This window comes from Oxyura jamaicensis, chromosome 15 (assembly GCF_011077185.1).
Source record: "Oxyura jamaicensis isolate SHBP4307 breed ruddy duck chromosome 15, BPBGC_Ojam_1.0, whole genome shotgun sequence".
NCBI lineage: Eukaryota > Metazoa > Chordata > Aves > Anseriformes > Anatidae > Oxyura > Oxyura jamaicensis.
Genome location: NC_048907.1, coordinates 4,576,690 through 4,720,868, shown reverse-complemented (window position 1 = coordinate 4,720,868; position 144,179 = coordinate 4,576,690). Strand labels below are relative to the sequence as shown.

The 144,179-nt window shown below is 47.6% G+C and overlaps 1 protein-coding gene and 1 long non-coding RNA gene across 2 annotated transcripts; both read right to left on the bottom strand.

The window, feature by feature from the left end:
- Window positions 1-40,224: 40,224 nt before the first annotated feature.
- RTN4R (reticulon 4 receptor) lies at window positions 40,225-114,085 on the bottom strand. The gene is made up of 2 exons (XM_035340700.1): window positions 113,371-114,085; window positions 40,225-42,277 (listed from the first exon to the last, which is right to left on the bottom strand). The coding sequence occupies exons 1-2, from the start codon at window positions 113,390-113,392 to the stop codon at window positions 40,848-40,850; spliced, it is 1,452 nt and encodes a 483-aa protein (XP_035196591.1). The 5' UTR covers window positions 113,393-114,085; the 3' UTR covers window positions 40,225-40,847.
- Window positions 54,063-60,535, bottom strand: LOC118174921. The gene is made up of 3 exons (XR_004754807.1): window positions 60,525-60,535; window positions 59,483-59,493; window positions 54,063-54,555 (listed from the first exon to the last, which is right to left on the bottom strand). It is a non-coding gene; the product is annotated as an uncharacterized LOC118174921 (long non-coding RNA).
- Window positions 114,086-144,179: the final 30,094 nt, after the last annotated feature.

The window sequence follows — 144,179 nt, the reverse complement described above, 5'->3', positions numbered from 1 at the left end:
ATGCTGCAGTCCTACTTCTCGTACATGCATCTGGATGTTGGTCTAATTCCGGCGCTGTTGGTGGTGGAGGCAGGGGCAACTGTGGTACTGATGCAGAATTCATGGCCATCGGAGGGGGAGTCACCGCCGGGGGTGGATTGTTAGGATATGGAGGTTGTGGGGGTGGTAGGTTATCCAATGGCTACCATTTATCATCATTTTCTTTTTTCCTGTTCTTCTTCTTCAGACTTCTCATCTGCTCTTAGTGTAAATATTGAGGCTGGAAAAGGATGTGAAGTCCTGATCCATAATTCTGCATAATCACTTTCATCCTGACTAAAGGTTCCTTTGAATTAACATGTATATTTAAGGCCTGACAAATAGAGTCTTCAAAGGATCCAAAAACAGGCCACAAGACATGTGGACTTAGAGGCTCCTTTGGCCATTCTACCATACAATACTGGATCATTTTTAGTTTACTTTTTCCTTTTCTGGGGCCCCTATTGTTCCAATTTTTAATCATTATCCCTAATAGACTTTCTGGTGATATGTCTGGTAATTTTCTCCCTTTTCTCTGGTCTCGGGTCTTTGATTTTGTCTGACCCATCTAGGAATTTTACTGGAATCCGAACTCTCACCCAGACGCATGTGTATCAGTCTCTGGTGGTCCCTATGGGGGTTGCTCATGCTGAAGGCTCGTAGTCTTCCTCCCAGGCTCTGTCCTTTGGTCATCCTTCAACTCCCCATTTCTCCTTATTTGGTGATCTCTTTGCCCGATATCAGAGGCTTGTGCAGCATCCCATGCAAAAGTCAGCAGTTACCTAAAAACTCCTTGGTTCCTTGGTTCTCTTATCTCCTAGACCCAAGTCTCAATGTTCGCCCTTCAAACCCTCTATTTACGCAAATTGCTGGACCCTTCCTTTGCATGATACAAGAACTATGTACACTAATCATTCTGTTTTCCTTAGATAGAAGGTTATATTTCATCATGCGGCCCTAGCATTGTTCCATACTGACACGAATCAAATTAACACATTTCACAAGGACAAGAGCACTGAGTTCCCTCCACATGGCAAACTCTCTGTACAAGATACTTGTTTTTTAGACTGGCTCACCAGCACATTGCTTTCGACCTGAAATCCCATCCTAGACATTGGCATTCTTCCCAGTTCAGGTCTGATGGAGACTTTCCAGCAAGACATTTCACTTTTGACAAAAATAAACAAACAAGGCTGGCAAAAATATTTTATTTAGTGAATTCCCTGATCAGCCTCTTGGCTTTCTCCATTCCATCCAAAATCTGCTTCTGTTCCTACAAATAAAGCCTGCAGGCACCCTCCTTTGGCTAACTACAGAGCTGCTTGTGCCCGTGCTTCCAAATGGATAGAGCCACAGCAATTAGGCATCTGGTTCTTCAGAGCTGCTGGTACCCCTGGGCTCCTGGCTGTAGGGATGCCCAGATAAACCTCTCTGCAGAGAAATTATGTAAGTGTAATCCTGAACTGAAGAGTATACTTGAACAGGGAACAACAGCTTGGAGATGATGGAGAAGATCCCCTCAGGGGCAATCCTTTGCCTGGGGGACATCCCACGGAGCAGCAAAGAGAATGCCTGTGCTTACCTCTCTGTGAATACTCACTGACTTGCAGCTGCTCTGATGGTTTGAAGGGCTCTGGCAACAGAAGAAGGAGGCACTGATGACACACACAGCACTGCTACAGTGGGATGGGTAGCCACAGGTGCCAGGCTAGTCCCCAGCACCACAAACACTTCTGTGGGGCTATTCCAGGTCACTTCATCTCAAACCAGTGTCTTCTCTCCCTGTGACAAAGAGGAAGGTTCGCAGAGAAAATGTTTGTCCCAGCTGTCCTTGTATCACCTGGAACAATCCCAGTGTCCCAGTTAGAGAGCTCCAAGGCCACTTGACTGCTGGAACATGACACTGGTGCGGCACCATGGGGATGTGGAGCTTCTTTCTTTGCCTGTTACGAACACCACACTGCAGAAACACTGTCAGTCCTTTGATTCCTTCTTTCCAGATATTTATCATCTCTGTTTGCATTTTCCTCATGTCCGACAATGAAAATCAATGCAGTCGGGTTTGCTCTTGCTGGGAGCTGCTGCTTCTTTCAGTCCCTTCTAGCTCCAAAGCATGGTTTCATATACAGGTGGAAAGATTACTTCTCTATGGCCAGCTGTCCACACTGGGATTTCACCTGAACATTGCAGAGACCTTTCTTGACATCCAAGGAGGAAAAATAAATATATTGAGAGCAATTTGGTGACACCTAAATTAACTGAGTTACAAAGGGTGAACATGCCAAAACACTGCAATTTAAAATTGCAAAATGCATCAGGGACAATCACGAAATGAAGAAGATAGATGTGGAAATATCTACTTGGCAACACAGCGAACACAGAATAGAAGAGAAAGTAGTAAATACTGTGAGAAGAATACCTCAAGAATTGTTAGCAAGGACTGGAATATGAGCAGGACTGCAGACATGTTTGGCTTTACAACACTCAGTGATGGGCATAAGTCCTCTGTGCTTCCAGCTGCATTCAACACCTAGCGGAAGAGCTTCATCACTTCTTTCTTCCACCTTCTGCTGCTCCTGGGTCACCCATGTATGACAGTACAGGTGATGACAATATTTGGAGGGTCACTGTTTTGAGGAACTGGAACAGACTTCCCTAAAATGGTCTCAGGTTATTATCTGTCTCCCCACCTGCACCAAAAAAGGAGACTATTAGCAGAGCTTAGACTATGTTTGGTTAAGGAGAGGGAGCAGTAGCGTTCTGCCTTTCTGTGCCCTCTCAAGGTTAGTCCTGCTCCTCATCCACAGCATGCACTGCTCAGAAATGTCGTCCACTCCATCTGAGTCTGCTCTCCCACAAGCAAAGCAGCCAGATCAATGCCAAGCACACTCAGGTGAGGGCTCTCCCTGCACAACATGGCTTCCCCCAATTTTTGGAATGGCTGAAGCATCCATGGCTGCAGATTTGCTGTGCTTTCGCCATTTCAAAGGGCAGCCAGCGTGAAGAAACATCAAAGGGGACTTTCCAGTCTGCACTTCCTAAAACACAGCACTAGGCAACAGCAGATGGGAGCTGGCATTATTAAATATGCATAACCTCATGGATCACAAGGTAGCACTTAGCTATCCTCTAATTAAAAGGCAGCTGCTTCCTAATACAGTAGAAAAAGTCTGCTAGAAGACACTAGATTTTTCCCTGAATGATGGCTGATGGATCAGGAGCCATGTGGCCCTTTCCTGCCCAGCTCAGAGAGGCCATCAGGGCCTTTAAACCTCCTGCAGTCTCTTCCCAGAAATGCTGAGGTTCTCATATCAATACACACCAACCAGGCAGACAGTTGTGATCTCACTTGATTTGCTCACCCAGCAATGAAAAGGTTAATGCTGAGAATAGATGCACACTTCTGGCCATCCATGCTAGCTACAGAGCAGCTTTCTGCACAGAAGAGCTTGGAATGAATAAAAGAAATATTGTTGCACTGAGTCAGTCCCTCTAGCAGTGAGTTCTGTCTTCCCACTGGTTATTTTCATTAATTTATTACATTTGTATTCACAGAACATGCAAGCATCCCAGTCATGGTCCAAGATCTCACTATGCTGGGGTCTGAACAAACGAAAGAGAAGACAGCTTCTTCCCCAAAGATCTTCACGTACAGAAATAAGAGATGAGGTGGCTGCAGCCAGCAAGACACAGGGTGCAGGGAGATTGTCCTGGCCAGGACAGGGCTGCAGGTTGCATACATTTTGGTGAACTACTGTCAGATTGCATGCCAGTGTGATGTCAAATGTGTCTTTTGCATCATGACCTTGTGCATTGGATATGCAAACCCCAAGTGGGTCTTTAAAGTGATCTTCCTCTCGAGGACAAGTTCTGATCTGTGTGCTCAGCTGGGGGAGATGAGCCTTCCCCCAGCCCCAGCACCCCTTTTTCCTCAGTGCAGGATGCAGACGATGAAGGAGGTATTGCAGCAATTTCCAGGACATCAGCACCTGATTGCTGACCAGAGCCTGGGGGTGCTGCCTAGAGCATCTCCCCTTGCCTCCCACCAGGGAGTGTCTTGCAAAGGACAAGAGCAGGTATGAGAGCCCACAGGAAGGAATTGCACGCAGGTTCTCATGCTCAGTGCTATCCTCTATGGCACTGTGGGATCAAAGAGACACTGACTCACAGTCAGCAAGATGCAGATTGCATGTTAAGTGGCTGCATACAGCTCCCAAATGAAGCTCCCTTTTAACAAGAACGGAGTCATTAGGGATAAGCCAGTTATTTATGCTACAGAAGAACAGAGATGATGCTGAGATAATATTCAAAGGTGCTTCCCATTCTAGCCATAATGAATCACTGCATTGTCTTGAGAGGGAGTGAGGAGCACTGTTTTGCCCCAGCTCTCAGCCCCCAGCTGAGAGCCTTTCCTGGTGGCTTGAGAAACTAACATGCCCCCCCCCCCGCCCTCTTCCACCAGCTGTGAAATTGCCTAAAGACCAGTTGTGGGAAGGGTAGGGAGAGGGAAAGGGAGGGAAAAAGAAAAAAAAAAAAAAAAACACTTGGATCTTATATATTTTTAATGCAAAAAATTAAAAAGCAAACAAACCCTGGATCTATTTCAAAGCCAATGGGATGAAAAGAATTTGCAGTATAAATATAGTAGGCCTTTTCCCTTGCCTTTCTATTTATACCATTTCAGCTAAATCAAGGGATAAATTCTGCCCGGTATCTCCCAGCGTTCTAGAGGCTTCACGGGTAATCACAGGCACCCAGGAGCATGTGCGGTACTTAAGGTAAAGCAAAGCTAAAAGCTTTGCACAAGCAAGGCCTGAGCTTGTTAGCAGATCTCGGATACGAACACTGCAGAGAGGGCTACAGTGATTTCTGCATAATCCCTCCCAAGGATGTGAGCTACTAAATCTTCAAATATTTGTCAAAAGTAAACAAGGAAAAAAGGGTTACTTAAAATGAAATAATGCACAGAAATGAGCCATCCTGGAATGAACTTAAGGAAGAGGAAACATAAGCAGAAGCATGGAGTACAGTCTGCTGAAGAGATCAACTCCAGGGAGCAAGGCTGGGATCTCAGCACAGAGCAGTCAGTCCTGATGGGGATCCCACATGGAATACGTTATGTTTCTCTGGTAGCTCCTGTGAGGACCACTGGAGTCCCCTCCCTGTGCACATGGGGGTGATGTAAGATGAGAAGCCTCCCTGTTCACAGCTCCACAGTTCAGAGGGGTTGGCCAGATAAGCCAAAAAAAGGATTAAGCTGTGTAGGCATAGAGCAAGGCACAGGGAGATGAAGCCCTTGGGACATCATGTCATCACCTTCAGGCTAGAGGGAACAGTGCCAAATTCCCAGATCAAAGAATCTTTCTGACTGACAACATCCTGATGCACACCCCCTTGCTGTGCACGTGTAGGTGAGCTTGCACATCTCCCTCTCCACCAGGTTCCCTGACCCCCAACCAGAAGGCTAGATTTCAAGCACTTCTCTCCCAGCAGTAATCCAGGATGCATTCTTTGTGTCCCGATCGGCTTCCCCGCACCCAGAGAGAGGAGAAAAGATGTGGAATTTATGAGTAACCTTTTTGTTTTTCTCCTGTGAACTGTTTTCAACATTTAGAAATCATTTGAATATTATGCAAATTGAAGTGACTTGGCTTCCAAATATCATGAAAAATGCCCACTCCGGCAGTCTGTGCCATATGGAAATTACCTCTGCTGAGATGTTGTGAAATAAATCACCATTAAGGGAAGGATGGATTGGCCAAAAGTGAACAGCTGACATGCAGGAAACTAAGTTTGTGTTAACTCGTTTGGTCTGCAGGTTGCCAGGTCCACCAGAGAGATCCTGTTCTGGGGGGAGGATGGGTGCGGACACCAGGCAGGGGCAGCAGGTTGCCTCTGGGCTTCCTAAACTGCCAGTTTTAAGGCAGGTCAGGGGAAGCTGCTGGTTCACTTCCATTTTAGCAAACCATATACTTCTGCATATGATACTTAGGAAATGGTTTGTTTGGAACTGCTACATGAGTTGATGCAGCTGGGCACCAAGTCTCCTCTGATAGCAGAGATGGTGATGGTTTAACTGGAGTCCAATGCCACAGGCACAGATGATGATTGTTGTCAGCTGTGCACCATCCATCCATCCACAGTGGCAAACAGGCAGGGAGGTGTTGTCCACACACATTGCATGGGCAGGATAAATGAGACCTAGGAGGAAGGATACAGATATAAATGATAATAGCTATGGGGAGACTGGGAGAGGGATGCATGGTGCCCCTGTGAGCGTGAATCAAGGCAGGAGCAGGAGAAATGTGCCTGTTCTTGGTGCAGCTGCTTCCTAATACAATGGGAAAAAGAAAAAGGTAGAAGACACCAGGTTTGCCCTACATGAGGCCTGACAGAAGAAGAGTCCAGAGGTTCTTTCCCATGGAAAGGGACCGGGGATTGTCCCACAGTGCTCACTGGACACTGGGCAGGGCCTGGAGTGGGATGTGGTGAAGTACAGAGCACCTGAGACCCCTCATCTGCTTATTTTTATCAGAGGAAATAAATTTATCCCTTTAGCCTCTCTGCATGCAAAGTAAATATTCTAGGTATAATTTACCACAGAACTAATTAACTCCCTCTCCTCCATAGATTCATTAAGGAGATCTTTCCCTGAATCATAAATATTTGAGTTTTTTAGGTACAGATATAAACTTTGTCATTTATACACATGGGACAGAATCACCAGCCTGGTCTGCACTTGGCCAATGAACTGTTTGGGAAAATGTGCCCAAAGGGGTGAAGTTTTCTCAGCAGGTATGGTAGAGACCCTGAACCCAGGTAAGAGGAAGGAGGTCTGGGACTAGCGCTGCTTTCAAAAAGAAGAGAGATTTGGATGGACAGATCCTCTTCAGGGGTTACCTATCCCTTGGAAGAACCTCTAGTAAAAACATCTAGTGGTAGCAGAAAACTAGGAACTCATCAGACAAGTGATGGATGGGAACGTTTGTTGGCATCCCGTCCCAAACCTAGAAGCCATGCAACGCTGTCACCAATGCCAGTGCCCCAAAAGGAACTGGATGGATGGAAATAGAGGTGGAGCAGTGAGCAGGGCTCAAAGACTCGGGAGGCTGATTAGCAGCAGTGGGTGAGCCAGGGAGCCCCACAGCTGCTGTCCTTGGCCTCAGTGCCCCCACTGAGGCCCAAGTGCACTGGGAATTCCTCATGGCTCTAGGCAGCACGGTGAGATTTTTCTCTTGGGCAGCAAAGCTGTTTGAAGTCAGTAAGTGCTCAGTGAGTGCTGAGGATTATCAGGCAGGTATTTCTCTGCTCATTTGGTAATAAAAAGCTTTGCATTCCCCTGTAACTGGAAGCCCCTTTGATGCAGAGGACAACACCAACTCTCTGCTTCATTAAATCCCATTATTAACATCCCCCTGCTCTGTTTAGCAGCTGATTTGGATTGAAATTCAGCCTGCCCAAACCATCAGAGGAACCAAACTCTCCCTCCCCACCCCGCCCCCGCCCCCCCCCCCCCCCCAACATTATGAGCTGGGTTTTCTGCAGTCTGCAGTCCGAGGCAGGGCAGAAGCCTCCCTGGAGAGCACACCTAGACAGATGCCTTTTTTTTTTTTTTTTTTTTTTTTTTTTTTTTTTTTTTTCCCTCTAACAAGCAGCAGGACGCTAAGTTGACTGCAGGCAGTGAATCAGAAATTGTAATTCTGTTGCTCTTCATCCTGTGGGAATTCTCTTCCCTCCTGACACTGGCTGGGTGAAGACAGCCCTTCCCAACTCCACCATGATCCAGGAGCCATGGCAAAATAAAGGGTTAGGGAAATGCAAGAGGAGAGGGGCTCTGGAGTCTATTTTCTCTCCCTTTTATGTTCCCACAATACCCAGCAAGCAATACTGCCTTTAAGGCAGAGTTTCTGATGCACTGGGAAGAGGAAAGGTTTATTTTGAGGTTTCCAGCCATTGTGTAAAATTCAAATCTCATTCAATAGCAGCTGGCTGGCTCAAGTATTAATGGATTTTGCTGTGAGGCTCTCTCGTCCCCCTCACTGCCTTTTCCTCTGCACAATGTGTGGGACCACAGTATTTTGCCATCATTTATGAGCAGACCCCAGAATTTCTCGTGCTCTCCTATGCCCTGTTCCTCTCACCAGCCAGTTCCTCTCTTGTCCTCTGTTTCTCACTTTTGCAATGAATACCAGCCTACAGTGCTGTACCTTCTCTATCCCTTTCTGTTTCCCATCTGATGTGGCATCTCCATATATCATTTCCCATTTTATCTGGAAAGAAAAGTCTTGATTTTTCCTCTGTATGTCAACTTCCCACATTGCTCCCAGCCTGTCAGACAGGGCCTTCAAACCTATTTCACTACAATGCTCACCAGTACAGAGCCTGACCTGACTGTCAAGTCAAAGACCAAATAATCCAGAAAAGGCAATAAAACAAGTCATTTTCCAATAACTCATGATGGAGCTTACACCGCAGCTGTACCATCTTCACCTGCCTCACTCACTTCCTCTCCTTGCTCACTGAGTTGTGCATTACAGCTCCTTGGGGATGGAGCTCGAGAGCTGCTGGAGCACTGGGTGAGGCTCTATGGCTGTCCACGAACGGCTGAGCATGTGCCGAACAGGTAGCTGTATGCTGGGTTCTCAGGCAGTATCATCTTTAAAGAAAAATACAGCCTGAAGAGGGAAATAAAACTGGGGAAATCTTGCTTTTAGGGCTGGCTGAGTGATGAGTTTCCTTTGAATGAAAATGTCAGTGGAAAGTGATTTTAATGTTTCCCTTAGCATTTTCTTTCCTTAATTAAAAAATAAATAAAAAGGGGGGTTTATCTGAAATGCCTTTGTTAAAAGTTCAACACAGTCTGTACAAGGAGAAACTTTTCAAAAATAAAAAGTAGTTTAGTAAAAATATTCAATTCTCCATCAAAATATGGCTTAAATGGAGAAATATTAACCAGCTGTAACAATATTGGATCAGTAGGGAAATAGCTGCAGATAGAATCTTATTTCTCAGGGCTGACTTTTCATCAAAACTCTCAAGTTTTCCTGCCTAAAAATTTCAATTGAAAATGTGATTTTTTGTCCCCACAGGAATTGGGTACTTTCTGAAATCAATTTGGTTTAGTCAAGAATCAAACTTTCCATCCAGAAACAGGCAGGGCATAAAATGCTTGCCTTTCTCTCCCCATTGCAAGTGATACCCTCCTCCCCTCCCCCCATATTCCTCTTCTGCACATCACAGAAATTGCTGTTGAATTTGTTCTGAAATACTCATAGTCCCTGAAGAGGTCATTAAGTACTTCTTGGTCTTTATCCCCTCCTAGCTGGTTTGTTTTTTTTATTTTATTTTTTCCATCTCTCTCTCTCTCTTTTCTGAGCGTGATAAAAGTCTTACCTGGGCAGACTGCAGTTGGTGCATAGACTTTCCACATTTACTGAGACTTGGAGCTACAATCAGTATAATGGTCTCCCTCAAATATTAATTGTTATCAAATTTGTTGCATATTAATGGAACAGGCCTGAAGGAACAGTTTTTGCTATAAATCTTTGGCCAGTGTTCTGCGTACGGAATAATTGATGGCATGTTATAAATGTTTGATTTGCATGATGTTGTAGTGGTGCATTACAACAAATGAGCTGTTCTGGTTATTCCAAGGGAATGCCTATTAAGCACCAGACCTCTTTACACCATCCCGTTTCCTATGGACACCACCATGAGAGCTGTATAAATAGGTTTAAGGCTTTTCAGAGGTTTCCTTTCTCCTTGCAACTGTGTCTATCCCAGTTCTCATAATACCCGGGATGAGTTCCCAGGACACCAAAGCAATGGACAAAGATGTCCTTACTGGGCCCTAGGAAGAATTCACATGGATGCTCCACATGCAACCTTTCAGGTTTCCTTATCACCAAAGGACTGCTTGCTCATTTCTTAATGTGACTCTTTTTTTTTTTTTTTTTTTTTTTTTTTTTCTGAGAGTAAAATCATCCCCATTCTCACTTTGTGGTGAAAGGGAGGTAGAGGAGGCTGAGGAAAATGCTGACACTGTCATGCTGTCACCAAAGATTTTATACAAAGCCTTGTCAAAGACAAACATCTGGCCAGCTGGGAGCCCCTTACCCTTTGTAGACTGCTCTGACCTCAGGCTTTGCATATGGGCACTCCAATACAAACTTGTAATCAGAGAATTAAGTGTCGCATGAGCAAAAAGCAAATAGCAAATGCTCATTTCATGAGATCTTAGAAGCACTGGAGAGGTGGATTCATATAAAAGATAATGAACCGTGGTATATTTGTTACAAAGCTAAGCAGCTAATCTGACATCCCCACGAAGCGACTGCTGTGTTTGCTACTGCAGCTGCCTGGGTAATGTGCTGTGTTTGCTAATGAGGTTCTGTATCAGAGTATTTACCAGGAGTCCATTCAGCACAAGCTCAATTTGCAATGAGTGTCAGACCCTGCAAGACCCTGACTACTCTTACAAGTAAGTAGCTGTAGGGTCACTGTGCGGTGCCTTGTGCCCCAGCCGTGCACCTGTTCTGCAGTGCTGCGCACCACACAGAGACGACAGCAGTTGAACATCTTGGCACCTCAGTGCTGGGCTTTGCCCATACCCGCTGGGTCTGATTGCACTGATTTCTCTGAGCTGGGACACTGTCCTTTGGGAATTCACCATTTCCATGTGACCATCTCCTCCCACCCCAGCTGCGATACAGTGGGGCTATAAGACAGATATGTCTGTATCTCTGGTCTGTGGTGGTGGAGCTGAAGAGGGAACGTGCCTAGTACCACAAGAGTTGGATTTTGCTTGCTTTGCCTTTAAACAACACAGCCAAATTCATGCAGTCAAATCACAGACAGGGTATTTCCAGTCTGCATGGGCTATTATTGGCAATTTGTGCCAATCCTGCCCCAAGAACTCCTCTACTCCGCAAACTGCCATTAAACCCCTTTGTTGTGAAGCTGCAGAAATCTCTTCCCTCAGTGAGAGTTGATCTGTGTCTCTGTTCATTCTGGCTGTGCTTTCCTAAACATTTTTTTAGTTTTGTTTTACTATAGTCTTCTTGAAATGAGACAACCAGAAAAGCACACAGCATTCAGCATCCAGAGTACGAATGCCCCTGGGTGTTTATGCTGTTCTGGTGCTTATTCCTTGTGCTCACCATGTGCTCTTCTCCTTGTGCTGATCAGTGTGCTAATGCCTTCGGAGTGATGTCAAGCTCTTTTCCTTGACCAGCAAGAGTTTATTTTGAGCCCACCATTGTACTAATGCAGAAAGGATTGATTTTTCCATGTTCTCTCTTTTGCCTTTTTCAACACTGGTATATGCTATGTAGCTCACAGCCCTTCCGTATGGCCAAATACTGTTTCATTTCTTCACAGCCAGTTTCAGACTTGACTATTCTGAGTAATAATACATTTTATGCAAATGCTGTCTCCTCTTGATTTGCTTCCTTTTCAGGTAGTTTAGGAACATCATACAACCCAAATCTCAGCGCAGACCTTTGGGGAACTCCACCGGCAAACCAGTTTAATTTATTCCTGCTCTTTATTCCTCCCCTTTAACCTATCATATGCTCCCACTTATGCCAAGGCAACCAGTACTTGAGGAACTTCTAATGAGAGAGCATGTAAGATGCATTTGGGAAATACATGTGCAGTACATCAAGCTGGATCACCCTTCTCTACATGCTTGTCGGTTCCTTCAAAGAGCTCTGATGAATGTCTGAAGCATTTCTTCCCACTGTACATCCATGACAACTAATTTATTCTTCACTACAGCTTTTGCCAGTTTTCCCAGTGCAGAAGTCAAACTTACTACTCTGTGCTTCCCCACATTCCCCTGGAGTTTGTTTTAAAATTTGGCATCTCATTTGCCATCTCCTATTCCTTTGGCACTGAGGCTAATTTAAGTGATAGGTTACAAGCCACGGTGAGCAGCTGAGCAATTTCATATCTGAGCTCCTTCACAGTGCTTGTGTGAATACACTGGTGGTTTGTCATTATTCACTTAATCAATTAATTCTAAAATCCCCTTCACTGACACTTCAGTCTGAGGTTGTTCTGACTTGTCTCTCCCACTGCCCAGATGCCCCAGTGGATGGATGTCTCCATATTCTAGTGCAAAGAACTAGGAGAGATTTTTACCATCTCTTTAGCTTCCAGAGTACTTCTTCATACTTTGGTCACCCTTTGGTTCCTCCACATCTTCATCAGGTTTCCTCATGGCATCTCCTCATCAGGAATATTAACTACTGAAGGACTGAGCAGAACTGAGGAGGATCTGAGAAGGCTTTGCCTTTTTCTATTTATTTTTTTTTTCCCACGTGAGGCCAAACAATAGGATGTCCCAATGAGAAGCCATATGATAATAATTCCTTCAAGCTGGCCTTTGCAGTCAGATGGGACAGCCTCAATCAGCCATGCATGAAAGAAGCAGGCTATATCATCTGCCTAGACTTCCCACCAGTCCCTGGTGAGCAGGCTTGGAAATGAAGCATATGGCAGACAGGAGCTTTCAAAAAAGTTAAAGGAGCCCTGTGTAGCTGTTTTTCAGTTTTGTTGTTGGTTTGGTTTGGTTTAGTTTGTTTCATTGTTTTTTTGATTGTTTGTTTCATAAATTCATAAAAACCTTGGAAGGAAAATGTAATTCTTCCTCTTGTGTGACCTGTTCCCTATGGCATCCCTCCTGTGACTAGTCCCTTCCAGCAGAGGGAAGGAAAATGTCTATCCAAAACAGACATTTTACTGGCCTCAAAATAATATGTATGTCACATTCAGATCCAGCTCAGCTGAGGGACAATGAGGGAGGGAGTGAAAAGAGAGTGCAATTTCTAAGCACTGTTTATGCAACCTCATCTCCCTGATGCCACAACACACTTGGCCCTTTTCTCCTTCATCATTATTTCCAAAAAGGACCAAAATCTTTCTTCAAAGGCTTGGAAAACTTCTCCCTCTATCAGACTACATTTAAAACACAACTCTGAGCTCCTTTTCTGTTTAGGGCCATGCCCTTCTGGTACATGAAAGCCTGTAACCCATCAATAAATAGCATTAGAGGAGCTTTCTGCACCTCTTTATGAGCACTAAGGGGAAATGAGCACTGATCATTGCTTGCTGATGGTGATGTCATGCTCTATTCCACATGAGCCCCTAAGACCTGGGTGCTGAGCACAATGCACAAACTCATGGCTTGCACTGGCAGGGGCAGGGAACTGCAAGAGCCACACTGCACTGGCACCACGCAGATAGCTGTTACTCAGGCTCCTCATTAACATTTGATGAAAAGAAATGCCTACTGAATAGTAACTGAAAATAAACCACCTGGACTGTTAAAGCTGCTGTCCTGAGCCTTCAGCCTTCTGGATTTCCAAGGATGCCAGGCTGGGAAGGCTGCAGCAGCAGAGATACGGGAGGGGAGAATGTCCCCCTTGCAATCACTGGGAAGTGCAAGCGCACACACGTACATGCACACTAACACACTTCTGGCTATGCCTGTTCTGAAAAGCTAGGAGCTTGTGGAAATCCCTGCAGGATGATGGCAGCACCATGCAGAAACCTGTCTTCTCACCGATGCACAGCTACCGAGATGCCGTTGGTGGAAATTGCAGTCTGAAGCCTGGCCATAAAAGCTGTATCTAAACCTTTCCCCGGCAGAGCTGCAAAACAAGGACATGTTTTACAGTGCTCACTAAAGGATGCTGCGTTCACCCAAAATATCAATTGTTCATGCACACGGTCACAGAGCTGACACATGAAGTCCTAACACTGGGGGGTCAGGGTGTGATACAGCCCCAGCTGGAGGTATTAGAGCATTTGCTACTCTGTGGGTAAGCGCAGCTTTTTGGCTTTGCTGGTTTTGGCTCAGAAGGGTAAGAAGTGCCCTTTGGCAGGGGACAAAGGACACCTTTGCAAAACAGTGCATAGGAACACGTGCAGTGGTGGTCGGTGTTCTCCACTCCTGGGGTTTCAGAGTGGTGACTTCTGCTGTCATGTCAAGTTATTTACAGGGATAAGCTCCCCTTTCTGAGTTAAACCTCCACCCAAACTTTGTCCAAATTTGACATCCTCAGCTTAATAAAAGAAATAGTCAGAGCTTTAAATGATGCCCCAGCAGTGTGAGAACCTCCACACAAATTCCAAAATGTCACTTCAGAAGTTAGCACTTCATCTTTTTTAGCTGTGAGGGGTAAAGATCCTCCTCAATGCAAATTAGCACTGCAGCAAAGATGCCAAACCTTCCTTTCCTCCCCCAGTCATGGTAAGATTCAAGATTGCTGCATGATTAAGCCCTGGCAGGTTTCCCTTCCCTCCTTTTTCTAAAACAAACATTAAATTATGAAAATAAATGTAAAAAAAATCCCTTATGCTACTGAAATCTGGATGTTATGGATCAAATGGACTGAAATCAGAATACAGAAAATCAAAAGGTTACAGAGAAATATCAGCTCTTCATCCTTCATTTCACAGACTATAAATCAGTATTAAATGGTTGCATTAAGAAGGCAGAATATTAGAGAGGAAATTGGCCGAAATTTTATAGAAATACTTTTATTCAGTGAAAATGTAAATGCATCAACAACAAAATGCTTTTCAAATCCAGATTTGTTATACAGCTTGTGCATTTATTAAAGACACTTGGGCAATGTTATATTCTTTGGTTTCCAATAAATGTGTTTTTTATAGTTTTGGGTTAATTAAAAAAATTGATGTTTCATTTTAAGATCAAAATGTTTGGATGTTTTGGGGTTGTCAAACAAATTTTGACTTTACCCAAAACAAATTTATATCTGAGTTTCTGTTTTTCCAAAATTTCCAGTTTCAGTTCTCTGTAGCCTTGAAGAAAATTCTCTGATTCTGTGGAAAAAATGGGTATAAACATAAGCTAGGACAGAGTTAAAGTTTCTAATAGAACCACTCCAATTGCATTTTCTAGCTCTTAAATTTACATCCTAAATCTGGGGAGCTTTTAACTTTTATTGCTACATTCTATTTTGGTAAATATTTAGTCAGCAAATTAATCAGAATTCCTTCTTCTTCCTTCCCTTCTTCCTTTCAAGTGTAAAGTCCTTTTGTGATGAAGTCTGGAGAAGTTGCTGCTGGTAACTGAAGGACACAAGTAAGGACATTCTCCATACCTATCTACTTAGTCCTGCTAAAAGCTTTTGCCACACTGGAGAATTGTCCATCATTTAATATTTTATTGTATGCTACCATTGGGCCATGTGTTGGTTGTATCTCTACATTGCTCTAGCTACATTCCCAATATGTTAGTTTTGTTTTGTTTTGTTTTTCCCAAATATACTAAATATCTTCATGTGCTTGGGATGATTGCGATGGACCAGCCCTCCGCTGGGATGTCTTTGAGGAAGCCTTTCTCCTGAGATCCTCAAGTGTGAAGGGAATTTCCAGTAGAAAATGGGAGAAATCATGTGTCTGTAAGGACGAAGCCAAATTCCTTTAGTGCTGAAGGACATGGAAGGGGATGGACACACTGCTAGCCAAAAGTACATACAACTACCGTGATGTGCATGGTGATAAAGAACTCTGCAGCCATTGAATCCTGCAGGGAGATGTGAGTCCATTGTGAGGAGCAATGGACATCATCACTGGCACTGCTCACAGCAGCTCCTGCCTCTATCCTGTGTCCCTTTCTCTTCTTCTGTAAGCAGAAGAGGCCCCTGCCTAGGGGGGCATTCCCAGTAGGTCTCTTTGAAGTACAATATGAATCCCATCTCTTGCGAGTCTTCCCTCAAATATTCACATCAAGGATTCAGTTCATCAGCCACCCAGTGGCAGAGAATGAAAAGGAGCTTCCAGACCATGCGTACAAGTGGGCTCTATTTTAGGGCTATGGCTGTCCAGTGACATTGCAAACCAGGGCACACAGATCTAAGTCCCTGTGCCACAGGTGACACGTGCTGGTGTGACCTGGAGCATCCTGCTGCTTCCCCTGTGCACAACAGGGACTGAATTACAGCCCATGGAAAGGTGAGTTTGTGACCTGTGTAGCTGGCACTATGAACATTTGCCTTCCTGAATCAGGGAAGGAAAGAAAGGATCTATCGGCCCAAACTTATACTTCTGCAGTCTAGACTCATGCAGTCAAGCTAGAGAAAAAATACAAGTTTCAGCATGCAAGTCACTGCTTTTTCCTACTTAGATATCTCCCTGAAAGCAAGACTGATGGCTTTCTGGCAGACATGATTTCTCACTGGTGACCATAATGGGGCTCTAGGTGATTACTCAGATAGAGCCATCTCTGCTCTGCGTCACTGCTCAGGCAGATGCTAGGGTCCCCATCACATTGACACCTGCTGTACACCAGAAGGGAGCTCTGCCTCACATGACTGATGGCTCAGAATACTAGTCGAGTTCAGCAGTATGAGGTCCTGTCCCTTCTGCCCCACAGCACAGTATAGGTTGTGTCTGTCCAGCCCATAGCTCTCTCTTGAGCCACAGGTTTACATCCCAGCTTCAATACAAGGAAGGTGAGCAGCTAAGGAGTAAAATTCTCCCCACATCCCTCTCTCAAGTTAGATTAAAAACTACTCCCCTGAGATAAAACAATTCACCTCTTGTCAGAGGAAGTGTTTCATTTGGTACTTTAACCCAATATGTTCTGTTTCACTTTACCAAAAGTTCTGTAATGTTGTGGTTTTGGGTCAACCTCAAACAATTATTTTTTTTTTTTTTCTTGATCACTGGCAAAATCAAGAAAACAATTACTTGCATCTCTCTGCTCATGACAATCAGACAAGGCAATCTTGCCCTCCATTTACAAAAACAGCAGAAGGAGGCAAAAGATCTGAGCCATCACCAACACATATGCAACATTGCCAGCTCCTGCCTTCCAGGGCCCAGAAAAACAAGTGATTTTACAGGAAGTGGTAAAGTTAATTATTTCTTGAGCTCCTTTCCCTGGAGCAGTGCGGGAGGGATGGAGCTGTGATTCAGAGAATGTACGTGGCTTGGAGATTCACAGAAGCATGCGCTCTGCTGCAGAAGTTAACAAAGAAAAACAAAATGCATCCCTAGCACAAGGCACTGTCGTCACTGATGTTTCCAGGAAAATGACTGCAAGTGTAACCCTTGGAGTAGGCATCAGCTGAATGAGTGTCCTGCACCTCTCTCAAGGGCTGTTCCCAATTAGCTTTGTTACAGTGGTGATCTAATCAGGTCTGATTCTGGCCAGAAGCTGTTGATGATTGAATAGTTATCTCTTCTTAGAGATGTCCTGCTGCTTTTTTTCTTAGTGCATGCACTGGAGGACAGCTGAACTCTTGTTGCTGTCATTTCTTTTAGTAAAAGAGTGCATGTAAATCAGAGAAATTCAGAAAACAGGAAGGAAATACATTGCAGGTTCAGCATGGTAAATAATAAAATATTTCCAAAGCAGTTAGCTACAGGTTCAAATCTTCTTTCCTTCCAGCCCTTCATTTAAAGGGAAACACAACTGCAGACTGCACAGATGATGCACTGCATCTGTTTGACCCACCTATCACCTTCAAAGCAATGACCAAGGACATATAGGCCAGGCAAGATGCTAGGAAACTATTTTCTTGTTGGCTGGTTGTTCTTGGGGGGATTTCTGTTGTGGTTTCCATTCTGTACCTTTGGTGCAATTTCATTCTCCAGGGACAGAGACAACCTGTGGAAGCAAGTTACCCCTCAGAGGAGGGGAATTGAACAGCTGTCTGCAGTGGAGCTGCATGGCTGAGACAGCATTTCTGAGCTCCTTTTGTCCTTGACTTTTATATCTGGGATCTGGAGCTAATTCCTCATGACCTGTGGAGTGATGGTACTTCACAGCAGGCTGCACCCTGGGAGAAGGGAATATTGGGATTTGGAGCAAGAGAAGCATAGCTATACAGGCCAGCCTGACCTCCCACACCACAGGGTCTCCCAGTCTTGCTATTTCTGCCTGAAATGTGAATTTTGGTCTTAGCATTTCCTCCTTTGTAGAACCAACCAAAGAATTAGGGTCTCCTGAGGTAACAACCATGGAAACATGGGGGTTCGACATGCCTCTGGATGTAATGCAGGTGCACACATCCTAAATTTCAGTCCTAGAATGCCATCCCAGGATGCTAACAACTCTGCTGTTTTGGATACTGCAGAACCACCCAAGACCTGGTCCACAGGGCTCTGGATTTCTATGCAATATCCAACACTTCTGATGTTTACACCACAAGGCACAGCTGGAATGTACTCAGTTCTTTCATGGTTCTAACCACAAGTCCAGCACTTCTAAAATCTCTAACATAATAATAAGTTGCAGTTTGTACAGCATTTTCGGGGTCAGTCTTCCATGCTTCAAGGCAATGGGCAGAGGGTGGTGGGGAGCTCACTCTGATGGGTGGACAGCCTTGGTGGAGCTTTGCTACCTGTCATGGACAAAACCTCATCATCCATGAGCCATCTGGGATGTCACCACACCATGGGGGAAGCAAGCGACTGCTTTATCAGCTTCCTCATCAAGATGAGAGGAAGACTTTAAGTGATTCCTGTGTGCTTTGAGAAAGAAGCTTCTGGTTACTATATAATAGTGTTTTCCTCTGCTGCCCTTATGTTTTCTGTTCTCAGTGAAGTGTGGGTTTTGTCTGAGCTCTTGATTCTTCCCTTGTCAAGTCACAAAGAACCTGGCCAGTTTACTTGCTGCTTCCCAGGCTTCTGGAAGATGACAGCACCACACTATTATTGACAACTAAGAATTTACACCCAGCCCTCGGTGCTGCAATCTGGTGCCTGAGGTGCTCATAGGGCACTCCTTTCTTTCTGTAATAAAGCCATCAGAGCCTCCATGTAGGCTTCCTCTGTTCTGCACCCAAACCAGGGTGGACAGGTCTGTTGTGTTTACCACCCTGCTGTGCAGGTGTGAGATTTGGATACCGTACAGAAAACATCCACCAGCTGGAGAAAAATGCACCAAAGGAATTTCTAGTTTTGCTCTGAATGCAATAGCAAGACTGGCTGCCCAGCAACAACATTTTGTAGTTTGCTGAGTGCATCGCCATTGAGGAATGATTAATGAAGGCCCAGCCACAATGGGACAGACACATGGCTTAGGTGGACAGAAAAAAAAAAAAAAAAAAACAGCAATTCCAAGAACTCTCTAAAACAGTGCATGTCAGCCAGGTCTTTTGAACTACCACCTGCAAAAAGGGAACAATACAGGAACTACCTGGCTTGTGCAGAAACACCAGTCCTGGGAAAGATACAAGCACCTACCTCAAAAGGTGCAGCAGCAGGGCAGCACTGCTGTTTTCAGCTGCACGGGATCCACTTCAGCAACATCACTGCTAAATCAATCTCTTGGGGTTAGTACTGCGCTTGAATAGTATTTTAAACAAAACTCAATCCCATCAAGAAAGTAATAGGCTTTTTAGAAGAATACTTCCTGCAGAGGGAAGCAGAGGCTAATTGGTTTGCAGAAGGCCCCATAGCCAAGGCCAAGCATGACTTGCCCCTGATAGGTGAACCATGGGTCAAGCAGCAGCTATATGAACAATCACAGAGGTTTATTACCCACCTTACGGGCTCCTCCTGCCTGGGGTTTGCCAGTGGAGACCACTGAATGAAGCAGGTGCACTTCCCAGTTACAAACTCATAACCAGAGGGGACTTTTACGTTGATCTGTTCCCATTCCCTGCTGATCGCAGAGCATTAGCCTTCCGGCCCCTGTTTTATGGCTGCAGAAGTACAGATACTCCAGCAAGGTGTTAAATCTTCACCTAAATGCTGTATCTGCACAGCATCCTCCAAGTTCAAAGGCTGTGAGATGAACTTTGTACTTTGTTAGGGGAGAGGGGAAACATCCTCTTTACCTTGGGAAGCAGGCCTTACTGCCCAGAAAAGAGATGGCACGCTCTGCACACAAAACTTTTACACTCTGACCAGACCTCAGTTTCTAAATCTTTTCATTAAATGTGAACATAAAAGAAAGGCAGAAGGAAGGAAGAAAAATTAGAAAGTTTAGGGCATGAAACAAGACATTTTTTTATTGGAGAAAAAAAAAAAAAAAAAAGAAAGAAAGAAAAAGAGCAACTAACTATTAATTCCCACAGAAGTTAAGAGAGGACTAAGGAAAGATTCTGCTGCTCATCAAGGTGAGAAGCTCTCACAGTGCTGAGGATTTTGGTAGGTGTGAGTTTTCACTGGAAAGGACTGCCACTGTGGGGAGGTTGGTTCCCCTAGGAAATGCTTGGATTCCTGGTTGGATCATGGAAATAATAGGTTGGCAAACAGTCAGATAAGCTGGCTAATGTTCAGTTCCATTGATAGCGATGCATTTTAGCCTTCAAGATCCAGGTGAAACAATCAGCAATAGTCTTCTGAGATTCTGAGGTGTGTAGGTGGAATACTGACAGAGGGGAATATGGAAGACAGTGTTGTTTTAAATATGAAATAAATATTAGTTCCAGGCTACCAGAACCGTCCATCTTAATTTCAATCCCTGGGGGAAAACAAAACAAAGCAAACAAAAACAAAAACAAAAACAAAAAAGGGTGGGGTGGGAGGGGAATAAGCCAAGAAAATTCCTGTTATCACATAGAATATAATAAGATGAAGAGTAGTTAATAATTCTTTTGAGAATGAATCAGGTGAAACCAAGGTATATTCCACCCATTGTAAGTTAAAAGCAGTTCTGGCTGGGGAAGTGGCATGCGTTGTATTTTTGACATGGACAAGACATTTGCCATTGCCAAACATGACAATACCATGACTCAGTCAAGTAAACTACTCTGAGAGAGTGAAAAAAATACTGGAAAGCCATTCTTCCCTGCATGGTTGTGGCTGTGACACTCTGAGGGCCCTTGCTGTGCCACCACAGAGAACCATGGAGGTCCATCAGGCCCAAGCACAGGGAGGCTCTACACCCTCGTTATTTGTATGGCCAGGAGCATTTTGTGGTGTGCAGGGTGCATAGGGTGATGATATTTGTGCTGGGATTTTCTCATGCCTCACGATTTCCAATCACTTTCTCAGAAAAAAAAGAAGAAGAAAAAAAAAAAAAAAAGGTATTTTGGTGGCTTCCTTCTACCATTTCTCCAAATACAAATAATGTGAGTATCACAAGCATGTTTAATTCACATGAATAATTTATGTAAAATAATAAGTTCCTGATACCAATAAACAGAATAAATACAACTCCCAGAGACCACATTACAAACATGAATTCATTTTTACACAGATATAAAACTGTTATGATCAAGTAAAGGGAAAAATAATCTCTATCAATAATATTTCCTTATTTCTTCATTGTTTTATTTGCACACTGCTAGATCTCTGTGTCGTGTACAATCCATCCAGCTGTCCTGGGGATGCCTACAAAGCTATTCCAGCAGGTATTATATTAATCATTTCTCATCACCAGACAGACATTGTTGGAGGCTTTTCTTGTTTCACTTACAACATTAGATCACTTTTAGCAACAAGCAGAACCATCTAAACATATTTTTCCCTAAAGATGCTGAGACGCAGTCATATTTGTAAAAGAAGTATTTTCACCCTTAATTTCATACTGGCATTCACTGCATAAAGCATAAAATGCCATTATGGGACACCAGTAGCATTTCTGAATTCAGGAGTTAAAAATTGGGGAAAATACATTGTGTCATTGTGACTTTGTTTTGATTTTTGCAGATATTTTTTTCCATCCAAGTCCAGATAATCTTTTCCCATTATTTCCCAGCTTCTACCATTTCATCATTCACTAAAAGATTTGAGAGATCAACATAAGCATTTTAATGTACTATCTACGTAGTACTGTTACATCTATGGCTGTATTCTGTGGACAACCCTGATATCCTTACCTTTAAGCTAACAATCCTCACCTTAAAAAATCCTTTACTAGGTAACTACTGTTCTTCCTCTTTGTTTACCTCATTTTCTGAACCACTTAAGAGCTCTGAAAAGTAGAGACAATGCTCCAGTCACCTAAAATTCACATCCCTTCACATCCAACAGGAATTTGGGATGTCAGTAAATAGGTAAACATACTGACTTTTTAATGTTGTGCAACTTTTTCGACTTCTACCCAAATATAGCTAGCTAGATTACAACAAGGACAATATTCAGCTGCATTGATTTAGCAGCACAAATTAGCTCCCTCAGTGGAAATCTCTCTCATGTTCAGCATGGAAAACATCAGGTCCCTTTGGAGGGGAAACACCTACCTCTGCAACTCTTAATTGCAGCCGTTAATTGTCAGGCTGGAAGTGCTGGCTGGCTACAAATGAGAACTGTAAATGATGAAGAGAAGATAAAAGGAGAACAAAGCCAGTAGCCAAATGCAAAGCCAAGCGCTTTGAGGGACAAGACCTTGGGGATGGGCAGCCTGGGGACATAGCAGGTCCTGGCAGAAAGGCCAGTTGGAAGAGAATTGAGAAATGCATTGGATTGCATGTGGAAGAGCTGAGTATGGAGACAAGAGAGAGTGTCAGCCGGGGGTGAATGCAGAGCATCCCTGAAGCTGTGCTCCTTGGTCTTCCTGCACTTCCTTCTCTTCTCACACCTTCAAACCACAATATGCAACCAGTATTGGATTTGGTACACATAGGGCCTTCTGGGAAGATGAGGACAGAGAAGCTGGTGGTTCAGCCCAGCTGGCTCCAATGCTGGAGGACCAAAGTGGTGAATGTATGGAACTGCACATGGCTGGCTCTGCTGCACAGGGGGAGTGAAATGTATTTTCATGATGAAAGCTACTGTGCTACAGCAGGCTTGTACTAAAAAAAAAAAAAAAAAAAAAAAAAAAAAAAAAAAAAAAAAAGTGCCATAGCAATTAGGGAATATACAGATCTTTGCCATGTTGTACAGGTACTAGGAATAAATTTAACTTGGTTCGTCTCCATTACCTGTCTGAGAAAATCTTCCAAAATGGCTCAGCAAAATAATTAAGCTAAAACTGCTGAGAAAACTAAGTGTCTGATTGTTTTCTCAACTACTGTATTTTCAGGAAAAAAGAAAAAGAAATCTCTTTAGAATTATTATCATGGGAAGATTCTGGTTCTCCACACAGTTTGTGATTTTTCTTCTCATTACGTCTTTGTCCAGCTCAGAAAGAGCAAGAAAACCTTGGGCAGGTGGAAGAGATATTTTTTGTTTTAAATAGGCAAAGACTCTGGTTTTGATTTTGTATTTGTTTCTTGTTCTTCTTGTTCTTCTAGTTCTTCTTGTTCTTGTTCTCCTTCTCCTTCTTCTTTTATTCTTCTACTTCTTCATGTTTTTGGAGAGAAAGCCACTCTTGGAAAAAATTCAAATTTTTCAACTACCATAAACTGGAAGCCAATATCCACTGGGGAGAAGCTGAGTTTGCTCCCTTTTCACTGGCTTTTCAGTGACTGAAGAGAGGAAAAATCAACACACTCAACACAGTGCACGTCCAAAACCTTGTAAAGAATTTCTGCTTCTCAAATATTTTGCTTTATAAAAGTGGAAAATGAATAAATAATCAAAAATTAGTGCCAGTCCTTGAAGAGCAATTTCCTTCATAGCAAAACTCTTTCCTGAAATATATTTATATATATATATCAAAAGAAAAATAACAACAAAAATTACATATTTTTGGAGTTTTTCATGCTATTCCAATTATTACCATCTGAACAAACACTCTTGCTTCTTAATATATTCCAAACCTAGTCAAATCCCCACATATTGTTCTTACCACATTGCTACGGGTCTGGATATAGATCTTTCCTGTCCTCTAATAAGTTGAATGTCATTATTTAAATATTTCAATGGTAATTTTATTGGGAGAAGCATATTTAATGACCTACTTCAATACAGAAAATACTTTCTTCTCAGACATTTGCTGATCTCACTACTTTTCTTGACATGGTCTGTAGATACCGGTTTAGCAGCTCATGACATGGATCTGTCCCATGCCAAAATGAGGAGTTTATCTGGACAATCCCGAGAAGCAAAATTGGAGGAAGCCTTGGTCCTTACAACACCGGATGGTATTTACAGTTTGACCTTGAGTTCCTCTATACTGACTTTGACACACTGCCTGAAAGCAGTACTTTCTATCTTAAAATAGGTACTAAGAAGGTGCATACACCTTGTCCTCTGGAAGTTCCTGATTCTCTGGGTTCCTCTGCAGAGGACAGTTCAGGTTTTGGTAGCTGTCTTTAACTCCTCAGATTGTCAGCAGGATAACTGTGAGGTCAGCAGTGCTCCATTGCTCATGCACAAATATTTCAGCTGTGGAATGTGAGAGGCTGTAGTTAATGTCCCTGGACAGGTAAATAATCTCCATTTTCTGAACAGGGGCCTCTACACCAGTATGAACATGGCGTACACGGTCCCTCCTGGGATTTGGTTTCTGCCAGAATTCAAAGCTGCTTTTCTTGCTCCACAAAAGCAGGATCAAAGCCTCCTTACCTCCCTCCTTGAGCTGACTCCAGCAATATTCCTCATCAAAAAGCAAGAAAAAAAAAAAAAAAAAAAAAAAAAAACATATTTGCCTGTGGTCGTCTTCTAAATAAATCCCTCTATCTCAGGAGGCTTGGGTCTGCTGTCTCACCTCCAATCAGCTTCAATTCTCTTGTTAAGATTTGTTTCTCTTCATCACCTTCAGAAAAAAAAAAAAAAAAAAAAAATCCTGCTATTGTAGGCATTTGAGATGTTTACATCTGTTTATCTTTCTTCAGATCTCAGGAGCAATAAAACGTTTCATCTCCCTCTTTAGCTGTATCATTAGTTCTGCACAGATCACTGAGAAAAGCCTTCTTGCAAAGCTTTGCCTCTGAAACCATTCCAGTGCCAATACCCCAGTGAGACCATTTCCACCTTCTTCTCTTCTGGCCTCAGATTTATTTTTTATTATTATTATTTTTAATCTCAGTAGCTTGCAGAAGATGTCACACACTCATTTTACTAAGCTACCTCCATTGCAGTGGTTGCAGCCAAGACCCCTTTCCTCCTGCACCTCCATATACAAGCGAGGTTATGTCCTCTGAGCCCTGCATGCACAGATCCTGTAAAACAAGATTTCTACTGAAGGTTCTCTTTCAGAGGAACCTGCACTATCTCCTTTCCATGTAGCCATCTGCCCCTGCCTGTGCTGAAGACCCAGGTCTGCAGTACTAAATACAGTTTCTTTCCATTCATGTGCTAATCAGAGAGTGTGAAAATCCAGTTCTAGTTTAAAAGCTAAGCAAGTTGTTCCTGGTGCACATGAAGTCCCTCATGGGACATTTATAACTCCCATGGAGTAGAAGCAGGTTTAAAACACCCCCACAATATTGCAGGGAGGCCAGGTGCCCTGTTGTGGTGAGGCTCTTACCTAACATGGAGCAGCTTCTGGATTCTCCTCATAGAAACCAACCCTATGCCCCCCCCGCTACCAAAACCTTGCCACATAAAGCCACTACAAGCTTACCCAAATTTGCCGCCCTGGGAATGACAGCCAGCCCTCTTGCTTTCAACATGTCCCTGTCAGGGGCTGGTGCCTTTGACAGCTCATGTCTGCCCTGCACCAAACCAGCGAACACCCATCTGCCTGTGTGAAAACACATTTTAATTGAGTGGTCCTGCTCACCCAGGAATTTAGCTAAGTCTGTAAAGCTGCTTGCTCTTATCTCTATATGCAACTCTGCCAGTTGATGCCATCTGCAAAGTTTAGTTTTATTTTTAGATAATTGATACAAATGTTGAAAAGCACCAAGGCTTCACTTCTTCCTTGAGATCCCAACAGAATGTTCCCATTCAGTGACGGCTTTGTGTTGATTTGTGTTTGGTAGCTTGTGGTCATTTCCCAACCCATTTAACATGGATTAGGTAATGCCCAATACTAACATTTAAAAACAGAATATGATGTCAGATCATTTGCAAAACCTTTTGATGGGCTATATCTGTCAGCCGCATGCTGAGGGGGACTTCACTACCATAAAGCCTGGGTATTTCGTCAGTGTGTCCTGTTTTAATCAGGCTATATACAATGATCCTTGAACCTGGTGTCATTTCAGCACAGAATGAAAATTCAGATTTCAAGGTTCCAGGAACATCAGTCCAAAGAGGAATTAGCTCTGCCCTGAGGACTGGCCCTGCTGAAGCAGAGTTCCCATATTCCCTGTCGCTGCTCCTCTCAGCAAACTCCAGCAATAACCCAACCTGTCTGCAAGATGCAGACCTAACACGGCTGCTTTTCTCAGCACACCCCAGCAATGCTATGGGCACCCACCACGAGATGGGAAAGGAGCTTTTCAGATCAGCAGGCTTATTGTTGTCCTGTATCCGTCATCCTGGCTCTGACCTGAGAGCAATGCAGCATCAATTGAGGCCTGAGGTGATGCCTCCAGCCCTACAGTGCCCTGCCTGGTCCCCTCCCTCTGCACAGCTCCACTTGAGAGTGGGTCCACCAGCTCTTGCCAACTTTGCCCACCCACCAGGGTGTGGGGGAGCAGCAGCTCTGCAGGTTGGTCTCATAATTAATTCTGCCTCCTGTCCACTGACTCTTTAAAGGTGTAAACACTGGGCTGTGCGAGTGCTTGGCAGCAGCCCAGGAGCAGCTCTGTTTGTCAGAATGCAATAGGCACTTGCAGTGGGGATTTTTGTTTACTTTTTTATTTTATCATCAAGCTCAGCTACAAACAAACCTTTAATTAATTCCTCTACAAAGTTTTGCTGAGCTTGTGGCCTCCAATTCTTTTGGGAGGCTAATTAACCTGATCCTCTCCCTCCATGCTCCTTTCTCAAGAATGTCAGTTTTCACTTGTTGAATCTTAATGTCTTCTACTGGTGTAACAATCTGCTCTTCTTTACCAGATGCCTCTCGCCCCCGGTGCACAGGCTACATTTCTATTTTGCCTATATGAGCTCATGCTACAGCTGCTTGCAAAATAGCACAGCTCACACTTCTTTGCTGCAAAAAATCAACTCTTCACAAAATTTCCCCTTAGCACTGGAAAAGGAAACCACCCAGTAATTTCACTTTTCCACTAAAATTTACAGTTTTTAAAAACTGTTGGCTTGTGTGTGTCTGTGTGTCTGTCTGTGTGTGCGAAAGCTAGCATGCTACGGAACATGTTCCTGTTTCAATGTTTTCAGTGAAAACTTCAGGAAAAGGAAAGCAAACTGATATCTGCACAGATACAGACATACACAGGCATTTTGGGCAAAAAGCCATTTTTCGGGGGAGACTATTTGACTCAGCTCCATCTTGATCAAAAAGCCATTGATTTCAGGCATGAGGCACCCAGGCTGTTTTTGATACACATCTCCAGCCTTGAAAAATCCATACTCTTAAGCTGAAAAAATAGAAGCTTGTAAAAGTCATTGAGATGTTTTGGTAATCATTGAGTTTAGCCTTCTTGTGACTCAACTCCTCAAGACTGATGTTGGAGTGCCAAGCTTTCCAATCCGCCCCGAGGAGTGACATTGCGGGGAAAAAAGTTTGCTCAGCTTCAAGGAACAGGCATGCATCAGAAAATGGTGGCTCTGAAAATGCTGAAGGTAGAGGTGCGGTGTTCAAGTGCAGAAGAATAAAACAGCACCTCAGAACCACGGAGTCAATGTGGGATATGGCATCACTATGGGATATGGGTGCCAGATCCATGCTTGCACCCTGCGGAAGGACTGCAGCCACCTACTCATGCTAGCACCCTGCGGAAGGACTGCAGCCACCTACTCAGTTAAAAAAGGAATAATGGGGGAAGGTCTGAGTCTGAGTGACCTCCCAGAGACCATTGTCTGCAGCAAAGTGTATCAGCACGTTTTCATGGGGAAAAATGTTTTGGAGCTGTAGCCTAGGGACAGGAAGATCCATCTGGGAGGGCTTTCAGCACAATAAACACAACAAAACAGCACAGCAGGAGAAGGAAAATTGGGCACTCAATGGTACCTTTCTTCCTCTTCCCTGGCTGGCCACGGGTGAGATTGCTCTACCGAGGGGCAATTGCACAAACCTCCATCAAGGAGGGATTCAGACCTGCGTTCCTCATCCTTGGCAGAGCTCCCAGGGATGGGCTGATGGGAGGAGACAGCCACTGCCTGACTTGCTCAGGGACCAGTGCCCAAGTTCAGGTTGCTATTTTCCAAGCTTTTGCTTCCACTGTAGAAACCTGAAATAGAAAAATAGAATCAGTTTATCAGACTTTTTGTTGAACACACCACACAGTTTTCTTTTCAGTCTGACTGAAGTTTGTTTTTTTGTTTGCTTAAGGAAAAACAATGACATTTGTCTTGGGTCCAAACTTTTCCTTCTTTTGACCTCTTAATCCCTCAAGGATTTATATTTATACCTCTCTCACTAAAGGTGCATGTGCAATGCTGGGCAAGGAAAGCTAAACTGAAAGGAAAAGTAACATTTAAAAAATATATATTTTTAACCTGTGTGGCATCTTCAAAGCAGCCAAAACAAATAAATTCTGTTTGTTAAAGGGGAGCAACTTTCTGGCACTTTTCTGTTTTGATAAGCCAAATCTCATGTGTGTTTTGACCTGATGAGAAGGAAGCAGCACCATGTTCTGCTCTCCAAATGCCCTGCCCTGCAAGCACTTGGAGAGCACTGCCTACAACAGTGTTAAAACAATTTCCCTATTTTACAAAGGTCCTGGAAATGTTTAGAACCAGCTGGGAAGCACCCAGGTACCATAGCAATAAGCACCAGGCCATTTATAGTGCTATATTCAGCGCAAGGTAAAACAGGCCACACGTTAAACAATGCCTGTAGAAAGAAGACTGCAGTCATTGCACCCCAGGCTGAGCAAGGTGAAACGTTGTGAAAAAACCATGAGATCATTTAGTTCATCATCCAAAGGACTGCAGGGATCATGCTCCCAAGGATTTCATGGCACTGCATGGGGCTGCAGCCCAACTCTATAGCATCGCTAGAGTTCCCAACTCTATAGCATCGCTTTACTGCAAGGTCACTCTGCAAAGCCGGGCTGGTGAGCTACAGCTGCCCACACTGTGTATGGAGACAGCAGCAATGCCAAAATTGACTCAGACTTGCCAAAGTCCACTGTTGCTGAAACATGAGACTAAATGCAAAAGAGCAAACAATATATAAGTGAAAAACAGTTTTCAGCCTTATTTAGGGATGATGCTGATTGTTGCTCAGGTACGAATTTAAATTGTCTCCATATTTCTTCATTGAGCCCTGACAGTCCAAAACCCACTCCTACCATCACCCGTTAAGGCTACCTGGGACTTTTTCCCCACTTCCTCCCACTGCCTCCATTTCTCCTATCAGTAATAACAAGCTGAGCCCTTCCTAGAGAAACTGAGGCCTGTGGAAGAGAAGTACTTCAGAGGAGCTCTACCATTCTCCATAATTCTTGTGATACCAGGGACTAACGACTCTGCTGACCTCTATGCTTTGCTTATCTTTCCCATTGCAGGCCAGGGCAAGGGATGGGAAAGGTCCCTGAAGTCCTAAAGAGCCTGCCTGCACAACAGCATGGTACTGGGGCTCGGGATGCAACCACTCTTCCTGGGACTGGCCCCTTCCCTGCTGAACCTTCTATAGCCAATAAAGCAGGAGGACCCTGCTTCTGCAGGTACTTGGTCCCAGGGCAGGAGCAGCCCGGTCTGCGTGTCCCTGCAACCCCCCCAGGCAGGAGCCATCACCTCCAAGTGCAGATCCCAAGTGGGCTAACACAAGGCAAAACAGACCTGGAGGAGGGAAGAGGGGGAGGACAGACTTAAAATAAGATTGTTGGGGAAAGCAAAAAAAGAAAGACACACACGCCCTCTCAAACTCACATGCTTTTGAAATGTGTGAGTTTCCCTGAGGCTGCAGAGATGACAAACAAGGAGTTCCAGGGAAAAAGGAGCTCTAGGAAGAGTGCTCAATTGAAAGGAGAAAGCCCCATAGAGCAACACGGCTTTGCAAAGGCCCTGCAGGGTAGGGAGGAATGCCAGTTATCCCATCACAGCATATTAGTGCATTTTGTTTCTATATTACATTATTATCCTCCTGTTGCTACAACCATTAAAAACTGTCTCTAAATAGCTCAGCATGGTGATTTACTGATTTGAGTTAACTTGGCTGCAGTGGCTCTGGTGCTGAAGGATGTGGTCTGTGATTAGATAAGACCATTGCCCCTTTCAAAATGAACAACACATTAAGAGGTTTTTCTAGGTCATCTAGACTGCTCAGCACAGCACTCTGCCAAGCAGTGCAAAGCCCAGAGCCTGTGGCCCTGACTCAAAACAGACAGTCATTACAGCTGACGAAGGGCTATGTTCTCCTTCTTCTGGAGGAGGCACAGAGCTTGAGAAAACCCCAGGAGAATCTTCAGACTGGAACCAGTCTCTTCTGCCTTAAAGTCCAGGGAAGACTTTAAAGACCACCTCAAGACACTTAGAATTTCCAGTTCTTGGTGCACAGGGGGTGAGTGGAGGGTCCCCATGCTCCCAAGTGACACTTGTGCTCAGATCTTCCCATGAGCTGAGACCATACTTGTAGACCAGAGCACACAACACTGTGTTATGATGGTCTTTCAAGGAAAAAATATACATGGTTCCTCCCGTGCCTTCATGCTATGTCTCCCCTCAATCTGCCAGCATCATGCTGACCCTTGCCAAACACCTTGCTCCAGAAGCAGCAAGTGCTGGGTCACACTCTGCCCATTCCTCACCAGGACACATCTCAGATGGAGCTCCCAGGATGCTGAGAGCTGGCACACACCAACTCCAAGGCGGACCCAGGAGCTCCAGTCTGCATCACTTGTGTAGAAGTACACACACAGCTCCCTGGCTGCCCAAAGAAGACTTGGGCAGTCTTATTCCCTCCATAGTACAGAGGCTCACACGTGTGCTTGTGACACTGCCCCAGAGGAGTGACCAGGAGACAGGAATGGAGGAAAGCTAAAGCTGGGAAAGGGCTGTGGACAGACCACAAGACCAGGCTACTGCAGGAGGGGTCCTGGAGCTACCCTGCCTGTTCTGCACCTCTTCTTGCCACTAAAGTGCCCTCAGAAGAACAGATGCAGTCAAGAAAACCTCCCACTGGTGAGCAGCTCCTGTGTCACACCTGCCTACACCGGCATTGCCTCACGGTGGTGGCAGAGCTGCGGAAGCTGCCCAGCTCAAAGAACAAGGGGAACTGCACGGCATCCGAAGAGACAAAGCTGGCCTCCTCACAGCTCAGGCACTGGCCAGGCAGGGGGACTGGAACATGAAATAAAGTGCCATTTAACAAGAAGCCAGAAACTTTTTAAAAAGTGAAATCGTCTCACATTGAGCCTAGCTCCCCTCTGTCAGCTGAGAGCTTCAATTGGCAGCCAGACGAGCACCTGTCAGGGCTGGGCTGAAGTCATTAGCAAGATCAGAGTCCTGGCAGAACAGCAGGAGGGTGGACTAGATGACCTAATTTGCGTCCCTTCTGGCTCAAAAAAGTCTGTGATGTATTTTTAATGAAGCACACACAATAAACTGCTAACATAATATTAGAGGCTCACTTCAAAGCTCAAATAGGCAGGGAAATCAAGGTGAAAGTTTCTGAATTCATCATTATTATGTGTCACTCAGCTTTGCTATGACAACCCCTGCGTACAGCAGATGCTTTCTTTTCAGTTTTTGATACATGGTTCGGGACCCACCCTTCTTCTCTTTTTTTTTCAAGCAAACCAGAAAGGGCCTGGAAAGTATAAAGCTTGAATGGACACCCCTTATACATATATGCATTGTTCCAGCCCCACAAAGATTTTGCAAGCAGCAAAATGGAGTGACTCTGGAGGAGGCTGGGGTCATACCTTAAAAAAGCTTCAGGCCACCTGGGTTCCCTTTTGTCCTGCTGGTCCTTGCCATACAGCTGGTGTCTGCAAATTTTACAATTTGTTGAGATGTGTCAGAGAGCAGCAAGAGCAGGGCTGCTCCCTCAGTGAAGGCAAGACGGGCTGAGGGAGATCCACTGGTTTTCAGGGAACCCACCAGCCACAGCCTGTACTAAGCAAGGAAGAAAAGACTATGTGATGGTGTCAGGTGTCCAGCCAAGAGTCCACATCATAAGGCAATACCATAGCAATGAAACAACGCCAAGCTCAAGCCAGGAATTCAATCCACTGGTCAGGAGGAGTGATCACCAGGCAGCTCCACAATGATGAGGTAGATCCAAGGTCAAACCAGGAAATCTGCCTGCTGTTGAGCTCCAGAGGAGCAGGGCTACATAGCCAGGCTGAGATGTGATTATGGCTGAGCTGGAAGCCAGCCCTCCTCCAGCATATCTCAGGTAGGAACTGAAAGCACCAGGCTGAGCTGAGACAGAGATTCTGGGCCCATGGTTTGGGTGAAGACCCTGAGTAAGGCTGGTCAGGGCCATTCAGCCTATTAGCTGACTCAGGGCTCTAGCAAAACGTATGAGCTGCACCGGTAATATAAAAGCACACAAAGAAAAATGGAATTTCCATGTGTTACAGTATTCTCCTTTCCTGGAAACTATTAGACCATTCTGGTAGGGGAAAGCAATTGCTTTTTCCCACAAACCTCCATTCCTTAAGGGACACCCTCTGGTTCATGTTGTGCTTTGGAAATGATCTATTCAGGTTGTTTAAAACCCACAGATGTCATAGGAATAAGCAATAGACTCCAAGGGCAGAAGCAAATCAGAAGTCAAATGCTCCTCTGACTGCACATAAATATTCCTGACCTCTCCAGTTTACAAAAGTTGTTTACCAAAGAGCTTCCCAGGTCCAACCAAATTAATCCTGCCACAAGAACTTACCCACTGAGTCCAGAGGACCTTAGTACTTCAACCCCTACAGTGAGCTGCAGCTATTGGAAACACTCCTAAAACCAACCTCAAAACATGCAAAGTAAAATTAAACACCCCAGTCTACTTTCCATCCCTACCTCCTAGAAATTATGTGATCATTCTCAGAACTCCTTGATGGGGTGATTTCAAGCAAACCAAAAAGGACCTGGAAAGTATAAAACTTGAATGGATACCCCTTATACATCTATGCATTGTTCCAGCCTCTGGGGTGATTTCCCTTTGCTTTCCCTTCAGCAACCCTCATCCCCAGCAGACCTATCCCAGTGAAGCCAACTGGACAGCAAGGGAGAGACACTGAAGAGGAAAACAGCATTTAGCAAAATGCAGTATTTAATAGTCTCACTTGGAAGCCTTGTTAAAGTTCCAACTTTTTCTGCCCAGGGTGAATTGAAACATTTACTCTCAGCATCCTGAAGTCAACTAGAATGTCTGACACAGCCAGGTGATGAGCACGCCTGTTATCCATTGCAGTTGCATCTTATTTGAGCTTGGTCTCTAATTGTCATGCAGAAAGGGATTAAGCCTTACAGGTAACCTGGTGTTAATTGCACTGCGGGGTGGAGGGGAGGATAGTGCCAACTAATGAACTAGCAAAAGTGATTGATGCCTGTCTCAGTGTCAGGACACTGCACGGCTGTTTGTCAAGAAACAAGAAAATGTCACTGGGATTTGTAAGCACTTGTAACTATTACATAAAGCACTTTGACTAAGAATCACATAAGATAACTTTCCAAGACTGCTGCTCTGAGAGTGTGTTAATACAACCACTGGCTCTTCTTGACATTTCTGCAAACAACTTATAAATATTCCATGGGAGCGGCTGCTCCTGCCGCCGCTGTTGTTGTGGTCTGAATGGAAATACAAGGGGAAGAAAAGAGCAGCTCTGCCCTTATTTAGGAAGCGTGCAGCTAAATAAGAGTCCTCAGTCAGCCCACTCTAGGGTTTGCTCCAAGCAAAAACAAAGCACGGTTGAGCATCCTGTCCTTCTCTTGCTGATGGAGAAGCTTGGATGCAAGGGAACACCCAGCACAGTCCCCTACCACCAGCCCCTCTGCACCCAGATGGGCACTGGGCAGGGCGTTAAGTGGCTCGCCCGAAGCCACATACTCACCAAATGACACTCACCCACATGGCACATGTGCCAGTGACACTTCTGAAGGAGCTGTCTCCACTGCTTTACCCCAAGGCTCAGATGCTAACCACAGGGCTCCTCAAGCTGGGTAAGACAGTGGTGGGGATGCTGATGTCTGAGGAGCTGGGGGGCAGCTCTGTTGTATCTGGGGACTGTCCATGGTGGGTGCTTTAAAAGAAAGATGTCCTGTCACTCATCCCAGACATGGACACACCGGTGACTAGGGTGGGCACCTTGTGGCAGGCAGCAGGGAGGATCCCTGGCCTGTTGGGGTGTTGGGAAGGATCACACAGAAGACCTGGTGACAGATGTCACAGTGCGGCTGGCAGCTGACCCTGGGGACAGGCAGGTCCACATGAGTTGTGCACGCTGTGGAGCTCGTTATCTTTCTCTAGAGGTATTACACCAGACAAGTTTGTGCAGAAAGCAGAGCAGAACTTACTGCTCGTGTTGCAGGAGACACGCAGTGAGCTGCAGGAATGCCAGATTAAATCCCACTGGCCGTAACCAACCAATAGGTGCAGCTTCACTGCTTTAAAATGTTATCTGCCCTCTCACATGGCACACCCTTCCTGTAATAGATTTTGCAGTCTTTCCTTTTCTGTTTTAAGCCCATGCTATAATGCTCAAAACCAGCCACTGACCAACAAATGCGAGTGGGAGTCAGCCACAACCACACCACCACGAAGGAGCTGAGCCATGAACAAACCACCGCCAACAGACCTGGCCCACAAATAAACCACTGCAGATGGACCCTGACACAAGTAAACCACTGCAGATGGAGCCACCCACAACTGAAATACTGCAAAGAAACCCAGCCCTGTGACTCATCTGAGCTAGCACGCCGGTGTCGGTGCCATGTGGAGAGCAGCAGCCTATCAAATCTATGATTTCATCCCCAAAGATGCACTGTTTTTATCCTTGATGACAGCTGGGCCTTTTTGGTACCTGCTGACCTAGAACAAGTCTCCCAGGCTGTACTGAAGGTGGGTCATTGGCAGTGCCTCATTGTTTAGTGAGTGGGCAGTGCATACTTTATATTCTGTCATGCCTCTCATTTGCCAAGTCCCAGTTTTCCCTATTTATAGATGCCCTGGGAAGCAAATCTGTTAAGTCTCACCTGCATCAGCATCTCGCCGTGAGGTGCTCCAGTTATGGATCAAATCAGAGATTCGCTAATTACTTTTTCTGTCCCTACCCAGACTCAGATTTTGGGCCTGGCTTTATAAGGAATGTCTCTGCATAATTTCATATTCCTTGTCCTTCTCACGGCTATACACAGAGCCTGTGCTGTCTCCCATCTGCAATCATGACACTGTGATCTGCTATCAGCCCTAAGAAACTTCCTCTTCTCTTGCCTGTCCTCCCTCTTCTCATGCCCACCCCTATCTTGCAATGACTCTGCTATTTTTTTATTCTCTCCTGATTTTGAGAGGAAGGCAGAAGGTAATAGCCCTTCTCCCTTACAGCCTAACAACAGGGAACTAATCCAGAAACAGAGAATGGACTTAGAAAACCTTCCAGACTTTATTATTTCTATGCACTAACTTTGCATCTAGAAAAATTAATCAATTCAGAGCAGAGAGATGAGGAAACCCCAGCTGCTAGAGAGGTTTAGCAGATCCTGTGTAACATCAGCCCTTCAGTCACAGGCAATGGGGCATTTGGCCCCAAGATCTTCTGTGATCTACTGGAGAAGAACGGGGAAGAAATGCTCAGCATTTGCTGTATCTGCCTGCAGCCCAGGGCCAGGGTTATGAGCAGGTGCTTGCAGACCCTCAGTCCTTGCAGCCTGGTAGTAACCAGGGACTACTGCCAGAGGCAGGTTCCAGTCCCTGGCCCAACATTGCCAGCCCTCACAGCACTGTGGTGAGTATTGTGAGATTTGGTGTGTCCCTGATGAGCGCCAGAGACAGAGGAGTTGCATGGGGACTTCAGTATCAGCTGAGAAAAGCTTTGAAACATCATCTTTAAAACCAGTATGTGGTAAAGCAGAACCCAGAGGAACTTCATTAAGAAGCCCTAGGAATTTATGCTGACTTCAGTCTGGGGACCTATGCAATGTGCTGCTGTCTGGAGGTCCAGCTTGAAAATGGGTGTCCTCTGGTTCAGTGGAAGGGCAGGAAAGGTAATTTTTATGTCCTTGCACATCCAGTGATGTCCTGGGCAAGAGAAGAGGAAAGCGGCTGCCATGAACCCACCAGCTGTAGACTCATAAAGTCTGAAGCCAGGAGCGACCATGAGCCTGCCTGCCTCAGGGCGTTGCTCGTACAGATCCCTGCATGCAGCAGAATGACCATTCCTGAAACACTGCTGGGAAAAGCAATCTGCTGTGTGCAGCAGGCAGAGAACAAACTATCCAAGATCCAGTGCCTGGCCACGGCCCCAGCCTCTCTGGTTATCTGATGATGTGTTTCCAGCAAGATCACTGCAGCAACTATAGCAATGAGGATCAGACCCAGCCCTAGGAGGTTCTTTCAATGCACAGACCCAGCAAGATCATCTTTTGAGGTCTAGGAGGCACACTGGACAGGGAAAGTGAGGAATCCTCAAGATACCCCAGCTTACAATAGAACCACTTGATTTCCATGGATCAGAGCACCTAAGCCCTTTCAAATCAACATCTAGGATTTCTTATGAACCAGACCATTGGTGGGTTTATTTGACACCACATTACATCTCTCTTCTCTATAGCTTTGATCAAAAAAAGTCTTGCTGATGGAAATGATGTCAAAGCCACAGAAGCCCTGTATAAAGTTTTGATCTTGGTGAATCACAGTTATCCAGAAATAAAAAGAAAAATGAAAGCTTTCCAAAACAGTTTGATGAAATCACTTTTACATGAAATGTGTCCATGTCAGATGTTGCAGCTTGGCAACATGGGAAAGAGAGATGGGGGCCTCTGGAGCATGGCTCACCACACCTGCACTAGGACGGGACGAATTACCACCTCAGGACGTGTTATTGGACTACCCTATCCATAAGCAAAGGTACACTCTCATCTTCCTGCCCTCCACATAAGGATGGGAGGGGGCAGAAGATCACTTCCCACTCTTGTTACCGTGAGAAGGGGAAGAAGAATCATGTCTCTGGCTGGCTTGGAGCCCAGTGGTGCCTGCAGATGGACTTGAAAATCTGGAAAAAAGGAGTTCTCTTTTAGTACTGCTTGTTGCAAGGAGAAATGTGGAGCAGGCAGCAAAGGATGAGTGTGGATCTGTGTCATCAAATGCTGTCAGAGAAGCGAGTATGAACACAATGTCTTTCCACCACTGTGTTTTTACAGTGGGTTCTGCATTATCAAGGGTCTGTGCAATGGTAAGGCACGGAGGACACTATGTGCAGAGCTGCGCTACTCTGTGATGAGGAGTCCACTCCTCCCAGGACAGCCTAGACTTCATCCCTTACGCACTCAGAGCCTGCCTGGCTTCTCTCTGTTCAAAAGTGACTTTGTCGATTTGATTTCACCCCTGGCAATCAAGTACTTGAGCAGAAAATTGACTGTGACTTGAATAGCAAGAAAGGAAGAGAGCGAAGGCATCGTGATGTGGGGAATAGTCAACAAGTTCCTGAGCCCTGATGGGTAAATCCAACTTAACTCAGTGACATCTAAGTATTAAATAGATCTAGGCACACCTGGAAGTCTTGTGACAGCCCAAGCAAAGCACAAAAAAAAAAAAAAAAAAAAAAGGAGGCTGCCTTTTTCACACACACCCCACCCTCACCTATGCCAGAGCTCATCCTCTCACTCTTCAAACCTCCTACAGGTATTCCTGCTGTCCACTGCATCCCCATCTTCAATAAAATGTCTTTCAAATGGCCTTCTGATGTCTGTAAACAGAGAAATTGGCATCTGGACAGTAGGAAATCTAGGAAATGAGCACAAGGGATTATTCTGGGCTTATGGCCAATGTATAGTCCTATGAGCCACTGAAAGCACGGCAGAGTCAAGCTCTAGAAAGCAGGAAGAGTGTCACTGGGTTGGCATAAAGCAACTCCCAGTCCATGCAGGGTAAGCAATAGTAATGTGCTTGTCTGCTTCGTGTTAACCACAGGGAGCATTAAAACAGAAGTACCCATGATACTGATTTGGGCACAGACAAACCCAAATCTCAGTTCTGTTCAGGGCCCATTTGTCATGGGGAAATGCCACAACATGCAGCCATTGTCCTCAGGTTCATTCTGACTTCTGCCACTTCATCTGGTTTCCCCATGCCCATAGATCTGTAGGTATCCATCCAAGCGTTTTGACCACAAGACTCACTGACTATTTCAAAATGAATTGTGGTGGAACCTGAGGCTGTGACCAAAATGGAAGTTTCTATGACAACCTGTCACAGCATCTGGCAGTTCTTCTCCCGGCTTTTCTATGGGCTTTGACGTGCTGCTGATCCTGTGGCCAAGCCAGGCTGAGCTGCTCTCTGCTACTGTGCTTCCACTTCAGCTATAAATTTCAACTCCTCAGTACTCTGACAGAAGCTTTGGATGTGTAGGAGAGGACAGAACCTGCTTTGGGCACGCAGGACCCCCAGAAAACACCCAGTACTGGCGTGAAGGGGAGAAATCAAGCCTACTATGGCAGAGTGAAGTTGGTAATGTAATGATCACTTACCTGTGTGTGTGAACACTGGACAAGCATGCAGGCACAGGGATCGTCAGGGCCATATCTAGATTATCTAGATATCTAGATTATCAAGGCACTGTGGGGGTCAGCACAGGGCACTGACTTCTTGCTTCATCCTTTGGGTTGAACAATGCATTTGAACAGAAAACCACTTGGCTTATCTGCAGAAATGAGGTCATGGAGCTGGGATGGCAGCAGATCTGCTGTGATCCCAGGGCCATGCTCCACAGCATCTCTTGCCCAGTGATACACCTGGTACTGGCAGACCAGTCCCCGTCTCAGTGCCAGGAGTGAGCTGCTGACCGGCATGGGTCTATGCCACATCTTTTTGGCAGGCCCAGTGATGGATTTGGAAGAGACAGATCACAACTGCAACTGTTTGAGCACTGACCTTCCTGTCACTCACAGGGGGGGAAGCTGGCTGTGGCAGACAGTGAAGGTACCCAGCAACACCCTGAGAAGTTGTTGCAGCTGGGTCTCAGATATTGTCACGCCAGCTTAACAGCATGCACCATCACAGCCACCCACCCACCCTTGCTCCTTCCCATGGTTGCCCTCCCCTCCTCATGACTACTCATGACTAGAGCAGGGCTTGGACTAAGCGCTGGCCGTCCTGTTGTCCTTCTCCCCTGGCTTGTGATGGTCCCTCCCTCTTCCCTGTGCAGTTGTTCTAGGAAGCTGGGCACTGGTCCCCATGCTGCGAACCTCAGTGGTGCCCAGGCAGCTTGGAGACCCTCATCCTCACACACAGTCCTCTAGCATGTGTTTCTAGGACCTTGACACAGCTCTTGCTCTTATCTGGTCAACTTGTGAGCATGAAGTCTTCCTGTTTAGCATAGCATGTGCATGACAGATTGGTCTTGCATGTACAGACAACAATACCACAACACTCTTCCTGGAGAGAGGAGCACACAAGAAAATCTACAGTTTAATAAGGAAAGCAAATTCCTGGCAAACCCTCTGCACAACTCTGCCATAACCTAGTGTACCTACAGAGTGCACAGTGGGCTGTCTCCTGTGCAAGGAGTACACAGCTAGACCTAAACAGGTACTTCATGGCCCAGGATGTGGTATGGGGACACCCAGACATCAGCTGATTTAATTTCATAACATCCTGAGGTCAAGACGGGGGTCATATAGAAGATGAAGTCACTTGCACAGCGATCACATGAAGCACCACTGTGGGCACGGCCACGAATGGATGCCAGCTCTGTGGCACAGCCAGCGTGGCCTGAGCTGCCAGGCCAGGAGCTGCATGTCTGGAGTCACACCTCTTTTCATAAATCCACGCCCGAGCGCTGCTGTGCGCTGCAACCACCTTCTCATTCATTACTCACAGAGCTTAGTCTAGTCATCTGTGCAGGCAGAAGAAAAATGTCCCCGTCTGACTTTTCTGGGACAGTTTACCTCTGCCTGCAACCTGGAGTCCTCAGCTTCGAGGGGCTGGGCTAACCTTTCCTGCAATTCTGAGCATCTTGAAATATGAATGGTGTTGGGGGAGCATGTGGGACAGTTCAAAGGGAAGCAGGAGCATCAGCAGAGCATGTTTTGTGCAAAGAAACCCTTTGTTGGCACCAATTAAAGCTTGCATAACTGTGCTGGGTATATCTTATTTATTACTGTCATGTTAAATGCTCAGCCTGCCTTCAGATCGGGGATTACTCAACACCCTTTCAATTTTTCAGCTTTTTAGTGAGTTAGCATACTTCATCCCTTGCAGAAGACAACCACTTAGGAAAAAGAAATCTTTATTTTATATTTTTTGTATACTTGTACACAAGTAAAATAAAATGCATATCTATATATACTGCAATCTTGTGAAGGAAAAGGTAGCATTCTTTAACAAATGCTGCCCGTAAACATGGTGTGATGGAATGAATACGGAAAAACTGCAATATTCATAAACATAGGATTAAAACAGCATCAAATTCATTACCTCTGCAAATGGGAACCTGCAATATTGTTCAGTGTGATGTCAAGTTACAAACAAATTTTAGACATTCTTTTCAGAGCGTTTCTTACACATTTTTTTTTTTTCCTGTAAATAAACCATATTTCTTTATCATCTGCTGTAGCAAAAGCTGCTTTGTGGGCAAGTGCAGTTCCGAAGATCAAAGGTATAATTCACAGGTTTCAGGACAAATAAATTATGTACATCTCAGTGTCTGTCTTTTGTTTTTGTTTTGTTTTGATTTTTTGTTTGTTTGTTTGTTTTTTTTATAAAGGCATCCAGTTAACTTTTGTGTAACAAAGCTTTCTCAGGGTGGATGGTAGTTTGCTTTTGTTTGTAACATTTATGGAGGTCAGCAAAAGTCTTGTATTAAAGTGTCATCAACCCAGGAAAAGAGTTAATTTTAGCAGAATAACAGTAAGCTCCACACCAAGGGAGGGATCAAAAGGCTTAGGCTGAACTGTAACGTGGAGCTGTTTCCTTGCTGGGTGAGGCGGCACTGGGCCTTTGATTTGTTCTTTTTAGAGCAGCCCTGCCTCTTTTTGGTTGGGACTGTAGAAGGTTCAATAGGCTCTAGAAACTCCGGTTTCAACTTGGTCATTGGAGGGTCTACAATGCTGGGGAAGGTCCCAAAAGGGGAATCATTTATGTGCTTGTTGCTGCTATTTTTGGAACGGTCTGTCTCAATGTACTTGGTTTTGGACATATTCTCTTTATCCTTGAGAGGGTTGTTGGAGGATGGCCGGCTGCTGTGGGAAGAAGGACCTGCCTTGCCTTTAGCTTCATATATAAAAGATTTATCCATTTCTGGCTGGCAGCACTTCACAGAGCCATCATGGGAGCCGAGAGGGGGGTTCCCAGTGGGCAGTTTACCAGACCTGGTCTTAGTGCTAAAAACACTTGTTCGAATCTGGTTGAAAGAGTCGACGCATCCTTCCAAATCAGAGCTCTGCAGCCTTTTGAGGTCTCTCCCTGCCAGACGGGGGGGAAGGTGGCATTCTAGCTCCGAAGATGATCCTTTAAACTGCCTAAACCAATTCCAGAGGGATCGAGCCTGGCAGTCGCAGATCCACTGGTTGCCATTTAAGCGCAGGTACTGGAGGGACACCAGAGGAGCCATGGTTTCCCCTGTGAGCACGGTCAGGTTGTTGTTAAATAGATATAAGGTCATCACTTTCCCAAGGTCATGAAAAGACCGGCGGTGAACCAGGCTGACTCTGTTCTGGTGCAGAAGCAGACGGTCAAGGTTGATTAGCCCACGAAAGACGTTCTCTGACAAGCTCTTGATTTTGTTACCATGCAAAAACAGGTAGGTGAGGTTTGCGAGATCTATGAAAGTGTCATCCAGCAGGCTCTGCAGATTATTATCCTGAAGGTAGAGATATTGCAAGGAAAACAATCCCCGAAAAAGCCCTGTGGAGAGCTCCATGAGCCCACATCGATCCAGATGTAAAGTGTGGAGGTGAACAAGACCACGGAATGTGACAGGATTGATAGACTTCAGGTTTGTGTTGTCACTGAGATCTAACTCCTCCAGTTTGTTGAGTCCATAGAAGGCTCCAGGCTCAATGAGGCTGATGTTGTTAGAGTGGATCCAAAGAATCGTCATGTTGCGACAGGAGGTGAAGCTGGTGGACCTCACAAGGGTTATCTTGTTGTTGTGCAAGAAGATGCGCTGGCTCTGGATGGGTATCTCTGTGGGGATTGCTGTCAGTCCTTGCTGCTGACAACTTATTGTAATCTTCGGTTCGCTGTAGCATACACACGCCCCAGGGCAAGACTCCACTTCTGACTGGATGTTCAAGCAAAGCACCAAAATCAGCAGTTTGCTTCCTAAAGGACAACAAAAATAGTATGCAGATTAGCCAGGGTCATGGGAGAGCACTTTTCTCTGCAACTAATAGATGAGCCTGAAAATCACCCTTCTAAGTGCATTCACATTAACCACAAACAACATATGCCAGGGGAGCCAAACAGTTAAAATGAAGAATTAAAAATATTCTACCACTTACCACAATAGTTAAACTCATAGCGAGAAATGCCGAGCACTTCCTTGGCCTTTTGCACTTGGGAGACCTCTGACTTTGGTCACAAAAGTAAGTGATAGTCATGTATTTGCATCATAGGTCTTGAATGCACATCTAAAATAAGCCTGGTTCTAAGGAGCTTACCTCTGGGAAAAGGGCTGTCTCCTCAGGGGCCATTTGTCTCTGTCACAGGCACCTTTAGCACAGTTTGGGCTGTGAGAAAGCACCTGCAGTGGCAGAGCTGTGCTAGGCAACTCTGCGTCCCATCCAGTGCGACCAGCTCCTTGCCTGCCTGCACTCAAAATGTAAGATAAGGCTTCTGTGACTTTCCATGAACAATTTCTGATTGATCCAGTCTTTCTGCAAGAAATAACTGCAAGGGATTCTCAGAATAACTTATAGGTCAGACCTGCCTGCAAAGGCCTTGGAGCCAAGAGCATCCTTCAATAGTCAGACCTTTATACCACTTCTTTGGGCTTCCCTTCCCCTTTTCTCTTCTGCCCTCTGAATCTGTGCCACTGAGGAAGAGGAGGAAAGAGAGTTTTCCAGAGGGCAGTGCTGTTCTTGGAGGAAATCATGTACAAGCCTTGATTCAGAGATTCCTCAAAGCTTACAAGGCAGAAGCAGGTTTTGTGCATCCCAAGAGTGCAGGCAACCCAGTGGGGTTAAAGAGCCCCCGAGAGGAATATTTTTTTCACGGTGATAACCACCTGCTTTCCCAGGAGCTGGACTGCAAGGGACCATGGGGCCTCGAATCACAGTGAAGTATTTGGATTCATCACATCTGAGGCATGTTTGGGAGGGGCAGAGGTAAGGCAGGGGTGTGCAGCCAACACCAGCTTCTGAAAGGGGACCTGGGAAAGAGTTGGTGTGAATGAGGCCAGTTTCAAAAATGTTTTACCAGCAATTAGTGGCAAGTAATTAAATCACTTCCTCTAAACCACATACTGAAGCTAAAACAAATGGGCAGCAGCCGTAGCAGCGGGATGTTCCATTTGTGTAAAACCATGTGTGACCAGGGACGTGTGTGTCTCCTTCCCAGCTCATTATAGCACCTCTGGCAAAGGGATGCACTCCTCCCAGTCACTGGGGAGCCCCAGCCCAAGCACAAACAGCAGCTGTGGGAGGTTTTCTCTTCCTTGAAAGACCGAAAATGTTGCTCAGGCATTTTGATGCCTCATTACACTTTAAGGTAGAATAGCATAGTTCAGAAATCCAGGAAAAAACGAGAAGCCAAGATAGTAAAGTCACTTTTCTTTCATAAAAAGCTGGGATCTAGTTCTGAGATTCCTTCTAGTAAAAATAATTCATCAAGCGCAGCTAATAAATCTGTGGAGATCCAACAGTCCAATATAGACAGGAGACTCCTATACATCATCGTTCACATGGGAGAAAAAATAACAGCTCAGCATGCTGAGATAATTTGAGCCTGATATTATTAGCTGCTGAGCGTCCCTGGAAGGCAGTGTGTTGAGAGCAGTATTATGACACATTCTGGCTGTCATGTTTTGACATATCACGTCCCATTGTATGGAGTAAAGTAACACGAGACAACTGAAATCCCCTGCTGGAGACATGTCACACCAAGAGGAGCTTCCTGGGAAATTAAAACAATGTCAGCATCCCTCTGACCAGCACAATTCCTCTCCAGCTGATAATGAAAAACTGCAGCCAGAGAATCACACCCTTAGGGAGCCTCTTCCATGATTTGGATGCTGGGGACCCAGGTGGTACTGCAGCTATGTGACATGCTCCAGCCGAACTGCTTTTGGGCTGTGGGCACCACTGCAGACTCCATGGCTCTTCCCAGCTGCTCCTGGTAATACTGCAGGAGCTGCAGCCTACTCGGGGAATATCCAACCACGACCCAGATGCATCCACACACCTTAAACACGTGACATGCTCTCAGCAGAATGGATGCAAAGCACCATTCCTGTGGGAGAGGAATCACAGTGACAGTACTCCTGGTCTAGCTCCAGATGAGGGAGGCAAGTGCATAATAAATATATGTATGCATGGGGAGAGAAAGAGAGAACATGAAGCAGCCAGCAGAGAACAAGGGATGCATGTGAATACCACCTTGCCCTGTGCTAGCCCTTCTAGACAACCACGCTCCCCTCTTCCTCCAGCCTCTGCATCCCTTGATGATTGTGCGCGGTGTGCCCCTATCTTACAGGCAGAGCTGCTGGGGCTAAGTAGCCAAGTCCTGTCTCAGCTTTTGGGTGTGTGCAGAGCTCAAGACATGCTACAGCTTCTCCCCAGCACAAAGGAACAGAAGGAAAGGAGCAAATCCTTCTCCTTTTTTTTTTTTTTTTTTTTTTCTCCCATTGCTGCTGCTGCCTCTGCAGCTGCCGGGAGCTGTGAGTCAGTGGCACTGATAGCTGGCTGCCAGTGGAGCAGCACAGGGAAATTAATTACAGTCAGGGCTAGCCTGTGTGCTTTAATTAGGGACCTGGTGTTCATGAGCTGCTCAGATGAGCTCTTTCCACCAGAGACAGTTGCTGTCAATCACCCCCTAAAGCTTTTTTCCAGTTTCTCTCCTGCTGTGAAGCTCCACAGTGTCCTGGCTGAGCCATGCTGAAGCTCAGTGCCCAGCAGGCACCGGAGTGTCCAGCCCATGCAGGGCTTGAAGCAAGCACAGGTGTGGGTGCAGATCACAGGCAGCCTTGGGAAGTGAAGGTGATGCTGCAGCCCCCTTATTCCCAGTCCTGTAGCAGAGACTGGAGAGACTGTGCCTTGGCCTGCCCCTGCTACTCCGAGGAGCTTCTCCATCACTGGCGTTCAAGGTCCAAACGGGTAACTTCCTCATGCTCAGCGTGCCCCATCTGCAGAACCCACCAAGTGCTGTGAGGCACGCGGACTTTGCAGCAGGATAGTTTCACCTGTCCAACTCCAAGCAAATATTACCTGGGTCTGACTGCCCAGTTGCTAAGTGAGTGGCCACTTTAGGACTGGGATGAGCACAAGGCAGGGTCCTGGGACAGGAAGATTGCTAAGACTTGACGTCAGGACATGTTAATTAAGTCACACAAATTTAGGATGGCTTGGAGCACAGCAGAGCTTTTTAATGTCTGCCTGGACTACACCTCTGTATTTTCAGGTAATGTCTTGCTTTAGATCAAGTCCTGCAAGACTGGATTACGCCAACTAGCACTTCTGGGGCTGGAGCCTATCAGCCTGAAACATGCCCCTGTTTTGGGGTCCAACTCAGATCACAGACCCAAGCCCCTTCCTGCTGAGAAAGACTCCCCAGAGACCCTCGGGAAGGGACACATCCTGACAGTGCCCAGAGCCTGAACACTGTCCTGCGTACCACACTATACCTTGTTTCCCTTGGCAAAAAATGCAGGGGAAGGATGAGGCCCTTCAGAGGGTGGTCAAGCTAAGACCACACAGATGCAGCTTAAAACTTTCCAGGAGTAGTGTGAGTGCCATGGGCTCCTGCTCTTCCTGACACAGACCAAGGATTTGTGATGCTGAGGGGTTCCAGTGGGTGCTACTCTGAGTATGAAGGTCACCAGATAGGCAGAGCCCTGGCTGAGGACATAAGAAAAGAGGAATCCAGGAAGAACCCTGCTATGCCTCAGCCTGGCTGGCATGGGCAATCGCCATCATTCATTTTCCTGGAGTGTTGGGTTCAGCTCTGCTTGTCCCTGAGGAAACGGATCTTGGAGTAACATGCCTCTTAGATGAGAAGCCATTCCTACCCCTTCCAGATTATGATTAAAACTTAACTGGATAGTTCCAGTAAAAAGCAGAAGATGAAAGAAAATCCAGTACCTGGAACCTCCAGTCGCTCCAAGAGTTTGGCTTTGAGCTTAGCATTTGTTCCTCCAGAGCTTTCTTAAAAGCCAGAAACCTCCTTCAGTCAAACTGCTGTACTTCCCCTTTGCCATCTCAGAAGTGTTATGACTCATGGAACTGGGAAGCAATTAAAGTGGGTCCATTATCTGTCTTTCCGCTAGTCCCCTGTGCGATCGCATTGTCAAACATGGCAATTAGAAAGAAAAGGCTCCGGGGGCCTCTAATAGATGCTTTGCAAACTTTTTAAGAGGCCAAAGCAAAATGCAATTTTCTGCAGTTTGCAGAGTCGTGGCCTTTCTCTGCCGCTCTGCACTTGTCTCTATTGATTTGGAGATATTATAATGCGGCTTTCCTACAGTGGAGGGTCAATAATCATTTGAATTCTCTCCTGGTTGGGCATAAAGGGAGTGCTTTACAATACAAAGCCTTTTGCTGATGCACACAGCATTTTGCCTTTGTTTATAGTACAGAAACACCTTGGCTGCTTAATTCCCTGTTCCGAACTGGTATTGTTTGAAAATCAGCACATGGCTTTGAAAGACTGTCTCTAAAGCAGCTTCAGTGTCTTCCACTTTGCCCTGTAGCCAAAGGTGGGTCTGCATGTGCGTGACTGTGTGTGAGTGCATGTGTGCCAAAAGGAAGAGGGCAGCACTTTTACTCATTTCAAATTGAAGTTAAGAAGTGAAAGAGGTAGGAGAATTGATCTGGATGGGTCTCACCCCCGCCTGGATCTTCCCTCCCATTTGCTGCCTCCTCACTCTGCTGCAGAGAGGATCACAAACTTTGTGATGGTGCAGCTGGAGTGGCTGTGGGGTGAGGAGGAGGGGAGAGAAGGGCTGTGCCACCACTCCCACCTGGGAGCAGGAAGCAGCGTTACAGCTCTGGGGAACCAAGGACTTGAAGCAGGTACTGACAGAGCAGGTCTCTGCTGGCAAGCACCCGCAGGCAGCCACCTGGCAGCTAGCTGAAGCAGGACATCGTGGGGTTGCTGCAGGTCCTGTGGCATATCTGCAGCTTTGTGGGGATATCGGGGTGTCAGGCACCCCTGTGGACGTGAACAGTTCGTGGGTCACCGACGCTCCGTGTCTAATCCAGCATGCTCAATTGCTCTCCAGGCTCAGGTGACTGGGTCAGTTTGATCTCCCTGGGCTATTGCTGGAGCTCGGTGTCCCAGCTCACACCACTGCTGGCACAGGCTGCCCTGAAAAACTGCGGATGCCCCATCCCTGGAATTGTTCAAAGCCAGGTTAGATGGGGCTCTCAGCAACCTAATCTGCTGGAAGGTCTCCCTGCCCATGACAGGGCGTTAGAACTAGGTGGTCTTTATTTAAGGTTCCTTCCAACCCAAACCATTCTATGATTCTATGAAAACACATACATCTTGTTCCAGTACTGAATCACAGCTGTCTAAAAATAAGTGGCTAATTCCCTCTTAGGCACACCTGAGGGTATGATATGCCAACAGGAGTGCTGGAAGATCGGGCACAGCTCCTCTGGGAGACCTGTGCTCAGCAGCTGGAGCCAGCTGTGACATAAATGGCACCATGCAGCAATGTTTAGGCACCAGAATCTTCTATAGGTACAGTCTGTGATCCCACACTCTCTGGGACTGCGTCTTGATCCATGAACCTTTGGGACTGTGGTGCTCTTTATTCTCTTTGTCAGTGCAACCTCAGTTCTGCTCATTGGTATATCCAGTCTCTACCCTGAATAAGACAGAATTTCAGTGGAAAAATGCAATATACGGTCAGAAATGAAAGGTCATTTCCGTAATGCATCCAGGCAATAGATGTGCCATTTCCTAACTTCTAGGTGTTCATCTTTTCCACCTAAATCATACTCCCTTAATGTGATTTTCAGACTTAATATTGCAGGGACATTTTTAAGGGAAAATGGTAAAAGCGAGTTGTATCATGTGCAATTCTTAGACTTCCTCCTCACCAATCTCCAGAGGGGTTTGAATACTGATTCTTCAGCACTGCTTAGGGCTGAACTACGAGACTTGTTACGTGAGCTGTGTGCAGCACAAATTCCAACCAGGGCAGCTCCATCCATTCGCAGGCAGGTGCCAAAGCAGCTCCTGGCTGCTGGTGCTGCCAGGGGCTCCCCAGTGCTCCCAGCATTTTGGCAGCAGCATTGGCGCAGGCTGACTTTTGGGCAGGGTTATTCTTTTGGTGGTTTGCCAGTGTTTCTCTCAGCAGCATCAGGGAAGGAAGGAAAAGGTGATACTTAACAGTTTATATTTCAGCCAATCTGAATATGAATTTCATGAGGAGGAAAAAAAAACAAAAACCTTCTCCTATAGCCAGAGGGTTTTCCTCCTGCTGAATTTCAAAGACTTGCTGCAAGCCATGGAGGTGTGAAAGATTCACAAAGAAAAGGTCATGAGAATCCTTTATAGGGGAAAATATCAAGGGATTTAAATACAGGAATCATTAGGTCTCCATATAACAATAACACTTGTACCAATTATTATAGCCTAGTAATTCCCTGTGAGGCCAGGAAATGAGGAGAAAAGCCCTGTTCATTATAATACAGTAACATAAGAAAAGCTGCACTGACTCAGACAAAGAGGCATTTGGGTTGGTCTGAGAGTGATCAGGAGTAGATGGAGATGGAAAGGCAACACAAGATGGTGTGAGCATTGCCTTGGCATCTTTTCATTGGAAAACAGCGGTCCAGGACCCGCTTGAGCCAGTTTCATTTCTCTTTAGCAGACCTTGAAACCTTTCTACTCTTTCAGGCTTTCACTAAGTCATAGGTCATTGCATCAATGCTGCTCCAGACATTTTTGCTTCACTTCTCTATATCTTTTCTAGGTTTTCTTCACTGTTGGGGTAGGAGGACAGGATTCAGGATGCAACTGCAGCATGGACTTGTACAGAAGTTTAGATGTCCTTTTCCATCCCTCACAGTTCCTGCACTCTGTTGGCTATTTAACCATCATTCAGCATCAGGCTGAAGTTTTCAGAGAGCCCTCCACAAAGTCCCCAAGATCACTTAGCTGAGTGGCAATAGCTCATTTAGAACCCATATTTGTGTTTGTTTAGGTAAGGATCTGGGCTGTTTGCCAGTGTACATTACTTTGTATTTATAAATGCTGAATTGCATCTGCCATCTAGTCTGTGGTTATGTATTTTACCATGTAACTCCTTGCTGCAACAAATCGTGTACCCAAAATATCCACTTTCCTTCGAGCAGAAATATTATCATTGTTCACAGTTGTGCCCAAATCTTAAAACGCAAATTGGTTGGCAGTGACATCTTCCATCATCTTCCATGATCCAGAAGCCAATCTGCAGCACTGGTCCACAAAAATAAGGAGCCAGTAACCCCTACCTATCAACACAGGCTAAAAATGCTTCTCAAAAATGGTTTACTTAAAAAGAATAAACTTTCCTCATACCTTTAATATGGGGTTTCTCTCTTAGGCATTAAAAGGCTGATCTAGTTACCACTTTTTTTCTATGGATAGGCATAGGAACATCCCATGGATATTCTAGGCCATGATTCAGTGAGGACTCCTTACACTTATGCTCTGCCACCTCACCTGGATCAGAAGGAAGGCTCACTGAACAATCGGAGACAGATGCTATTGTCCATGAAGATCTGTGGGCACAACCTGAACTCTCCAAATCCACATGATCATCTGTCATGAATGCATCTTGGATGCTGAGTGACTGCTGCAGTCCTGAACCACCACACAAAACCACAACGGTGCATTTATTGCAAAGCTTGCCCAGACTGAGCACAGCGAGTAGGAGAGGAAGTGGACTCCTTCCTCACAGCCTGGGAGAAATGTAATGTGTTTTCTCCACGTCACAGCCCCCAGGGGCACGTATTAGGGACATGTCCCTGCCTCCCTGCCACGTTGTCTTTTATACTTTTTGCAAAGTATCTTTTGACCAAATGCATACCCAGCCCAGTAAATCCTAGAAAATTCCAGGTTGGATGAGGACTTTAAAAGTGGTCAAGACCCTCATTTCAGTCCTATATGGATGGAATGCACTGAGCATACTTCATGACCAGGACCATCTATGACATCCACACCATGCAATCCTCACACTGTGAGGAATGAAGTGAGAAAACAAGCACCGTGAATCACAACAGGGCCTACAGAAGTTGGTGTTATCTGTGTGATATTTGTCCAAAATCAGGGACAAACAGGTGCCCAAAAGATGTATACTCCTGTTCTTGAGATGACTTAGATCTCTCAAAGTATATCAGAAATGCTTCAAAATATTGTTCCTAAAGAAGCAGAATTTCCTGCACATCCAAACCCAGCACTAGTGGAAGCACTGTGTGTGAGTGACTCAGAACAGGAGAGGTAAAGCTGCAGATGGCATTTACACCTGCTCCCCCCAGCCATCTGGGACTGCTCCCCACCTGGCAGCTGCAACTCCCACCCCCACATCTTCAGCACTGGAAGTGCCCCATTGCACTAGGCGGTATTTTTCTCAGTTTTCTCCTAAAATAACGGTTATGTCAACTTTTGCTACAGGCCTAGCATCTGCAGATAATGTGGAATGAAAGAAGGAAATTTTGGAAAGACTGGAAGGAAATATAGCTCCAGATAATCTGAAAATTGCACATAACCTCAGTTTTGTTGTCTGCAGGGACACAGACAACCTTTGCAGCTGAAGAAACTGCTCGGGAGAAAATGTGGGATGGAGAGAACACTTCAATTTCAACTTTCAACACAAACACTTTTTCGAACAACAGCTAGAAAAGAAAACATGAGAGCGGTAGTTGTGGGTGGCTGAGGATCATATTTCTATATCCGTTTCCTTTCTGAGCCTGGAAAACCAAACTTTTTCATCCCAACCCATGAGTCATCACCTCGAATGGTAGAGTGTCAGAGCCATGCAATCAAATACAAGGTCTCTACTATAAAGCTGTCTTAAAGAACACCCTGTGATGCAAACACAGGACGTTTCTGGTCACCTGGACCCTCCACTGGTGCACAGGGAAACCAGCCCAGGCTAGCCATGGACCGCCTCCTTTCCCTCGTCTCTCTTGGCATCCCTTCCTGCTGCTCTCCCCAGCTCCCTGGCACACATTCCCACACAGTAATATAGCTCATTCTTTCATTCGCAAATAAAAGCCAGGACTGATTTTTAATAAGTGTGCAAATTCAACTGCCGCTGTCTTTATCAGGAGTTGGCTTTGTTTCCTTTGCAGTTTCGGTATTAGACATGCTTGCCTGCCCTTATGCAGCTCTCTCATTCACTCTCGTCAGATAAGAAACACGACACCCACAACTCTATAAACATATTTCCCTGAGATGTGCAGACTCTGTGAAGCCAAGCTAAACAAGAGTACAATAGGATGCTAATGATACACCTTCCTGTTTGCATGGAAATCAGGAAGCAAACAATGGGGAAACGATCCCAGCCTGCAGCCCTCAGTCTCATGCGAGGCAGCAGTCCCTGCCACCAGCCCTTGGAGCTTGGCTGAGTTGCCCACTTCTCCTACAACAGATATCCACACTGAGTTCAAAGACCTCATATATAACATTAGGAATTTGCACTACATTTCCTTGCCAAAAGCCCTCAGTTCAGCCATTAGGTTTCATTACAGCTACAGTAGATGACAACATCCTCCAGTTTTTTAATCAAGGTGGATAAAAACTCCCTGTTCTGTCTTCAGCTTCCCCTCTTCATCCAGAGATCATGTTCATCCATTTTGCCACTACAGGGCATTAAATGTTCATAATCACCTCTTATCCAATATAGCCCTTAAATCAATTTTAGAGTCACTGCTCTGGAGCAGGCAGTCTCCCAGCCTGACGGAGTGCCCTACATTCTGCTCTCAGAGATGGATGACCAAGCATTTAGCTGTATTAAAATTCATGTTGTTTCACTGTTGCCAGTCTACCAAGCAATTGCAATTGCTCTGCATTAGAGACTTGCCTTCATCATTATTTATCATGGCAAAATTTGAGTCAGCTACAAACTTTATGGGCAACTAATTTATATATATTTTCTAGATCATTCATAAAAATAGTGAAATACACGGGGGGAAAGCAGGAGCCTGCAAGGATACTGTGCAAGCTGCTTGTTTGTCAATGATCCTCCTACAGCAATTGCATTTTGAGAGCTTTTAGCTGCCTGTTTCTTAATCCATTTAATAACTGTCCATTGATTCAATAGAGAGTGTATATTTGACCAAGTAAATCTAGTGCCTGACATAAGTCTAAATATATAATGAAAATACAGATACATGACCAGAAAATGTTTTTCTTGTCCACATCTAAAACACCAGGACATTAGTCCATGCAATAGCAATATCTCTAGAAACAATCCCAGGAAATGAGAAAAAGGAAGAAAGAAAAAAAAAAGCTCAGGTTTAAGAATATTTTCTGGGAAATCTGCTGGTTAAAACTGATGGCATTTCTATGTCTTTGATCTCTACCTATGTTAACATTTCCTTTTTCTCACACAGCACTGAGATCGACCTGCCCAGCCTCTCCGTATCTCCTGGGTTTTCCAACTTGCTGGCTTTTACCAGCAGTGTGGGACTGGTCTTTCCTGCCTTTGGGGCTTCCCTGGTTTTCTGACATTCATAAAAAATTAGAAATGGGGCCTTGTCAGCTAATTTTGACAGTGCTCTTACACTGTCCTTAGGAGGAGGCTTGCACATCAATCCATGGCTGGATTACTGTCACTCTCCACAAACCACTCCTAATGGATGATGGATGTCTCACCTCAGCTGGGCATCCCTCTCCAGAGGTGCTACTTCACAGCAAGTTGCTTAATCATTTAGCATAATTTCAGAGAAAATAGAAGGTTTCCTTAGTGCTGACGCTGTAAGAGTCATTTTTTCTCCAGGACCGGGTAATCCTGCCACTCTACCACTCCTCTGTCAAAGCAATAACCTTTGCCTTCCACAGCTGACAGGGAAGGCATTTCCTTCCCATGCCAGGCTAGGGAGGCAATGCTTTCCCACTGCCAGGCTTGTCTGAGAAAGGGAGGTTGTAGAAACACATTTTGCTTCAGGCCCTGAAGCATATTACTTAATTAAAAGAACCAAACCATGAAGCTTATTGAAGACAGCCTTCATCCTATAGCTGGGACCTGGAAATCTCCATGGGGACACAAACTTTACACCCTGCAGTTCAGTCACTCCATGCAGAGCAGTTTTAGTGCAGGAGGACTAATTTTCCCCTAATATTAAGTGGCTATTAATATTTCATGATACTAAGTGAACTTTTTTGCTATTTCATTTGCCATCTTTATTTGTTTAATTCATTTCCTCAGCACTAGGATGGAGACCAAGGACCAACTGCTATTTTAGGGGAAAAAGGAATCATGACATCAAAGGAATTAACTGGAGTGGAAACAAACAAAGAAACAAAAATCTAAGTTGGACAAATTAAGAATAGGCATAACAGACATTATATCAGAGTCAAAAAAAAAAATGCACCTGGAAAAATAAAACCTACAGGATACATCTGATGTTAAGAGCAATAACATCAAAATGGCACCTGACAAGAAGTATACACATTTACAAGCAAAATATCTCAAATCTTACAACCTGGAGGTGAAGAAAAAAAAAAAAAAAAAAAAAAAGAGTGAGAGAAAGAGGGAAAAAAAGAGTCAGAAAAGGCTCTGACACTGTTGCTTTCTTTGGGATTTCTCAAACCTGATGCAATTCAAGGCAGAAGAGTAAATCAGACAAGTGCCTGCTCTCTGGTGCACCAGCAACAGCCATGTTCCTGTCTTGGAAGCTGATGTACCTACATTTACCTCCCCAGATTCACAGATCAAGTAACAGCCTTGTCCTCATCTCTGCTGTTTATATGCAGCAAGTGTCTCCTGCCTGCATTCCTCTCCTAGTCATCATCCTTTCTTCTTCACACTGCCACAAATGTAAGTCTTCCTTCGCCCTGAGAAAAGCCTTGCACTTCTCTTTGCTCACTGTTTGTTCTTCTGTGAGGTTCATCTGTGAGGAAGGTCTGTGTCCTGCCCCAGAAAAGTCCGTGGTCCCTGTGTCAGCCGCTGAGTGCACTGCTAGGTTCTGCTGGTGGCAGAACTGTACATGGCTTCTATATTAATAAAAAATCTTCTGGATCCCTATTCTTCCCAGGATGGATGGTGCCTGGGGTCCTGCTAGCTTCCTTTAGTGAAGCCATCATGTCTTCTCCATCCTCAAGATAATACTTTCCAAATCCCTAAATCCACTCCATTATCAAAATACTCCAGCTCCTTTCCCAGCAGTCCAGAGGTCAACTTAAGTTTTTTTCCATTCCCAAATGTATGGCTTGACATTTGCTAATGTCTCTCCTCTAATCTTCTCTCCTCTTACATGTTTAAATCCTGCTGAAGGTGACACATGGCTCTTTACCCTCATGTTAGCTGCCGGTGCCCAGAGGCTATTATCAGGGAACAGGCTAATCCTAGATTTGGAAGGTCCTTCTGGGCTTTCCTGTGATGGGATTGGGAGTGGGGGAGCCTGATGATTTAGTTTGTTCAAAATCATGGCCTGAAGTGAAATCAAACAAGTTTAGTGTCCTCCTCTTCACCTTCCCTGGGACTCCGGCCTGTTTCCACAGCACAGCATCCCCTCCTCTCCAGCTGGACAGAGAGGAGCAATGTGTGCGAAACAGCAGGAGCGGATGGTCTCTGAAAGCAGGGTAGCTGGCGTAGTAACAAACCTCCCCAAGAGCTGTCAGCACCTAAAATGTAATGGCCACAGCAGTTCCTAAAACTCCTCACCAGCCTGCAAAGCTGATGGCACATACATTTTCTTACCTCCTACCAGTGTGAGAGCGCATGCATCTATCTGCAGGTGTTAATGGACTTCAGCAACCAGGGGATCTCCTGGCCAAATGAACATGGAGAGGCTTGGAAGGGGGCCCACTGGTGTACACCTATTTCACCCACAGAGCCAGTGTGGTGAGGGAGCTGGTTGTCATAGCTCCACGATGACTGACCTGAGGCAGAGACCTGTACCTTCGTCCTCAGCTGGGCACAGCAGGCAGAAGGACAACACGTTACAGGATCAACTGACTCTCTCCTCATATGTCACATGAAATAGGTATTAATACTAGATTGAAGGAATGACTACTAGTGCCTGAATGATCCTAACGGAAGCTTAATGTTAACTGGTTGATGTATCAAGAGGAGGATGTGTGCTGTGCTAGGCAGTCAGGGCCACCATTAGACCCAGACTCACCAGGCACTTTCATGAATGATCTAGATAGGGGAGGGAGGAAAGAGAGGGTTAATTAAATTTTCCCCTGCTAAGCTGCAGAGACTTTCAGCTTTAGTGGGGATAGAAAAATGACAGGACATTTGCGGAAGAAGTGGAATATTGATATAGGCTAGAAAAATTCAGCTACTTCTGGGGAAATGATCAGCCTTCCAACTAATCAGAGTGAAGGGGGAAAGGCTGTAGATAAAAAAAGAGCCATCTCTGAAGAACTGACAGCGAGTTGCAAGATGATGGCTGATAATGACTGAAGGGAAGGTGGTTTACTTGGGACTGAATTTGTGCTTTGTGCTTGCATTGCCTAATTCTAGTTCTTGCCTGGGGCTTCTAGAGACTATCAGAAAGAATATGTTTGTTATTATTGATCGCAGTTACAACAGGTCTTAGGGTCTGATGTTTTTGCTTAACCAAAACACCAAGAAAGTTACGGAAGTGACAAAAGAAGGAGAATCCATATCCACAGGTGAACTTGGAGGACCAGTTATGTCCATAGGCTGAAATGTCTTAATTGTGTGTCCATAGGGCTGCAGAATCATGGAAAAATACAGGAAGAAGCAGTGTAGCATGGTAATTTAACTGAGCAGAAGGAAGAAGGACTGTCCCACCAGTCACTACAGCAAGGATAATCAACAATGAGACATGGGAAGACCACAGAGACAAACATATTGTTCCTCCTCTCTAGTTCAAATTTGAACCTCAAGAATGAGCTGTGCAATGGCAGGCTACCCAGTGCTGTCAGTCTGGTACCCACATCAAGACAGAGCTGAAATGAGGCAGTAAACCAAAACCCTACGTCAACCCTAGGAAGGTTGTTTGCAAAGAGCTGGACAAAATAAAACCAGAAACTTTTGGACAGAATACTCCCAGCTCAATTTCTGCCCCAAATTGGAACAGAGCATCTGGATTTAAAGCCATCCTTCGGACCAGCACAGCACCAGAGGTGAATTTTCTTGTGCCTTCATTTTGTCATCCTTATTCAAGGGAAGGGAAGGATGTGGTGTTCCACAAAAAGAGATTTTCCAGAGATCAAAGAAATGTTTGGAAAAAAGGGACATCAAAACATTACCTTTTAGAGGTAAAAATAATCTCATGCCATGACAGATTGTAATAAAGGTCCCCCCCAGCTCTGCTCCACACGAGTTAGAACTTCATTGAAATTTGCCAGTGCAAACCAGCTGCAGTCCAAGAAGTCTGTGAAATAACAACAATGAAAGTCAGGTCCCATGACGCACAGAAAATTTCTCTCCAGAGGAGAAGCAAATGTGAGACAAAACTCTGAGAAAGAGAGAGACTAAGTGCACTAAAAATCATTTCTAAAGGGAGCACCTTCAAAAAACAGGGAGAAGATAATTCAAGGCAAATGTGGAAGCCCGACTATTTAAAACAGCAACTGAAAACAGAGAAGACAACATTGCAATCTCCAGGAAAAGAAAAGAAAAAAAAAAAAAAAAAAAAAAAAAAAAAGGGGGGGGGAAAAAAGAAGCCAATGTTTGATAGCAGAATTATTGCACAAAAACAAAGCAATTTTTCTAATGCTGGCAAAATAATTTCTGCAATATCAGGAGGAACAGACTTACAGCTTTCAGAACCACAGGATTCCCCCATGCCTAGAAGGAAGTTCAGCCATTCCCAGTAGTCACAAGGGAAGTCCATGGCTGAAAGACACTGTGGGGGAGGATTCTAAATGAGAAAGAAATCAAAAAACACTTGCAACTAAGCCTTCTGCTAAGATGTTTGTAAGCTTTGGTGCATCTGAGATTTTCACAGCCTTGCAAGTTGTCCATAGAAATTAATAAATTAATATACGGCACTGATTTAAGAATTAAACACATATATAAATAAATAGATGTCAGCTACCATGAGACATGAGACCACTCATTTCAATTTATATTTTACAGCCATTGATCAGATCACATCTAGAAGCAAACAATCTAGCAAAGGAAACGAATGAAATACAATAGGTGTAAAATCAGCATTTTAACATCTGAGTTACTATAAATTACCTAATCCAAGAGAAGGAACTCCCAGAGGATAAAACAAAGGGCTTTGATGGTTACAGAAGGTTCAGAAAATGTGTGATACTTCAAAGCACATGCTGAATTGGCTTTGATGGAATGGAAGATCCCATGCCATCTTCCGCACCTGTGACACATCCTCTAAAGGAGTACAGCATCACCTTTGGCTCTGCTGCATCTGCTTCACCCACCCTTCTCTTGATCGGTCAAGCTGGGCCCTGGTGTAAAACTACCATCCACCACCCTTTCTCTGGGGACTGTCTGAAATAATATGCAAAGTAAAGCAAAGGTATCAAAGATTTGTCTAAGATCAGTATGAACATTTCAAATCATATTTGCGTGAAATTTGAAATAATGAATGCACCATCATGGCACTGAGAAGGACAGACCTTTAAGAGAAATGGTCTGAGTTGAATACCTGATGAAGTCACTGACCCGTTATCCCCAAAAGAAAGTACAAATACTCTGACATTTTAGAACATGGCCTCTCCAGTGACTCTGACATTAGAAATAGAAAAAACTTTAGACTTCAAGAAGAGTTTACACCAGCTCCAGAAATCCAGGCTGATCAGAAACAACAAGTCAACTGGTGAGATCCCAGCAAAATGGTGGTCTCACACATCTGCCACGAGAGAGGAGCCATTCCTCAGGACTGGTCCAAGACACATGTACCTTGGGCACAGCCATCAGATCCCATGTACAGGTTTAAAATCATCAACTTCTGGCAAAAGACACCACTGCTGTCCACTGATAATGATAATGATGATGTAGGAGCATCACAGTATGTCTCCTCATAGACCCGGTGCCCTACATAACTCCAACACGTCTAACTGCACCTCACTGTCAAATTCACAAGCTTAAAGCTATACTTGTGTGTTGCTAAATGGTGTCCTCATGGTTTTGGGAAGACTCCAAAGAAACTGGGGCAGTTTCAGGCACCTGAGCCCTCAAGATAAGAACTACATTCAAGTGGACTCGAGAAGAACTCATGAGTATCCTGAATGGCTGGATCAGTGACATGAGTAGGACGGACTGAAAAATGAAACATGCTGAGCATGGGTCTGCCATGACATATATAGAAAAGCTTGCAAAGAGTGGGGCAGGAGATGAACCTGAGGGAAGGACAGAGAACAGGAAGGAGAAGATCTATGTCAGCCCTTTCTCTGAGGTTGCACTAGACTCAGAAACAGAAACTTCAGAGTGCCCACCCCTTCATATATAATCATTTGGATGTCACCACTGAAAGCCAGGAATCCAGGCAATATGGAACAAGGAACTTCCTGACTTAGTTTTATCTCCTAAATCTCTCTCTCACTCTGATGGCAACAGTGCAGGCAGGCTTCACCTTTGAAGCCACTCTGGCCTATTTGGAGCTCATTCCTTGCTGGCCTGATGTTCAGATATATCCCAACTCCACAGCTGCAGGTGGATGCCTGTGGGGGTAGCGGGAGTGATGAAGCTAGTTCATGTATGTGCTTCCAGTCAGAGTCATAGGGGAGAGGAGCATCATGCATGAGGCTGCCCTAATACCCAACACCAGCCTGGGTGCTGCAGCCCTACAGTTCACTGTTCCATGGCAATAATCCCTTTCACCCAAAACTGAGGAAAGTTATGAGATTTACTAGCCTTGGGACTCTTCATGCCCACCAAGACTGCAGCACTTAGACACCCCATGCCCTGGCCAGCAGGGATGGCTTGTCTACCCTATTTATCACGTCATATGGCTCTCAGCGTTGCAGGTGGGAGGACTTGCTAGAGTGACTGAGGCTGGAGAAGTATCTTCAAAGTCCGTCACCAAATATGGCTGACTTCATGTTGCAGAATAATTAATAAATGCTTTGTTGAAAAGATGTCAGAGAGAGAGGTAGTTGAGGGCTGCAGAGGAAACTCCTGACATCCTTTTCTCCCAAGACATTGTTTTCCAAGCAGTTGTCATAACACTGTGTGCTACCGCCACTACTGCAGCCTCTCTCCCATACTAAACTCCAGCCTTTGCTCCACTTTTATTCACCCTAAAACTGCCCCAGTCTTGCTCAGAAACTAAGCTGCTCTCTCACTTGCAGGAAAAATATTTTGGGGAGGAATGACATTTTATCACGACTCTCTTGACATTGCATACAAAATAAGGGAGAACTCTGACATGCTTTTAAGCTAGGGAAATTCAGATAAGGAAGTCAAAACATTACCTGTGGTTTCCTTGGCAGAATATGACCCATAACAATGACTTTCTAACGTAAGATTACAGAGCTGTCACTGCCATCTCACAACACGGAAATGAGCAGATCAGGATGATGATGAATGTGTTGCCTTTGTGTTACACTTAGGCTGCTCTGATCCTATCGCCCCCCTCACTTGTACAGCTCAGGGAAGGCAAATGGAGGGAGGCGAAGGGGAAGTGCTCCCCCCCAAGCCTCTGCCTGGACATCAAGACAGGGAGATCTCTGTGAACTCTTGCTGATTTTCAGGTTTTATCACTGATCTTAAGATCACAGAGTCACAGAAACACAGAATGGGTAGGGTTGGACGGGACCTCTGAAGATCATCTAGCCCGACCCCCACACAGAGCAGGGTCACCCAGAGCACCTTGGGCAGGATGGCATCCAGATGGGTTTTGAATGTCACCGAAAAAGGAGACTGCACATCCTCTCTGGGCTATCTGTCCCAGTGCTCTGTCACCCTTACAGTAAAGAAGTGCCCCCTCACATTGAGCTGGAACCTCCTGTGCTTCAGTTTGTGCCCATTGCCTCTTGTCCTGTTGCTGGGCAGAACTGAAAAGAGACTGGCTCCATCCTCTTAACACCCTCCCCTCAGATATTTATATACACTAATGAGGTCTCCCCTCAGTCTCCTCTTTTCCAGGCTAAACAGGCCCAGTTCCTTCAGCCTGTCATTGTACGACAGGTGCTCCAGTCCTTTAATCATCTTCATAGCCCTCCTCTGAACTCGCTCCAGTAGTTCTATGTCCCTGTTGTACTGGGGAGCCCAGAACTGGACACAATACTCCAATTTTTTTTACACCACAGCTTTTCTTTTCTTTTCTTTTCTTTTTTCTTTTCTTTTCTTTTCTTTTCTTTTCTTTTCTTTTCTTTTCTTTTCTTTTCTTTTCTTTTTCTTTTTCATTTTTTCTGGCAAGAAGATGAAAACCTTAAACTCATTTATCTATTTCCCATAACCTCATAACCTCATATAGAAGGGGGCAAATGAAAAGGTCCCAAAAAGTCTGTTTTCTGAGAATTTTGCTCCATCTCCAAGCTGAGATTTGTAGCTGTTGTTTGCAAGTGTAGTGGATGAGGAAAGGTTCAGTGCCAGGCTCCCAAACTGCAGCACCCCTGAAGCAAGCAGCACCCCTTTGTCCAGCAACAGGACACTATTTTCCAGTCTTTCCTAGCTGTAGCTGGCCTCACTGTGGCTCCAAACGGGGCAGGGTGTAAAGCCCTTCAGAAGGTCTCTGTAAATGAGCCAAAGCCAGAGTAGCTACAGTCTTCAGACTAAAAATCAGCTAATAAAAGCACATTTGATAAATGGAAGAGGAACACACAGGAATCATGTTGAAGAGGATGGTTTGAAAGGACAGAGGGAAAGAAGGAAAATGCTGACAACCCATTGAGGCAAACTCTGCTTAAGGAAGCACAGAAAGAGGCATTGCTTCATCTGACCTGCAGGTTTTGATTTAAAGGACTGTGCTTTCTGCAGTCCAGATGACCAATAAGTGCTCATTGCTTTTAAGAAAGCCCTTGTGCCTCACAATAATTCATTGCTGATTGCCTACATTTTCTTAAAAGAGCTCATTTAGAGTTGATTTAAGTACTCTTGGGGAGGCCAGGCAGGCAGGAGGGGGTGCTGTGATTTACAGACCTGGTGCCAGCTGCAGAAGCAGCAGAGGTTCTCCCATCTGCAGCATCAATGCTGGGAGCTGGCTGGGGGTTGCTATGGAGAGTGTGAGGGCCTGGGATCCCCAAAATGGTCCTGGAGACAATTGGTAGCAGTTATAAATCTTACGAGGTTCTGTTTCCCTTTCTTTACAGCCCAGTTGTGATCTGGACATGGCTTTGCTGTGCACCACAGGTCCCAGAGATTAGATGAGGTTTGCAGCTGCATTTCATTATTTCTAATATCGGGGAGGGAAGCTGATCAGTTTGGGTAACAGACTCTGGGACACAATTTAGTTGAGCAGGTGCAAGCATTTAGAAGGAGAAACATCACTCCAGGGAGTAAAGATGACTTGAATAGACATAGATACCCATGTTTGGTCAAATAAATGTCACTGGAGCACCAGCTTAGATGTACACATCCATACTCATCTGATCCATCTTTCCTGAAGTGACACCTCCTTCAGCAAGAACTTGTGTGGGCCCTAAACTTTGTAGGTCTTGCCCCACAAGACATTGTGCTGCTTTGCAGCCCCTCCTCTCTGATGTCTCCTGACCCTGCAGACAGCTGCTTGGCTATGGGCGGCCTCAAAAGCAGAGGCTGGCTTGAGTCATGTGTGCAGACAGGTAGCTGATGGCATCCTCTGCTCCTGCTTATTGCACAGCATCTGTGCTGAGCATCATGACTGTGAAAGAGATGTCTGAGAACAAGAGGCAAGTGCCCTCCAGGACTGTCCTGCTCTTCGTTTGCACCCATATCCAGCTGCTGAGCACAGTCATCCCCAGGAATCTGCTGGCAGGTCCCTGCAAAATGCTATTGCCTGACAAGAAGTAGAAAAGCAGTAATAAACCAGGAGAGCTCCTCCTCCAGAGCAGGTGGCAGCAGAGGAGACCACAGCTATGGGTTTCCCTACGGCATCAGTTCCTGCAGCACAGCTGCTCAAGCAGACTAAGCCAGATCTGGAAGCCTCAGAAGATGCTTGGTTGGTTTCTGTTTTGTCCTTTTGGTGGTTTAATACCAACAAGCTGGTCAGCACTACCACACAGCTCTGTCACTCTCTCTCCTCAGAAGAACAGGTGGGGAAAGTAAAATGAAAAAGAAAAAAAAAAGCTTGTGGGCTGAGAAAAGGACAGGGAGATCACTCACCAATTACCATCATGGACAAAACAGACGTAGAGTAAGGGAGATTAATGTAATTCATTGCTTATTGATAACAGAGTAGAGCAGTGAGAAATAAAAGCAAACTAAAAACTCCTTCCCGATCATCCATCTTCTTTTACCTCCTCCACAACAAGCAGCCAAGGGACATAGGGAATAGGTGCTGAGGTCAGTCCCTAATGTTTCATCTCTGCTACTCCTTCTCGGTCACTCCCTGCCCCTGCTCCACGTGGGGTTCTTCCCACGGGATGCCGTCCTTCCTGAACTGATCCCTCATGGGCTGCCCAGAGGCAGCAGCTCTTCAAGACCTGCTCCCACACGGCTCCATACCACGGGGTCCATTCATCCCCCAGGAGCAAACTGCTCCAGCACGGGTCCCCCATGGGCAGCAGCTCCCCCCAGACCCCTGTTCCTGCGTGGGCTCCTCTCCACGGGCTGCAGCTCTGGCCCGGGGCCTGCTCCTGCGGGGGCTCTCCATGAGCCACAGCCTCCTCCAGGCCACATCCACCTGCTCCACCGGGGGCTCCTCCACGGGCTGCAGCGTGGAGAACTGCTCCGTGTGGGACCCATGGGCTGCTCCACCAGGGGCCTCTCTGCAGGCTGCAGGGGAACTTCAGCTCCGTGCCTGGAGCACCTCCTGCTCTCCTGCTGCACTGACCTTGGTGTCTGGCTGTCCCCAGGATTCTTTCTCAGTTCTCACTCCTCTCCCAGCTGCTGCTGTGCAGCATATTTTCCCCTTCTCCAATGTGCCCTCCAAAGGAACAACCAATGTCACTCTCTGGCTCAGTCGTGGCCAGTGACGAGTTTTGGAGCCAGCTGGAGCTGGCTCTGATCTGACATGGGGCAGCTGCTGGGCTCTGCTCACAGAGGCCACTCCTGCAGTGCCCCCACTTACAAAACCTTGCCATATAAACCCAACACAGTCTTTTTTCCTTCACAGAACATGTTGCAAACAGCATCTATTCCCCAGGTTGTTGCACTGACTGACTAAAGCGCTTGTGATGCAGGGCATAGGCAGTGACAGGTGGACAGGAGCTCACCAACAGCACAGGAGCCCTCCAGCACACCGTCCTTGTCAATGTGTTCTCCAGTCCTGTAGAATTTCCTCTGTCAAACCTTGCTTGCCAGGAGCTCTTTAGCTCTGGGGCCACTGAGGTTAATTTTAGGCAACCACCTACTCCTGCCATTAGTAGGACAAGCTTCAAAAACACAGATCACACAGTGTCCAGTCCCTAAAGTTCTGTGATTCTATGAAGGCTGGGAGGGAAAACTTGTATAGCCTACCTAGGAGAGTGAGAAAGATGCATCAACATGGCCATAAAGGATTACAGAAAGTAAGAGAAGCTATTTCTCCCTCCTTGGGGTTGTGCCAGGATATAATGGGCTTAAAATGCTGGAATAAAGATTGAGACCATTCATGAGGAAGGACTTCTCAGTAGTAAGAACAGTGAGGTATATCTGCCCTGGAGAGCGTTGTGGGATCTCCATCACTTGCAGTTTCAAGGGCAAGCTGGGAGAACCCTGTGCGTTGATTCTGAGGCCTTCTCCAGCAATTGCTGGGGCAACCTAGCACAATTCACCTGGCAAGACCACAGTTTGCTGCACTTTTCCCTATCAAGTCTTTGCTGAACCAAGCCTTCCCATCCCATTCTCCTTTACTTCAGAGTCTTCGCACGGCAGCAAGCCATGAATATGGGGCTATATCTGCAGTAGTTGATGGAAATCATCTTGATGGGAGATCCACAGCTCATTTCACACAGGCTGGGGAGTAACTGTCAGAGAAGAGAGCAACTGGTCACCGTGGTGTCATCTGCAAGGCTTTGGGGACAGGGAACAACTGGAAGGTGGTGGGAGCATCACTGTTTGCACAGGGACCCATGCTCCCAAGGACACACAGTAGTCGATCTTGTACTGGATGGATCCTTGGCATGCACTACTGAAGAGCTTTTCTAAGCATTGCTATTTCGGACTCAGATTTGCTGACAAAACTATCTACTGGAAGTATTGTGGCCAAGCAAATGCATTGAAGTCTGTCTGCTAGCAGGGCTTAAACAATCTCTGCAAGCCTCTTCCCCAGCATGCATCCAGCTGGGGCTTTACATGCCAATGCCACCTACCGAACAGCACCCCAGGGACAGAGTCATCACCTGTCCTGCTCTGACCCAGAGCAGGGAGGGTGGTCACCCTCAGTGGCAGTCCTGTCCTCAGGGTCCTTTGGCAGGACTTGTTCAAGTGCTGCACAGAGTGCTGCAGCCCTGTCCTCTAGAATGAGTTATCATGTCTATGCAGAGCAGACAGTGCAGGCGTTTATTCCTCCTCCAGATGGAGAGATCTGCATTTGCAGTGGACATTAAATTCAGAGCAAGGAAAAAAAGAAAGAGATTAAAAAAAAAAAAAAAAAAAAAGGAAAGAAAGAAAGAAAAACTGTGCTGCAGCCATCAACCTCCTTCCTTCAGCAGAGTGCTTCTGGGGTGGTTGAAGGGACACTGTCCAGCCTATAAGAAGGGACAAAGGGCTTGTCCTCTGAGAGGTCTCACCTTTCCCATAATAACACCAAAGGGAGCACAACCATTTAGCATCTTTCTCTGCCTTACACCTTGTGTAGAAAAAGCACCAAAAAATTTGTAAATGTGTTGGCAAACATTGCCTCAGCCCCTGTTGCTTTTTCCTGGCTAAAAATTGAATTTCTTCAGCAACAGACCAGTGCTGAGCATTTTACAGGTAGAAGGGAACATGCTGTCTCCCAGCTTGGTGCCAGCAGCTCACGGTGAAGCCCCATGCCCAGCTGTGTTTTGGGATGGTCTATTTGTTGCTTTTCTGTGTTCTGGGACACAACATGTGCTGTGGGAGATGAGAACAGGCAGTCCTGCAGCCCTCTGCCCAAGCCCTCTTCCATGGCCAGGATCATCCCCCCCCTCCACACACACACAAGTCCTGGTACAGGAATAGACTTCCAAACCCATTTAAAAGTGCAAGTTGGTTAAGAGAAGGCTGTAAAGGAGGGAAGATGCTCTTTTATGTATTAATTACATGTCAACTCATTTGCTCTAGAATAACACTGGGAGCACAGGAAGAATTACTGAATTAATTAGAGAGTAAACGACCCCTAACTCTTAACAGTGGTCTTCCAGCATTGGCAGCCGTTTGCTAATGCTAATGAAAAGCACCAGATTTCATTTCAGAGTGCAACAAAGAGAGACCACACGTTCAGGGCTTCAGTATTCCCCCTCCAGAGCATGAGAAAGTTATTAGTCCCATTGAAATCTGCAAGCGCTTCTTTATATAGAGCTCCTAGGGAGGGAACTCACACTTTTGATTTTGGGACAGAGATCTTTTTTCCTCCAGCTGAAATGTCTGCAGCATGCCGGCGATGCAGCACATCAGAGCAATGACCAGGGGCAGCTTTCACTCCTTTGTGGCTCTTCCCAAGCCAGAGACCCAGCAGCCTGTGCATTCTTAATTGACAGAATTAGGAAGCTTATTTGAAGAATACTTGAGTCCTCAGAGTCTAATTTCCTGCTGTATAAATAATACATCAGCAACAGCAGTCTCCAGGAAAAAAGAAATAAATAAATAAAAATAAAAACTGAGAAGCCCAGATGAATACTTTTAGCTTCCATCACACTGTGAAAATCCTTTGCAGAGTTTTTTTCACAATAGCCCCCAACTGCATTGTACCATTTCTCGCCTTGTCTAATTTAACCAAGGGGATAGGAGCTGAAAATTACACGTGGGCCTCAGCACTGCAGGTGTGATTGCACCTTCTGATGAGTGCGGTGAGAGCTGGGCCTGTGGGAACTAAAAACTCCAGGTTCCCAGTGCAAAGCCCTCCACTGTACGTCCAGCCAAGCCCACCATCGACATGGCCAGGAGCCCCCATGGTCCTGCTCCGAGGGTTGTGAAAGGCCATGTCATTGTCTATGCATATTCATGGCTGGGGAGAGAAGGAGTGCTGCACAGGCATCTGCAATTTTGGCAACATGCAACTTTTTGGAGCTGCATTCGCAACTGTGAACTCCCTCACCAGGTCCTGGTCCAGGACAAAATGTCAGCCTGGTAAATCAGACAGGGATGAGCATCCCTGGTTTTGCTGAACCACTCCTTGCCCCAAACCTGCCCATGCTCACGTGCTCTATTTTCAGCTTTTTGCTGTTAGCAAAGCTGCATGCAACCTCTAGCACCTGGACTCACTCTGATTAACTGAGCAGTGGGACCACTACATTTTTGCTTCATGCTTGCCTCCTAACCTGGCTGCCACAGCCCCACTCTGCTCTACAGACACAAGGAAGATGAAGGGAAAGCAGTGGGGACTTTGCTGAGCTCCCGGTGCTGCAGCTGTCATGGCCATGGGACTCGAAACCAAACAGATCTCTGAAAGACTACGGTGAATTGAGAAGCTCCAGGACTTCATCGGAAGGGTTTCTGCAGCACAAATATTTGTATTCTTCTGATGTGGGATTTACAAGCACACATTCAACTCTGGCAGGGAATGCCTGCAAATATGAGCGAGGTCTCTGTGTACCTTCCGCTTGCTGCTGCCCTTCTCTGTCTCTCTGTCTCTCTTTTATGGTAACTATTATACAAAAATGGGACAGGTGGCTGGCAAGCGAGCCTGTTCACTAGAGGCAAAGCAATTCTGCTTCAAGAGGAACAGGGTGCCCTTTGTGGTACCCCACCACCACCCTGCACAAGGAGCTGGGGTGCCCTGAGCTCTTGGGTCCCAGCTCTGCGCTGTGGAAAGCACAGGCTGTGCTGGCCGGATCATTCCAAGGGAGTTCCCTCGCTTTCACCTGATGGACAGAGTAAAAGCAAGGGCTGTGGCGAATGGAGTTGTTCCTTTCCCCACACTCCGCCTCAGAGGACCGCAGCATCGTCTCTGCTGTGGAGAAATGAAATCTGGAGCAAACACAGCAGACAAAGGGGCCCATTTGAAACAGCACTGCCAATAAATAATTCATGGGAGTGAAGTGGTGAGTCTCAGGGGAGCCGGCGCAGGGATCTGTGAATCTGGATGAGTTTGCAGTGCTTTAATTATGCAAATTGACAAATGTCTCTACACTGAGAAATTCTGCTAGTCGTGCAAAAGAGCAAGAGCTGGAAAATGGCAAGAACTTCTCAAGCCCGTGTGCCTAGCCAGCTGCCAGCCACAGCTGGCAGAGGGAATCTCACCAGGGTCTCTCCAGAGCCAGCTCTACTCTTTTCAAGGGCAGCTGGAAGGATCCCCCATAACACGCCTTGAGAGTTTCATCCAAGCTACAAACCCCTGGCCTCAGCCCCAGCCTGGCTGTTGCACCAGCACCCTTTGTTCCCAGCGTCAGCTGATTCAGGGAAGGGGGTACTGGGACTGCTGTAGCTGCAAGTGGGCTGACTGTGGTAGTGGTGGTGACAAACATCAGACAACTTCGGCAAGGACAGCTGGGGAGCCCCAGGTGACAGATCCCTCTGATTAGCTCAGCCGTGACAAAGGCAGAGTTGTGTGAAGCGGTCCCCGGGGAGAAGCGGTCCCCGAACCCCCAAAACACATGGGGTGCTTTCTTCTGCACCTCTCTCTCTGCTTGCTCCTGTGTTGCGTTTTTGTGGCCACAGCCCAGGCACTGGTGGCCACAAGCCCAGAAGACACAGGACCTGCAGTCACCTGTCAAAAGATGCTCACTTGTGCCAGGGGAAACATGGCTTGATGAAACAAAGCCTTTGCCTTTGGGAGAGACTTTTGCCACTTGGAGCTTTTGGAACGCCAAGATTTTCTTGGCCTGTCAGTGGACCAGGCAGAAATAGGGCAGAAAGAAGCTGAATCTGGGGCATTAGGGGCTGTCATCTCCCCATCAGAAGCCAGCCCACCTAGGGTACCTGGAAATCAGCTCCACTGCAGAGCAGGCATCCTCCGGGACCCCAGGCAAATGCTACCTCCTTCCTGTGCCCAACATGTTGTTCATCACCGGAGTGGATTAATTTTGTGTCCTGTCTGGCCTTGTTTGGACCCAAAGCAGGACTACTTAGAGAATGAGGACCATTGCAGTGAATCCCGCTGCGGAGAAGGGCATAAGTAAGGCTTTAGGTAAGAGGAGGGGGCCAAGGCCGCTAGCACTGTTGTCCTCACCCCACTCGTGGCTCTTCAGGGTCAGGACCGTGGAGCTGAGGAACCAGGTGGGGACATAGTGTCCTCCTCTGCAGACATCTGAGCTCTGCCCACAGCACTGGCTCCTCTCCTCATGGTCCTCAGAGCGAGCAGTTTGTGGGGTGGGAAAGAAAAGCAACAGGACTGGGGAAACTGGGAGAGGTGGGTGCGAAGGAAGTGGGGTAGAGGTGGTAGGAAGGATGAGTCAAAGAACTCAGTGGGTAAAAGGTCTGGGGCTGCTGGCTGGCTTGATGAGTTTTGGCTACTGGCCTTGGGGATTGATGACCAAGCACTCTGATGTCCCCATGGGGCCAGCTAGGGCCCCAGAAGGAGCTTAGCCTTCCAGATGAGCTGTGCTGCAGGCCAGCCATGTACAGACCACATGTACTCTCCTACAAAGTATTTACCAGATAGCTGTCGTTTCTACATTAAGAGTTGTTGGTTTTATTTCTGAAAACTGACTTTTCTTTACTTTTGATATTTGATTTCCTCTAAAAATATGCAGCCCTCTGTTACCCAAACCCAGACACTTTCACTGAAAAATTAACACTGCTTCTGAATTATTTTTGTGCTTGTATCTTTGGAAGAGGGTGGGAGAAGAAAGGAAGGGAACTGTATCATGGAAAAAAATGGGAAAATGTCAGCCCAAACAATATTTTATGCAGAAATGCCTGGTTTGATCAAAAATCCATTTTCTCACAAAATAAATTTTTCATGAAAACTGTGTCAGAGCCAAATCCAACAACCTGGAGCAGAGACAAGCCACCTTGTTCCACTGATGCTGATTTATGCCAGGCTGCCTGGGATCAGGAGCTGGTGGCAGCTGTCTTGACCTGTCAGGCACTGGAAAAAGTTGTTGAACCTCCCAGTCCCGACACAAAGCGGGGAGCAATGTGGCTCCAGGTTTGGTGAAGGCTCTTCCCAGGCTGCCAGGACATGATATATTGGGCTGCTCTGCTGCCTCCCAAAGCAAACCACTCCCTCCCTTCACTTATAGGCCGCCTGATGGTGGGGAAGGATGAAGGCAGTAGGTTGAGGAGAAGAAAGATCTCTTCAAGGTGATGTGGTCTGTTACAACCAAAGCTGACACAGGTAAGAGCAGGGACAGGGGGGCACATCCCAGCCCCATGAGGTATCCAGGAGCCCACAGTTCTTCAGGTTCTCCATGCCCAGAAGAGATGGGGAAGGTGGCACCCCAGAACTGTTTTCTTCTGCTCTAAGGCTGCAGAACAATTGTATGAGGTTTGTCCCTGTCCCAGAGCACCCATTCACTCTGTGGATGGAAAAATCTGCTGGTGACTGCCAGTCCTCAGGGCAGAAGCAGCATGTGACACAAGCCAGTCTGCCAAAGCTTGCAGAGATGTTCAATCTGAGCAGGACGGGCAAATGGCCCTTCAGGGGACTTGGGATATTCTAGCACCAGCTTTGTGCTGGAGGCAGGATCCGGGCAGCTGGATGGAGTGGCCAGAGCCCTCCCTTTCTCACACTAATTTGCTAATTGCTGCTGGGTGTTCACGGCAGTCCCTGGGTCAGAAGCTGCTGACTTGGAAGTGCAGGGTCCCAGAGCCATAGCATGGGAGACTCTGTGCCAGGAACAGAGCTCTGCAGGAGCATGCATCTCTCCCAGAATCCCAGGCACATGGGGCTTCTGGTCACATGCAGAACAAGGAAAGAAGGACAAGACATACATATGAGAAATGTGTTTGGGCCACAAAGCCCTTCCTAGAAAGTAGCTCCCCTGTACTGTGGGTTATCACCTAAACCTCCAAGCTGGGAAAAACCTCTGGGGTAATCCCAAGCACAGATACAGCCTTAGCAGAGAATGGATTGAGAGCAGCTCAGAGGAGAAGGACCTGGGGGTATTGGTAGATGAGAAGCTCCACATGAGCCGGCAATGTGTGCTTGCAGCCCAGAAAGCCAACCGTATCCTGGGCTGCACCAAAAGCAGCGTGGCAGCAGGACGAGGGAGGTGATTGTCCCCCTCTGCCCTGCTCTTGTGAGACCCCACCTGGAGCCCTGTGTTCAGCTTGGGGCCCCCCAGCACAAGGACAGGGACCTGGAGAGAGTGCAGAGGATGCCATTAATGTGATCAAAGGAGCAGATTTAGATTAGATATTTGGAAGAAATTCTTCATGATGAGGATCATGAGGCATTGGTACAGGCTGCCCAGAGAAGCTGTGGATGCCCCATCCCTGGAAGTGTTCAAGGCCAGGCTGGATAGGGCTTTGGGCAGCCAGATCTAGTGGGAGGTGTCCCTGCCCACAGCAGGAGGGTTGGAACTGGATGGGCTTTAAGGTCCCTTCCACCCCAAACAACTCTAAGATTCTATGAATCTATGATCTGAAGGAGAATGGAGAGCCAGAAAGCCATTGGTCTTGTCCTGAGCCCAACCAGCCCATGCAGAGCCAGCTTTGCTGACACAAGCAGAGAAGTAGGGCCAATGCTTGCAACAGGAATGTCACTCTGAAAGAGATGCACAGCTCCTGGCTGACTTGACCCATGCTTTTAATACATATAGCACCAAGGTCCATGCTGGTGGGACCGCTGAACCCTTTGCAGGGTAGCACTGCAACGTCTGACTCATAGCTGATGAGTCCATTCCTGTCTTCTTGGACGAGAGACTTCAAAGATCTGTGCCACAGTCTTATTTTGCAGCTCTCCTTTTGGGCATCTTGGCCAAGTGGCAAGAGAAAGCACTGACCTTGAATGAGGACCAGAGGTTGGTGTAAGCTCGAGGTATTCGTCTCAGCCCAAAAAGGCGACAGCCCCATTATTTTTTGCCTCAGCACTGGAGACAGACAGCAGCGTCTTAAAACAGGATTCTCTCATCAATCATTTATTGGATTTATGCAGCTTCACTTAGGAACCTGATTTATATTTCCTCTCAATTTACTGCATTTGAATTGTTTGCAAATAGGCACGTGAATCATCGGTTGGAGCAGAATAAAAGCTATTTTCAAGCTTCATTTAGGCCATTTGAAGCATTAATTTTTAGTTGCAAAGGCTATTTTTTGCTAAATTAGTTTTTAGATCTTGTCTTCCTTGTGCTGAGTTATAAATTTAGTGCTGCTTGAGCAGAAATGATCAGAACTAGATTTTTCAGCCTTCTGGGGAAGGTGCAAGGGCCCCATTCTATGCTGAGTTACACAGCAGCACAAGAGAAGATAATTTGGCTCCTGTTGCTGAGATAGAAATACTGCCCTCCCTACCCCCTCCCCCAGCACAATTCAGTGCAAGCTCTTGAGGACTGAAGCCATGTGCACACACACTCCAATCTCTCTTTGGCATCAGTTTTGCACTTTTCCTTCAAGCACATTCTGAGTCCTTAAGCTACCTTCCAAGGCCATCTTGAAAAATCACCTTTGAATCCGGCACAGAAGAAGCTTTCAACTCAGCTGTTTTAAAGGTGAACTCGTTTCAGGGCCACCGCATCCCAGCAGCATGTGTGGGTGGTTGGTGGATGATGTTTTATTTAAACACAAAGGCATGAGATTCCAGCTCATTTCAAACAAATCCTTCAGTGGGAAAATATGCACATATTTTTAACACAAATCTGTCCATAGCTCCACTAATTCTCTGCCAAAGTGCTTTACCTGTTGGAGCAGATGATAATTCAGCAATGTAAACAGAGCCTTTTAATTTCATTTTGGTATCACGAATGGAAACAAACTGATTAACAAAAGCAGGGTAAACAATGGTTCTGCCTTCCGTTAGTATTAATATTCTTCTAGTATTGATGCTGTTCTCCCAGGAGCCTGTGTCAACATGGTAAGCTGGGTGCGGCGATGCCAGCGTGTTGAGCTGAGCCATTCACACCCAAGGACAAGGTTCAGTGCCAAGAGTGGCTGCTCCACAAGGAAATGCACCAGCAGAGAGGGGAATGCCTCCCCTTGGCTTCTACTGCCTTCCAGGGAGCTCCTGTTGCCCCACTATGCCCAGGGTCCACACCCCTGCAAGCCCCGTGCTAACTGCAAGGGAGGGTTCCTGAGGTGGGACATGGAGCTGCCTGGCTGGTGAGCCTTCAGGCACCCCAAGAGGATTTTGATCAAGGGATAACGTGGTGACATCACAGATTCCCTGAAAGCAGACCAGGGTGGCAACCCCGGCCTACTTGCTGATGTGTGTGCTTCGTTATGCTCCGGCAAGGCAGAAAGCAAGCTGTGTTTGGGAGGTGACATAGCACGTATAAATGTGTCGGCAATCTATAAATGATTTAAGCGCAAGCATGGGGGAGTGCAAAAATGTCATCCCAGCTTGTCTGAGAGCAGAGGGAGACGTTCAGAGCTCTTGGCTGGGACACCTCCACCCATGTTGCAACCCCAGGAGAGCACCTTTCATCCAGAGAAGCACGGCGTGACTGGGGACAGGGTGACGTTGCAGGTGCTCCCTCTCCACACTGCCTGATGGAACAAATGCATGTTCAGCCATTACAAACATAACCAGGACATGGCTGCTGCCTGGGCAGCCATTCCACCACATACAGCTACCTGGAATTTAGCCCGTACTGAGATGCACGCAGGGGTGACGAACGGCTCGGGGTAAATGTGTCACTGGCTTCTGGGGCCTGCCTGGAGAAGGGGAAGAGCTGCAGGACAAGTTACAGAGACCATGCCTAATCCATGGGCTGAATTAAATCTTGATGTTCTGCTTTGTTGTGTATCATTCCAGATGGAAGAGAATAGAAACCTGGAAGAAGTGGCAAAGCTTTAGTGCTACAAACATATCTTTTGCTTTAGTGCTAAGCCCAACTAAGCCCAATAGACTTTGCTGGGCTAGGTGGTATCTAGAGCAAGAACTCATTGAGATTGCTAATACAGATACCCATACACTCATCCTAAGTAAGGCCCATGGTACTTTGAATTCAAGTATCAGATTTCACTGGCTGTTGTAGACCAGTTACTTAATCCTGAGGAACTCTAAGATGTTAGAGATGTCAAGCTACTTGCTGACCTAGGTCAGAAACCTGGGAGAGATCAGCATGTCATCCTTCTGTTCAAAGTATCAAGTCCAGGTCAGGAGGACAACTTGTACTGCTGCTGGAGGGACTAGGGAAAGGGGTGGAAGTAAAGCCAGGGTGAGTGCTGAAGCACAGATCTGTTAGGCAACATCAGAGATTTGCAACAAGGGGACCACAGAGCTATGAAAATAAGGGTTCCAGAAAGGTAATTTCGAAATTGTGTAATAGCACAGTAACCACCCTTGTGCTAGTTTGACACAAGTTAATTTGAATTCCAGGGTTGTCATAAACATTGAATAAACAATGATTTCTTAAATACTCTTATTGCAGGTTCCTTGTGGAGTCGTGAAAAGGTTCCTATTGCAAGGCGGGCTGGTAAGGAAAGGGAAAAACCAGTTCAAACTACAAGAGGACACCAAGGACCTCCTAGCATGTAATTTGCAAACTGTTACAATATGTTCTTATGACTATGGTTCAATTACCTCTTGCACAAAGAGGTAAATGGGTAGAAAATCAGCACTTGAGGGTTCCTTTTTGTTCATCAAAGAGATTTCTTCTCAAATCAGTTTAAGAGCATTCCATTAACAGACTAGCAGATGCTCAAAGGCTAGCCGCAAGACCATGATATAAGCACACTCCAACAGCAGTAGAATAAAAAGATCTTCGAGATGAAGGATCTCCAGAAGTCCCCTCCGAGATCACCTATTCTGTGATTCTGTGATTTTCAAGAGGACTCCAGAGCCCTCAGGACATCTTTTGCAACCTGCTTCTGAACTCTGTTTCCCCCCAACCAAGGACACATCCAAGCAGTTAGCCAGGCCCCAAACAGGTACCTGCTGTCTCCAGTCTCCGCTTGTCCAGCAGAGAAAGGCTAGAAGGGATGGTGGGGGCTGAGCAGAAGCCAGAGGGAAAAATCCAGATTGAGAGCTGGGAGTGGAGCTGGCCTTGCTGGTTGGCTTTACCCATGAGTTATTTTTTTTAACCTGTTTATACAGGCTGTAACTAGGAGGATGACTTTGACTTTAGTGAAATCAGCCAAAATTACTTTTTCTTTTACCTCAGTCAAGAGGTAGATGTGGTCTACAGGCCAAGTTGAAACACATGCAGGACAGCAGTCCCATGGTGGCCACATCTTGATAAAGGTGCCCAGTGGTCCAGCCAGGGTGACTACCCCACCAGCAGGCACCACGAGAGCCTGAGAAGCTGGGGCAGCCACTTGTCACCAAAGGCTATCTGTGAATTGGTAACATCAAATGTCCTGACTACAAACAGAAACATCCACTCCAGCTTGGAGACATCTTGGGAAGGTGAGTTACCATTCCCATTGCTCTCACTGCAAAGCTTCAATCTGATTAGATCAGACACCAACAAGATAGGAAAGCCGATACAATTATTATTTGGGAGCTTTTGTTTAAAAATAATTCATACTGTTTCAGAACACCTCCAATGTTTTACGCTACTTATGTTCAATGTGTGATTTAGATAGCTTTTACCAAGCATTTGCATGGTCTGTCTGTCTTTGAAAACTAAGCAGTTAGCACCAATGTACTGTGGGTTTTCACACAGACACACACACATGCACACACACACAGAATGAATCAACCAAAAAAAAAAGTAGCTGTGGGATGCTTTCCCATAATTTTAGAAAACTGATAAAAAGGGATGGATATAGAGAAAGAAATCTCAAGCTTCTAGAAGTTAAATCCTTGTTTCTGCAACACTTAAGCAGCTCTGAATCAGAGTCTTAGCTGCTCCTGCAAACCCTTTTTATTTTTTATTTTTTATTTATTTTAAATACAAGAGCTGGCATATTGAACCAGAACAAAGATCATCAGAGCACTTCATCTTTCATCTTTGGAGGCCTTTGCCATTAGCTGTGATGTTGCTTCTTCCCCAGTCATGAAAACCTCTGCGTGGGTCCTTCCCTGTCCAAGAGCTGTTTCATATCTCTGATCGTTTTTGTTACTACAGCATCCCTTCTGAGGCAGGGCATTAAGAAAAATATGGATTATTTGAAACGTGGACGCACCATGGACTTATTATATACATATAAAAAAAATCTTCTCTCCTAGTGGCATAAAATCTTTGCACATTCAAAACACATTGATTCCTTGTTAACATTAAAAAGGGGTTTCAGTTTTCAATGCACGAACAAAGTTGCTGTAAAATTCTTGTACACACGAGTTGACATTTCCAAACAAGCTAGTCTAAAATTAGACTCATACTCCCATCTGCAGGGAATTAGGAGGGTTTTTCTAAAGCATTTGACTTCTTGAGATGCAGAAGTCCCCTTAAATTTGACTGGCAAACTCTGATGGAGGGATATGGTCAAACCAAAACCCCTTGGCTTCCTTAATGGAAAACTTAGTGCATCAGAAAGTGGAATTTGTTGCTCAGCAAATGTCTGTACCTCTGCTACAGTAAAGGTTTTCCTTGGGCTTTGGCACCATTTTTTCAGTACAGATGAGCATTTTAAGAACTAACCTTAAGAAACAGCCTTCTTTAGAAGTAAAAGTCTCTATGGAAAAACTTGGAAACTGCTAAGAAACTAATTAAAGAAACAAGCACAAAACAGCCATTTTAGCAACACAAGCCTGTAAGTCGAAAAGAAAATGCAGACCCACAACATGAAAAGAAAAAAAAAAAATGATTTGAATTTTAAAAACTTTTTTTTTTTTTTCTTATTGCTTTGTGCCTACCCTGATTTCCCTGCACATAACAGCCCATGGCCACAGCTCAGCTATCACCATTTCACACATACATTGCCAGTCCTCTGCAAAGCTGGGTTTGAAGCAGACCCGTGCTCGTCCAGGTCTCCAGATTCTTCTCCAGCCAGGTCAGGAGCAGAACTCACGTATGTGCCTTCACCGAGGACCTCCCTCCTCTTAACCCATGCAGCCCACTTCAGTCCTCTGCAGGGCAGGGGATGGGCCCCCCTGGCCCCATCACTGACCTCCAGCTGCTGTGTGTGCCATGGGGCAAGCTGAGGGCCTGGCCCCAGAGGAGACAGGTCAGGGACCTGCAGGGAGAAGAAACCTAATCCCTAAGTCAGCATTCCTGCCTAGCCCACAGTCACTCTCTGGCAAGCCCTAGGAGACCACCATGCTTTCTGTCCTCCTGCATTGCAGAGGCAATAAGGCTGCCTGGATTCCACTCTGCTTCACACTCAGAGCTGATCTAGGGGGAAATGTAAAATCTGTCACCTGAACCTGCCAGTGACACCAAACCTGCTACCCACCCGGGTACAGCTCCTGTTCCTGGTAAAGGAACCTCTGTCGTGGTGCTGGTGTCACCTTCTTGTCCAGCATGGAGGCTCACAGGTCTCCAAGGTCTGCTCTTGTGCAGAGCTTGGGTGCCTTCGGCCACCCCCAGTTCCTGCTGCCTGCCCTTTGGGTGCCACTTAGCTCAACTGACTCCAGACAGAGGAGCTTATAGACCCTACACTTAAAACAGCAGCTTGCTCCAGTTGGCACCGCCACACTGTGTCCAAGAGCAGGAGCGGTGCAGGCACAGCACACGTGGCAGGAACCACGTGCTGAGGCTGTGACCCAACAGCACTCCCAGGGGCACGGCACTTTTTGCTAAGACCATCCATGCAAAGGCTGGCCCAGGTCTTCACGAGCTTCAGTCTCTGCCAAGACCAGACTGTGTGGGGCTGGTGCCACTTCACAGCCTGAGCCACACACTCAGAAATTGCAACAAGATGGGAAAGGTCAAGAACTGAGAGTCCTTGATGCGATTCTTTGCAAAGCCACTCTGCAACCTAAAAACACTCATCTTGCTATTTAAAGAGGGTGTTTTCCCAGGAGATAAGCTTGACACAGACAGTAGGAAAGGAAGAAGTTATTAGCCTTGCTATGCATTGTCTAGGAAAGCTTTGCTGCTAGCATAGCCCTGGCCTGACTCCACCTGAAACCCATGGAAATGCCTGAAATGGGTGTTGCACAACACACGAAGCAGGGAACTCCTGCAGGAAGCACAGCTGAGCATGGAAAAGGAGGAGAACAGGCATGGGCTACAGAGCCAGCTTAGAAGCATAGTGCAGAGCCAAGTACAACTCCCTGGTTGTCAGCTGGAGCAGGAGCAAGGTCCAGGCTAATGGAGTTATGGACCTGAGCTTCCCCAGCTGAGCTGGGGCTCATGCTGCTTCCTGCCCCAGCTGTGATGTTGCTGGTGCCTTTGGCCATGGCTGCTCATGGGGACAACAGGGAGACCTCTGTACCAGACCAGCTTTGCAGGGACAGGGACAATGTGACAAGTGAAGCTGAGGGTCACCATATACCTTAGGAAGGAGACAGACACCAAGAAGATCAGCGCAGGAGGCCAGCAGGACCTGTGGCTGAACCATGGCTGCATGGGTGTCATCCAACCCAGGAGGGAAGCTATATAGGATCTGAGCCAGTTCTGCCTAAAATGAAAGACATCTGCCCAGCTCCCAGAGTTTTGTCTCTGCTCAGACACCTGCAAAGTTTTCATTTCCACACCCTTGTGCAGCCTCTCTGCAGCCTCTCTGGGGACCAGTGAGGAAGACAGCAGCAGGCAAACGGACAGGCAGGGCCTGGCTGTCCTGGGAGCCCAAGGCAAAGCCATCCAACTGCTGAAGACATTCACTATGATATGGGAAGCACCTGCAATCACGGGAAAAGGTCCTGGTATGAAGAAGAGGTGCCAACCTCTGTTAGCAAGGATCCTGGGCTACCCTAAGCCCTATTCATGTTTCTCCCCTTCTGAGTGCTGAGGAAATGAAGATTTTTCACTCCGCGCATTTTTTTATTATTTTTTTTTTTATTTTTTCAGTGAAAAGGAATATTTCTGCAAAACTCACAGAGCTCAATGTGAACAAAGGAGGAGGAAGCGGGGGAGTTTCCACCAGAGTTGCAGGGCAGGGAAAGAAGAGGGGAGAAACATCTGTGCTCCTATACACCTTCCTTTTATGCATGCCACAAGTGCCTGTTGTGCACACGCACCTGCAGCTCCAACTATGTTCCTCCAACTTAGACACTACCTATTTTTTCTTCAAACCTCAAATTGTCGATTTAAACTGTCACTGACCTGAGGGCAGGACCACTGAAGGACTCCACTGGTTCTAGCTCAGCATCCCAGGTGAACCATATCCAGCAGGCTGCTGGCATCTTCTCCTGGACCCACCACAGCTCCCAGTGCTGGAACAAAACAGGGGGATCTGCTAGCCCATGGGTCTGATCTTGGCTGTGGTCCAAATCACAGAATCATTAAGGTTGGAAAAGACCTCCAATATCATCTGGTCCAACCATCACCCGACCACCAACGTCACCCACTAAACCCTGTCCCTAAGCACCGGGTCCAACCTTTCCTTAAACACCCCCAGGGACAGTGGTACCACCACTTCCCTGGGCAACCCGTTCCAGTGCCTGACTGCTCTTTCTGAGAAGAAATGTCTCCTAATTTCCAAACTAAACCTTCCTTGGTTGAGGGGCCTTGAGGCCATTCCCTCTAGTCCTATCACCTGTAAGAAAAGGCTGACCCCCAGCTCCCCACGCCTTCCTTTCAGGTAGCTGTAGAGAGCAATGAGGTCTTCCCTGAGCCTCCTCAACAACAACAAAACAAACACCCCCAGTTCCCTCAGCCGCTCCTCACAGGACTTGTGTCCCAGGCCCTTCACCAGCCTCGTAGCCCTTCTCTGAGCACATCTCAGGGCCTCGATGTCTTTCTTGTAGTGAAGGGCCCAAAACTGAACGCAGTACTCAAGGTGCTGCTCACCAGAGCTGAGTACAGGTGGACGATCACCTCCCTGGCCCTGCTGGCTGCACTGTTCCTGGCACAAGGCAGGATGCCGTTGGCCTTCTTGGCCACCTGGGCACACTGCTGGCTCATGTTCAGGCGAGCATTGACCAACACCCCCAGATCCTTTTCCTCTGCACGGCTTTCCAGACGCTCTGCCTCAAGAAGCAGAGGTTCAGCTGCCAGCAGGAGGTATGAGCCAGCATGCCAGGCCGTATGCAGCCCAGCAGGTCCAGTGGCGATGCACAGTGCCAGCCTGTGGCACCATTGCCCCACCTGGCTTGGGCTTCACAAGGTGCCCCTTGGTCTGGCCATTGCCTTCAGTTCTCTTCAGAGGTCTAGAGCCCTGACATTTCTTCTGTCTTCAGCAGAGCCTGGATCTCTGCCACTCCTGAAGAGTGAAATTTCCCTGCCTTTGCCTCAAGAAGCCTCTGGATGCAGATTCTCAACAACAACCTTGTTGACTTGTCCTGGGGAGACATAACACAGTCGTGGCCTTTACATCTCAGAGGGGCTGGTAGTCAGGGATGGAGCCCGAGTCCTGCCCCTGGCACCCTGCACGAGGCGTCCTGGGGTGAGCCTCGAGCCAAGACCATGCGCCTGTTCAGCATGTGTGCTTGGAGGGAGAGGACATTGAGAGCAAAGCCACCTTGCCTCCATTTTAAACTGGGCCCAGGCATTCACAACAGCTTGAAACCTGCAGTGAGAGTGGATGCTAGCAGGTAAACGCAGATGAAGGAGGGAGAGAGGCGGCTGCTTTCCGAGGAGAGGAAAAGGTTGGCATGAGGCCAGCCAGCTTCACACTGAGAGGAATAAAATAAAATGAAACATCATTGCCCATGTCCAAATGCACCACATCCAACCCTGCCTCTTCCCCAGATCTGTGAATCTGCCAGGGCATGTCTGAAAGCAATAAGTGCTCATCACAAATGCAGCACCCAGCCGGTGTCAGAGCTAAAGTCACGGTGCTCGGATTGAACACCCGCAGTAAATGTAGCACACAGCGGTGGCCTTCTGCAAGGCCAAAAGGGAACTGGCCCATGCTGCAGCACAGGGAAAGCAGGGTGAAAGTATTGCCCCAGACCAAGACCATCCCAAGTGAGTGGGGAGAAAGGCACAAGACTGCTCACAGCCGGGGGAGCCCTGGTGTCCCCCTCCCCACTGATGTCCAGGAGCAGTTGCAAAGAAGAACTGAAAATGATAGGAAATTAATGGCTAGGAAAAAAGGTGTGAGATGGAAGGCACGTGATCTGCCTCTCCCCTAAAAAGAAGCTAAAATAGGTGACCTGATAAACGCATCTAAGCATTTTCAGGGAAGAAAACTAGAGGGTAGTCAGAGCCTCTTTATTATCCGGGAGAGGATGGCAAAGCAAGACCCAGCAGTTTAAGGTCACAGACAGAGAAATAAAATCAGAAATGAGTCACAGCGATTAGCCACAATAACGAACAATAGAGGGAAATAGCAACTCCTCTGTCTTCTGATGCCTTCAAAGCCAGACTGTCCAAAATGCAAGCTGCATTCCCACTACTAATCTTGCAGGTCCAGCAGGGCCAAAGAACTGTACCAGCCCACAGTGCATTTCTTGCATCCCTGCTGTAAAATGTTACCAATGGCAAATAAAAGGGCCCTCTTAGAGAGCCCTTGCTACAGCATGCTGCCTGCACAGAAGCAGGCAAGGCCACGGACCTTTGCAAGTGTAATAACTTTGCAAGTATTTCCCGTTCTCCCACAGCATGACAAGGGCAGTCCGCTGCTGGTCCCTTGCACCATCCCTCCTCCAATGAAACTCCACAGGAAAAAGCCTGGATGGAGTGATCTGAGAGATGCAGCAGCCAGTCCCTGCAGTGTGGCAGCCTCAGGCTGCACTTAGCACTCGGACATCTTTGTCTTGGGCCATTTGCTCGTGAGCTGAGCATCACCTTCTTGTGCCAGATTTTCAAGCCTCTCCCCACTGCTTGGCATCACACACGGAGCTGCCGCTTGCAGCACCTCCTGGTTTAACACCATCTGCAACATCCATTCCCATGCTGCCTGTGCCTGCCTCCAGCTCGCTAATGAAGCTGTTAAATAAGAAACGCCAATTGCTGTGCATGTCCCTTGTACCCCAAGCACAGCCACGGCACCCCATTCTTGCCTTCTGCCATTACCCATCCCTACCCTCTGTTTACAGCCCTCCAGACAATCTTTGCTCTTTATGACAGTGCTTACAATCCAGGCTGTTAAAACTCAGCCCGAGACAAAGATTTCATGCGAATCTGTACCAAGTATGTTAGTAAATCTCAGTTTTGCACAGTCTCTTCATTTTGTAATTCCAGTCTAAAGGGTAGAGCCAGCTGAGATGTTGTTTTGGAGCATTCAGAAAATGCAGTGCTTTTAAAGGACCACCCTGAGGTATCACAACTATTTTGGACAGAGTTCCACAAACAAACACCCCAACACAATTTGCTTTAATTTCCTTGTTTTCTGAACCCTCAAACCTCTATTCTAAAATGGATCCTGTCGTTTCATTTTTATTGGTGGAAAAAAAATAATACCTGTAATGCCTGAGAATTAGAGAAAGCAAAATGCTTCCATGTTTGCAAAGCAGCTGGGATTGCATTTCCTATCCATAAGAAAATGGGGGGGTTAGTGGTGTTTTCCATAGGAAATGTGAAACAGAGATGAGGTGGGCTAATGTTGAAATTTTCCACAGAATACAAATGCAGTTTTCTCAGCATTTCTCCTGAATGGTCATCCTGTCTTTTTAGCAGGACTAATTCGTTATAATCCCAGGGTGCAGCTTGCCCTTGTGTCAGCTCTTTTTTCAGCCACAGATCCTGGCCAGGTTCCCCGCCTTTGCTGCAGGCTCTCACCCTGGGTCTCAGATGCTGCATGGAAAGCGAAGGGGCAATCCTACAGCCTTCCCCATGGCAAGGCCAGTCCTGGCCCTGCAGCGTTACAGGTACAAAGGTTGTCCCAGACTGGCCATGGCCAGCTTGGTCTCCCGGTGTGGAAGAGCTGCAAGACACAACCGGAGAGGATCCTTTGGTCTGGAGAGGGAAGGTGAATTTACGGCTCAGCAGAGCACAACAAGCATCCAACTGGCTGGAGCACATCTTCTGTTAGTGAAAATAAAATGTAGACCCTTAATTATTAATCGGTTCATATGCAAAATAGGTATCATAGCAGGATGGGGGAGGGGGAACACATTGTTCCTTAAGAATAAATATTTAACATGATACAGAACAGCATGAATTTTTAAAGAGAAGTTTTTGTAACTGCTGAGGCTCTTGAACTGCTAAAGAAGCAGAACATCTTCTAGCAGCAATGCCAGCTTCTGGAGAGGGGAACAGCCATTTCCACACAGGAGACTGCAGAGGAGAAGGAAGGATGCAAGAACCTGGGCCCCAGGAACAGCAGGTTTTCAACTACCATCCTCCTGTGCCCACAGCAAAAGAGCTCTGGCCCAACCCCACAAGTACAGCTGCAGGTGGTGGAGTCAGATGAACTGCAAAGGGGATGGGGAGAGCAAAGGCCCAGCGACCTGAGGTGCTCTGGATGTTTATGATTTCTGGGAGGTGTGAGAAGGCGCATGCTCGCTATCCTTTGTGCCACTGATGATGGATGCAGCAACTGAACCCCAAGGAGCATTTCTTGCCCCTGTGCTGCTCAGGGCTTGCCCGGCAGCTCCTGTTGGGATGCCACTGCTGTGATCTCCAGACCCCAAACTAACTTCCAGTGGTGAATATCTGGTGTGGGCCCCAGGACCCTGCAACCCCTCTGGGTAAAGCAGACAGAGCTGGAGCAATTCCACACATGAAAATTTAAACCTGAAACTAAGCAGATCAGCTTCCCAATCAGTGAGAATCAGTGAGACCTCTCGCTCTTCATGCTAGGTTGGATGAGCTTCAGGAAAACTCCTCGAGGTCCCTATTCATTTCCAGAAGCTGAGGGGCTTTGGATACCTCCTCTGGTTCTTTCCTGTCATGGATTCAAGCTCTGCTGCAAGCAGTGTGTGGAGCAGGCTGCAACACCAGTGCGAGGCAGTGGCAGGATTGCCTTCTCCCTGCTCCTGAAGTGAAAGAGTTAAGGCAGCTACCTTTGTGAATGAGCCAGCAGCTGTCCCTGCTCCCAGTCTTCAGGATGGTCCCCCCCTCTGCCGATGGGCTACATGAAAGCTATTACACTCTTCCTTGATATACACCTCCCATAAATCCAGGGACTATAAATTAGGGTAACCTTCTGCTTTAAGGGCTGTCAGAGCTCTGCAAAGACATCCCAAAGTCAGGCAGATCCTCGCTGAAGACACCAGCACTTTGTCCTCATTTCCCTGGGGGACACTGGCACTGGGGCAAGAAGCAAACACACCCAGCCCAGGGGCACAGCAAAGCCATGCCAACTGCTGTATTTCTGCAGGGACTGGGGAGTCATCCCACTCCTCCTGCCACTAGGATCTGTCACCCCTCCTCGCTCTCTCCTCCCAGGAGACACAGCTGCTCTCTGCCACTGTCCCCTGACCCTGGTTTGGGTGAGTGACTGTCTTGCTCTCCTACACCAAATGCATGGGAATGAGTCTTCAGCATCGCCTCTCGGAAGTCGGAGAAAAGGACTGTAAAACAGATGCAACGCTTCCCTGCTCATCTCTGAAAGCACGTTACCCTGCAATGAGTCTGCACTGCAACTTGGCAGGAGCTGAGACAGCTCCGGACCAGCACAGAGCCTGTTCCTTCCCACCTCCCCTACACATAAGTGGGTCACTGTAGCCCTGCACCTTGTGTCTGTGCTCAGGATCTGGCCCCACCGCTGCCTCTCCAAGACTGCCCAAGCTCACTCTGCCTTGTCTCGACCTGCCCCACTGTGCACACATGCTCCAGGACATCCTGGGAGCCCCGGGAGTGAAACTGGAATCTACCTCTCTGGGTCCAGCCCCAGGCTGCTGGCAGCACAAATCAGGACCAAAGCAGCCCCACGGGAACAGGACCCACCAATACCCCGTGAATTCCCTCATGGTGTTACATTCCTTCTACACGAGGTGTTCACCCACCTCCTGTTCACTTTGCTCCTTGCTTCTCCTTGTTTCTCTCCTGCCTGCAAGATGCTGAATGAAGCCGCGGAGGACACAGGAGTTGGAAGGTGACAACCAAGAGCACAAAGATATTGCCAAGGGTCTGTTTCACATGGGACAGCACTTGCCAGACATTACCCAGCTTTGTGCCTTGAGGAGATCTTGTTTTCACAGCGCCAGTGTGTACATACATGATTTAAAAACACACAGGACCACATGCAGGGCACTACAGAGAAGATTTCCATTGCCACATTGCCATGGGTGTCACAAACTGAGAGGGTTCAACACAAACCTGCCCAGATCCACTTGGGGTTGACACCTGGTGAGAGTCTCATTCCCAAGCGATGGGCAGGTGGCACCAGGGGCTGAAGAGGTCAGGACACTGATTTAGAGCAGTCTTGTATAAAACCAGTGTGCACCCAATGAGTAGTCTCATCCCTTGTTCTGATGCTGCCACCTAACATGTTTTACAGCCTAATCCAGGCAAAGCATTAACACACACCAAAATCTAAACCTGAAACAAAGCAGATCAGCTTCCCAACAGAAAACACCCCCAAGAACCCAGCCTGCTCATCTGCTTCTGGATGAGAAATCTAATAAAGTCATTGAGGTGAGTTAGGGCTGGGCACCATTATTCTCCCCCAATTTGTGCTGTCAGCCCCTTGTAAAACATGACATATGACTCTGAAAATTCATCTTGGGCCCCAAACAGAATTTATTCTGCTGTAAAAAAGAAATGTGCTGAAAGAGACAGTGAACAGCAGCCCAGGGACCTCCATGCCACTGAAAACACACACGCACTGATCTCAGCAAACAATTGATTTTATTCCCCACCGTCGCCATCCGTCTCTGCTCTATCCATTGCCAGATCTGGCTGGCAGGAGAATATGAGTTTTAAAGGTCACCACTTAATGATGTTAAGGAGCTGTCCTCCTTCCCAGATAAAATACTGATCAATCTGTAATATTTCTGACTGGACTCTGCTCGTGGAAAAGATACAGGGGGATTCTTTTCCCCTTTATGTTCCAAATATACTTAAAGCCCTTTCTGAAATCGAGCTGATAACTCAGTCTGGGGACTGATGCTGGCTGGACCTGACACCTCATGCATCCAGCTTGCAGGCAGGAAGCCAGCAGAAGGGGCGATGAAGCGCAGTTTGGATTGCTCTACAACATAAAGTGCTATTATATTCTTACATAACTTAATGTATAAATGTTCAGCTATAGCCTCTCCCATCACCTGTGGAGAATTAAAGCAGTTAGAGTGGCCCTGGACCCACTTTTCTCCCTGGATTTCATGCTGCTGGGCTCAGCAGAGGGCTCACATGATGGCTCAGAGGTGGAGGTGCTGGAGCTCTGCTGGCACGCAGCAAACTCTGAGCTGGAGGATCACCTTCCCAAACAGCTTTGGGAGGTCTGGGACCCTGAGCAAGCAGAGGGACAGCATCACCCTACCATCCTCAGCATACACCTCCATTCCTGAGAGTATCTCATCCTGGGGACTTTGTGTCACTTTTGGAGAGAGTGTCAGGCTGAGAAACATTCTGGTGATGCTGCCTGTGAACCATCCCTGCTTGCAAAGCAAATCCTGGGGAGCCCTCCCACAGCCGACACGTGGGACAAGCTGGCCTGGGCTTTGCTTGCTGGGAGAGGCAGCATGATTTAAACATTCGCCTCCTGAGCCCTCTGCAAGCATACCCAGCAGGAACAGGAGCAGCAGGGACCATCTCCCACCCCAACACCCTCCAGCCCACTGCACACTCAGGCTCTCAGCCAGAGGCAGCCCCCTCCCATGTAGCTGGAGAAAAAAAAAATAAATAATTTGAATATCCAATCTTCAAAATGAACCAAACAGCTCCACTCAAATTTACACCAAAGCACTTAATTTACTATTGGATGTGCAGCCTGAAACAAGCACTCTACCAGAGGAAACCTGTTTATAATTTATTCAACAGCCAGCACATTTTGCAGTCTTTCAGAAGTCCTCACAAAGAATGCCAGAGACAACGGGCAAGAGTATTTTATTTATTTATTTATTTATTAAACAAAGCAAGTGGGGTCAACTCTAAATTTCTAAAGCATCTCCGAGGTACTCAGACTTTTAAAGCTCTCCAGAGATGGCATTCACATTTTTTCTTCCATTCTTGCTCATTTTGCTCTGCAAAGTAGATTCCTCAAACTTTGTCTCACAAACAAAACCGCACAAACCTTCCTTGCAATGCCCACAAAGTAACCAGATTCCAAAACTCTTTGCTTCTTTCAGCAACGACAAAGACCAAATTAGAAACATCCTAGATCTGTATTTCTGAACAATTCCATGTGAAAATAATCTATATTTTACTAATCTAGGCCACGAGTTTAAAGCACCCATGAAGCCTGGTTTGTACACACAGGCAAAAAAAAAAAACAGGTCAATATATTTCTTTTTCCCTCCAGATGGATTTCGTATGAGCTCCCAAAGGTGGCTGCAGTTTCAGCTAAGGCTGAATGAAGCTGCATCGCAGCTGGGAAGACCTTCAGCTCACAGAGGCTGCTGGGTGCATCATTAAAGGTGGCACTTGTGGCATGGCCTCCTGGATGTGTGCTCCCCATATGTTCCCCAGATCTGCAGCTGAACTTCCAGGCTCCACCATCCCCCATCCCCAGCAGAGAAGCAAAACGATGGAAATATTTCTGAAGACCACTTTGTTCAGAGCTAACCCAGGCTTTTCCCAGAAACACCTAGAAGGGTCATTGAATGATCATTTCAACCCGTGCCCTACTTCTGATGGAGCTGAGCAGGGTCAGAACAACCTTAGTCGTCAACAGGAGCTCTGTGTTTAAGTAACACCAGTATTTTGCAAACAGACAGAGTCCCAGACCAAAGTCAGGCCCCCATCCTGTTCAGTGCTCCTTCTGACACAATCCCTGTTAAAAATAGATGGATTTATCCCGGGAAGAGGGGGTGGAGGCAGCCCCAAGGCTCACAGGAGCTGCACTGCAGTGTTGCAATGGCAAAAACTCTGAGGGCAGCTGCTGTGCTGAGTGGCAAAGGGGTGAGATGGCCAGCTTGTCCAGCTCTCAAAGGCATGGGAGGAGCAAGGGATGAGATGTAGCAATAAATATGACCTTTCGTGTTTATTTTACCCTCTTCTGACAAAGTCTCCAGTGTTATAACCAAGACCTCAGCCCTTTGCTTGGCTGGAACAGCCTGCTGCTTTCATCTGTGGTGCATAAAGCGAAGTCAAAGGTGATTTACTGAGTGGAGCGCCCGATGATTTCCTGCAAGCAATGCACAAAACTTCACCATCTGCTGTTTCAGACAGATCTGGGCATCTGCAACCCCAAACAAGACTGAAAGTGTCCATCTGGAGAGCTGGGATGCTCTTGTGATGGGTAAAGGGAAAAATCCCCCCTGTTACTCACTGACCCAGCAAGCAGCGGGGAGAAAACCTGCAGCAGCCCAAATAAATCCAGGCTGTCCCAAGGGCATCAGCCTGCCAGAGCAGTCTCCTCACCTGACATGCAGCCTGCTGAGCCTGCAGAGCTGCAGGATTCATACATCTGGGCCTTTTACAGCTGCTTGTTGACAAGAAGGTTGTAACTCAGGGCAGGAAAGGTCCCTGTGAAGGTGAGTCACAGCCACAGCCACTACGTGCACCACGGGAAGCAGAAATCATCCAGATGTTCCCCCAGCTTCCCCCTAGGCTCAGAGGCCCCATCCCACTGGCTGCATCTCAGGCTTTAAATAACCAAGAATAGCCAACAGCTCAGGTTTCTGAAATCAGCTCACGCTCACAGACACAGAGCATCCTCCCGCTCAGGAAGAGAAATATCACTGCCATCCATCTGACCTGGAAAAGCAGCTTAGGGGTAAGCATGCAGATGAGAGTAGCAGGGAAGGAGACAGCATGCCAGAATTAGCTGCCCGATGGAAAGGGGATTACATGCTTTGGCATGTCCTAGGGACAGGCCAGCAGCCAGGGCTGGCAGGAAAGAGCTACTGGGGAAGGGAGGAAAAAAGAAGCTGGGGGAGTGGAGGCTGGGGATGATGGGCCCTGCGGCATCATCCCAGCTCAGATGCTGCTGGCAGGCGGCAGCCACTACACAGGGATCACTGCAAAGGCCCAGAGCACAGCCCAGGTAGAAGTCTGCAATCACAAGGGGAGGCAAACACTGTTGCTTACAACACCCAGAGGTTAACAGGGTGTTGAGGGAGCTCAGAAAGTCACAGGAGGGGTATACGACCTGGAGATGCGCACTGATGGCATTCAGCTGTCAAGCAGTGGGGCAGCAGAGGTGACAGGATGTGACCAGATAGAGTTTCCCAGAGGTTTCTGTGATAGGGGCTCTCCAGCAACTTACCCCTCCTCACCTCCTCGCCCACCCAGCCCGTGCTCCCCACCAGCACCCCACCAGCATGCGTGGTGCTGCCATGAGGCTGCATCCCCTTTCCCAGGGAGGTCTGTGCTACCTCTGTGCTCCCATCCCAAGGCACCCGGCCCAGACGCATGGCAGAACTGCAATCCAGCAAGGTAGAGGCAGAGTTAGGAGGTGTGTTCAGAGGTGATGCTAGGCTCTCCTCCAGAAAATCACCATGCTGAGCACAGGGTCTGAAGACAAGAAGATGCTCGTGTCCACAGCTTATGGGAGGAGAGCACAACAGAACAGGAGGGGCTAGAGGCTAACATGGGAGAGGTGATTTACCAGTGATACCCCGACTATGAAGCAGTGTGGATAGGAAAAAAATTGAGGCAAGAAACATGACAGATTAATGGGCTAGGGCTGAAATACGAGATTAGATATTTTAGAATATGCCTGCATATTCCAGGTGCTCTTTAAATTTGTACAGTCTAGTTACTCCATTATGTAAAATTTAATTGCCTAAGAAATCCATGCAGCTTCATGCTCTCAGCAGCCAGAGTAGAGTTTCTTTTTTCCTATTCTTTTTTTTTTTTTTTTTTTTTTTTTTCAATCTTTATTCAGGTTGGTTTTAAAGATTGAAATATGAGCTCTCCTGGGTAAGGGAGTCTACTAAATCAAGCTCCACCACTGGGCTGGGAGCACAGGAGGACACACAGCAGTGGGTGCCAGCAGGGTCTGCATGGCCAGGTGCCTCTCTTTGCTTCCATCCCCCTGTGTGGCTCCAGGAGGGATGTGGAGGGTGCAGGGAGCCAGAAGGGCTGCTTCTGCTCTGCTTTGCCCCGTGCTGAGCAGGTGCTTCGGGAGCAGAGTCACCAACCTGCAGACCACCAAGGATGGCCAGCAGCCCCCTCCTCCCTTCCTTACTCTCCCGAGCAGCCTGCACGGAGGGATGGAGAGGGAAGGGCTCAGAGGCAGTATGATTAGAAGAGACCCGCTGACACTCACTTTGAGCTCTGGCAGCAGTTTCTGAGAAAAGTCCATCTCTTTTGCCTGATCTGCAAGGACGAGAGGATCAGGCCTGATCCCATACTGGGCAAAGAGCCCATTTGGCTGGGAGGAAGCTCCTCATCAGGGGCCAAATGCAGAAAGCTGTGAGCCACATCGGCAGACAGCACTTAACCGCTCTGCATCTCACTCAGAATGTCCCTTCTTCCCTGGACTTACCCCATCCTGGTGGTAGCCCTCTTGGACAAGACAGGAATGCAGCCCCGAACCTGCCAGATCCAAGGGCAAGCCACAAGCTTCTGCGACATCCCAGTGGCCAAAGTGAGAGGCAGAGGTGCAGAGGAGATGCTCGGCCACCTCTCCCCACTCCCACTGAGCATTCATGTGCCTGAAGAGTCATCAGTCACTGAAAGCCAAAGCACCAACCTGACTGTGCTGCTCAGGAAATGCTGCCTGCAAAGCCATTCACGGCCCTCTTAGAGCTATCAGGCAGAACTGGGCATGCTGTAGTGATAGAAGCGAGTAATCCCTGCAACAGACACTCAGCCTTGAAGAAGGAAAGAAACCAACAAAGGGATATTTAAGGTTGCTACTGAGCACTTAATATAGTTTATATTTACAGCTTAATGGCTTTTCAGCATCACTAACTTCCATTCCAACAAAAAGACTTCTACTGTATTGCCTCAGCTTAAGTGCTAACTACATCTTCACATTAATAAATATTTTAAAACAGTGGAACTCTAAACTCCTCTGGCACAAAGCCGGCATCTGCTCAGCTGGAGCAAGCTTTTGCACATGAGAGAGAACAGATGGAAAAACACCTTCCGGATCCCCAGGACCACATCAGCAAGGAAACTCTCCCCAGGACCACATCAGCAAGGAAACTCTCCAGCCCCACACTGGAGTATCTCTGCCAGGGGGGAGAAATTCCCCCTCCTCCACCTCACAAAGCAGTGGCCTCGGAAGCCACCCTGCTGCACCCATTCATCCCCACACCCTTTCACACCTGAGCCCTGGGTGCTAGATGCCCGATCACCTGTGTAGGAGCCCTGTACCCTGAACCCTCAGATAAACCCCAAAACCTCAGACCACAGAGCAGCTGCACAGGTACAGCAAGGAAATCACAGGCTTAGAGAATCAGACAGACAGAATTAGCTCCAGAAAATAGGTTTAGCTCTGTCTTTGCTCAAGCCTGAGGGGGTCACAAAATAAGCAGGAGACAGAGACATCATGAGAATCTGTGGAACAGACCTTCATTGAGTGAAGGACCATCTCAGGCCTTCCAGCTTGTGACCAGTTTTTAGTGCAAGCCTTAAAAACACTTTCAGGAGCACAAACTCACAGTGCTCAAGAAGAAATCCACAGCACAGAGAGCCATGCTCACAAGAACTATGGCCCATCCAGGGAGGGGCAGACAAATCGGATGAACAGGCTCTAGAAAAACCTGCATGTCATCTAGCACAGACCAAGCTGAACAGTGCACCTGAACCACAGTCTTCTTTAGAGTGAGCTTCTCATGAGCTGCTGCCCAGGACCATGGTCCAGCAGTAACACGGAGACACTACTCCACAAGGGCCACATTTTCTCATGGAAACGTCTCCAGAGTGCAGTTAGCACTAGCTCAGCAGGTGGGCTGCACTGGTTGCATTGGCCCAGCTTGGCACACCACAGGCTGCACGGGCACAGGGGAATGGCTTGGGACAGGGGAACAGCAGGGTCTTAGCAATGATTTGCCACTGTTTAAAGGGAATGACAAGCAAGACCTGCTAAAAAATACCAGGCATCAGCCAGAGGACTTCAGAGATGCCCACCAAGGAAGCTAGGTGCAGGTGACATCCTTCTCTCTGTTTGCTTTTTGTCTACACACAGTTCAATCTAGGCAGAAAATATGCTGCCAGCCTGGACCTTCTCCTTGTCCAGCCCAGCTTCACTGTGACCGTGCACAGGAGCTCAACAGCTTCCAGCACAGCCCTTGAACTGCTCCAGGCGGTAGTTCTCCCACAGCGACAAAGCTGCCAAGGAACAGCACCAGTGGGGACAAGCAGGGACTAGGATGGGCTCCTGACACACCTAACAGTTTCTGCTGCTCCACAGGCATCCTCTCGCCCATGGGTTTGAGAAGCTCTGTTCCTCCAGAGATCCCACATCACGCAAGCAAAGACATTTCTAGCAGATCAAGATCCTGTGGACCACGGAGCTAGGATGCTGAGTTGTCCACCCGCTCCCTGCTGTTAAACACAAATTCCTGCACAGCCTCCTCAGCTAGGAGCAATGCTGCCCGTGCTAACTACGTCAGCCTTTTCAGACGTGAAGCTCTTGCTGCAAATTTGTCCTTTGGTTCGCGGTGGGGGATCCCTGCTGGCAACAGGAGCAGCTAGGGAAGCAGGCAGAGGCACCGCTCCGGTGTGCAGCAATAGGATGTGGTTTTGTGTCCCCTCTGAGGGACCTAATTGCACAGTTGTCACACATGCACACACACATGCTCCTTTGTGTATCCAGCAAGCAAAGCCATAGCTGAGAACAGCAAGTACACATCAAACAAGGAGTGGGTCATCGCTGCTTTTAATTGTCTGGATGGTTTGCTACAGGAGGGAAGAGTAAAAAAAAAAAAAAAAACTTTCAAGGATTCAGCTCTGTAAATGGCATTATGCCTCGACTTGTATAGGAAATTTTACAAAGCTCTGTTGAAGGAAAACCTTGACTTGTATGGTGCAAGATAAAAATCCTTAGCGTTCACAAATGAATGTACCCATCTGCTGTGCAACGTATTCTCTCTCTCTCTCAAAAAATAGAAAGGATAAAAAAAGAAAAAAGTGAATTGAACTTTGGATGCTTTTCATTTCCCTACAATGTGCAGCAAACTGTGATTCCTATTCATTAAGAGAGAAGATTGACATTCATTATAGTGTGCATTAAATTCCTCATTCTTCTGCTACCCTCAAAATTAGTCTACAGAGGGTAGTAACCAGTAATTTCTATATTGAATTTCTAGTAACTACAGTGGGCTTTTTCTTCCAAATAAGCAAGGCAATTATAATAAGACACTCTTCTTCCTGAAATGGTAAAACAGGCAGTGCCATTTGAAATCTCTGCTGCTTTCCTTTACAGCTGCAGTTAGACATGTGTACAAGCAGCTCACACGTTAGATCCTGAAGGCATTTGGGAATAAACCCCCTCAACCCAGAGCACAGGCAGCTCTGCTGTAGTTGCCACTCTCTCCCAAAATGTCTTCCAGCTCTGTCTGTGTGCAGCCTTGATGCACTGATATTGTCAAATATGGGAGATGCATCAGTCCTGCCGTGCACACATGGGCCATGGCAAGGAAGCCACGAATGAGTCTGTATCCATGCCTCAGGATGCAATGTGTGCTAGAACTTCACAGCTGAGGTCTCCACAGAAGCTCCTCTATGCAGATGAGCCAGGAGCTGGCTCCCCCATCACTTCTCCCTCCTCTTCAGGTGAGGGGCAGAAGGATTAGTCCATCCCTTCCAGCTGGCCAAGCTCACCAGCTCACAGGCACGGCAGCAGACACAGCACACTGCTCTCCTCCAGGTGTGACCCAGTCCCAGGGCAGGACGTCTGGGCTCCCAGTCCCATCCAGCCCCAGCCCACATCTCCTCAGCTGTGCATGGGTTAACTCACTCTCCCCAGGACCAGATTGTCTCACGTGTAGGTTAGTCCCCACTGAGATCCCTTTTCTCTGGAGATGTTGGTGGGGATTCAGACGAACGTGATCTCAGCAGTGCAATAAGGATAAGTAATTAGCTTTTGTGGTTTTAACCAAGCAGCCCCATCTCTCCTCAGACAGCAGGGGACCTGCAGACACTGCACACAGATATCACAGGGCAGACTGTCTCCAGAGCCAAGCAAAGCAGCGTGAGAAAAACAGTAAAGGGGACAGACCCCTTTGTCCCTGCAACCCACAGCTTTTGAGGCAAGATGCATTTAAGGGAAACCATCTCGGTTTGTACAGGCTGTAGCCGGTGGCAGGACCAACCTCTGAGGGAACACTGAAGTCCATCCACCTCCTACGGAGACTTTGTGGCCACTCTGGAGAGAAGAGTATATGGTCTCTTCAGTCAACCAAGAGCACTGGTATGGAGGGCCTCTGGCCCTGCGCAGGACCTGCATCACCTCTGGAGGACAACCAGTCCCCACCAGCCTGAGGCACATCCAGGAGGCAAAGCTCTCCAGCAGGACCCCACGTTCTCTGCTCCAGCCCATGCATCCTCCTCTGCCCCAGGGGTGACCATGCCGTTCTGTTGCCCCAGTGCTGGTCAAAGAGCTCCTGCGTTGAGCTGGAGCAGGAGCTGTTCCTACATGCCAGGCTGGCCATAGCCTGCTCAAATAACTTCTTAGACAGCAGAGAAAATAGCGTAGAAGTGTTACAGAGTGCCAGGACACACGTGTTGGGGTGCTTTAACCTGGTCAACCATGAAAGACCCATCAGGATGTGCATCCTCTATGCAAAACCTGTTGGCACACCTCTCTAGACCTTCAGTGATGCCATGGGTACACCAAAGCCACAGTGCAGCACTCCAGCAGAGCAGGGACTCCCTGGGCACCAACCAGTATGAAGACTGGGACTCCAGGGGTGCCCCAGGGCCAAGATATGCAGGAGGAACACAGTATGGTGCCCTGCCCCACCAGCTCCAACAGGCCCTACTGGGCACCTTCAGATTCCTCTAAATGTAGGGCAGTTCCTAAAGGTTTGAACTGCTTGCACCATTGTCTAGGCTCCCAAGAGGCAGGCCCCCAGGAGACAAGCAAAGCAGCCATCAAGCAAGAGGTGTGAGACAAGCTCTGCTGCCTCACCAGGAATGACCACTGACGGTGCCAGAGGTATGGCCTGGTCACAGTCCTGAATCACAGTAACCAGACTTGTCACCCTCCGCGGAAAGGGAGTTACAGTTCAGTAGTGCCTGGGAACCTTCATCCTGAGTTCTCAAGGAGGTGGGCTGGGGTGACCCCCAAGGGTTCCCTTGCTGGGGACAGAGGACACGACCACTTCACATGTTGCAGAGCTGCCTCAGACACAGCTGCAGAGGTCCTTGTGGGTGCCATCACCGCACGAAGCCCCTCTGCTTCTTCCCAGACCACCTGCTCTCTGCCCAGACAGGGCAGCCTGAAACCAGGGAGACTTTCTCATAGAGACAGCAGTTGTACTGCTATTCTCCGGCCAGGCTCCAAGGTCCCAACCTTTGTTCCAGAGGGGCAATCTCGTGGCTGTCTGGAGCTGCCCTGCAAGGCGCTGCAGGGCCAGGAGACCAGGGAGGTCCTCCTCACCCAGGGGGGGGAACGGCCAGGAGAGGATGCAGGTACCAGGAATGGGCCTCGTGGGTTTAGGAGGGGTTGAACAATCTGCCAGCGGAAGACAGATCAGCATTTCAGCCCCAGGGCAGGTGAGGAATAGAGTCTATTATAGACAGCAGCTGTCTGGAGCCTGTCAGGGCTTGGAGATGCTATATGAGGAATATGTAGATGCTGCATCATTGCATGGTGAGCTCTCCTTTAGCCATGGTGATTTGTGAGTTCAGCACCCAGACAGTTGTCACACATATCACCTCGTCAACCCTCAGCTGACACAGACTGGGAGTACTGCTGGGAGTAAAAGGCACTTTGGGCAAGGCACACTTCACAGTGTGCTCAAACATCATGTTATCAAGGTGGGCTGAGCAATAAACCTTGTGAGGGACATTGAGACGTCTGAACCAACAAAGCAGGGGACACAACTGCTTTCTTGCTCCCGAAGAAACTGCACCATCATTGCCAAAGTGCAAATTGAGATAGCTTTAGTAAAAGAAGGCGACCTCCTCTCACTGGCTTATTTCCCACGTCAGCTATTGCCCTTGGTCAGAGAGACCAGGAAAGCTCAGCCTGTCTGGTAAAAGAGCAAAATGGAGAAGACAGGCAGAGGTGCAGGTCTCTCAATTTGATGCTTCTCCCTAAAGTACCCACGTGGTAACGTGAATTGAGATATCACATTCCCCGGGGCATGCTGGTGGGCGACACCAGCACAGCCATCCAGATCCGGCAGAGGAAATACTTGGTGAAATGGAAGTACTCCTCAACGAGCTATTGCAAAAGGAGTCAGGGACAGAGGAAACAACTGTCCCCTGTCACCCAGAAAGCCTTTGGACCTTCCTGCTATCTCCCAGAAGACAAGCGGATGATAAAGCCCCCGTTTTCTGAGTCTAAGTTCCTTTACAGGACAACTCATGGGATTTCCCTGAACTGTTCCATTTGGAAGTAGGGCAATTCTGTTAATAGCTTTTCAGGGACATAAACTCACCACAACTCCGGACGTGAGCTCCCCATCCAGGAATCTACCTCCTTCTTGCATCTGTGTATTAACCATACCTGCAGCTCAAACTCCAGCACCCTTTCTCTTCAGGCAAGTGAGTATTCCCTTTCTGAGAGGCATTTTTCATCAGAAAACATGAATAAGGTGGAAGCTCCATCTATTAGGGCTGGTTTCAAGAAAACTTGGTCAGGAATAGGCTGTCTCTAGGCCAGGAAGCTACTTCTGGTCAAGCAGCACAAGAAGTCCAGAGATGCCCGAGTGGTCACAGCAGTTCCCCAGGCTTTAGAGCAACAGATCCCAGTTTGCCACTGGATTCAAAGCATGCTCTAAGCAAACCATTGCCGTGAGGGGATAACAATCTAATCTCCATTTCTTTGGATCTATTCTTCTTTGTGTACATAATTTGGCATCTTTCAGTCCAGAATGCTTGCAAAGCTTTGAAGCAGACTGACTCGTGTGGTTAATCTGGTACAGGGCCATCTTCTGCCACAGAGGTTTAAACCAGTGTCCCTTGGGTGACACAGCCATTGGCCACACACTCTCATGTTGCACAGGACAGGGAAACCCATTCCTGAACCGCTCTGATCGTTCCACCCATACTGGGGAGACAAAGATCATGATGCCTTTTAGGTCCCCAAGGAGCCACAGTTTAACGTCTGGCCAAACCAAGTTATTTCATAGTAGCTCAGGTGCTTAATTACCAGATGTGAGATCAGCAGCTTCCCTGTGCAGAAAAGCTTTGCTGTGCTGCCTCAGTACTGGCGAATGAAGACTGCATGGGCAGCATCCTCCTCACCTCATTTTATTGCTCTGCAACTTGGTGTCCATCCCTGTCCCGTGGTCCCCTTCAGTGCTCACAGTCGTTCTCCAGAAGACTGTTATGTTTATAGTTCATTAATTAAGGAGATTTTAATACACCTGTGATGGATTTGTAATGGCTTTTATCAGAATTTACAGGGAGTTATACAATACATATCAGAGTTTTGACATTCTCTTAATTAGCACCCAAGCAAATAAGAGCATGCTAGATCTGGAGATCTTCAGGGCCTCAAGCTCCCTGTCTCAGAGCCACTGGAGATGTGAGTATAATTTCAAACAGTTAAGGCTGCTTAGAAGGGCACCTCCAAGGTATTTGTCATCACTTTCAAAACCCTTATTTACTCTCTGCTGTTTCCAAAAAACCCTCTGGGAGTTGGGAAATGAATCTATTTTCCTACCAAAACCCATCACATGGACATCCTGTCTTGCTATTTTTAGGGATGCTTGTGAAGGTAGGCTGCACCCTGCTCTGTTATTTCAGGGTCTTGCTAGCCTGGAACTGCCCATGCTGACTGTTATTGGGGGGTCCTGGAGGAGAGCCCAGATGCATGCCTTGTCTCGTTCTTTGAGAGCTCCTGCACTGCTGACCCCGAAGCATTTGTCTTACACAGAGGCAGATGCACACTGAGAACTGTAATAACTGCAAAAAAGCTGCGGGGGACACCCTGCACTGGGGACACACAACTAGAGCCATCGACAGTGCTCCCAAGGTGTGTTCTGCCTCCCCAAAGCCACCCGTGAAGCTGCTGAGCTCTGCAGCTGGCACAGCCAACAAAGGTGTGGAGGGAATGCTGCCGAGAGAGGCACAGACACACGGGCTGCAGCTCATGACAGTAACAGAGCTGACGTGACGGGGAAGGCTGCAGCACGGATGGGCCAGCAACCACAGCAGAGCCCTCCTGGGATGTGGATATGGTCCTTGGTTATTCAGCCGTGCTGAAATCCATCTTCTTTGCACTGTCGCTCCTGCCCACGCTGTAATCACACCTTTATTTTGCTCCGTAGACACCTCCCAGGGGCAGCCTGTAAACTCAGCCCTTCATCTTAGTCTCTAGCCCGAGCTAGGATGGTCCCATCAGTCACTGACAGCCTCGGCACCCAGGGTTCCCTTCAGCTCTTCACCTGCTGCACATTCAGCTGGGCAAGGGGCTCCGTCCTGCAGCACCATCCGGATCTGGCCCTGCCGAGCTGCCCTCCCCGAGGCAGAGGAGCTGTCCCCGTCCCCAGCACTGCGAGCAGCTCTTGCCACCGAGATGTGTCGCTGCTGACAGCTCCCCCGCCCAGCACCTGGCGAGGGGGACAGAGTCCTCCTGCCATCATTCAGGATCCAGATCAAGCCGTCCAAATATGTCTCACCCAACGCATCGCTGGGGCACAGGGCAGCTTGTGCTGACAGCGAGGCCGAGCGCAGGAGCCTCAAGACTCCCTGGAGGATCCAGCTCCTCAGCTGCGTTCCCAGAGATGGAGCATACGCCACCGATGCCCACTCCCCTCCCAGAGGTCCCAGCTTGATGCCCAGAGTGACATTTCCCAGGAAGAGAACAGCACAGTAAATTCAAAGGTTAAATTTGCATATTTCCTGGTGCTGCTCAAAAGAGCCAGGCAGCTGTTGGGGATGGACTGCTGCCAGACTGCTGCACAGGGAGCACCAGCACCCTGTGCCCACCAGGGCTGAGGGATCCTTTCAAGTAGCACCGTGCAGCCTCTGCAGGGGCCTCTGGATCTGAGAGGCACAAAAACAAAGGACCACGAGCAGTGGAGAGGCTGAGGTTTTGTCCATGCATCTGTAGAGCATCCCAGGTCATGGAGGAGGAAGACAGAGATACCTCCTGGATGTGTCCTAGGAAGAAGCAATGAGGGGAATTCTGTATTAACAAGCACATCTGCTTTGAACAGTGTGCCTGGGACTGCATCTCTCCAATAATGCACCCAGGGAGGCCACAAAGAATCTCTGCAAAAAGCTCCAAAGGCTACAGGCTCAGCAAAATGCTGCACATTAAATACCCTTTATAGTGCATGCAGAAGGACCATTGAAAATTCAAATGAACAAGCCGGGAGTGAATCACACGACAGGGGAGGGTTGGCTTCAGCTGAGCAGGAGCAAAGCAGCAGCCAGGGAGGGCTCTCAGTGGGATAGGGCTCAGGCTCAGCCACAGGCTTCTGAAACACAGCAAGAAATTCCTGCAGCACACATGGTGGGAGAAGCAGAGGGCCTCCCCCAGAGCGTGGGCACAGGACCACCCAGCAGCACCAGTTTCCCAGCTCAGCAATGCTGAGTGGTTCAGCATCAGGCTTTTGGTAATGCTGAGCAATGCGTATCCACCACTGATAAATGTGCATTCAATATTCAGCTTTACCTTCTACCTTTTCCTCCCAAACCCTGTTTATGCTCCTCTGGACCTTTGTGTCAAGCTTAGAAGAATAACAACTCACTCTCTCATCTGCTTAGCAAGTTCCTCTAAAACAAGAAACCAAAGTGGAGATGCTTAAGAGGGAGAAGGTCTCAAGAATGCACCTGCATCCACAGCTCTGGGGTGAGGAGAAAGATGGACAGTGCTGAGGCTGGTGGCACCCACTGCTTGTTTCCTGAAGGAGCCACCCGGCTGGCACTGGTGACGTCCCCTCTTTGCAGGAAGCAGGCAGCAGGGCTGTCTCACAGCCTCAGCACTCCGCCACCTTGGCCAGCAGCAGGAGAGCCTGCAGGCTGGCATTGCTGGATGTTTTCTTGAAAATATAAATAATTGGCCCTTGCTGGGACCTTCAGTGGCCTTTCAGCAGGACCTTGAGGGAGGCAGCTCCGTAGGACTCTCCTGTTAGTGAAACACTCTCCTCCTACGCTTCTCAGCGTGTTGCCATCTGGCTGTTGTACCAGAGCTACCGTCCCCGTGCCATTTGTCACTGTGCTTTCGCCTGTGTTCTGCAGCCTCATTCCCCATCCGCTCCAAACCACCAGGTCACGCAGGGCTTTGTCAGCTTGCCCCTACGCACACCCTGCCCCTGCAGCAGTGCAGACCACTGCCCAGGCGCCCAACAGAGCCTGTCATTAGTATTCAGCATAGCCATTTAACTGTTTTTGATCCGTGTCTCCGATTTTTCTATCTCCTTGGGGTGCCAAGCAAACTGCAGACCCTTCCCCCGCATGTGAGGCAGCACAAGGGTGCACTGGGCACAAACACCCCGTCTTGCCCATCACCTCTCCCTTCCCAAGCGTGAGAGGTGCGGGGGAATGCAGCAGAGGGAGCAGTGGATCACGCGAACTGCTCAGGCAGGCAGAGCCAAAGCTTGGCCAAGGCCCTTTCGCAGGAGCTGTCGGGGTGCACTTGCAAACACTGCTCGTCTCCTTTGCCTCTGTGTCAGTTTTGACACTCACAACAAGGCGCAATTTTCCTTACCGTGTCATTTAGCTTCCATCATGTTGAGAGATTCCTGTGCCTTCATCATCTCCAATTATCACTTCCCACCTCTGCCGGTGCCAAGTGTCAGGCTCCTTCCTTTAATTCACAGGATTCTCAGTTTTTCAGAGAGCAGTAAATGCCTGCGCTGCTCCAGCCTGGCACGCGGGGAGAGCTCATATGTCTTCTTTAGCAGTCCAGCACTGCGTTCCCCAAGTTCAGCGCAACAGGACTGTCAGAATGTCCTATCTCCACCCCTGGGGACATTCACCATGCATCTGGTCTCTTCCGAACCCTGGGGACGTGGGGACAAGCAGAGGTGACTACTGTCCCCCTCCTCTCCAGACAGCAGGACGGCAACATGCTGATGTGGGTGTATCAGGAGGGGCTCGTGCTGCAGCCACGCACCGAGGCAGCGGGGGCCACTGGCCCATGGCCTCTGCGTGTCACAGGCTAAATGATCCGTCCGACAGCAGGTCGCCAACAGAGCTGGACCTTGTGCTCCTGCTCCACGCTCTGCTCACCGGCCCGTGCCTTGCCTGCATTGCAGCAGACAGCAGCAGGTGCCCAAGCGCATCTACGCCCGTCTCCCACCGGCACACAGAGCAGAGCAAAGCCCACTTTCACCACCGCATTTTGTGTTAGGAGTTTTGGCATCAGTGCTTTCCCCTCATTGAGCCTGGGGCTTTACAAGCAGGAAACGGGGCACAAAGGTCTGTGGGGAGGGGGTCATACTCAGATGAACAGCAGCAAAGCCTTCATTTTAGGAATACAGGAACAAGCTAAAAAGGCTCAGAAACCAAAGCTGACATAGCCCAGACGTGTCCATCTCAGCTGCAGCAAGAGGAGGGAAGAAGGTCTGCACAGGGAAATGAGCCCACAGCATGTGGAGAGCTGCCTTGGCGGGCACCCGCCGCGTGTCTGCTGTGGAACACGTGCAGAAGGCAGGCACCAAATACGTCAGGGGGTTGGGATGCCCTCCAGCACGGAAGGCAGAGAGCAGCAGCACAGGGAGCTCCAGGGAGCCCCAGCTCCTCCCAGTGCCTGCCAGCCCTGCAGCCCACCACACGACCCCACAGCCAACATTTCACATCGGTGGCCAGGCTGGAGCTGGCAACATGTGCTCTGTGGGATGCTCATGACAATAAAAATACGCCAAGTGTACCTGGGTGAGAGAGCTGAGCCCAGCTCTAACACCCGTGCAAACATACCAACTTGCCACCAACTCACACGTGCTGTGACAGCAGCACACCCTGCCTTCCTGCAGCCCAGCCCGTCTGTCACCTCCTCCCAGAAAGAGCAAATCCCCCATACATGTGATATGAGAGTGCCAAGCAACTTGTTCACCCCCTTCCCACAAAGGCTGGAGGTACAGGTTCCTCTTCTCCATCAGTCCAAGGTGGGCATGGGTCAAGAACTCCTGGACTCCCCGTATTTATGGGAGGTCCTCAGGAAAATTTATCTAAGGTCCTCAGGAAATGACCAAGCGAACTGCTTTGAGGAAGACTGTGTTCCCCGCAGCCCAGCTGGCCACCCAGAAGATTAGGATTAATTGTAAGCCTAGCAAAACACTAGGAAAGCCAAAAATAAATACAGAGAAAGAAAAGCATTTCCCACTGGAAAGCCATAGCCAAGTAAAGTCAGTCTCTTCTGGGCTGATTCCCAGGAGGCAGCTCAGATTCATTTATTCTGCCACTCATATAAATGTCTCTCTTTGGCTGAGCTGCTCCCTTGGTGCTTTCTTCCAACCTAGGAGAACAAGGGCCCGTTATTCAGACCCAGCGCCGCTTGTCGAGCAGGAAAGCAGAGCCCCGGCAGCAGCCCCAGCCCCAGCCTCTTCCTGTTTGCACACCGGAGAGGATGCAGGCTCAGTAAAAGCAGAATAGTGACTGCTGACCTGGGGCTGCCACTTAAACAACCGCTGTCCAATTTCCAGGCACTGCGTTTCAGTCAGAGCACAGCGAGCGCTTGGCAACAAACAGCATGCCACACGAGGAAAGGTTCGCATCATAATGACCAGAAGAGATGGTTCATGCTGTGGGTAACACTGAACCCAAAGATATGACCCCTTCCAGTGTTAGGTGCAAGCCACAGGGCTTTGGCCAGGCTCTGAAGGCTTGCTTCATTGCACGATGCCTGAAACTGAGGCTTGAAAGTGACACCTCAAAGCCTGCGAGAGCTGACACCCCCACACCACCCCGACAGGCTCGACTGACAGAATCTCATTGCTCTCTACTAACGCTATTTCACCCAGTGGCCCTAAAACTCATTTAAATGGAACTAGCCAAGCAAGGGATTCAGCAGCTGCTGGTCTCCATGGGTGGGGAAGAGTGGTGTGGCCCCAGTGCCTTATCAGAGCTCTGGGTGCTTGGGCAGGGAATGTCCCACACCACGGGCAGGCTGCCTTCCCCACAGCGAAACGGGCTAACTTTGCAGACCTTTATGCACCCCAGGGCCAGGTCTGCAGGGGGGTGTTAGCCAAAGGAGCAAAGCCAAGAGGCAAGGCAGATGTGCAACATCAGAAGTCAGGCGATGCCCTCCTGCCTGCTGGCAGCTCCCATCTCCTGCAGCAGGCAACCAGGCTGGGAGCAGAGACAGCAAAGCAACACCTGCCTGCAGCAGGTGACACACACAAGCAGCCAACGGGTGTCAAAATCCTGCATGCTCAGCCCAGGAGCAGCCCTGTCCCAGGCTGAGATGATGGCAGATCTCAGCCTGCTCCTGATGGACCTTCCAGCACCCCCGCCGTGGGGTGGTGGTGGTGGAGAGCAGGTCCCAGCAGGCAGCACCCAGCTCCCCCATGGCACAGCGCTCTGCATCCATCGCCGTGCGCACGGTCAGTGCCAGCACTGAGGACCGGGAGCTGCTGTAATTACCATTATTAATTCTCCCCTCTTTTCAGGATGCATTAGCTGCAAATTGAGAAACGGTGGAGGGAGGAAGGGAGGGAGTGACAGAAGTCCCTGGACTTGATAAATCAGCTGCTGGCGGAGAAGCCATGCCTGCACCTCGGTGCGCGCAAGGCGCAGCCCCAGCCCGCAGCCCAGCGCCTCCCCCCAGCTGGCTCCCAGCCCACCCATGGCCCCTGCTCACTGAAGCAGGCCCTCGTTAGCCAGGGCCAAGGGACTTGGCTGCTCTCAATTAACACCGTGTTTGCCCCAAGAGAGCCGAACATTGCCTGCGCAGGCATGCAGCAACAGAAACAAAGGTGTCGAAGGCTGTTGGTACAACGCGCTCGGAAGGCACTGAGGGGCTTGCGTTTGCATCACACCACTCTGTGGGAAGATCTGAATTCAAACCGGATCTGTTAAGCTATTCCAAACTGTGGTTTCACCTTCGCCCACATTAAAGCCAGGTTGGATGAAGGTGACTGGGAACAGAATTAAACAAACTAATGATACGAGTGCCTGCACGGACCTGAAGCGATCACCCTTGGTGGTGACCAAGGTCTTGTGGTTCCACAGCGGTCCCAGCCCCACTGCCAGCGGTCAGAGGAAGCTGCCCCACCTGAGGTTACGGAAAGAAGGCTGCTAAACCTCCCTCAGACTGAGGGGCACTGAAGACCCTTCCCAGCTCCCAGGACAGCCATTTCCAAAGCATCTCAAGCCTGGTGCAACCCACAACTTGCAGAGTGCATCTGCTGATGTCCAGGGCTTCAGCACCTCACAAGCACAAGGCAGCAGTAGGATATGACTGGAAAAGCAGAGTGAGGCCCTGCCCTAACATTTGGAGACCTCACTTCTGAGAGCAGAGGTGGCCGGAATGAACAAAGGGGAAAGTTCCCACCTATTTGAAGCCTGCTGGTTGTGCAGCGAGGCTGCTGACCTGTGGCTTGCAATATAACCAGAGAGGTTTCGTGTCACTCCAGACAAACAGCTCCACAGCACGCTCCAGACCAGGACTTGGATGTTCTTATGCAGCACAAAGGGAGGCGGGGAGCAGTAAGTAAAAGCCCGCTTCACATTACCCTCCTGACAAAACAGGCCGCTGTCAAATTGTTTGGAGACTGTGAACGACAAGAGCATTCACAGCGCACAGACTAATGCCTTTCCTCTGAAGGGAAAGGGACAGACAGCCCTCTAGTGTAAAGCCAATGCTAACCATGTTTGCACAAGCATGGGAAACGTCAAGCATCAATCACGGCCAGCCCCGTGCCGGACACGCATGCTTGGGAAGGAACCTGTGCCAGGGAGGGGGCTTTGCTCCCCATCACTGCTTCTTCCGTCACCCCTAAAAGCAGGATGCCGCCATGGAGATGTGCTGCTGGCTTTCAAGCGATCATTTTGCTCTGCAGACAATGTTAACAAACTATGCATTTGTTATTATGATTTCAAAAGGCACCTTCTGACAGAGGAGCCTTCATAGCCTGACACCAGCACTTGCAAAAGGCTTCTGAAATCCTGGCTTGCGTGGCAGCTGATGGCATGTCTCTGACAAAGCCCCCCGTGGTGCCTGGAAGCAAAGAAAACTGGATCTTGGGCCTCCAAAGATTTTTCCTTTCCTCCCCCTCCTCCCATCCATTTAAGAGTCAGGCTGGGTTCGCATCTTTACTGCGCACATTGCTGTGTTATGCGCGCGGTGTATTGTACGTGGCTCTGATCATCACTCACGGCCTTAAGAAAGACGCACAATTAAAATCAATATTTAAAGTCATCAAACAAGCACACACAAATTTTAACAGCCACACAATTCACTCTGACATAACGACGCAGGGTGCAGAGTCGAGAGCTGTGCTGGAGTGCCGAAAGCACAGTTCTGCCCACAGTCTTCAAAATTTAATGAAAACACACCATTTTTAAGCACTTTCCCAAATCCAGCTCACAAAATCTGTCACTTTGATGTGAATGGTCCCAGTCTTACACTAATCAGTCACTTTTACTTTCTCTTTAGTAGCTAAAGACGCAAATGAACTCCCAGCAAACTGCACAGCTTCAGGAGAAGAATTTAGCAGCCAGATGGTTCCTGCAAAAGATTTGTTCTTAACAACAACAAAAAAAGTTAACTAGTTTCCCCAATGAGCAGCACACGGGAGAGGATTTGACACATCAGTAAGCAATTCTGAACTGCTCTCACAGAGCATCACTTCTACTGTATTAGTGCCCTGTCTTCCTAGACCACCGTGTAAATTATAATTATTACTAATAACTGATCAGTCAGTACACGTCCATGCTAGGCACTATAATTATCCTGTGCACTCAGGGAAGGAAAGAAAGCATCAAATTTGAATGCAAACATTCCTTAGTTTCTGAAGGAAGGTGTAACACAAAGAGATGAAAGAAACTACATTTGTTAAAAAGGCATCCAGATTCAAAGAGCCATCCGAGGGGAGGTGTCGAATTTCCCCAAGATGGAGCAAAGCTGTGACTGGCTGGAAACTCCCATGCAGGTGGTGAACCTCACTACACTGGTGTGATGTGTTTGCTTTCTCTTTTTTTATCTCCATGTGGAATTATAGCTGTAGATGGGTATCAAAACATGGCTAACAATAAAGACATACCAGACCTTCATGGAGACCTCCATAGATAAAGTACAGAAACATGCAGTGTAAGGAGGTTTTTCTGCAAGGAAGCAAACAGCAGAACAAGGATCATTTAGCAAAAAGACTTTGACCATCTAAGGATGGTGGTGGTGGAAGGAAGAAGGGATCCCATGTCAGGGGTTGGTTTCTCCTTAGCTGTCTACACTGGAATTTGGGCAGAAGCAAGGGGAACCAAGCGGCAGAGGGGAGCACTGTGTTTTGCAGAAAGCCAAGTGCAGGAGGGGAATCCTGGACTTCCTCAAGGATTTCTGACCCACAGCTAAATCACACTTCAGTACAGCAAGGAAATGAATGCATATGCAGGTAGGCACCTGCTCACCTAGACGTCTGGGCTTTTTGGTAAGTGACACAGTATTAAGAAGCACTTACTCGGTACAAGAAGTGCAAAAAGTTCTGCACCTGGGGCAGGATAACCCCAAGCACCAGTACCAGGCTGCAAATCAACTGGGTGAGCAGCAGCCTGCTGTAAAAGGCCTGGGAGCTGTGGTGGTTCCCAAGATGAATAAGAGCAAACGGTGGCTCTGAATATGAGCAAATGGTGGACAGTGAATACAGCAACTACATCCCAGGCTGTGTCAAGGGGTGTGTGGACAGCAGCGTGAGGGCTGTTATTGTCCCACTGTTCAGGACTGGGGAGCTGCACCTTGAACGCTGTGTCCAGCTGTGGGTTGCAGAGCCCAAAACAGATATGGAGAAACCAAAGTGATCCAGCGGAGGGTTACCTAGGTGGTCAGGAGCCTACAGCACGCATCCTGCAAGGTCAGGTAGAGGGAGTTAAGGTGGCTGAGTCAGGCAAAGAGGATGTGAAGGGATAATCATATAGTGGCCTACAACTACTGAGGAAGCATTAATAAGGATGATGGAGCTGAACGCTCCTTTGTGAGGCCAGGGGATACAGCAAGGAGCCGTGGCCAAGAACTGCAGTTTGGGAGATTCAGCTTGGACATCAGGAAAAGCTTCTTAAACCACTCCTGCACTGGGAAAGGCCAGAAAGCCTCTGTCGTTGGAGATTTCAAAGTCTCAGGTAGGGAAACCCCCGCTGACTGAAGCTGCCACTGGCGACAGCTGTGCTCAGAAGAGGAGGCTGTGCTACATGGGCCAGAGAGCCCTTCCCACCAGCACCTCCAGGGCTCTGGGGTTTGAGCTCTGAGAGGTTACTGTCACTGCACCATGTCCAGGAAAGGTTTCCAGCAAACATTGGGTTTGAGGTGTATAGGGAGGACTGGCAGCAGACATGGGGCTATCTAGTCCCCGTTGCTAGACAAGATCAACAAAGTATGCCTACACGAGGTGAGAAAATACCATTTTTGCTTTATACCAGAAGACAGTGCAGCAGCCTGGAGTACTTGAGAGCTGCCCAGTCTGAGAGGGAGGCACTGGCAGCTCCAGAAAATGGGAAATTGCACTTTCTTTTTTTCTTTTGTTCTCTACTGCATAAAACCGGATGGAGTAACAGACGTACTTGTTGCATTTTTGAGGCTTTTAGCAAATCAAATCTGAGAAATTGCTTTAACTAACACTGGTGTGGGAGATCATGCTTGGAGATTTGGAACTAGTTCATAAAAAATACCTCCAAGTGCTCCACCCCCAAAATGCAGCCAGAAAAGTGGACACATCTGAGACCAAAACGTCTGGAAATGCCTTCTGTCTTGTCCAGACTGTGACCCCACTGTCAGCTCCTTCTTGGTATCAACTTAGAGGACTTATAAAAAAAATGGAGAGCAACTCTTTGCTCAAACAGATAATGACAGGCCAAGGGGGAACGGTTTTAAACTCAAAGCAGGGAGATTTAGATTAGAGGTTAGGAGGAAGTTCTTCCCTCGGAGGGTGTGAGGCACTGGAACAGGTTGCCCAGAGAGGCTGTGGATGCCCCATCCCTGGAGGTGTTCAAGACCAGGTTAGATGAGGCCCTGGGCAACCTGATCTAGTGGGTAGCGTCCCTGCCTATGGCAGGGGGTTGGAACTAGGTGATCTTTGTGGTCCCTTCTAACCTGAGCCATTCTGTTATTCTGTGATCAACCTCCATGCCTTCTCCTGGCACCACAAGGACAACCACTCACCCCCATCAAGCATGGTCCCAAGCACTACATGCACCATCACTCCTGCTCTGACAGCGCCGCCACTGCTGTACCCAGTGACAGTCAAAGAAGTACCTTGGCCATGCCAAAGGGACATGGGACGTGGTCCTGATGCAGGCCAGGTGGTGAAGGGTTTGAGCAGCCTTAGCCCAAAAGACGGACAAGTCTGAGCTATGGATGAGGATAGGACAGCTCTCAGGTACTCAAAAGCTGACAGGACAAGCCCTTGAGCAACCTGATCAAGCTTTGAAATTAGCTGTTGTAGGAGCAGGCTAATTAGAGACCTTCAGACATCTCTTTCAAAGTGTTCTAAGAATTTTTTGAAAGTAAATCTCCTGTAGGCCCTGCCTTGCTTGACCCATGTAGAAAAGACCCTATCACTGCTGAGGGGGAAGGCTGCAGCCTGCTGCTTGCCAGTTTTCAGACTGATGTCAGCCTCACACTGTTGAGCTACCAAGAAACTATACTAAAAATCACAATATGCAAGTATTTCCTTGCTTTCAAAATTCTCAATGTTTTGCACATGCTTGTGTAATGATTTGGCTTTTCTTGACAAGCAGGAAGGCTACAAAATATAATTGAAGTACTTTTCTAATCCCTTGATTCCAGGAGCAGAGACCTAAAAGAGAGAGTAAATACCATAAAATCTGCTGGAGCCATTGTTCAGCTCCAAGCTGCAATGCCAAGGTTGTGAGGAAGGCAGGCCAGACCAGAGAGACAAACCTGCTGTTGATGCAGCAACACCCCTGAGGAGAACATCATCAGTCTTGTTGCCTGCCACTGTGTCGCTGCTGAAGAAGCGACTGGCAACAGCACAGACCTGCACGCTTTAGCTCTGCGCTGACCTTTACGCACATCCTGGGTCCATTGGGAGATAACTCAGCATCACTCTCCCAGTATTAGAGCTGGAAAAACTGAAACTAAATCACAGAAAAGCTGACTGACCTGCTCAAGGATACAGGGAAGTCAAAAGCAGACTCCAGAAGCCTGGATTTCCAGGAGCTTTCTAAAGGCAAAGTGAATAAGGACAAAACCCATGCACACCACGTGCCAATGCTTTATGCCTTAAACCCAGGTGGAACATTTCTATGCGTGCTGCACACACACTAAAGAAAATACCTGTCACTTTGATGCCACCCTGCTCTGAGTCTATGTATCATCACTGTACACCACCATCACGGATAATCAGCCACGCAAAACTCATGCTGCTGCATGTCCCTGTCACCATAAGAAGACACCAGCGCAAGCTGAGGTGAGTTTGCACATTTTAGCAACGTCAGTATGAATTGGCTTGGCATCGCTATGCAAGCATGGGAGGATCCACCCTTTGCTTCTTTTTGCTGACTGTGACTTTTTGGCACAATTGTCTCCCTTTTCCTTCAGTCTCTGGAAACCTCCAGGAGTTGCAACCATAAGCATGAAAGGAAAGGAGAGGCCGGGCTCTGCAGATCACAAGCTCCCTCCTCCCTCCCAGACTTGTGTGTGTCTGTAACATGTTTGCCCTGAAACCCAGTTACCCATAAATCCCAGACAGATCCAAGTGGCTCCAGGACACAGCACGGAGCTTTCATGCAGACAGGAAGAAGCCCTAGTGCAATTCCCAGCCCTTGCAGGCACCATACTGTGATGCTGCTTCTTATGGCCCCTCTTTGCAGTGGTACAGAATACTCCTGCTCCACCGTACACGTCTCTTGGATAAATAAACCTCTTTACGAACATCAAAAGAAGCACTTGGCACTCAGAGATATGTCTTAATGAAGGTGACAGCAGCAGAAAGCATTGCAAATCCAAGGGGAAGAGAACACACACCTAATTAGAACAACTCCTTTCTTCTCCCTTCAGTTCCGCCTCCGGCTGGTTGTGCAGGGCAAATCCTGCATTCGGGCTGTAGCTTCAGCCTCTCCTCCAGGATGCACCATACAGCACGGCAGGGCTGAGGTACACAAGCAATGGGCACAGCAGCCACAGGAAGGCTCAGCACGGAGATTAGAGCTCAGCTCTTTGCAATCTCCCTTGTCCTGCTTTGTGCTCAGGCTCTGGCCCAACTGATTTTCCCTTTCCCTCCTCCTCTCCTTCAAGGCTCAGGGTGGAAAGGGGAGGAGGATGCTGTGCTGTTCAGGGCTCCCACAGCAGTATTGCTGTGCCTGCAGGGCGCGTGGCAGCGAGCCTGAGAGCTGGGCTCTGGAACATCCTTCCCCTTCCCTGCCCCTATTTCATTCTCCCTTGCTGCTTCTGAGCCAGAAAAGGTGGAAAATTCACAGAGGTGCTGCTGGATTTGCAGCTTTTGCTTATTGTTCTCAAAGGCTAAATGGCTGAAATTATCACTGGTGTCAGTAGATGCTTACAGAGGAATGAGGCCCTCGTCGCTAGTGCACTGAAGTGTTATGGAAGACATCTGTGGGGATGTGAATTGTGGACCCAGACCTCCAGCCAGCTTCCAGCTCAATGGTGAGCCACCAGGCTGAGCATCTGGACACACAACCATTCCTCTGCTGCCCCTTCAGAGCAGGTAGCAGGGCAGGTAGCAGACCAAAACAGAGGGAGGCACCTCGGTGGTGCAGCAAATTGCTCCCTTCTTCCCCATGCTCCTTCCCACTGCTGTCACCTTTGCACTTTATAAACAGTCTCCTGCACAGTTTCCCAGCAGATTTTCACTCTGGTTATGCTCAGAGAATCTGAGCACAGGATGCAGGTCATTAATGAAGGACGTGGCTTGTAAGGACAGAACTGCCCTGTTCCCTATGTTGGTGGTCAGCAGCTTGGGCACATGCTGCCCACAAGTCACAGCAGTGGAGAGGGCAGCCTAATTTACTTATTTTCTGGATCAGCTTTCTCTGGTGCTCTTAGAGGGCACAAAAACATCTTAGACATCACAAAAACAGCAGGGACACAACCACATCTCAACTGATACAACCCTGCAGCATGGAGCAACACAATGGCACCTCGGCCTTTTTGCCCTGATACTTCTCTTTAAAAAGCCTCTCCAAACACATCCTTGGATGGTCCCACAGAATAAAGGACTAAGGCATTGTTCTGTCCGGTGGGGAATGGGGGACAAAGCTCAAGAAATAATGAGTATCCTTGATATGAATGAATATTGTACAGAAAGGAAACATTAAATAATACCCTGATGAATGGTGTCTTCTCTCAATGAAAAGAAAGCTGTTCTCACATCAGTGAATAGGTATTCTCTGAGTTTGGTTTAGATTCTCATATTATAGGCTTTTATTTTTATAAGAAATTGTATAAAGAATAAGCATGGAAAAACCTCTTTCAATATAAATAAATTGTGTTAATAAAGCAGTAAGTGCTGAGAACACCAGGTGAAAGCTCTGCCTCTCTAACTGCCCCTGGTGGCTATTTCTGGCTTTCAATGCACTTGAAGCATCCTGGCAGCCCACAGTGGGAAACATAGTCCAGATGCCATAGGTTGGTCATTCACCTAAACATAATCTCCCAAGGTTCATAAAGACTTTACAGTCACAACTCTCAGCAATCCAGGCAACCCGAGCAACTCAAAAACAACGGGGGGGGAGGGGGAAATTCAAACTCAAACCCAAACCCTCAAAGCCTTGTTCTATAAATAAAACCATTGTAACACAGTTTCTGTATTTCATTATCTTCAGTGTTTTTTCACATTATGCTGGGAGCAGCCGGAAGCGCGGGGAAAGTCACAGCGCAGAGGAAACGCCGTGCTGCAGCAGGATCACAAACGGTGCGAGGGAGGAGGCTGTCCTGGGCACCCGTACCACACCCATCACCTGGGTACCGCTCTGCACGGCTAACAGCCTTCCTACAGCACCACGGCAGGCAATCAGCCCACATCCCCAGCTTGGTACTTCGTGCACACTCACAAAACCCACTGCGTGCAAACGGGTAGCCCATACATACACCCATGGCACAGCGCATAGCAAATGGATGCTGAAATACCAGCATCCGCTAAGGGCCCACAGGAGAAGCCATCGCTGCAGCCTGCCCCCAGGGTGTTTTCCAAACAGAAATAAATTGGCAGTTTCAGAACTAAAAATGATTCCAGTTATCCAAAAGAGACAGGGTGCCATTTGGATCAGTGCTTGGGGATATCCCTTGATCAGCACAAATATATAAAGCCCTCAAAAAAAAAAAAAAAAAAAAAAAAAAAAAAAAAAGGATTCTATTTGTGTCAGTGAAAAAGGAAGCAAGCTGAAGATGGCACACACGGGAAGAGACTCCACACAGCAAGAGGCTCTGCCTGTCAAACACTCCCTTGTCCAGCAGCCTGGACAGCAGTGGAGCTCCTATGCGGGGCTGATCGCTTGAGTTAAAAAAATTGCAACCCGTGGAGGACTGGCTTTCCAGAAGCACACCTGGATGGCACACGCTTCTCCAAGCGGCCCGAACCTGCAGTGAGAGCATGTGTTCCTCCAGACATAGGTCTTTATTTCGGGTTCCACCGGGAGTGACTGCGAATGGGCAAAGCCACGAGGGCACCCCCAAGCGCAGACGCAGCCCCCGGCTGCTGCTGCCGGCACAGCCCCAGCCCCATCCGTCCACACCAGGAGCTGGAACGGAAAAGATGTCTCCAGGGCTGCCCGAGCAGATGAAAAAGGGCGATTTTCAGCGGGAGGAGGAGGTTCTGCCAGGCCTCCCACCCCCGACGTGGGGTCCCCCCCTGCACCCCGAGTTCCTCTTGCTAGTGGGCACCGAGCTGAGACGGAGCGGGGCGGGGGGTCCCTGAGGGAGGGGCCCTGCGCGCATCCCCGCCGAGCCCCGGTAATCGCCGTCCTCCGCCGCGCTGCCGGTGCCGGGGCTCCCGGAGCCTCCGCGAACTTCCCCGGCCGGAGGCACACGCAGGAGGCCGGGGCCGGAGCGCAGCCTCCCCCGGAGGCTCGGGCTCCTCGCCGGCCGGGAGGCGAGCGGAGGGAAAGCCGGGCTGCCCCCGCCCTCCTCGCAGGCGCCGCGGTTCCGGCCACCTCCCCCAGCACGGGCTGTGCCCCTCTGGGAGGCAGCCTTGAGAGAGCAGGTCGCCGCTTCCCCCGGCCGGGCCTCCTTAACACTTTGCCTGCTCCAACCTCGGGGGAAACCTGGCCACCCCAGGGCAGGGCCGAAGCGGGGGGAGGGGGGGGAAGTCCGGGGCAGGAGGGGCCTCAGCCCACAGCCCCGCTCCGGGGATGGAGCCGGCCGTGCCCCCCCATGCAGCCCCGGCCTCTCCTCCGCTCCCGCAGACGTGCCTCCGCTCCCCCCGGGCCGGGCTGGGGCAGCGCTGCCAGGGGCAGAAACGTCGCCCGGCCCCCGGGGTCCGGCCCCTCTTCCCCCGCGGCGGGACCTGAACGCTCCGCCGAAGAAAGTTGCAAGGAGGGAAGTTCCCGGCGCGGTGCGAAGTTGGGGACGCGCCCGCCTCGCCCTGCACTGCCCTGCCACCCCCCGGGGAGCGGGGGAGCCCCGGTGGCAGGAGGGGAGGGCGGGGGGGTGGGGAGTGAGGGGAGGGGGGGGACGCACCTACCTTCAGCTATCGCCCTCTTCATCTTAGGGGTCGGGGAAGGCACGTCTGGAGGCGCAAAGTCGAGCGGCAGCCGGTACAATCCTTGCGAGAGCGGGGCAGATCCTCGTGCAAAACTTCAGCCCGAGCGCGGAGCGGCGGCGCGCGGGGAGGGGGCTCTCCCTGTGCCGCTGCCCTCGCTCATCGGGGGAATGAGCAGCCCCCGAGCTGGAGTCAGCATCCAGGCGAGGCTCCCCCTCCCTCCCTCCCTGCCTGCCTGCCTGCCTGCCTGCCTCCTCCCTCCGTCCTCCCTCCCGCCCGCCGCACGCACGGGGCTGGGGCTGCGGCGGATCCCGCGGAGGCAGAGCCGGCGGCGGCGGGGAGCGCGGAGCCTGCTGCACTGTATCCCGGGAGCGAGCGAGCGGGGCGCAGGGATGGAGAGGCGATGAATGTTTTATGGGATCATGTGGTTTGACGTGAGAGGAATCAGCCTAGATCGGATTTACTGGCTGGAGGAGTGAGAGGGAGGACGGGGGAGACGGGCACGGGATGGAGGGAGGGGCCGCGCCGGGGGCAGCCGGAGCGCGCAGGGCCCGCTCCGACGGCGACGGCTCCGCCACGGGTGCCCGCGGTGCGCGGCCGCGGGCCGGGCAGGGCGGCCGGCGGCTCATTCCTGGAGGAGAGGTGCCCCCTAAAGGAGGCCGCGGATAGGGCCGGCCGGGAGGATGCCGGCATCGGGCCGGCCCTCTGCACCACCCCCCCGCCGCCCGCATGCAGCCGCGGGAGCGGCGCTGGGAGCGGCTAGGCTCGGCTCGGCTCGCGATGAGGGCTCGCGGCTCGTGGCAGGCGGAGCCCCGGCTGCTGGAAGCCCCCCGGCGGGGGCTTCTTCTGGAGCCGGGCTCCGCACTAGAGAGGCTCCAAGAGACGGCGGAAACCGCAGCGCCCGCACCCGCTGCGCTGCAGGGACCCGTGGCCGGGCGTTGGTGCTGCTGGTGCTTGGCCGCTGCGTTCCCCGGAGAGACCCAGTAGAGACGGAGCCCGTGGGCACAGATCCCATTCGAAAGAGAGAGCTCTCCCCCTCTCATCCCGTCCCACCCCCGTGTTCTTGGGACCATTCTCCCGTGTGCAGCAAGGACAGCAGCTTACCTCAGTTTACCTACAAAGCATGATGTTTACACTGGTTGTAGACAAGGCAGAGTGAAGCTGGCTTTTCCATCCTCCTCACCCCTCCCGCTAGCTTTCCTGTCCTGGAACAGGCAAGTGCTTACTGCATGGGCAGCTCCCATCTGCGGTTGTCCTGGGTAGCAGAAAGCCAGGTCTCATGAAGCTGAACTCATTTGCTCAGTGGGCAAAGGAAGAGAGAAGGATGGTGCCAGAAAAAGCAGAACGTTTTGAACATGATGATACAGTGGCTCTGGCCCTGCTAGCGAGAGGTTTCAAGCTGCTACCAAATACGTATATATATAGGTGTGCATGTACATATAGGTATATGTATGCTATTGAATATTCACTCCTCTCTTAGGATTTCTCACCCTTATCTTGACCACCTCCAGAGCTGCTTGCATGCAGCATTTGTGTTGTGACCAGTATCTGTGTAGGGATGGCCCCAAAACGAGCCAGGAAGCTGGTTCTCCTTTGTACAATGCCTCATCTCATCTCAACCAAAGACCTGTGGGTACTTCAGTGTGCACAGTCATCTTAAAAAAAAAAAAAAAAAAGGAGAAAAAAAATCAGCCAAAGGAAGGCCCAGCTGTACACTTGAGCCAGCTGCAGGTAGTTTATCAAGTGTGGGCTTTAATTATGCAAACAACCTCATCTGTCCAAAGATTCCTGGGAGGTATGACTTCCGGATGGCCTCCAGATCCCCTTTGCTGATGTCTTACCTATCATCCACAACCAAAGTGTAAACACAGAGCTGGGGAAAGTTTTTTGGGGGGATATATGGGCAGATCATCAGAAGCGGGACCAGACCAGGAGGGCTGCATCTGGCAGAGCTCTGGAAGGGGCCCTCAGGTGGGATCAGGGACTGCAGACCAGAGCAGCAGTGTCTTGGCTGACCTGGCTGAATGTAGCTTTTTGTCCCACAGTGTTTGTTTTTTTTTTGCACTGTGTCATCACAGGACTTTCAGTGGCACCCGAAGAATAGAGATTAACTGGGCTTTTCTCAGGATGGAGCAAGGCCTGCCACATGTGAATGCAGCCACATTCTCATGCAGTAACAGTCATTGTTGGAGGCCTACATTTTGGAGACTTGCTGAGAACATCTGGAAGCAGGATGTGCTTTGAGGGATGTGGTGCCCTCATGAAATATTTGCACAAGTGCTTGTGTCAGGACTGGGTGTGGGGACAGTCTGGGGACACCTACATCCAGAGCCTGGCTCAGAGGCAGGGCACCATGGTACCAGGAGCCAGGCTGGGGAAGAAGCATGAAGGGTGAGACAGGAGGACTCTGTAAGATGTTGTTTTCTACTCAGCTAAGATACATGGGTTCAGATAACTAATAAAGGTGGAAATAATCCAGTCCAATTCCCTAGTTCTCTTCCTTCCCACACCTCCAGATCTTCATAGTCTAATTGCACCCCAGCTTACCTTCTGCTTATTTAGTGTTGGTGTAGCCTCACCTTGAATATTGTGTGCAGTTCTGGTCACCACAATACAAAAAGGGTGTTAGGATCCTTGAAAGCATCCAGAGGAGGGCAATGAAGCCGGCAGGAGGGCTGAAGGCACATCCTGTGAGGGGAGGCTGAGGACACCTGGGTTGTCCAGGCTGGATAAGAGGAGACCCAGAGGCAGCCTCACTGCACCATACAGCCCCTCTCTTCTCTGCTGGTCCTGCACACAGTGCCCAAAACACTAAATGAACACACTTCCAAGGGAGAACTATGCCCTCGCAAGGTCAAGCCCTCCTGGCTGGATGGGACCATGGTTTCAATGTTGTTTGCTGTCTCCTTTGGGTGCTCAGGCCAGTCTGTGACAGGTAACATGTCTGTTCTGAAGAAGCAGAAGGAGAGATGTCTGGGAGTTTCAAGTGTGAAGGAGAGGTGAGGTCTGGGGATAGACAAGGAGCGTTCCTGTGCAATCTGCTGGTAGCACGCTTTGTTGATTTTTGGACATCTTCTGGGTAAGGGAGGGAGGATGATCCTATCCTGCCCTGCTCTCTCTGCAGTGACAGCCTAGCTACGAGTGTGCCGCTCCTCACTTCTGAACACACCTTCAAGCACTGATGTTTGAGTAGTGCTCTTTGACATTGCCATCCCAAGTGGTGCATTAGGAAAGAGAGGTCACCTACATGCAGAGCATGCAGATCACTGTAGATAAAAGGGCCTTGGATCTGGAATCATCTGGGAGAGGACAGGAAGGTGAACAAGAGCACTGAAGGAGTTAACTGAAGCTGTAGTCACAAGGCCAAAAATTACAGGTTCTACCACAGAGGCAGCGGTCTGTGTGTGGCTGTTTGGCTGACATTTCTGAAAGGTTAATCTCGAAATGGAGAGAGCACATCCACAGAGGGCTGGGCCTGACTTTTCTCGCAGATTCCTGCACCACTTTGGGCAGGTTTGAGACCCAGCGTTTTGCAGCACAGAGGTCACCATGAAGTAACGAGGTGGCTGTGACCCTGGCACACAAAGTGGTGCACCACAGCATGGTGGTGTCTGTGCTGGTCCCAACCCTAGTGCCAGCTGGCTCTCCAAGCTCGTGTTACAAGAGACTGGTTCTCCCCCATGCCTGTACGTGGGACATTCGCACTGCCCATTTCCCAACATGGCTAACTAAGCGTTGTCTAGCAAGGAGAAAAATTCTCCTAAGCAGGAGATCTCCTGGGAGACCTGAGGTGGCTTGCAATTACAGCATGAGTAGTTCCGTGCAGCTCATTTGCAGCTTGGAGAGGAGCCAACATTCACTGAGATCAAGAGACACCTTGCTTTGACTGGATAATTACATGATCGGCTCTACCTAAGTCTTAATCACACTTAGATCAATTCTCTTCCTTTAGATTGTGGCTCTTGTTTGCAAGGCTTCAACTGCTCACTTGCTCTCTTTGCCCTTTTTTGTGAGCAGAGTGGCTCTAACGTGTTTGGGGTCTAAGAATGCTGAGGAGAAGCCAGAGGGGATCCAGAAAGGGAGAATCGCAGCTTCACACGTGCACTAGGGGTGTGTGGGACCTTCACGGTATGCACATGTTGCCGCCTATGCAGTGAAGTCATCTACACCTCAAGAGGTCCCTAGCACTGGGTCCGGCACTCCTGTGTGACAGGGAGCCATTCAGGCAGGAAGCTCTCCGGTTAGCCCTGTGTCCTGTGGGAGGGAACAACGCAGGCAGCAGCAGGTGAGTTTTGCCTTTGCAGTGAGGACGGATTGCCACATCCGCTTGTGTGGGAGCAGGACCAGTGGCTCAGGTGGAGCAAGCATGCTCTGACCTCCCAGCAGGAGAACTATGAAGTTCCATGTCCTGCTCATCCCTTTTGGGATGGGTAGAAACTCATCCTTTTGTTCTTTCTGCTGACCCCCTCTGCCATTCCTCAGGCACCCAGACGTGGTTTAAGACCAGCTTCCTGAGTCCTGGGCCCTGGCGTGAGCTTTACCTGGCTCAGACCAACCCCCTACAGCAGGCAGGACACTGTCTGTGTCAGCTGTCTCAGCCCAGAACTGTATCATGTTTGTTCAGAAAAAAAAGCACTGAATATCTGTATTGTTCTTATGTGCTGGTTTTTGTTCCTATTGCCATGAGAAAATGCGCCGGAGCCTTGGAGTGCCTGGATGGCGCAAGGCAGAGTGAGAAAACCCTCCCTTCTCTCAGTGCATCCAACCCCTGCATAGCCAGTGATTCCCCACGGATGCTGCCTCTCCCAGGAAGGTGAATTATTAGCCTCATAGCTTCTGCTTCGTGATTTCTCTCAGATTTCAGGCCTCTTCTGCATGAACAATAGGGTCAGTTTGGACGAGTCACTCCTGTAAATCATCTCAGCACTCGCTTCAGCCTGACACTTCAATCCCTTCTTGTCGTGCAGCAAACGGTTCCCACCTGGTCCTGGCAGCACTGCTAAGACTGGAACCCTTCAGAGCATCTTTAGGGCAATGAAGGGAGATTCGTCCAGGCATCTCTCACAGAAAGCTGCTTGGTTTAAGGTCTTAGGGGGACTTTGGCTGAGAGTTTGCACATGGCTTGGAGCTGCCCTAAGCTTGCTATGAACTGTGAAACAACTGAGAAGAGTGGAAGACTTTGAAGAAGGGGAAACACAAAGCCCTAAGAGGTGTCATCCTGTGACTTTCTGGCCAGACTCTTGATTTTGAGCAGGGCCTCCATCTGGGTACTTGTGTGTTCTGCTGAGAAAGACTCCACATCCCATGCTGATGGCCTTATCAGCTACTTGAGGGGTAGATTGCTCCCCTGGATTTCTGGGCAGGGCGTAGTTTTTTTTTCCTTCCAAATACTGGACTGGATACAATTCATGACTTCAGGGACCAAAAAAAGGGAGGAGATGCTCATCATCATGTCTAAAGTGAGCCAAAGGGAGCAGAGAGAAGAGCAACCAAACTCAAACACGGATGAAGGATAAAACCTGCTCCTCCGTGGAGCTGAGCCAAGGCAGTCCTGTGCACTCCATGCATCTCGACTGCAGAGTGAATGAGGGCTGAGTTGCACTGGATTGGCTTTTTCCCACAGGCCCACACGGTGTCCTCATCCATGGGAGCCCAGCAGAGCAATAGCTTCCCCATTTCTGCCCTGTTGCTCTGTGGAAACTCTCACCCACAGCCATATGAATGCCAAATCTCTAGAGGACAAAGCTTCCAAAACAAGCAAGTTATGGGACATGGAAACCTCTCTCAGTGCCCCTTCAATAAGGTCTGGTAACCAGATCCTGTACATACCCCATGGCCATCCCTGAACCACTGAACCATCCAGTATTGCTCCCACTGACAGCAGTAATTGAAATGTAGCAGTGCCATCACAGCTACTCCAGTATGATTCAGCTGGGGTCAGCCCCCAGGTCCTGTAACTGCTCACAAGTCAGAATTTCAGGAGCTCTGCTGTTCCAAACTCCACCACATTGACAGTGTGGGATGTAGCTCATATGTTCAGTAAGTGGGTCAGCCTTTTGTTTTTCCTTCAAGCTTGCTGCATATTGTTTCTCTGCCTTGAGATAGTGCTCCTAGTGTTTTTTGTTGTTGTTGTTGTTTGGTTGTTTGTTTTGTTTCCAGTTTTTTTTTTGTTGTTGTTGTTGTTGTTTTGTTTTTTTTTTTGAGACTGACTCCTACTCCCTCAATATTGATGGATGTCCTGGCAGAGGCAGTTGTAGGGACATGCAGAAGGGCTACCAGAGAGCATTGGCAGAAAATGAACACCTAATTCGTGATTAGGAGCATCTGCCCTTAACGCCTGATTCTAAACGTCACATATATTTCATGGAGGAATGAGAGCATAGCAGTACCACATGACCATTCAAAACAGCTCTGATTTCAGATCTGCAGTACTCCCAACAGAGTTAGCAAATGAGTTGCAGACCGGGAACTATCTGCAAATAGTTTCCAATAATGAATTGAGGTGCGAAAGCTGCAATCTGCTCCTAGACAATCTGTAAACAGAGGGAAGCAAAATTCACCAAAATAAATTATTCATTTCAGATTACTCTCTTAGCTCATGTCTTAACTTGAAACCCTCCAGGGCCTGCAGATATTTCCAGGGATGCTCCTGTATCTTATGCAGTGCAGTTTGGGGGGTGGGGGGTGTTGCAGACACAGTAGATGTCTTGTTACTCCTTGGCCAAGACTTGTCCATCCCAAATGATGCTGATTTGCTACCAAGCATGAACCAACTCCAAGGATTGTCCAGAGATGGTGAAGGTAAAGCTATTGCAAGCCAAAAACTGGGGACCCTTTCGCTCTCCCTGCTGCCATCATCAGAGGGAGATGGAGGAAAGGGAACCACCCTGGAGCAAGAACTGAAACAGGTGAGATGGGGAAAGGGGAGGGAAGGAGAGCACACAGCTCAGGGGCAGAGGAGCAGGACAGATGGAGGCAAGTGGTAACTAGTTGGGTCAAACCAAGTGGGACCTACGGATCTGCCACATGATGGCATGGCAGTCCTGAATAAGGCCATGTGTGCTAGATGCTGTAGCCCACCAGTGTGATGAACCAGGAACTGAACCCAGCCATCCTTTGGAAAATTTCTAAACAGCCTTAGGAGAAGAAATTGGCCCGTAAGAAAAGTGAGTTCCTTAAGAGTAACTTGAGGCTTCCTGAAAGCACATTTGACTTGACAAACGCCATTGACCTTGGGCAGACTGTCCAGGAGATGAGGACTATGATCAGGCTGTGTTTGAATGATGTGAGGGATTCAGTCACACCAATGTAATCTTTCTGACGAGCTTAGGACTTGGCATGGCTTGATACGTGAGAAACTGGCTAAAGAGCAGAGAAACTATACATGGTAAAAAGAAACATATGGAGTCGGAGGAAGGTGCAAAATAGGAAGCCGGTATTTTGCAGTGACTATTTGTTCAGTCATCTGAAAAGATTGCTCCCTCTCAAGTGTCTTGAGCTGTTTATGGGTCCCCCTGTGCAGTACCTCCAACTGGGACAGACCAGGTTTGAGTAGCTTGACTACTTTGACTGTCAATGTCCCACAGCTCTCCAAATTCCACAGTATGGCTCTTTGTTTTGTAGAAACTGGGCTGCACTCAAAGTCTTAACAACAACCTTTTGCAAAACAGCAGACTGGATTGGAGCATGTTAAGATTTTTCACAGAAAGCTGGGAACTATTGTCTTCTCTCCATTAGAACTAAACAAGATTCTTGTGCATGTTTTCCTGAAAGCATAACATGGGGGACATTGAGCTGAACTATGGAAATGTCAAGTTCAGAGCAGAGTTTTCCATCCTTGATTGTGCCAAACCAGGCATAAGATTTGAGGAACAACGTATTGGTCACAATGTAAGAAGGTTTTACCATGACTCCAGTCATCACCTGGATAAAGTTTTTGGATAATTGGACTTTTTCAAACCTTATTTTCTGTCCTAGAGCTTGCTCTTTATTCAGGGGATTAAAGTAATACTCAAACAGTGAGCTCAGATCTTTTGGATTTGTTCTTGATCTATTTTGACAATTATTGTCCCAGGCTCCTGTGATGTCCCCAAATGCCAATGTTTGGCCTTTTGGAACTGCCTGTCTCACAGCCACCAACACTAATCACCAGGCTACATGTTGCATTATTGACACTCTGGACCACATGGTTTTTCAAGAAGATGTGTACTGAAAATACTGAGGCTCCCAAACAACATTTTACCTTTAAGAAGTAACACCAAGAAAATGCTGGCCAAGTTGTTCAATCAGCTCTTAACAAAGACTTTGCAAGTATCACATTCAAGACAATTTCTTTGCTTTGTTGTCAAAAGACAGGTGAACGTTTGGACATCTGATTCACAGATATAAACTGGGAAATGGCAAGTAGAACTCATAGAACTGAGCATTTGAGCAAAAAAAAAAAAAAAAAAAAAAAATGCTGCCATGTTCAGTGAGAGAGAGATGGCAGTCTTAGGAATGGCCTGACCTTAGCAGACCTCATGTGGTTAGGCCACCTTATAAATCACACTGGTTCATAAGTGGCTACACGGTCATCGGTCTTTTTACATTACAGTTAAGAGGCTGAAGGGATGACTAAAAGCCTGTTCTTGCTTAGTGCATCCCCAGGAAAAAATAAAGTGCCCACGTAGTTTCCTAAAGAAAGTGGTTTTCAGGAAAAGACAGAAGGCTGGAGGTAAACAGAATGCTTCTCTGTGGGAAGACTCAGCATCCCATGGAAATTAGTTCTTTTCATTGAAAATTTGACTACCCAAAAACCAGCTGCTCAATTTAGAGACCTAGCAGCAGCAGTGAGAAGTGTAAGCCCAGTATCTTATCTCTTGTTCCCATATCCTTTATAATCAGGACTCCTTGAGGTCACGCTGACCAGTTACGGAGCAGGCGAAGACACACCAAGATGCTCATGCCTTGCTAGCCACTCGTCAAAGGCAAGTGCCACAGTATGTCGTCAGAGGTACAGTCCATGAGAACCATGAGAATGAAAAACACCAGCCTCATCACCAGCAAAATATTGCAGCAATATTTCTGAACTAAAGGGTCTCCATGGTTGTCTCCATGATTTTCCCGTTATCCATCCATACTCCTGGGTGCTGATGTTTGTGACCAGCATCTACCTAAACATCTTGTAATGGGTTACTCGAGGATGTTGATTTGCTTTTCTTTCTTTCTTTCTCTTTTCTTTTTCTTTTTTCTTTTCTTCTCTCTCCTTTTTCCCAGAGATCTCAAAGCACCAGAGAGAGCCTCAGTTTCCCTTGCTGCAGTTTTCAGAGAAATTCTGGGGACCTAGATGTGCCTTAATGTGAGCTTGTGGCTCGTTACATCTCCCTGGGCTCAAGTCACCCTCCTCTGGCATTGCTAGTGCTCTCCTTGGAGTGGGAATGTCTGTGCCCTGCTGCTTCCTTGCTGAGGAAAGCATTCCGTTAGGTAGATAGCCCTTAAGCAAATGGAAGAGTGCTAGCACAGGGGCTATGTTCAGGTGGCCAGACCAGGCTGTGTTCAAACCAAAGTGCCATATGGTGCAGAGACAGTGCTGTCCATTACTTCGCAATGAAATAATATTTTGTTTTACAATTGTTTGCAATTAGCCTCCTGCAGCAGATGAATAATCTGTTCTTGTTGATTTGACAGAGAGATTGTTTGGAAGGGGGACAAATAGCATGTGCTGCCTCACCCAGCAATCACAGGCATTAAAGGAGATAAATATGGACACACTGATAATTCCTAGCGACAACTCCCCAAAATTTAGCTTCTCTGGCATAAACCAAGCAATAAATGAAAGAAACAGCTATTGGAGGATCCACAAAACCCACTGCCACAAGGCAGCTCAGCCACTTGCCACATAGGCAGGGCTGGCGAGAGGGGTCAGTGAGGGGGGCAGGGGGCAGAGCCCTGCCCCAGGCTGCTCTGCTCTGAAGTGTGACAACCAACAGTACTGCAACCCCGTGGGAGAGAGGCTTTCTCGCACACAGAAAATACAAGCCATTTTCAGAAGGCGAACAGATTTTGGTTGGGAGGTGAGGGAAGCGGAGGGCCAAGAATAGAAGGGAACAGTGGGCGTAATTCTGACTCCCTGCTGCATTCAAAGTAAAGTACAGGACAAGTTTCAAGGAAACAGCAGGGCAGACCTTGGGGAGCTGGCAGAGAAAATCGATCCTGGCGGGGTGTTGGTGACCCAACCATGCTGCCCCAGAGAAAGAAAGAGAGCATCAGTATGGGCACGATTTTGGGGCAGCACAAAGGTGAGGTGCATCACTGCACTTGTCTCAAGCAGGGTTTGGAGGTACAACTGATAGTCCCTTTATTAGGGACTGTAAATGAAAGACATGAAGCAGCTGAACAAGGTCCTGGGTGACAGTGGTGAAGTAGATCTTAAACACTTCACAGCTGATCAAGAGGCAGAGAGAAATCGTTCAAGTCACCCCCAGCCGATCCCTATTAAAACTTAACATTTTCAAATATGTGTATATATATTTATATCTGGCCTCACAAGCCCATGCACACATGGGTGTGCTGCGAAGTGCACAGATACACAGCAAACAGCGGAGTAAAGCTTAGGGCCATCTATGTGGTGAAAACAGGAATTGCATGAGGTCTTCCAGAGCTACAGAGAAGGCAGAACATTGCTTTCTTCTCTGTTTGCCTCTGTTCCTTCAAAGAGCAGCGTTGCACTGTGAAAAGCCTCAGCATTTCAGTGCAGGAGAAAGTTCCTGCCTTGGTCACTGTGGAGAGGGCCTAACTCTGCTTCCACACGTCACTGTCGGTGAGAGGAACTGTCCTGGGAGTATGAATTCTTGTGCTGGATACACGGGGGACCATGGAGGTGGACTTCTGTCCTGTGCTACTGCCCAATGCCCTGGGCTCTGTGCTGACTCCTCGGTCCCCCTCCTCAGGGCTGTCCAAAGACTGCAGCCCATCTTGCCTCTTTGGCTAATGCACCCACTTTAACAGCTGTCCCACCATTCCCAGTCCTGTCTCTTCTTCCTTTGGTGGCATTTGGATCCATTTTCCAACTCCACAACAGTCCCATAGCTGTGTGCAGCCAAGGATAGCAATTGCATCTGTGTGAAGGAGCCTATAAGGGAATGCACCCCACTGAGTTTTAACTCCTCTTGTGAACTAATCACTTCAAAGCCAGAAGAAGAAAAGTCCGTGGAACTAACCAGGTTCCCCAGCAGTTGGGCTACGTGTCTGTTGGTTGTCTTGCCTACCCTAATCCTAGCTGAGTTCCCACTAAAGTAGCATGGGAAGGCCTCAAGGAAACACCCCTCATTCTTCCACTGCTGTTTTCATGGCAAATTTCTTGATCTGGTCCAACAGATGCTTTCTAGAGAAAAGCTGCCAGGCACATGCACTGGGCTACTGCTGGCTGGGGAGCTCTTGCATCACTGCTTGGATGTGGAAGGACCTTTAGTGCCTGGAGATACCTTGGTACTGCACTCGTATTCAGGCCACAGAGGGTATGGGAATCACACAGACAACTTAATGTCATGTTAGAGCAACACAGAAACAATCTCTGAAGGGCACCTACCTGGCCTTGTGTGATAATGTGCTCTGAAATATGTGTAATAGCTTCAGATTGAGGAACATCACCAGTAGGTTTAACAAAATTGACTTGAAGACCTATTTCAGAGCATTACAAATGTAGCTTGCAAACATTTGTGAGTTTTTGCCTTTTTCTGAGAGGAGTGAGCGGTTGGTGCCTTTCTCCAGTGCTCCTGGAGAGCTGCTATAGACATCAGAGCTTTGCAAACCACACTTCTGAAGTGTCCCTGAAATGACAGCCCTGCAGCCTGCATGCCACTAGAGAGGGAAGATGAGCTCCAGGAGGAAGGAATTATTTTATTTTTATTTTTTTTTTTAAGCCAGACTGTGTATCATCCCACCAGCCCTCCAACTCATAGTGACAACAGCATTTTTTCCTTGTTGGATTGCATTGCTGAGCTGCTGCAGAGCTCGTGGCTGGATTGTCTCTCAGTCCAGGGACAGTGACTCCTTGGGAAAACAGCAAACCAAGAGAAGGGCCCTCTCAGCAGCCGCTGTCAGGACCTCGTATCAGCCTCCTGGGTTGGCTCCCGCTCTTCAGGGAGGAAGGAAGGACCAAGTGGGTTTCCCTGCTGCCTCTTGATGATTCCCTCTGACACCAGGAAGAGCTGAGATCATGTGTAAAGTTGGAGTCAGACAGGGGCAGGTCCCTGAAACTGCTGATAGCTCGTGGTGGGCACCACCCAGGTGTGAAGTATCACCCAGGGGGTTCTCCCAGTGGATGTCCAGACAGCATGCAGGTGACATGAAGGCAGGTGGGCTCTGATTGTCTGGACAATTGGAGATCCCCGAGGGACATCCGCAGCCACCTCCCAGCCAGTCATTGTCAGTTCTGTGCATGGCATTGATGTTGAGCAGCTTTTCTGGCTCACAGCTGCCCTCACTCCTGTCAAACAGAGCTCCCCATTCAGTTTTAATAAGAATGAGCAGAACAGGACTGATGAAAATGTGTTGTGGTGCCTTTTTGCCTTTTTTTTTTTTTTTTGGTTTTGTTTTTTATCCTTTCCTTTTTCAGGAAACCTGTCAAGACGTCAAAATGCTGCACTGCCACTCTGTGTAGTGTGGTGCCCAGCTCTTTGCGTGCTCCCTTGCCAGGCCTGGAGCGATTGCAGCTCTTATTTTCAGCAGTGGAACTGGCAGCATAAGCAGGAGGAGAAGGCTTGGCTATCAGTCATCAAGAGATACTAATCACTCCCACAGAGGTGCTTACCGGAGGGGTGTACGTGTGTGCATGTGTTTGTGTGAAGGGAGATGAACTGCCATTAGAATTGCAGATCGTGCACTTGTTAGCAAAGTGCCTAGACCCTGCTTTGCAATTTGCTAATAATAAAGCATTTGTTCCCAGGAAACAAATGCCCAGATTTATGTCTTTTTCACAAAAGGCTCCAATAGATATATTGATACCTTGTGAATCCACGGCAGAAAGAGATATTGAAAAGCCGCTGTTTACCTGACTCCATCAAGCTCCTCTATTGATATCTGGGAGGCATTTATTTCACTATGGATAGACCGCTTAGAATTGCTAACTCTCTGTTGCCAATACATCCCATATTTAGGGTTATTATATCACCATAAAATAGCTTTATGGAGCTATGAATATAGGCACACATCAATATCCACAACTGCAGCCACTTCTGTTTCATTTGCCTGACAGTTCTGGGAGAACCCAGGCAACGCTGAGCCCCATAGGAAGACCAGAGGACAGGGAAGAGAGATTTAAGAGGATAAATACATAGAGATCCTAGTGCCTTTTACCTAGCTGGGTGTAGAATCCGGTGATGTCTCCTCACTGGAGTGCAGACATTCTTACTTGGCACAGGTGACTCAGGTTACTAGCACATCGAGACACTGATGGTCACCTCAGTGTTGTACTTGGGCTAGCTGGGAAGCTGCCAAGTGCCATAAGCACCATGCAAAGGGGCTCTAGTCTTCCTCTAGACCCCAACATGGCTACACAGTCCCTGCCAGCTGAAATGTGTGGAGATGGAGGCTGTTCGGTGGGGCTTCCAGATGAGCATGGCTAGGGCACGTCAGAGCATTGGTATCTGTTCTGTTTGGTAGGTAGTACTTTGCTCTGGGGTGATTTTCCAGCAGATCACGGGAGGTGACGTCATAGGAGACCTCCCAAATCAAGTGCAGCATGGACAGAAGGACCTTAAACATCCCCAGGAAGAGTTTCTTCTGCAGGCAGAATGTCAGATGCAGCAAGGACAGACACAACGCTGCCGGGATTCCACTGTGGGTTTCATTACCATCCATAGTCAAGAATTTACCCAGCCTAAATACCTATGTAGACTTGGGCTGTCTCTTCCCAGCCCATCCACGTGTTCAAAACCTCTAACTGCGTGCTCAGGCATGCCCTTATTTCTTGGTGATTCAGTAAATCCGGAGGAAGCTTTCCACGTGGCAGGTCTGCATACACAGTGCTGTAACTGTGGCCAGAACAGGCCTCTCTCAGGCTGTATAAGGCACTGCAGCTTACATCCTCTATTACAATTTAGCTGCTAAATAATGCACTAATGGAAAAGGAAACTTTATCCAGGGCATCTGGATTAAGATACAAAGATACCACAGCTTTTAGCTTTCATTTCCTGGCTCCCAGCAATGTATTTCTTAGCTTTGTTTCTACAAGTAGATGCATTTTTATATATATATATATATATATTTTTTGCCCAGAGTTTCCAAGAAGAGAGGAAACAGATTTTTAAGATCACACTTGAATTTTTGCTATTAACATTCTCCCTCACAATTAATTTTGCTTCACAAGAAAGGTTTTGGATCTAAGAAACCAAATGCAGATGGCACCCAAAGCACAGAAGGATGGAGAGGTGCCATCAACCTTTTCAGAAAACTCTGTTAAGATATAGCACTTTGGTGATATGTTAGCTCTGTCAACCTATTTTTTTTGCTTACTGCTGTATTTGCCCATGAGGGGGAGTGGCCTTTATGACGCCGAGAGATTTTCATTCTATTAATAACTGCATCTTCATTTACCTGGGATCTCCAATGCTCAGACGATATTGATTTGTCAAAGATGGTACAGTGGAAAGACGGAGCCTCTACCATTGAAGTTTTGGGCAGAGTGTCAACATGGCTTTTCAGCTATTAAGAGATACATTTCCTGTGCATCAGTCCACAAAAAGGAAAATAAATAAATAAATAAATAGCAGACTGGGATAACAGAATCAAGGAGGTGGTTTGGCCCTGTGCTGGCCTGCCCGAAGCCTTCCTGGTCTTTGGTGGTAGCAGTCCCAGGCTCCCAGTGGAATCCTGTTCCCAGCATGGAACCATCATCCATGTTTCAGCTTCTCTTTTGATCCCCAAAGACATCCTATGTTAGAAGCTGTTAGGCATAAAACACCTTTCCTGCAAGGCTGTGCTGCCTAAGAGGGACTCCAGGCTCAGGACACTTCACATGTTTGGGCAACAAATAGCCTAGATCACCTATTTGGTTTAACAGGAGCTCATTATTCCTCTGGAATGTTCTTAGTTGCTTCAGAAAAGGGAAACAAGTACAGGAATTAGGCTAGGGAAAGTAGTCTTATTTATTTTTTCTCTGCCATTATTACTCTTGGCTTCTTTCATCTGATATTTTAAACCAGAACACAACTCCCCACCACCACCCTATCCAAAAGCTGGCAGGTGTAATCCCAAGCATTCAGCAACTGTTTTATTTGAAACAGCCCTTTATGAACTAATAGAACATCACTAAGAAATCATGGCTAACTTAACTCAAGAGATGACAGTCACCAACACGAGACTAGAGTTTATCCAGCTCAATGTGAGCATCTGCACCCAGCACAGGATGTCTCCTTCCAAATCCTCTCAGTCATGTTGCAGGATGCACCCCCGACAGAGCATACCCAGGACACACCTGGAGTTCGCCCCATGGGATTGTACTAAGGGCATGGAAACAGAGAAGGCTCAGGGGGCAGCTCTGCTCATTTTGCTGGAGGTGAACTTCAGCAAAGAGGATGCTCTGAGCCACTGTGCCCAGAGCACGAAGGCTTGAACAGAGAAAACGAACAGCCACTGATAAACTGACTGGCAGAAACAGCACATCAGTAAAACAGCTGTGCAGAGGATAAGCAAACTTAGCAAAGCCTTTGCCCACAGCTGTCCAGCACAAGGGAAAACATATGAAAAAAAAAAAAGAAAGAAAAAAAAAAAAGTCTTTACAAATAATCTTAATCTAATCTGTAGCTATGAGCTCACTACATTTAACCACAACCACGCCACATGCAGTGATGCACAGTGTGTACAGGGCCATGTGCTGTTTTTGTGCAGGCGTGTGCCATACCATATCGTGTTCTCTGGATCTAAGCAACTGGACCAGGTGCTGTGGTGGCGGGGCAGCAGTAAAGCAGTGAGCATGACTTGTGGACAGCATCGCCCCTGTACGAGGGGCATGTCCATATGTACATCGTGGTTTGCAGAGCAGAGTCTTACTCCTTCTCCACCTTCTCTCCTGCTGAAAATAGTTTCACCCTGTTCCTGGACACTGAGCATCTCCTGTGCAGCTGGAAATCTGATGCTTAGGCCCAAGTGATCCCATCCAGGTCACTCATCTCTTCCCCACATTCAGCCTTCTGTCTGTCCCTCTGCATCCTAAGCTGTTTATAAGATCAGCTCCCCCCTACCCAGTCATTCACCTACCAGGTCTCTAGTGGTTCAGGACTGCCATGGACTCCCTTTGGTATGAGGGAGGATAAGGGAGGCATCTAGGTGTAAGAGCATCCTCCTTTTCTCTTCTTGGCTCCCCCTCTTTGCCAGGCAGCAATCCTGCACCGACAATCAATTCTTCATTGCCAATCCAACCAGCTGCAATGTTCCGAGCAGTGGAAAAGGAAGGAGCAGGCTGGCACTGAGAGTAAGCAACTCAGCCAACCTGAAACCTGCTGAGATCACCCAACACCTCTAGCATCATCAAGAGCACGCAGCAGGAACAGCAGTTACAGCAGCTGGAGATAAAGGATGTCAGCTATCTCACCGCTTTTTTTAAGCTTCTACAGTTTTGGTCTGTAGCACAGGGATTAAAACCCTGAAGACGCAACTGTCAGACATCCTAATGGCAGGAGGCAAAGGCAGAGCCCCAAATGTGTGGAAGCAAGCATTGCCTCCACTTGAGCACATGATTTTGAGGTCCTATGGATTGCTGGCATCTGATGGGCTGGTGCTAGGAGCAGAGACCTGCAGGAACAGTCAAAGCCAAGAAAAGCTGGAGGTGCTGCTACCATCTCATTTGTCAGACATGGACACTGTGTGTCCCTCTGGCTCAGAAGACCGTGTGGCCAAAGGAGGGGAGCACTTGGCTGGGTTTAGACAGCAGCTGAGAGCCAAGCAGTAAGTGGACTGCCGTGGGGACACGTCCTCCTCACTGGGGTGTCCCACTCCTCTGGGTGAACCCCAGGCTCCTATGAAATAGCTCCACTCAGTGGCTGGCACCCCTGCTGCCAACAGGTAACATCTGCCTGCTGTCACTTGAAAAAATGCCCAAGCCTAACAGAGCAAGCTTTGGTAGGACTTTCCCTTGTACCAGTGTCAACTATGACTACCCTGGCCTTTTTGCTGTACAATTCAGGAGACAGAAGAACTTACTACATTGCCCCAGATGTCTTCCACTATTTAGAGAGTTGTGAGCAAATTGTACCATTATAATGGTATAATACCATTATACCATCTCTGAAAATTCAGAAAAGGACAAGCAACAACAACAACATAACATCTTTGTGTTTAAAGCTAATTGAACCAGTATTAATTGAAATTAATTTGTGAATATAAGCTCCAGCTCTTAGGGGACATCTTGATTTAAGAAGATGCAACAAGTAGTCTGGCAAGAGAGGAGATGAGTAGCATCCAGGATGGTCTCCAAATAGGCAGCTTTTACCTTCTGGCCTCATTTTCCCAGATGGACTTAGGACCTCTACAGGCTTACACAGAAGCTAGTCCCCAGCTGGTGCGTGGTGCAGACACACTGCTCATTTTCTGTTTCAGGGCCCCGGATGCAGCCATCAGGAGGGTCAACACAAGGCCTACAAATAGTGCAAACTGCCTGGAGTTGAATTTACAAATGTTTGTGGCTACTGGGATGTTGCTTTATGTTCTATCTAGCAGAGCTCTATCACAGGAAAAGAAGGATGAAAAGTGGGCAGAAGAGATAAAATGTATCTGTAAAGCTCAAGGAGAGTTGGCACAGTCTCTGAAAAATACCTAAGGATTTTTAAGTTATTTTCCTCATTTCTGAAGGCCAGATTATAATTTTTGAACTCTCAGGTTGTTTCACAGAGGAAACAGAAAAATATTTTGTACGTAGCAAAGAAAAATGGGATTTATCTCTCAAAATCTATGCCTCTTCCATATCTTTGCAAGCACATAAAGGTGGATTCCACAGCTAGCAGCAAAGTGATTCTACAAATGCTAGCCTAAATAAGAACAAAGTATTTAGGATCATTTTCAGTTTGACAGGAAACAGTTCTGTAGGTACTAGAGGACCATTTTATTTTAACAAGCATACAGTAAGATGGGGAAGCCTTGGAGACTGAGTTTGGAGAGCAATGTGGTTTAGGGCAAACCATCATGGTGGGGTGTTTTCTAAAGAGCTTGAAGCAAGGATGACATGGACGTGGTACTGGGCAACTTGCTCGTGGTAGGGTGGCCAAGGAGGAATGTCCCAGCTGAGAGCTCCCTGTCAGCCAGTTGAACAAACTGGGTGATACTTGCATCCATTTGCAGACAAGAGGAAGGCCGTAGGATATTTTGGGCAGAACAATAGCGCACTGCTGGGGTTTAAGCTCTTGTGCCAATGACTGCCAGAATATTTGAGAAAAGACATGGGTTTGGTGGCCATACATTGTACAGCCTGTTCTCTCTCTTGGCCATTTACATTATGGTGTTGTGCAATACCATACTTAAATATTGCCCAAAAAATGGCCTTTAAAACCAAGAAATTTTTCACAGTTAAATGCCTTATGTGTCTCTCATATTAACTTTTCTCTCCTATATAGACTCCGTATATTGGATGCCCACAGAAATTTGATAATGCTGAGCTTGAGGAAATCCAAGCACCTGCCAGAGTTTGGGGCTGAGCTTTTCTTAGCCGAGCTCTGCCTTGGGCTGCATGCATTACCTACCAGTGTCTCTGCAGAGCAGCTCAGAGCCACTGCACGTTTCCAGCTGCCTACATGTAAAACACAAATCTTTGTCCCATTCAGGCTGATTCTTGGAGGGTTTCTCTGGGGTGTCTGATCCTGGGAAGAAAAACTTTGGAAATACACTCACTTGGAGCAGCTGAGAGCTACTGTCAGCACAGGAAAATGAAGTAGTTAAGGACATTCAGAACAAATGTCAAGAAATTGCAAGGAGAGTCACCTGCTCATTATTTTTGTAGGTTTTTGCTGAAAGAATGCTTCTTTTGGTAGCAAAAGATAGTTCCATGAGAAACATAAATGTCTTTTTTTTTTTCTTTTTTTTTTAATTCACACTAGGTAGAGGCATCTGCCTGTTACAAGTTTTCGATAATGAAGGGCATGTAATAGTGACCTCATATAGCATAAGAGAGCCCTGTTTAACATTCTCATGCTTCCCTAGGTATTCATTAAAAAGCTGACTGGGTCTGATGCAAACTCATCCATCCCATTATTGCTCTGCTTTTTATTTGGGGATCACTTGAGCAAGTTGAGAGCATTAGTCCTTGAGGGAATGTGCTTACACTTGAAGCACTTCTGCATTTATTTTAAGTGGTGTTCAGGGCAGGAGGGTTGTGGCTTCAATCAATATGTTGCAGATGGACTTACGAAATGACATGCAGCCAGTTCTCTCACTTTCCTGAAAATAGGGCGTTTGTAAAGATGTGGCACTTGTTTGCTCCAAGTGTTACAGGAAGGGGAACAATGTATGTTCATCACTAGAGTAACGAGGCCTCTCCCAGCTTTGAGGACAAGCCAAGCAGGGTGAGGGGCAGCTGGGCATGGAGGGAAAGCAGGGGATAGGCTCTGAACGTCAGTTCAGTGCAGGGCTTGACCAGATTCCAGAGCTGCCTTGGGGGTCTGGAAGCTGCAAAGAAAAGTCAGACCAGTGCTGTCTCTTCTTACATTCCTGCTCCTCTGTGGGGGAGCACATCATGCTGACATGGCTGAGCTGCTTCCAGAGGTGGGCTAGCGATTCCTCTTCTGTTACCAAGTACTAGGTCTTTGGTAAACTCCTGGTATCCTCTGCCATTCCCCAAGCTGACCTCCACACTATGAGACATCACATCAATGTTTGCCCCTGGATTGCTTATGGAGAAGTTGACTCCTAGAGGAGCTGGACCTGAAAATGTCCCTTGTGCCAGCGTGGGGAGCAGGTCTTGCATGACAGGTCTCTGGTGCCTCTGTCTGTACAGTGCTGCTGGGTCTGCACAAGAGGAATGGAGGAGGCAAAGCAGAGCTGGTGGGGTAAGGCATGGGGGGAAAAAAAGGTGGCTGCTGGGACATTCAAGGGGAGGGCTGGGGAGCTGGAAGTGCAGAGGAGAGAGGGGGGTTACTTCATATCTGTTACCAATTTGCCTAGAATTCATGTCCCCGAATCAGGAGGCACTGATAGGCATCACCATATGGATGTGCACCCTGAAGGGTTGATCTCCACCTGCTCCTAAGCACAAGGAGAGGGTTTTGATAGTGTTCACTCACTGCCTCGGAATCAGAGGCACCGGTAAGAGGAGGCAGCAGAAATATGAGTGCACTGCTTGACCATCCAGAGAGGAACATGCAACCAGGTTCACCGTGGGGCTGGGTCTCTGGCTTGAGGATTTTGTGCTGCTCTGAGCTCACAACTACCCAATGTGGCTGTGTCATATTTCTTCTATATCAGCACCAAGGGACGTTTGTCCTTATTTTTACATTTCCAGGATGTAAGACTGAGAGTTTAGCAGAGAGGAGACCTGGAGTGAAGCCAGCTGGTTTAAGTGTGAGCTGGCCATGAAAGAACCAGTGCTGTCTAGCAGAAGTTCAAGCGGCTCTGGAGATGACAGCCAGACTCTCTGCCATCCAGACCCCCCACTACAGATGTCCATTACCCCTGCATCTCCAAAAGCAAAGCAAAGCCATCTGCTTTGCCACAGGAAGCCATCCCAGCAGACAAGAAATGCTGAGAGCCCTGAGATGTCATTCATGTGGGCTGATGTGCTTTATCTTGCTGCCACTTCCCACCCCTACCTCCCCTTCCTTTAAAGGTTTTGATTTGTTTTCTTAATATTTTACAGAAACTGGGATTCCCAGTCCTAGCTGATGATTAAATGACCTGCAGAGCTGGTGGATCCAAAAATGGGTCTTTGGGAGTGCTTGATCTCTGTGTACACTTGTGTGTGTGTCAGAAGATGTAGCTGAGGTATCTGCAAACACCGGTGGGAACCTGCTGCCACTGCAGGTGGGCAGCTGGATTCCAGGCAGCATCTGTTTGCTTTGTTCCTCTCTTTGAGGAAAAAAATAATTTATATATATATTTTTTTTTCAGGATAACAAAAATCAGAACAATGTTAAAGAAATGAAAAATATTTGGAAGACATTATTTTCACTCAAACATTTCACACTTTTATTCCCTTTCCACTGCTGTTTACAATCAGCTCATTTTGCCCAACTTTTTGTTTCAGCATTGTCATGTTCTCAGTGCTTTTCCTTTTGGACCCATGATGGCTACTCCCTATCCCTGTTCTGCAGCCAGGTGGATGGAGCCTTTTGCTCTTCCCACCAGGGAAAGGTCTCCTCGCTTGCTCTACCAGAAGCTTTTTTAAGAGACAGATTAATATTTCTGTTTGTTTGTTTGTTTCTCATACGCTCCTCAAGTCTGCCCCATTATTAGCCCCTTTTGAGAGTGTTAGGGCAAGTACCACAATGTCTTGTCTCCTGACAAGAAAGAGGCTGGTTTTCCTTGATGCTGGTAGTGGAGACCCAGCTCCATCAGTTTTAGATGGGGTTCTGGTTTTCAAGGTATGACATCCATGGACAGGGAGAATAAAGCTGCCTCTGTCCACAGACACACTTCCATGCCTGTTCTGGGGTGTTTTGGTCCCCAGGAGGTGGGGAAGGGAAAGGACAGGCAGCATTTGCCCATGGCAGATTTCTCCAGGGAAGAGGCCCAATGCCTAGCTGCCACTTCTGATCAGAAAGTGTCTCTGATGACAGCCGGGTAGAAGCCAACAGGTGACTTCCTGCTAATCCAGCTCTGCATGGGGCTGCTTTTCTTGGAGCAACGGAGACCCAAGGGAGCAATGTGTCATTGCCTACATTTCTGCAATATAGCCTGTAGGTGGGAAAACATGTTCTGTAGGTAGTAAAACTCCCACAATGTCTTTTATTCAGCAGAAAACATCAACAAATCCAGCTCCTGATACAGGCAGGCAGGTGATTTCTTGTTTTTGGACCTCTTTCAGATTTGATAGCTGGGGAGATTCTCTGGCAGTTGCCAGCTGCATCCACAAAGACATCTTTTAGGCCATGACCCTGAGCAAGCAGAGCCATCACAGCTGAAAAAGGATGTGGCACACTGTCAGTGCAAACATGCCCTGACAGATCAGATCAGGAGAAATTCAGACACTCTTCAGCAACCCAGAGCCTGATGCCACCAGGACACTGCATTGCACACAGTTATTGCAACCACAGCAATCGGCAGACGTTTCTGGAATGTGCTCACAAGAGTTGAAACTGGGCCAGCAGCCAGCAGGAATGGACAGCAGGGGGAAGACAGCATGAACCAGCCCGAGCCCCATTTCTGCCCCAAGGAGGATGGCAGGGTTGTGTCCCTCTCTGCCAGGCTTGTAAGGTTACAGCATGAGCAAGCAACACACATAACCACTCCCACCGTGTGCTCCCTTTTTAATCAGCCCCCTCGGGCATCACTGTGGTGCTCCATGCAGAGGGAGCACCACAAAGAATGGGAGCACTGGGGGACCCACGCTGTCCATCACCACTGCGGCTCAGCAGAGGAACCCTTGCATGGCCAGGGTGCTGCTCCAATTCCTCTCACCAGCACTGATTTCATGAGCTAATGAAATAAAATAAACCTCCCCCACCCCCCCGTGGCACACATTTCCTTTCCTGTCCCCCTAATTCCATCTCTGGATGGTTTGGAGGTGGCTGCTCCCTGCCCCTGTCCCTGTGCTGTCTGGGACACCCCTGGCCCTGTGGGTCAGCATCATTCCTGGACCCACACGCCCACAAGGGCAAAGGCACAACCCAACACACAGAGACACGCCAAGTTATCCACACAGGCACAACTGAAAAATTAATCAAATCATTGGCATCCTGTGCCTGGCCGGAGCCTTCCTGATAGCACTCGAGGAGATGGAAATGTAACATTTGAATGAATGGTCCTTTAATTACGCTTTATCTGCCCTGCTCTTTCACTTCCCGCTGCAGAAAGCCAAGTGAATGTTAATGGGAAGTCGCTCCATAGGGCGGCTCACAACCTCACACCTGCTTGCTTTCATGCTGCTGGATGCCTGTGCAGAGTATTAATTAAGCAATTAAGGCAAAGGAGGTGTCCTCTGGTCTGCAGCCCTAGTGAAATGCTCCCTTCAAGGACTTTGGGCTCTCTAACTGCACCTGCTGTTAGTGGCAAACCACTGTAAGCTCCTGGGACCAGTGTAAAAAGCAGGCAGGAGAGGCTGTGTCTTAGTCAAGCAAATGCAGCATTTGAGCTGCACAATGAAACAGGCTCTTTCAGGGATTTCATCCGTGCAGAGGCTTGGCCTGACCTTTCATTTCCTTTCCTTTCCTTTTTTTTTTTTTTTTTTCGGGGGGGGGGGGGGGGCCGGGGGGGGACACACACACTTGCTCTGCTCTATGAAAAGTACCATTCGAGCAGAATACAAAGGCTTTAGAAAAACTCCTGTAGCAAAACCTTCCAAAGATTCCTTTGTAATCTCCAGTTCAGAAACAAGGGCTGGTGTTCTCTGGCCTGGCTGAGCTGTCTTTAAAAGCTTTAGCAAGGGACACATTGCCCAAGCTCCCCTTGGACCAGGCCTGGTGATGGAGCAGTGCTACACCTCTGCTAGTGCTGGTGAATATGGCAGATACTGGGATTTAGCCCCCCACTACTACATGGGGAAAGGAAAAGGAGATAAGCTATCAGCCAAGACTTGACTTGAAACTGTGAAGAACTCACTGCCAAATGCAAGAGAGAAGGTGAAAAACAACAAAAATATTCAATAGGGGTTTGTTAATTGATGGGGCAGGAGGCCTTCAATGGTTACCTGGAACCTATCTACAGGGTGGGAAGGAGGGATGGATTCCTGAAAGGATCAAGGATATTTGCCTTCTGAGAGCACATCAGAGGATTTACCCAAGTATCTGCCCTCTGCATTGGAGGTCAATGACATCACTCTGACTTCAGCTGATAGATCCCATAGACTCAGGTATTGCTGTCAAGAAAGAAAGAAAGAAAGAAAGAAAGAGAGAGAGAGAGAGAGAGACGTGAACAATACCTGTCCATTACTGATAATGTCTTTGCTTATCCCTGGGGAGAAGCAGGACTGCAGAGATAATTTTTGCTGTCCAGCCATGTACAGCCTGAGAATAGGAATATAGGACTACAGTTGGGTATCTCCAAAAAGATTTATATTTGTTGTGCAAACAGGGAAAAGAGCTTCAAAAACTGGTAAGTGTGAAAGTGAGGAAACAGTGCCCTAGAAAATACCTCCTACTGGGTTAACAAATTCATTTACAGTGACCCATTTGCCTTCTAAATGAGGGGTGCCATTAAGCATGTTGTATAAGGTTGATTAAAGAGCAATGACCAGGATCATTACCATTGGAGGGCAAAGTAAAACCTGCAGCAAGTCTGCTTGGACTGAAAGATTGCCTTCTAAGGTGCACTGGTGTTTCCTCTCTTACCTTCTCTGAAGTGTCTTTGGCTTTTACATATTCCATCTTCTCTCTCTCCCCTGAGCTTCTTGTAACTTAAGTCATTACTTTGGCTCAGAATGGCTCATATTGGCAAATGACGAGCTAAACCATTGTCACAGACATGGATAGCAACATAGAAAGACATAAATCACAATCACAGAAAGATTTAGAAAGACTCGCAGACTCATTGAATGGGGCCTCTGGAGGTCTCTGCTTGCCCATTCTGCTCCAAGCAGGACTAACTCTAAATTTGGACCAGATTTCTCAGTGCCTCACTCAGATGTGTTTCAAAAATCTTCAGAGATGGAGGACCTCACTGGTCCTAAAGTTTAAGAATATTTTCAATATGTTCATTGGGAATTTTTGCAGTTGCAGCTCATGCTCATTGTCCTCATTATGCACCTCTGGGAATAGTTTTGCTCCATCGTCTCCCTTAAAGTTAACCGAAGACTGGAAAAACAAGCAAACAAACAAAACAAAACAAAACAAACAAAACAAAACAAAAATCAAATCAAAACAAATCAAAACAAAACAAAAACAAACAAACAAACAAACAAAAACAAACAAACAAAAAAAAAAAAACAGAGGTCTGGCAAAGATATGAGGAGCAATGGCAAGCAGAGGAACTCCAGTAACCTCATCAGTGAAAATGGAGCTAGTCCTTAGGAGTACCCAGGGAAAGTACTGAGAAACCCACTGAAAGAACTCATAAAGGATGCTCCCAAAAACATCTTTCAAGATAAAAGGAAAAATTGTTTAAAGATGTTGTTCTGTTTGGCTTTGTGTGTAGGGTATGTGTGTCTGTGTGCTCAGCCTCTTTTCTGGCTGGACATGACAACTACAGCTGCCACCTTCAACTGTTGGACTGGGATAGCAGGAACTAGAGTTCTTAGATACCAGAAAAGTTAACCCTAGCAGGCCAGGGAGAAGGAGACCTCTGGGACCCTCAATTCACCAAATTCATGTACCTCTTCCCAGGACGTTGCACTTGGTGAACTTCACCATCCTGTTTTCAGACCATTTCTGCATTTTTATCAAGGCCAGAGTAGTTTTGATTCTGTAGTTTGTTCTAGCTGGGCGTTATTTACAGAGGTGGGAGCATCCTCTCAATTCTGTCCTATAAATCAGGAATCAAAACTCAAATAAGGTCAGTCTTGTCAAAGACCTATCTGAGCAGCCCTCCTGTTTTGACACAGAGAAGCTCTCTGAGAATAGTCCTTCACCTACTCGCACCCCTGTCATAGGAAATCTAGAGCTTATTTACCTAGTTTGCTCAGAGAACATCCTGCTGCACTGTGTTAAAAGCCTTGAAGTCAATATATTTCTCATCTATTGCTTCTCTTTATCCACTAGGCCAGTTACTGTCAAAAAAAATTGGTCTGATTTGAAATGATTTTTTTCTGACAAATCCCAGATGGTTCTTTTTAATCACCTATAGATATCCTATGTACTTAAAACTGAAGGCTTTGCACTTTGTTCTTTCTTCTTTCTGACATCAAAGCTAGGCTGAGCCAATGGTGCCATTCACCCCATCTCATTGCTGTCTCCACACTGGCCTTCTTCAGTTCTCCCCCACCTCTTTGAGTTCTGGAAGATATGGCTTGACTCAAAGAGGAAAGCTTGTGCAAAACTCACCATGCCCTACCACTGTCTATGTGTCCTGCTTCACTCATCCCAGGGACTAAAGTGAGTCTGACAAACCTACAGTTGCCAGGTCCTCCTTCTTGCTCTCTTCAGAAATTGGGTGTGACACTAGGCTTTCTGCAGTTATTGGGGACCTCATTTGACTTCTAGGAGCTTTTAAAGAAGGTAGAGAGTAGCCTGACATTGCCATTACCATCTCTCTGAGCACCCTGGATATGTTCTGCTTTGTCCCATAGACTCAGGTATGTTGAGATTTCTCAAGAGATCCCTGACTTGATCCTCCTCTGCTACTGGTAATTGTTCTCCTCAAACATCTTCCCTAAACACAAAGGCCTGGGAGACCTAGTCAATGGAGACAAATGCAAAGAAGATATTGATTTCCATCATTTGCTTCCTCTGGCACTAAATTATCCACCCCGTTCAACAGCTTACCCACACTCTCCATGTTTATTCTTTTCCTTTTAATGGTAACAATTGACATCCCGTGTTCCTTTCATTTCAAGAAGAGCTTTGGCTTTTCTGGTGCACTACTTGCATGCTGGATCAATGTTTCTGTATTCTTCCTTCACCTTTGTAACTTCTCCCACCCCCTCCACCTCCTCTGTGTGTCCTTCTTACATTGGTACTCATTTTTCTCATGCTTACGGGAAACTGTCCTTAAACATCTGCTTATTTTCCTGAGTTCCTCTAACCTTCAGAGCTGCCACTTACCAGTTCCCTATACAAGAATTCTATTCTTCTCTCTATACCTACCCTGTCTCGTAGTCACCACAGACAACATCAATGTAAATTATATCTCTAATCAGCTGATCCTTGTCTGAGTAGGAGGTGCAGGAGGGCATTATCTCTGGCTTCTCCATCCAAGCAGCTGTGTTAAGAATTGTCCCATAAATCTGGAGTGCTTGTGTCCTGCTCCATTGCCTTTCTGACAGACTAAAATCTCTAAGAATGAGTATATGCAATCTGGAGACCTGTTCAAGTTGTTTGAAGGAGACCTTCAAAGCACTTCATCCACCCCTTAAGTTCACTGTCTGCTCCTTGACTCTCAGCTCCTTCACCTGCCAGCTCAACATCTCAGACGCTGCTTACCTCCCACCTAGGAGCCCAGCATCACCCCTAGCCCCAGGAGAGGTACCAGCTTTTCCCTGCTGCTGCAGACCAAAGGTGCAGGCCCTTTTAATAAGGTGTGCACCAACTAGGGAACGACCAGCAGAAGCAGTTAGCTGGAGAAGCCTCTAAATCTAGGAAGAAAAAAAAAAAAAAAAAAAAAAAAAAAAAATGGGTAAAAAAAAAAAAAAAAAAAATAGATAGAAAATTAGAAATAGGAAGACACATAGAAGGACCAACCAATTCATGCCACACCCACAAGCACATGTGACATGTGGAAGAAGAAAGAAGGAAAACACCTCAAATCCCCTTCCACCAATTGCTCACCCAACTCACTATGCTTTTATCTAAATATATTCTGGTCATTTTGTCCAGAAGGACGCTGTAAGAGACAGTATCAAATGCTTTACGGAAATCCAGAAAGATTACACTAACTGGCTTCCTTTGGTCAACTAGCTGAGTGATCTTGTAGAAGGAAATTAAATTTGTTAGACCTTCCCCTGATGAACCCATGTTGGCTCTGACCAGTGACTGCATTGTCCTTTAAGTGTTTTTCAGTAACTCCCAGAATAATCTTCTCTGTAATTTTACCAGGCACATGCATATACGTGTATATGCATATATATAACGTACACAATGTATATATGTATGTATTTATGTACTGTATATAGACATATGTTAATGACATCTAAGACTGTGACTTGAGCAATGACAGAACTTGCGTTTTTTTTCTTGTTCAGCATTAATTTGAAAAAATGTTTACTTGTTCCTGAACTGCATGCTGCAGAGTAGTCACCTGCCTGTATCCTGCCCTGCAACCTGCTGATGCCCAGAGATGCACCCACTGAACATTCAGCTGCTTTTAAATGAGTGCTTCCTATGCAAACGCATCCTTCTGCAAGGTTCCTTTGAGCATCTGAGAGGCTCATCCACCACAGCTGGCCCTGGCACACAGCAGCAAGATTTAGGGAGTTATTAACTCTCACTTTTCCAGTACTGCTTGTTGGAAGACCCCAGACTGAGCACTTCAGACTGAGAGCTGCCTTCCTTGTGATGGGTTGGCAGGCATCTTAGAAGTCAGACAGTCTTTCTGATGTTGGGGTTTGCTTCTCTGAAAGGAACAGCCTGCCATGTGGGAATCCACATTACCTGGAAATTATTCTCACCAGGTAAAAGATGAATAAAGTACTTTAATCTATCAAAGCATGGATCAAGCCTAGTTTGTCAAACAGGGATATGAAGCAGGAAACAAATGTATGCCAGAAAGCTCACACTTACTGAAGATCATTTTCTATAATGTCTCTCCTCTAGTAACTGCGGACAGATCATGGGGCTGATCCACACCAGAGACTCAGACCTGCTCTGGGGAATGTGCATGTCTACAGTGGTCCTCTCACTGGACAGGAGCCCCGAGGCTTCACTGAACTGCTGTGTTTATCCCCTAGGGGACCACTGCTCTCAACGAAGGAAGCAGACTCTCTCATCCACCCAAGCCTGTTTGTTTCTTGATTACAAGCAAAGTGAAACGGGCTCTGGGAAGTGTCAGCATGCACCACTTTATCGTGGAAGAATATAGAGCCCTTGATCTCACTTTCATAAATCTTCAGGAAAAAAATAATCAATTCTCTTGTTGAGCTCTTCAGCAAATCTGTCTTACATGGAGCTGAAAGAGAAATGCTTGACTGAATAATGTCATTTGGGCTGGTGTGCACTCTAGAGCACAGAGGACCTGGGACACAACACATGGCATCAGGGCAACCAGGACAGCTATGGAGCCAGTCCTGCCCTATTTCTTTGGGAAAACACAGGGCTTTCGCAGTAGTATTATTGGCAGGGTAAGAAAATGAACTTTCAGGAGACAAAGAGCAAAGGACAAGAAACAAAGGTGAATTTGATGTGATTCACTGGGCAGATGTTGAAATTTGATGAAATTCATAAAGTTTTGGGTATCTGTTGTTGTTTTGGTTGTTTCCAAGCACCTACCCAACCCAAGCTGTATGTCATGGCAAATAACCCAAAGCACATTCCCTCTCTGCAAGGACAGCTATGGCACCGGCAGGTTGGTACAATCAGCCAGGTCTCCCTGACACCCCTGTGAGAGCTTCAAACAATTCTCAGCAAGTCAGGATGGTGCCCTGTTCTGATCAACTCCCACCACCAAGGTATGCCTTGGGATTTTGCTGAGGGGCAGAACAAGACCCCTGTTCAGGAAAGCTCATAAATCCCACAGGTGAAGCATTTACAGTTAAAGCAATTCGCTAGTTTCCAACACAAATTCAACAGTGCTCTTAAGAGCATCCCCATCCCTTCTTCACCAACCTGAAAAGGTTCACCAGGGTTGGCAGCTATGATGATTCAGTCCTCAGAGAGGTGTTATTTTTCTTACAGACCCAGCTGCAAGAGTCAGGGGATTACATGAGATGCTCGGTCTTGAATTAAAATCGTATCAGAGCCAAACTTGTGACTGCAGAGAAAAGCTGGAAACATGATTCCTAACAGCTAAAAAAAAAAAAAAAAAAAAAAAAAAAAAAAAAAGGCAAATAAACAGAGCTGGAGTGTATTAATTTTTAAAATCTCATTATTTTTGGACAGCATAATGTTTTCTGAGACCTGAGTCAAGTGTTTTGAATGCCAGAGTTGGTGAGGGAGATGAGGAGTGTCTCAGTGCTCTGCTGCCCACATTCATTGTAATCAGATAATGAGCTATAGACAGGCTTGTCTCAAAGCCACCATCCACAGTGCCTGTTCCCTGACAGTGTTTCTGGTATGTTGCCAGTGCATATTATTTTTTTTTAGTGTGATATTGTGCTTGATCTCCAAAAAGAGGTTGGAGGGAGTTGAATCAAGAAGTGTGGCACCTCAACATTCCAAAAGCTGAAATTAAGTCTGGGGAAATAAATGTGTTGGCTCTCAGCCCAGCTCACTGAGTGGCCATTGTGCAGTGCCCCATCTGCCCCTCCACATCACAGGGGAACATGTCAGGACAGGAGCTGGCAGAGCTGGGGAAGAGCAGCCGAGTCGTGAGCTGGTGTGCTCCCCACCTGCAGCTTGTTCACCAGGAGATGCAGTAGGCTTCCACCTCCTGCCCCCACTCTGTCTGCTAGGATGTATGGTGGACAAACTGAACATCTGAAGTAGACCATGAGAATCTCAAAGGAGCAGCTGTGCAGATGAGGCACTGCAGCCTGTTCATGGAAAAGGAAGTGCAGCCCTTCTCTTACCTCAGTTCTTCAAAACTACACAGTTCCCACAGGATTTTCTCTGGCTTAAAAGCTTGAAGAAAAGCCAAGTCATTCTATTGACAGTAACAGGCTTAAAATAAGACTTCATATATTCAAAAAATGCATTTTATATAATAATCCAGCTCAAGATAATTCCTGGATTACAGGCAATGCATATGTGTATACAGACATCATAAGATACCTGTAAATCTTCACCTCATTTATTAGCATAGTCACATCTGTTAACCACCCACTTCTGACATTGCTTCTAATAGAAATGCCCCAGATATATCTGATATTGCTCCTCCCACCTCATGTGTGGCTGAACATCATGTGGGCTTTCAAAGTCCTGTTCACTGGA

Bases quoted from the DNA above. Each gene is read 5' to 3' on its own strand.
- RTN4R (XM_035340700.1), bottom strand. From the start codon at position 113,392: ATGAAGAGGGCGATAGCTGAAG. The intron at 42,278-113,370 runs GTAGGTGCGTCC...GTTGTCCTTTAG, and splicing joins GAAGAGGGCGATAGCTGAAG to GAAGCAAACTGCTGATTTTG.